Source organism: Ursus arctos, chromosome X, assembly GCF_023065955.2.
Source record: "Ursus arctos isolate Adak ecotype North America chromosome X, UrsArc2.0, whole genome shotgun sequence".
Lineage (NCBI taxonomy): Eukaryota > Metazoa > Chordata > Mammalia > Carnivora > Ursidae > Ursus > Ursus arctos.
This window is the reverse complement of record NC_079873.1, coordinates 39693340-39837518: the sequence shown is the minus strand read 5'-3', so window position 1 is coordinate 39837518 and position 144179 is coordinate 39693340. Positions and strand designations below refer to the sequence as shown.

Below are 144179 nucleotides of genomic sequence, written 5' to 3'. Positions count from 1 at the left end.
GAGAGAGAGAGAGAACTAGTGGAGAGGCAGAGGGAGAGAGGAAGAAAGAACTTTTTTTTTTAAATTAAGATATTTATTTATTTATTTATTTATTTATTTATTGGAGACAGAATGAGTGAGAGCACAAGCCAGGGGGAAATGTGGGGGAAAAGCAGGCCCCCCGCTGAGCAAGGAGGTTGATGGAGGACCCCATCCCAGGACCCCAGGATCATGACCTGAGCCGAAGGCAGACGCTTAACCACCTGAGCCCCCCAGGCGCCCTACTTTGGGGGTTTTTATGGAAGCATCATCATGTAGGCATGATCGATGATTAACTGTTTCCAGTCCCTCTTCCTGCTCTGGAGCAGTTGCGGGGGGCGGTGCTGAAAATCCCGGTCTTCTAATCATGGCTTTAGTCAGGATCCAGGACTCACCTAGAGTCATCTCATTAGAACAAAAGACATGACTATCATCCAGGAAATTCCAAAGGACTTGCAAACCCTGTGCCAGGAACCAAGGGGCAGAGACCGATATAGATTTTTTTTCTATTATGTCCCATGCAGTTTCATGTATTTCTCTGTACTTGCTTCCTGCAAATTGGCAGCTGGATGCAGAGGCCAGAGCTGGTTCAGGTTTGATCTCTTGGGTAATAGTACAGACGCGGGCATGTCTTCTCATCGGGGGACACATATTGTCTGATTGTCATTCTTTTTGTGATGTTAGCAGCTGAGATTCCCAACGCCTAGATCCATTCATTGGTGGTTGCAAAATTATGATATCCAAATTTTAACAATTCGTTTTCATTTGTTAATTGCAGTACTTAAAACGGGATGCTTTCAGCCACCTATTGTTTGGTTACCAATGCTATAGTTCATATGGGAAGGGCAGGCTAAATGTTTTATTCTTTCCCCTTTGTTTGCCAGTTTTCAAGAGAATGGTTTGGTTCCCTCTCATCTTCCAAAGTCACGACTTGATCAAACATCACTGTGAACTCATTAATTTAAACATATTAGATGGGTTTCAATCAAATTGCAATTATTATCTTCTTGAAGCTTGTATGATCTCATCTGTGGCCAATGGGAGACTCCTGAAGCTGGCACCCGGGTCCTTTGGCCATGACCCAAGGAGGTCTTGACAACTTCCTCACAATCTGCTACAATGACAAGATTCTGGGATCATCTTGTACATTTCCAGTCCCAGACCTGGAATCGGCCATTTCTCCAAGAAACACTGATTTCTTTCCGTGGGAAATGGTATTTCAAGGCTATAGTCTGGGTGCCAGGGTGGCTAGCTACTGAGTTGGTCATTGTTTCTAGGCCTCTTCAGCAGATAGAACTAGAAAGTACGCGCACGAGTGCACGCACTCACATTCTTCTTTTTTTAAATACACTATCTTATGAGATCATACTGATATTTCCGATTTAAATTCAGGAATACAGATTTTTTGTTTTTTAACCTCTTGTGTATTGTATCTGTATTTCCTTCTTCCACAGCCAAAACAAAGGTTCTTGAAAATAACAAGGGATGATAGAATATCTCATAATTAATCATTGACTTTATCCCACTGTGTTAGGGGTTCCCAAGACCACCTCACATTTGGTGACTCGCTAGAAAAACTCATAAGATGGAACCTATAGTCGTATTCACGGCTAAGGTTTATTGCAGCAAAAGGATTTGTGACAGAAAAAGCAAGGGAAAAAGACATAGATGGGCAGAATCTAAAGGATGCCATGCACAGGCTTTCTTATGCTTTCTCCCTCCCACGATGGGTCACGAAGAGCTCACTGTTTCCTAGCAACGAAAATGCAGCGACTCATGTGTGATGTTTCTGCCCGGGGAAGCCATTAGAGACTCAATGCCTAATTATTGGGGGCTGGTCAATAGGCACTCTCTGCCTAGCACAAACCAAAAGTGCAGACCCTTTTTTTAAAAAGATTTTATTTATTTAATTAGAGAGGGAAAGAGAGAACCACAGAGATGGCGAAGAGAGCACGAGCCAGGAGGAGAGGGAGAAGCAGGCTCCCGACTGAGCAGGGAGTCCACCGCAGCGCAGCACGAGGCTCAATCCCAGGACCCTGGGATCATGACCTGAGCCGAAGGCAGACGCTTAATCAACCCAGGTGCCCCAAAAGTCCAGACTCTAATGGAGGAAAGGAGGTAAGCAGCACAAACCACGCTGTTTGCACAAATAGTCTGGGAACAGTGAGCCATTCTGGTCAGTTAAGGAACAGCGGGACTGCTCCCCAAATCCAAGTTCCCAGCCAAGTGCCAACCTTGCAAGCAGGCCTTTCAAAGGATAGCAGTCTCTGGCCTGCTTTATTAGCCTCTTTCTGGAGAGTTCATCCCTTGACTCTTGGCCAAGTCAACTTTACAGCAAAATTATCAGTAGGACCACAAGCAGCAGGGTGAGACCAACCTGCAGTCTTGACCTCATTCACACCTTCCAGGGGTCCTAGATTTCACCAGTTAAAACAAATCCCATTAACCACAAAGATCTATCTATCTATCTATCTATCTATCTATCTATCTATCTATCATCTATCTATCTATCCTAGAAAGCCAGGTGGCTTCTTCCTTAAGTTTCTATCTTAACCCTTTTGGACCTGGCTCATGGCATCCATTCAGACGACGTGTACTCTGGTCAGGAAGCGGAAGCTTCCAGTCTTCCAGGCTGAGGCAGTGTCGGGATAGTCCGGGGGCACACACAGGAGGTGCAGTCCCAGGGGGCACACATGGCACCCCAGGGAACAGTTTACAACTGTTAGGGCACCCTGAGCAGGATAGGTGCTAGTCAGGCAGTACGGGTTAACAGGGCACCTTCCTCCAGTGTGGCCTCCCGCCCAGTCCAATCCAAATAATTCTGTTTAGTCCTTGGTTTCAGAGGGACGGCCTGAAAGCAAGCCAGTTTCCATTGGTTCTGCTTGTCTGAGACAAATGTCCTCCCTCTCATGAGTGTAGACGACATCTGGAGGTGTCAGAGCCCCCGGCAGGTGTGACATGGGCTCAGCAGTCAGTTTGCATTCAAGGCGCTCACAGCAGCTTGGATATCAAACACCGTGGCGCCTTTTTCTTCCGGAAGACAGGAAGCTTCCAGAACACTCCAGAAAAGCAAAGATCATTAATGCCCACTGTACTCCCTGGCTCCTCCCCAGATGTCTCCTTATTTCTCCATGGTTACACCATCAGTGTGTCTCACTCAGTGACCTAACCTTACATTTCCCAAGCATTTTATTCTCCACCAAACCTTTTGTCTGGGAGGGTTGCATGCAAGAAGGACAAAAACATTTTCCCCAGAAAAACATTGTTATACAATTTTAACCAGAAAGATGCATCATGTCCGGGAATCGGTCAGGAAGAATTCTCAACTTTCAATTTTTTTTTCAAAATGGGTTTACATAACCTCCCACTCCTTTCATCCTGATCATTTCCCCAGTGAACAACCTAGAAAAACATCAAGCCCTTGCTGGGGACAGCTGCATTCGGTAATCAAATACCTGGCAAATGCGTGTGTAGCAAAGAGAGAGGTGAAGAGTCAGGGTGTCAATTCAGGGGTACGAACTGCAAGGAATCTGGAAATTTGAACACAGCAACTCAACAACAGCAAGACATATCCAAGACAGTGTCAGGAGTCCCATCTGTACGGAGTGGGTGAAAGGTCACATTCCCCGCAATGTCACCCCTACAGTTAGTCTCTGAATCAGTGATATAAAGCCAACCAGAGGGCGCCTGGGTGGCTCAGTCGGTGAAGCATCTGCCTTGGGCTCAGGTCATGATCCTGGGGTCCTGGGATCGAGCCCCGCATCGGGCTCCCTGCTCAGCTGGGAGCCTGCCTCTTCCTCTCCCCCTGCCCTTTCCCCACTCGTGCTTTCTCTCTCTTGCTCATTCTTTCTCTCAAATGAATAAAAGCAATCTTTAAATAAATAAATAAAAATAAAGCCAGCCAGCAGCTCCATTTCAGAGAACAAGCCCTCTCCCGTGGGCATCTATATAATATTGAAAGAGATCCCTGAGTCTGTTTCTGATTTTTCTGTTGTTGTTGGTTCGGTTTGGTCGGTTTGCTTATTTGTTGAGAACAACTTGGTGGTTGTCAGAGGGAAGGGGTGGGGGATGGATGGAACAGGTGGAGGGAATTAAGAGGTGTACGCTACCAGTGATAAAAGAAATAAGTCACGGGGATGGAAAGTACAGCGTGGAGAATATAGTCAATAATACTGTAGTAACGTCGTGTGGTGACAGATGGTGACCACACTTACCGCGGTGAACACTGCATAATGTACAGAACTGTCGAATCACCACGCTGTATACCTGAAGCTAATATAACATTGTCTGTCAACTGTACTTAATAAAAAAAGATCAAAATGGAAAAAGCTCAAATGTCCTAGTCAATCCGCACCCGCAATATGTTCCTAGCTTATGCCCCCCGCCCCCCGGATGCTGTCTTAAATAGGCAAACGTTCCAGAACCTGAGCTCTGTTCTTTGAGATGTGCGTTCAGGCCAGCACAACTCACAGACCAGCCAAAACAGCTGCACAAGCCAGGATCGGCTTTCGGCTTAGAGTCAGGCCTGGGCAATTAGGATCTGGGAATCTGGGAATGTTGTTGTTGTTGTTGTTGTTTTCAAAGCCCCCAGCTTTTCTTCAGTAGCAGCAAAGCCAAGACAAGGAAGGGCCGGACAGCTGTGTTCCCAGTCCCAATGCCAAGCAAAGCTTCCCTAATAGCCCTTTTTATCTTGTCAGTTTTAGAGTCCAAGCAGATCCACTCAAACATCCGGGCGTGGGGCTGGGAAGCCCGCAGCAACCCCTGTAGGGGCCGGGCATCTGGTTTCCAGAAGAGCACCTTAGCAAACTGAAAGCTGACTTTCCCATCTCCAGAAGTGCCATCTCTATCTGGAGACTGCCTCTTTTCATTTTTCTTTCTTTCTTTTTTATTTTAAGATTTTATTTATTTATTTGACAGAGAGCGAGCACAAGCAGGGGGAGCAGTGGGCAGAGGGAGAGGGAGAAGCAGGCTTCCCCCGGAGCAAGGAGCCCGATGCTTCTCCCTCTGCGGGGGCTCGATCCCAGGACCCGGGGATCATGACCTGAGCTGAAGGCCGACGCTTAACCCACTGAGCCACCCAGGCGCCCCCAGACTGCCACTTTTCGTGGTGTCTCTCTTTTTTCCAGAGACTGCAATAGGCGAAAATGCCTGGTTATGGACTCTTGCTTGGTCTCCCAGTACTCAAGGACTTTCAACTGCCATCTGCCCCCATGTAAGACAAAGTGAGGGCTATAGGAGCCACCGACACTTCTTGCTTCATTCTACAGCTTTCCTCCACAGGGATGTCCTGCCTAGCGCCGATCAAACGTCTGACACTTCACATCCATTTTTATCATGACCCCAGATGCCATAACCACAGAATCCAACGTCTTTTTAAAACTTCTCCTCTTTTTTTCCTCGAACCCTTAGCTGTAAAATCAGCATTTACAGGGTTAACGTTACAGCCTTCTGAGCTCCGAGCTCAGAGCAGCCAAGTAAGGAGGGGCCCTGCAGCGAACCGGGCAGCTGCGAGGCTGAAAAAAAAGGCTAGAGTGGTTTTTTTGTTCTTTTCTTTTCTTTTCTTTTCTTTTCTTTGCCATTTTTGTCCCTCTGGCTTATCTAAAGCCTTGCTCCAGCCCTCGGATCCAATTTAGCTTTTTTTTTTTTTTTTTCCACTCAGAGGAGAGAGCAACACACGCTTGACATTTGTGGTGCACCTCAAAATCCGCCTTGGGGAATTTGGAGATCCTTTCCCCTCCTACCTGGAGGAGAGAGCAACCACAAACTAATTTTGATTTGTCTTGAACTCGTACAAAGAGGGGGTTTGGATATTTGGGCCCTTTCTCCTCCACTTGGAGGACAGAACAGAAACCAAGGCCACCTTCCCGAGTTTTTCTTTTTCCTCCCTTTAGCCAGCAGGACCAGGAGCAGCCCTGAGGTCTTCTAGCAAGCCAACTGGCCTGCGGTTGGATTTATGGTCTTCAAAGTCCAGAGGGAGCTTTCACGGCGAGAGAGAGAGAGAGAGAGAGAGAGAGAGAGAGAGAGAGAGAGAGACATGGCAGCTGTTACTGTTTAATACTGTAGGTCACTCCATAGCCACGCAGACACCAGAATCTTGTCACTCCCCCATCCCTTCCTCTTTTCCTAAGCCCTATTTCAGTGAGTCAGGTTGTCAACAGAGTCCCACCACTGCCACCACATCCGATGATTTGCTGCGAGGACTCATGGGACTTGGGATATAGTGGTATCCACACTAAGGTTTCTAACAGCCAATAAATACGTGGTAGAATCCGCAAGGGAAAACGACACAGGAGGATGCCATGCACAGACTTCCTTACTGTCTCCCTCCCACGAGGGGTCACACACAGCTTGCGGTTCCCCCGGCAACAAAAATGCAGCAATACACGTGTCCTCCGGAGAAGCCCATGAGAGACTTGGTGCCCAAGGATTTTATTGGGACTTAGTCACTAGGCACCCTCTGCAGAGCACGTACCCCTATTCCAGATCCCCAGCATGAAAGCAGATGTTTGACATAAGCCACAACGTGGGCACAGTCTAGGCGTAATGAGCCACCCTTATCAGTCAGGGAACGGCGGGAACCTTCCGGAAATCCAAGTTCCGAGACTCCAGCCAAGGGCAAACCTTGTGAGCAGAGCTTTGGAAGGCTAGCAGTCTCAGACTTGCTACGGTAACCCCTTTCTGGGCACCCACGCTATTCAGCCTCAGGAAAACAATACTAATCCTGCCACCACTGACTTGATTATCACGAATAGTTTAAAAACATGAGCATATGCTCCCCCATTCTCTCCCAATTTCTTTCCAGGTTGCATTGTATCTACATTACCTGAGCCATGACATACTAAACTCTCCGTTTGAACTGTTACTGAGTCTTAATTCTTAGTTCCGAGCTTACTACCACCAGTCCTTAGGTCAAAGACTCCTGAGCCATTGTGGTTTTCTGAAACTTGCTCTTTCATAGATTCCTTAGAAAGGACTTATGAGGACAATATTGCTTGAGTTTTTGCATGTTGATAACATTTTGTTGAAAGACAGCTTTTCTTGGTATAAAGTTCTTGGCTCACATTTTCTTTTCTTGTTATTTTAAATGTTACTCCGCTTTATCCTAACATAAAGGGCTGCCATCACGGTCTGATGATCTAATTTTCTTACCCTATCTATCACTTGCTTTTTGTTTCCCTTGAGGCTCAAAGATTTGTCCTCTTTTCTTTATTTTAAAGTTCAATCATTTATGAGAATGTGATGGGGTGGTGGTCACTCTGGGTGGATATTCTCAAGTATGTGGTGTGCTCTTTCAACTATTTTTTTCCTGTGCCTCCCACCTGCCAGAGACCCCAGCCACATGCATGTTAGACAGCTTGAATTTATCCCATGGCAGATACACTGCTCATTTGTTCCGTCCTTTTTCCTTCTACATTTCAGTTGGGATGGTTTCTATTCCTATGCCTTCAAATTCACTAATCTTTTCTTCTGCCATGTCTAATCTGTTGTTAACGCTGTCTGTACATTTTTCATTTCAAACTTTATATTTTCATCTCTAGAGGTTCTATTTGGACTTTTTTAAAATTTTCCATGTCTCTACTTAATATGCTTAATCTAGGCTTTTGAACATTTAGAATAGAGTTATAATGACTGTTTTCATGTCCTTCATTCAAAATCTCTACCATTTCTGGATCGATTCAAATTGATTTATTTTTCTCCAAATTATGTATCATGTTTTCCTGGTTCACTGCATGCCTGGTTATTTTTTACTGGGTGGCAGACATTGTGAATTTTACCTTGCCTGGGGCTGGATATTTTGTATTCTTATGAATATTGTTAAGCTTTATTCTGAGACACAGTTAATGTATCTGGGAACAGTTTGATTCTTCTGGTCTTGCTTTTAAACTTTATTGAGCAGGGGCAGAGCAGCATTTACTCTGGTGCTAATGTTGCCCCCACTGCTAGCCTCTGAAGTACTCTACTCAGTCCTCTGTAAATTATGAGGTTTTCCTCTCTATCTGGTGAGATCAGGACCTCTTGCCAGCTCTCTGTGAATTCCAAGGATTATTCCCACTAATCCTTTCTGGTGGTTTGTTGTCCAGCCGTGGTTAGTTTCCTCACATGCAAGAGCTGAGGAGTACTTAGCGGAAGACTTGAGTGGGCCCTCTACAGACCTCTAAAGTTCTTTTCAACTCTATGTAACTCTCTCCTCTCTAGTACCCCGCCCTTCACCTCCAGCTGCCTTGGTCTCCTCGGACTCCCAGGTCCATCTCCTTAACTCACCGACAGCGCCAGGCTCTGCCTGGGTACCCCTCTCAGTGCTGTGACAGGAAACTATCCAGGCTGAGGCATCTGTAGGGCTCACTTCATTTGTTTCCCCTTTCGCAAGGATCGCTATTCTTTGTTGGCTGATGTCCATCATCTTGAGGACCATTGTTTCATATATTTGATCATTTTAGTTGTTTCAGGTGGGAGGGTAAATCTGGTCCCTGTTACTCCATCTTGGTCAGAAGCGGAAGAAAGTCTGGTATGCCCTCTCAGTATGTAGGGTTTTTTTTTTTATTATTATTACTCCAGGAAGTTTAATGGAATTATAGTTTTTAGTATTTGTTTTGTTTCCTTGACCTGGTTTTCTTTTTCAGGGACTCTGATGGTGTATGAATTGAATCTTCTCTTTCTAACTTTGATATTTGTCATTTCTTCTCACATCTTTTTAGTTCCTTAAAAAATATATGTTCCTCCTTGTCACCTTCTATTTCTCTTAAGCCATCACATGTTGTGTTTATTTGGTTTGTGGTCCTTGTACTTTAATCTTCTATTCTGAAATGATTATTTTCTTTTATTTCCAAATATTTTCTGAGATCTATCAGGTCATTTCTGAGTTTTTCTCATACTTATTTTATGTTCTATTTCATTGTCTTACATTATTTTCTCTCTTTTTTAAAAGATTTTATTTTCAAGCAATCTCTACACCCAACACAGGGCTCGAACCCATATCCCCGAGATCAAGAATCACATGCTCCACTGACTGAGCCAGCCAGGTGTCCCCTTACATCATTTTCTTAATGTCTTTTAGCTTGTTCAAAGTAGCTGGCTATAGCTTTGATCTGTTCTGTAAGCATGTGTTTCTAGAATGCCTTCATTGTCTCTAAGGATGGTATTCTATCTCTTATTCCTTTATTCTTATAGGGACATTGTATGGGATTTTCCTTCTACATTTTTGTTGCTCTTCCTTATACAAAATTAGTTTTCCTTAACTTTTGGAGGGAGGTGGGGTTCAGGGTAGCTTCTTAAATGTCAGAGCTCCCTCTTCTGTTGTTTTTGCATAGTGCTAAAAATTATGGCAACTTGTTTCTGAGACTTCTTCGCTCTATTCACCTACTTTTATCTGGACATTCTCTTTCCTTACTGAGGTAGGCTGAATTGTGTCTTCCTAAAAGAAACCCATGTCCTGATCCCTGAAACCTGTAAAAGTTACCATAAAAGGACTTTGCAGATGTCATTAAGGATTTGAGGTGAAGAGATTATCCTGCATTATCCAAGTGGCCCCTAAGTGCAATGGAAAGTCTCTTTGTACGAGGGAGGCAAAGGGAGATCGCACAAATAGAAGAGGAGAAGGAAATGCGACTATGTAGGCAGATATCGGAGTGATGGGGCTACAAGCCAAGGAATGCCAGCAGCCACCAGAAGCTGGAAAAAGCAAGGAATGAATTCTCCCTTAGAGCTCCCAGAGAGAGCATGATCCTGCCAACACCTTCATCTGGGCCCAGAAATACCGATTTGGGACTTCTGACCTCCAGAACCATGAGAGAATAAATATCTGTTGTTTTAAAGCCACACAGTTTGTGGTAATTTGTCCCAGTTGCCATAGGAAACAGAGTTTGGGACTGGAAGAATGGCATTACTATAAGAAATATCTAAAAATGTGAACATGACTTCAGAATAGGGTAGTTGGGTCATAGTAGAGGCTGGAAGAACGTTAAGGAACAGGACAGAAAAAAAGCCTAGATTGCCTAAAACAGATTGTTGTTGTTGTTGTTTTAAGATTTTATTTATTTGACAGAGAGAGACACAGTGAGAGAGGGAACACAAGCAGGGGGAGTGGGAGAGGGAGAAGCAGGCTTCCCGCTGAGCAGGGAGCCCGATGTGGGGCTCGATCCCAGGACCCTGGGATCATGACCTGAGCCGAAGGCAGACGCTTAAAGACTGAGCCATCCAGGTGCCCCTAAAACAGACTGTTGGTAGATATACAGATGCTGCTGGTGCTGCTGGTGAGGGCTCAGAAGAAGTGAGGAACATGGTAGAAAAGCCTATATTGTCTTAAAGAAGATAGATAGATGATAGATAGATAGATAGATAGATAGATAGATAGATAGATAGATATAGAGATAGAGATATTCAACAACATGTTGGCATAAATATGAGCATTAAAGTGCTGCTTTTGAGGGTTCAGAAGGAAATGTGGAACATGTTGTTGGAAACTGGAGGAAAAGTGATCCTCGTTATATCATAACGGGGAACGTAGTTTAATTGTGTCCTACCGTGATGTGAGAAGCAGAACTTATAAACAATGAGCTTAGATATTTGGATGAAGAGATTTTTTCCCCCTAAGTTTTTCTTTAAAGTCCAGCTAGTTCACACAGTACAATATTGGTTTCAGGTGTAGGATTCAGTGATTCATCACTTACATACAACACCCAGTGCTCTTCACAACACACGCCCTCCTCAATCCCCATCACCTACTTCCCCCATCCCCCCCACCCACCTCCCCTCTGGTAACCATCAGCTTATTCACTATAGTTAAGAGTCTGTTTCTGGGTTTGCCTCTCTTCCCCCCCCCCATGTTCATTTGTTTTGTTTCTTAAATTCTACACGTGAAGGAAATCATATGATATTTGTCTTTCTCTGACTGATTTATTTTGCTGAGCATAATACTCTCTAGCTCCCTCTACATCATTGCAAATGGCAAGATTTCCTTCTTTTTATGGCTGAGTAATATTCCATTGTGTGTGTGTGTGTGTGTGTGTGTGTGTGTGTGTACACACACACATATACATACATACCACATCTTCTTTATCCATTCATCAGTCAATGGACATTTGGGCTCTCTTGGTAATTTGACTATTGTTGATAATGCCCAAAACATTGGGGTTCATGTATCCCTTCGAATTAGTATTTTTGTATTCTTTGGGTAAATACCCAATAGCGCAATTGCTGGATTGTAGGGTAGTTCTATTTTTAATTTTTTGAGGAACCTCTATACTGTTTTCCACAGTGGCTGCCCCAGTTTACATTCCCACCAACGGTGCACGAGGGTTCCCTTTTCTCTGCATCCTCACCAACACCTGTTGTTTCTTACGTCGTTGATTTTAACCATTCTGACAGGTGTGAGGTGATATGTCATTGTAGTTTCGATTTGCATTTCCCTGATGATGAGTGATGTTGAGCATCTTTTCATGTGTCTGGTGGCCATCAGGATGTCTTATCTTCTTTGGAAAAATATCTATTCATGTCTTCTGCCCATTTTTTAAAGTGGATTATTTGTCTTTTGGGTGTTGAGTTTTATTAGCTGAAGAAATTTTTAAGCGAAGTGTTGAAGGGACAGCCTGGTTTCTCCTTGCTGCTTACAATAAAAAGTGAGAGGAAAGAGGGAAACCGAAGGAAGAACTGCTAAAGCAGAAAGGAACCAGCACTTGATGACTTGGGAAATTCTCAGCCTGCCCAGATTGCTGAAGGTGCTAAAATTAGGAGATCCACTGTCAGGAAAGCATGTTCTGGAGATGGCGCCAAGGGTGTGGCCAGACAATGTTTTGCTGGTACCGAAGAGATTAAGCATGTGACTCTGGGATCCCCTCAACCTTCACAGCAGAAGCCAGGAGGAGAGATGGGATTAATGAGGAAACACCTGTGGAGTCTCCTCTTCTCTGATGGTGTGAATCCCTGTGACATAGACAGGAGACCTGCAAGGTTTTTGAGAATGTTACAGCATCAGAAACACTGCCCGTGTGGGCTGAAAGGGACAAAGACAGGATGAAATGAAGAAAGGCTCTCAGACCCCTAAAACAAGAAACAGGGTTCTAAAACCACTCAGCTTTGAACACGTGTTTCCCTTCAAGAAAAAGCATGAATGAGTGGACTTTTGTGCCAATAGAGTAGGTCCTCAAGATATGAAGGATTATTCCCAGGCCTTGAAGTCTAATGACATCTGCTCTCCTGGGTTGCAAAATGGCTCGGTGACAAAGGCTTTCTATTTTCCTTCTATTTTTCTCTCTTTGGGAATGGGAATGTCTATAACAGTTATCCTATGCCTGTCCCACCATTGTATTTTGGGAGCTGGTTTTAACTTGTTTTCTTGTTTCACAAGTCCACAGATGGAGAGAAATTTTGCCCCAGGATGGCATACTAAAAGTCTCACTCATACCTGATTCAGATGATGAGATTTAATGCTTCTGAGCTGATGATATTTAGATGCAATTTTGGACTTGAGTTGCTGCTGTAATGTGTCGGCCCTTTTGAGGGTGTTAGGATAGCGTAAATGTATTTTGTACGCGGGATGGACATCGATATTCAGGGACCAGAGGGTGGACTGTGGTAGGTTGTATAACAGCTCCCCAAAGATACCCATGTGTTAACTCCTGGAACTGTGAATGCTAGACTATTTGGCAAAAAAAAAAAAAAAAAAAAAAAGACTTTGCAGATGTGAGGGTCTTAAGATAAGGCAGTAAGACTCATTAAGTTACAAGTCTTGAGATAGGGCAATTACCTTGGATCATCCGAATGGGCCCTAAATGCCATCACAAGTGCTCTTATAAGAGAGAGACAGAGAGAGATGGTGTGGACAGAAGAGGAGAAGACAACATGACCCCAGAAGCAGACTGAAGTGATGCAGCCACAAGCCAAGGAATGCGCGAAGCCCCGGGAGGGAGCCGAGCTCTGCTGACACCTTGACTTCAGCCTAGTGATGTGGATTCAGAGTTCTTGCCTCCAGAACCGAGGGCATAAATTCATTGTTTTATTTTTGTATTGTTTTTAAAGATTTTTTATTTATTTATTTGACAGAGAGAGACAGCCAGTGAGAGAGGGAACACAAGCAGGGGGAGTGGGAGAGGAAGAAGCAGGTTCCCAGCAGAGGAGCCTGATGTGGGGCTCGATCCCAGAACTCCGGGATCACGCCCTGAGCCGAAGGCAGACGCTTAACGACTGCGCCACCCAGGCACCCCATAAATTTGTTGTTTTAAGCCACCAAGTTTGAGATGACTTGTTACAGCAACCCTAGGAAATGAATACACTCACCTTCTATTGTCTTACCCTGCTCAAGTTTTATTTCACCCCCAGCAGTTTCTCCTCCATGTAGATCCCTGTCCTAGAAGAGAGCCCCCAGTGGATCAGTATATAGTAAAGGATTAATCCAGCGGGTCTGGAGTATCCAAACCTCGCACATTCCTAAGAAAGTTTTGGCCCTTGCTCAGCTCCTAGGAGACAACTTCTAAGACCTTGGGATATCCTGCCTGTTAAGAATATCTTTGTTTGGGATGCCCGGGTGGCTCAGTCGGGTCAGCGTCTGCCTTCGGCTCAGGTCATGATTCCAGGGTTCTGGGATCGAGCCTCACACCAAGCCCTGCTTCGAGCCCCTTGTTGGGGACTGGCTGCTTGTCCCTCTCGCTCTCCCTCTGTCCCTCTCCCTGCTTGGGTGGCTCAGTCGGTTCAGCATCTGCTTTCGGCTCAGGTCATGATCCCAGGGTCCTGGGATGGAGCCCTGCATTGGGCTCCCCACTCAGTGGGAAGTCTGCTTCTCCTTCTTCCTCTGTCACTGCCCCTGCTTGTGCTCTCTCTCTCTCTCTGTGTCAAATAAATAAATAAGATCTTTAAAAAAAAAAAAGAGTTCACAGGAATTAGGTTGCTCCAGCCCACTCAGACCTTAGCACAGACCCTTTACACTTGCTTCTCTGGATGGAGCAAAATGCCTGTCTGTTTCTGCTGCTGAATTCAAGTTGGCCTGCCATCCCCGGTGACTGTTTTGGCATTCTCCTGTTCTCAGGTCTGTCAAATGCCCCTTCCTTCCCTCTGTTTTTTCCTACACAGATAACTATACCATGCAGTTCCTGTGGCTGTTGGTAACTTGTCCTCACCCACGTGTATTTTGAGACTCATGGATATTTCCACTATCTATTGCTGTGTAAATAAACCACACCAAAACATAGTGGCTTAGAATAATAACCATTTTATTGCTCACGATTCTCTGTGTCAGGAACTTGGAGAGGGCTCAGTAGGGATGGCTCATTTCTTCTCCATATGATGTCCGAGGCAGCTAGAGTGGGGTTGGAGGATCCCAGATGATTTCGTCACATGCCTGGGACCTCAGTGCTGGTTGGGAGCTGGGGCCTCAGCTCTCATGCACATGGTCCCTTTTTAAAATACAGTCTCACCGTGCAGGGCCTCTGTCATCAGAAAGATAGTGCTGACGTTTTTACTGCGTGCCTGGTTCTACTCACTAAAGCAGAAGTTTAAGACCTCATAAGGGCTGGGCTCAGAAGTCCCAGAATGCCATTTCTACCACACTTAGTTGGTGATACAGAAGTCCAGCCCAGACACAAAGAGTGAAAAAACATGCTCCACATCTTGATGGGAGGAGAAGCAAGCACGTACAGGGATGGAAATACTGTTGGCAGCCATTTCTGGTGGAAATCTACCAGACTGGGGATAGTGTGTCCCCCAGTTTCATTGTGAATGTCATCCATGGGTTTTGATTTTGCTATCTGGTTGCTCTGTTTGTATGTTGGCATAAAGAAAGATTTAAAAGCTGCTCTCCTGCCACCATGTTTCCAGCATCCCTTCTAATATTTTTTATTATGTTCAGTTAGCCAGCATATAGTACATCACTCATTTTTGATGTAATGTTCAACGGGTCATTAGTTGCATATAACACCCAGTGCTCGTCCCAACACGTGCCCTCCTTAATACCCATCACCCGGTTACCCCATTCCTTCTAATATTTTTTAAAGTTTATTTTTTTTTGTAATCTCTGTACCCAATGTGGGGCTCAAACTCATGATCCCAAGATGAAGAATAGCACGCTTTTGGGGCGCCTGGGTGGCTCAGTCATTAGGCGTCTGCCTTCGGCTCAGGGCGTGATCCCGGCGTTGTGGGATCGAGCCCCACATCAGGCTCCTCTGCTGGGAGCCTGCTTCTTCCTCTCCCACTCCCCCTGCCTGTGTTCCCTCTCTCGCTGGCTGTCTCTCTCTGTCAAATAAATAAATAAAATCTTATTAAAAAAAAAAAGAATAGCACGCTCTTCCAACTGAGCCAACCAGGCAACCCGGCAGGCTTTCTAATTAAAAAAAAAATTATTTCAGACATTTTGGGTGAGGATAGAATGAAGAAGTAAAACATTGTAAATGGCTCATTTTCCTAGGGCACCGGGGTGGCTCAGTCGGTTAAGTGTCTGCCTTTAGCTCTGGTCATGATTCCAGGGTCCTGGGATCAAGTCCCACATTGGGCTCCCTGCTCAACGGGGAGCCTGTTTCTCCCTCTCCCTCTGCCCCTCCCCTCTGCTTGTGCTCTCTCTCTCTGTCAAATAAAATAAAATCTTTAAAAAAAAAAAAACAAGAGTTCTGTGTTGTTTACTAAAAGAGGCAAAACTGAACAATAGCAAAGGATACATGTCAGGTAAATGCAAACAGAATAAAAGCAGGTCTGATGATATAATTATCCAGGTAAATTCCATGGCTAAAAGCATTCAACAGATAAAAGTAGACATTATATAATAATAAAGACTACATTTTTTAAAAGATTTTATTTATTTATTTGAGAGAGAGAGAGAAAGGAAGAGCACAGAGGGAGAGTGAGAAGGAGAAGCAGACTCCCTGCTGAGCAGAGAGCCTGACAGGGGACTCGATCCAAAGACCCTGGGATCGTGATCTGAGCCGAAGGCAGTCGCTTAACCAACTGAGCCACCCAGGCGTCCCTAAAATCTACATTTTAAAAAAGATTTTATTTATTTGACAGAGAGAGAGAGCGAGAGAGGGAACACAAGCAGGGGGAGTGAGAGAGGGAGAAGCAGGCTTCCCGCTGAGCAAGAAGCCCGGACGACGAGGGGCTTAATCCCAGGACCCTGGGATCATGACCTGAGCCGAAGGCAGACGCCTAACGACTGAGCCACCCAGATGCCCCTAAAGTCTACATTTTATGAAGATATAATATGTATAAACCTTTACATAAACACAAATAACACCAGCAAAAAATAATAGAGATGAAACAAAACCTTAAAATCATAATTTATAGTAAGAGATTATACCTCTTTCAGAATATGATGAATCAAGTTAAGAAAAACAAAAGCCAAAAAGATATGAAAATTATAATCAATAAGTCATAGTTAATAGACATAAAAAGCACTGTATATCTTTTTTTAAGATTTTATTTATTTATTTGAGAGAGAGCACGTGCAAGCAGGAGGGAGAGGGAGACAGAATCTCAAGCAGACACGGTGCTGAGTGTGGAGCCTGATGCAGACTTATTTCCGTGACCCTGAGATCATGACCTGAGCCGAAACCAAGGGTCAGACACGCAACCGACTCAGCCAGCCAAGCACCCCAAGAACTTTATATCTTACATGGAGACTATATAATCTCTACTATGCCCTTGCAACATTAAACAACATTCAATTGTCTAACCTGGCATCAGAGAAATGATTGATACATTTTAAAAAGTAGGGCTTTGACAGATCACTTCCTCTGATAAGACCCAGTAAAAACAGAAATAAATTAAAACGTTACCAAAATATCTTAACCAGTTGGAAATGAAGAAACACTTTCCTAAATAAATCACAATGAAATGGGTCAATGTTTCATAAACTCTACCAGCCCACAGAGAAAGATGGAATTTTCCAATTTGTTTTATGAAAGAATAACCTTAATGCCAAAACTGAAATATATTGCTCAAAACAGAAGATAACTAGAGATAATCTTTCATAAATATGAATGAAAATTTCTAAATAAAATATCTACATATCAAATCCAGATGTATCTCAAGAAAAAAAGGGGCCCCTGGGTGGATCAGTCAGTTAAGCATCCAACTGTTGATTTCAACTCGGGTCTGACATGTCAGCGTTGTGAGATGGAACCCCGCCTCTGGGGCTCTCTCTCCTCCCTCAGTCCCCCCCAACCCCCTCACGCACATGCTCTTTCTCTCTCTCTAAAAAAAGAAAAAGAGGGGCGCCTGGGTGGCACAGCGGTTAAGCGTCTGCCTTCGGCTCAGGGCGTGATCCCCGCATTATGGGATCGAGCCCCACATCAGGCTCCTCCGCTATGAGCCTGCTTCTTCCTCTCCCACTCCCCCTGCTTGTGTTCCCTCTCTCGCTGGCTGTCTCTATCTCTGTCAAATAAATAAATAAAATCTTAAAAAAAAGAAAAAGAAAAAGAAAAAAAATACCCCATAACCATTAAGATGATTCTAGAAATGCTAGTGTGGTTTAATATTTATAAGTCAATCAACAGAATTCATTACACCAGTACTTTAGAAAAGCTACATAATGCTATTGATATTTCAAAAGTATATGAAACAATTCAGTAGCGATTATATTGATAACAAAAGCTCAAAATAACAATAGAAGGAAACTACTTAAAATTGACAGAACCATTTTCCAAAAATTGCCAGAAACCTCTATACTAAGTGGTAAAATGTTTTAACCATTTCCATTACAATTGGCAACAAGAGAGGGATGCTATCACATGTATTACTCAACATTATTTTGGAGGCTGTATTTCAGCACTCTCCAATACAACTTTCCAGAAATGTTTCACATTTAGTGCTATCCAATAGAGTAGCCACTAACCATATGCAGCTATTGAACATTTGAAATGTTGCTAGGTGACTGAGAAACTGAATTTTAATTTATTTGGCTTAAATAAATTAAAATTAAAATGTATTTGTTTAGGCTTTTTAAGTTTTTGTTTTAGTTTCGGTGAGTTAACATACAGTGTTGTATTAGTTTCAGGCGTACAACAGAGTGATTCAACAATTCCATACACCACCCAGTGCTCATCATGACAAGTGCGCTCCTTAATCCCCATCCCCTATTTCACCCACCCCCCTCACTCCCTCCCCTCTGGTAACCATCAGTTTGTTCTCTATAATTAAGAGTCTGTTTCTTGGGGCACCTGGTGGCTCAGTGAGTTAAGCATCTGCCTCTGGCTCAGGTCATGATCCCAGGGTCCTGGGATAGAGCCCTGCATCAAGCTCTTGCCACTCCCCCCTGCTTGGGCTGGCTCTCTCTTTCTCTTTGTCAAATAAATAAAATCTTTTTAAGAAAAGAATCTGTTTCTTAATAAATTTAAATTTAAATAGCCACATGAGCTTAGTGGTTACTGTGCTGAACAGCTAACACAATAAAAAGAATCACACTGAATATTGGATAAATGAGAAAATATTACCTATATCTGATATGTTGTACAATTAGGAAACTTGAGAGACTATACTAAGAAGCTACCAGAATTGGTAGGTAGTTTTGATAAGGGGCTGGATACAAGATACAATTATAAAAATTGATATTTTCTTCCTATACCAACAGTAAGCAGACTGGATTAGCAAACAAGCCTTAACAATGACAACAAAGACATTGTGAATATCTAAGAACAAATTTAACCAAAAAAGGTGATGGACTTATAAGAAGACGACAAAATGTCATTGCAATATGTAAGACATAATCAAATAGAGACTCATGAAATCCCTAGATATAAAGGCTTACCGTAACAAAAAGCATTAACTCTTTCCGAACTATTATATTAGGGTAATACAGTCCAATGAGAATCCCAACAGTTTTGTTTTGTGGGGTTTGGGGGAGGGGGGTAGCATTCATTTTGAAACTTCATTTTAAACTTCAAGGAGTTCTTAGGAAAATAAATTTGCAAGAGGAGAACTCCTTTGAAATCAGATTACAGAGACACAATCAAGAGTTCAGGTCAAGCAAAACATATGTGCAATCTTATATGACAAAACTGGTATTGAATTCAGTGGATACAGGGCAGTGTGTTCCATAAACACAGTGACACAGTGTCAGTGCCAGCTGACATTGCTGAATTGTACCTGAGCCCTGTGATCCTGGTAAACAGCGAAGGTTGAGAAATCCCCTTATTCTTTCATATTCTGGAAAACTGCTGACTGCCAAGAACTCCCCTTCCCTACATGACTTAGACAGGACTCACGGATGCTCCTGTTGTTTACCTAGGACAAGGAAGACACAGACCTTCCAAATTCCCAGTCCTTGCGTCATAAACACTGATTTAATCAGAACAAAATGCCTGTTAGCCAAATGTCAGTAGAGCGTCTCTTTTTCCTACAGCCTCCTGAACTCGGCTTCTCCCCAAGCCTGAGAAAGCACAAAAAATTGTGGAATGTGCCCTCTCTTCTCAGCCTCCCTTGGGAGGGAATCGACTGACCACAGTGGGCACCTTTCTATCAGATCCTACTGTCCATTCTCCCATTAAAACAGCTCCTCTTCCACAGATTCTGCTTATCTCGGCTTGCCTCCTCCTTCCCCTATCTATAAAAGAGAAGGCTTTTTCTGTTTGGTTATGAGATAATTGCAGATTTCTGAAATGGAAGCTTTCTCCCTATTTGACACAGTAAGAACAAATCTTGACCTTGACCTCATACCATACGCCACAGCAAATTCCAACTAGATTAAAGGTTTAAGTAGAAAAAAATTAAAGCAATAAAAATGAAATAAACGTTAAGACTCTTTCTGGGCAGACCTGGAATGGGGGAGGAGAACCATGCAAGACAGTAATATACAGAAGCCAGGAAAGAAAGTTTAGACATTTCTGATGAGAGAATACATCTTTCTGATTACATATTGAAGGACACCTATAAAATGCAAAGGAGAAAAGGAGTTAGGGGGGAAATACTGCAATGCAACTCACAAAGCGTTGCTATCCCTAACGCACAGAGCTTCTACAAATCGATAAGAAAAAGACGAATCACTTCACATAAATTGGACCAAGGATATGAAGATCTGCAGAAGAGAAAATCTAAGTGGTCAACAAATACAGAAAGGTGCTCTGTTGCAGAAGTAGTCAGGAAAATGCAAATTAAAGCAATTAATTACTACCGGCCCTCACACTGACAAACATGAAAGACTGCATCAACATCCAGGGCTGAAAAGATGTGCCTCAATGAACTCCTATTTTGCTGGTGGCAGTAGGCATGCTACAGTCTTTTGGGGAAGTGATTTGCCTGTTATTTGACAACAAAATACCCTTACCTGCTTTTAATAATAAACTTCAAAATATAGGAAGCAAAAATTGACTAGCACAATGAAAACGCGACATAACAATACAGTGGGAGAATCTCTCTCCTCTCTCAGGAACTCATGGGTCAAGCAGAAGAAAATCATCAGGAAGGAAATACATTCTTTAAAGCCCCAACTAACAAACTTGGGCCAACAAACCCATATGCTCAACCCAACAACTGGAAAATACAATCTTTTTTTCATCAAGAGATGAAACATTTTTGAAAACTGGGCCCTTGCTTGAGCCTTAAGGCAAGTTTCAACAAATTTCAAAGACTCAGCATCATTCAGACAACATTGCCAGACCACAATGCAATTAGAAATCACTACCATCAGATTAACTTTGTGTTTGTGTGGGAAAATGAAAAATGGTGTCAGGAACTGTAAAATTTTCTGCACTCCTTCTGAACTCCTTTTTGGAATCATTAATTCCCAGAGGAGTATGTGACAGACTAAGATGAGTCAAATCGGAAAACAGCTCCTTTGGGGCAGCATTTCAACACCTGTGGACCAAAGCCCACCAAACGTGCAGGTGGCCGTCAGCCGCTTTTGTTTCCTTCCCTTCCCAAACTCCTCTCCCTTATAAAACCCCCCATGCTCCCGGAAACGCGAGCCTGGGCTGTTCTCCCTGTCGCAGCAGCCTGAAAAAAGTACCCATTCTCTTGCCCTGTGAGTCTCGGAGAAGTTTTGCAAGTTGGACAATGGACTTCTAAATAATTCACGGGGTAAAAGGGGGGAAAAGTTACAAATTAGCGCTTGAAACCAAACACTCATGGAAATAAATCAAAACTTGGATCTTTAGAACTTCAGCCTTCATGCTTTTAGAAGGAAGGTCGATCCCTTGATTTTTAAAAATTGGATGAAATGCCCCACCACGGATATCACGGGCCCCCAATTAGTGGCTCCACAGATACTCGGTCCCCGGCGCTAAATCACCTCAGCTCCCCGCGCCCAGAGTGGTTAAACTCTCGCTGCGGGCGACTTCCGCTTCCTGGCCTAAATCTGACACGTACTATTCCCCCCATGGCAACTACCCAGGGTCGGTGACAGTCGAGGAGCCCGGCGATGCCCTCAGCCGACGCGGGGACAGAGGCGCCGGCAGGTGGGCACGTCGCGGCGCCCGGGGCCGCGCCTCCGCGAGCCACCCGCGCCCGTCAGGGGCCGTTCCGTTCGCTCCAGAAGGGGAGCCGGGGCGGAGGCCGGGGCGGGGCGGGCCCGTTTCCAGGCCTGCAGCTCGGAGGAGTCTTCCTAGCGGGGACGGCGCGGCGGGACGCGGGGCGGGGAGGGGGGGGTGGCCTAGCGGCGCGTGAAGAAGCCGAGGCTCCCCGGGGATGCGGCCCGAGGGCGGGGCCCCTGAGCGCCGGGAAGGGCGAGCGCGGGGCCTGCGCCCGGGCGGCCACTGTGGAGAACGCGGCGCGGGCGGGAGAAGTGCCGGCGGCCCAGCCCGGGCTCCGGCCCGGTGGGTTCCCGGGAAATCCCGCAGGGGCAGATCGGCCCGGGGACCGCCGGCTCCGCGGCCGAAATGACCACCCTTCCAAGATGGCGACTCCCGTAGAGACACTCCCGAGGGGACAGCCATGTTAGTTGCTTGACAAAGTCACTAAAGAACATTTGAAAGCCCGCCTCTCCTCCGCCACGCACACGCGCTAACACAGCGCGAGGGCACCCGATGGGGTGCGGGCGGCCGGCCGCTCCCAAGCCGACACTGGGCATGTGCACGGTGTAGTCCAGATACCGAAGAGTCCCTCAGAGGTAGTTTCCACACTTAGGGTTCTGGGACTGAGTTTCACAGAGGCGGCACAGTTGGGCCAGTAAAGCACTGACATGATTATGGGGGTGTGGTGACATGGATTTCGCACTCAGTGATGCTACTCTGTAGGGTGAGTGATGAGGCTTCTCCGAGGTCACTAAGTAGGAGGGGCGTGGAGTGAGTGACAAGGGTTTGGGGTGAGTGATGGGGTCAGTGGGGAAAATAAAATGGGTAGTCCGTGGGATGAGTGATGAGGGTGCTGGGGGGTCTATAGGGTGAGCGATGAGGAGTCTGTTGGGGGGGGGGAGTGGTGAGGATTCTCAGAGGTCACTGATGGGGTCTGCCAAGTAAGAGATTGGACCTGGGGGATAAGTGATGGAGGTCTGTGGGGTGAATCATAGGGGGTTACTGGGGTAAGTGATAGGGGGCCTGCAAGATGAATGATTGGAGTTCAGTGGGTGAGTGGTGAGGGTGTTTGGGGAGTAATGGGTGGTCTATGGAGTGAATGGTGGAGAGTTTTGGGGGTGAGTATTGAAGAATCAATGAATGAATGATTCCGACCGTGGGGTGACTGGTACATGGTCTATGAGGTGCATGATGGGGTTCATTGAGTGGATGGTCAAGGTTTCTGTGGTGTCAGTCATGCATTTATTTGGGACTGGTTGATGGAGGGGCCAATGGAATCAGATATGCTGCCTCATGGAGTCAGTGATGGGTGGTCTTAAACCAAGATGGGATTGTTTCAAAACCCTACTTTGACTTTGTTGGGCCTCCTATTATTTTTCTTTTCTGCATCATTAATTTCTCCCCCTGATTTCATTATTTCTCTTCTTCGGGTTTTTTCATTTATTCTTATTTTTAAATTCCTAAGTTGAATGCTTATCTCATTCATATTCAACCACTTTCCTTTTATAATATAAACATTAAGTTCATGAATTCTTCTCTAAGAACACTTTAGCTCTATGTAACAAATTTTGATATGTAACATTTTCACTGTAGTTTACTTCAAATGTTTTCTAATTTCTGTTGCAGTTTTCTCTCTGACCCCGTAGTTATTTAAATAAGAGATTCTGATTTTCCAAGAAGTTGAAAAAAATTTTTTAAGATTTTATTTATTTATTTGACAGGGAGAGGGAGAGAGCACAAGCAGGGGGAGCGGCAGGCAGAGGGAGAGGGAGAAGCAGGCTCCCCACTGAGCAGGGTGCCCGATAGGCGGGCTGGATCCCAGGACCCTGGGATCATGACCTGAGCAGAAGGCAGACGCTTAACCGACTGACCAACCCAGGTGCCCCAAAAGTTGAAATTTTTGTTATTGATTTCTAAACTACACTCAGAGACTGTCATCTGAGTGATTATTAGGTGAAGAAATAGATGTTCCTTAAAGTGGATAGTATGTATTGAACTTTAAGTTAAATTATTTTCCAAAACTTTTGTAAAATTGGTACTCCCACCAGCAACATCTAAAAGGGCTCATTCTGGGGGACCCGGGTGGCTCAGTCAGTTGAGCATCTGACTTGGGTTGGGGACTTGATCTCGGGGTCACATCCCCAACTCGGGCTTTGCACTGGGGGGGAATCTGCTTCTCCCTCTCCTCTGCCCCCCCCCCCCGCCATACCACCACCCTCACTGGTGGGTGCTAGTACTCTCTTGAATAAATAAATAGAATCTTTAAAAATAGAAAAACATAAAAAAACTAAAAGGAATCGCTCTAACATCCTCTCCCACACTGAATATTGCTGCTTTTTTAATTTTTCCCATTCTGAGGCCCAAACAGAATGATACCTGTTTTTACTTTGGTAAAGTAAATGGTATCTAGTATCTTGTTTTACTTATTTATGCATTTTCCTGGCAACTAGTGGTCGAATATCTTTGCATATGTTTTTTAAAGTTTTCATATCTTTTGCTCTTTTTTTCCTTTAGGTGGTTTGTCTTTCTAATTTGTGAACATTAACCTTCTGTCATTTATTGTGATTTTTTCCCTTTGATCTCTCTTTATATCTTGATTTTTGAAAGATGTTTCTACATATAATTAGAAAAAATAATCATCTGATTAGAGATATCTGTCTTTTTCCTTTTCAGGTTCTGAGTATCTTGTCTTGCCTAGTGAGTTCTCCCCACTTCATGCTTAAACAAATATATGCCTTAAATTTAACATTTTTATAGTTTTAATTTTTAAAATTAAATTTCAATCCAGCTGGAATTTACTCTGGTGTGTGGTATGAGATGAGATCGAAGTTTGTATTTTCCCTTTGGATAGAAAATTTGCCGGCACCAATCGTTAAATGAATACACTTTTCTAACTCAACTACATGCCACTTTTGTCACATAAATTTCCAAGTGTTTATTGCTCTATTTCTGAGCTCTGTTTTTTCCTTCTGATATATGTATCTACTCCCTTTCAAAAAAATGTATTGACTTTTAGAAATACTTTTAGTATCAAATAGTACTAGCCCCTTCACTGTACTTTTTCTTTCTCTTTTGGTTGTTTTCTTTAATATTCTTTAGCATTTATTCTTCCATATGAATGTTAAAACCATCTTATTTTGTTTCAAAACAACCATTAAAACTATGTATTTTATAGTTTTCTTTTTTTTAAGATTTATTTATTTATTTGAGAGAGCGAGGGCATGAGAATGGGGGGAGGGGCAGAGGGAGAGAATCTCAAGCAGACTCCCTACTGAGCCAGGAGCCTGACTCAGGGCTTGATCTCACCACCCATGAGATCATGACCTGAGCCAAAACCAAGAGTCAGAGTCTCAACTGACTGAGCTACCCAGGCACCCCTATAGTTTTCTTCTTATAGACCCAGCACCTTTTTATTTTAAAAAAAATTGCATTCTTAGATATTTTACATTTGTTTTTTGTCACCATGGTGAAAAGCATACTTTTTCTATTTCCAAAGGAAAAAAATCTGTCAATTTTTATTTTCTTTATTGTATTTTATTTCTTATCCAATGCAATGATCAGATTCTCATGTGAATTCTAGCTGCTTTTTACAGTCTCTTCATTTTCCTAGGTAGAATACCATATTGCATCCAATCAACAATGATACTCTCTCTTCCTTCCAAATATTTATTCTGATTACCTCATCTTCTCTTGCATTAGCTACCACTTTTGGAACAATGTTGAATGATACTTGATAGAGGGTATCCCTATTTTGTTGCTAATTTGAAAGTGAAAGTCATTCATTCATTCATTCATTCATTCATTCAACAAACGTTTATTGAGTACCTTCCCCTTGTCAAGAGACTGGGTTTGAAATCCTGCATGGCCACTTCCTAGCTACATGATTTTTTTCCTAACAGATGTATTGATATAATTCATCTACCATAAACTTACGGTAAACTACCCATTCAAAGCTTACAATTCGGTAGTTTTAAGTATATTCATAGAGTTGTGCAACCACCACCACCGTCTAATTTTAGAACATTCTATAACCTCAGAAGGAAACATGGTACTCATTCGTCATTCCCATTCTGTATCCCCCTGCTGCAGGCAACCACTTTCTGTCTCTGTAGATTTAACTGTTCTAGGCTTTTCATATAAATGGAATCATACAAAAGGTGGTCTTTTGTGACTCTCTTCTCTCACTTACCATAATGTTGTCAAGATTCATCCGTGCATGCTATGGCATGTATCCGTACTTTATTCCTTTTTTATTACTGAATAATATTCTTTTGTAAGGATATACCACATTTGGTTTTTTTCCATTCATCAGTTGAGGGGCATTTGGGTTGTTTCCACTTTTAACTACTATGAATAATGCTGCTGTGAACATTTGTGTCCACGTTTTTGCGTGGACATCTATTTTCATTTCCCTTGGGAGTGGAATTGCTAGATCATATGGTACCTCTATGTTTAACACTTGGAAGAACTGCCAAACCTTTTTTCAAAATGGCTGTGCCATTTTCCATCCCACCAGGAAGGTATGTAGGTTCCAATTAGTCACATCCCCACCAACACTTGTTACTGCCTTTTTTAATTCTAGCCATCCTAGTGGGTGGGAAGTGGTATCTCATTGTGGTTTTGATTTCTATTTCTCTAATGACTGCTGATATTGAATATCTTTTCATGTATGCAATGGACTGAATGTTTAGGTCTCCTGCCAAATTCATAGGTTGAAATCCTAATTCGCAGTGTGATGGTATGAGGAGGTGAGGTCTTTGAGAGGTGATGAGGTCACGAGGTTGGAGCCCTCATGAATGGGATTAGTACCCTTATGAAAGGGACCCCCGAGAGTCCTTTTCCCCTTTTTGCCATGTGAGAACACAGCGAGATGTGATCCAAGAAGCAGGTTCTCGCTGGACTCCAGATCTGCTGGTGCTTTGATCTTGGACTTCCAGCCTCCAGCACTGTGAGAAAGAAACGTTTGTCGTTTATTTATTTTTTTTAAAGATTTTATTTATTTATTTTGACAGAGAGAGACAGCCAGCGAGAGAGGGAACACAAGAAGGGGGAGTGGGAGAGGAAGAAGCAGGCTTCTAGCGGAGAAGCCTCATGTGGGGCTCAATCCCAGATTGTTGGGATCACGCCCTGAGCCGAAGGCAGACGCTTAACGACTGTGCCACCCAGGCGCCCCACGTTTGTTGTTTAAACCATCAGTCTGTGGTAGTTTATTAGCAGCCCGAACTCACTGACAATGTGCTCGTTGGCCATTTGTGTATCTTCTCTGGAGGAATATCAGTTCAAATCCTTAGCTTATCATTAATTGAGTGATTTGATTTTTTATCATTAAGTTGTAAGTGTTCTTGATATGTTCTGGATACAAGTCCCTTGTCAGATATGTGATTTGCATTTATTTTCTCCGATTTCGTGGGTATCTTTTCACTTTCTTAGTGGTTGACTTTGTAGCACAAAAGTTCGTAATTTCGATGAAGTCCAATTTATCTATTTTTTTCTTTTGTTTCTTGTGCTTTTGATGCCATGGAATTATATTGGAATGCTTATCTAAATTCAGTTAACTGTAGGAGTGCTGGCTGGCTCAGTCAGTTAAGCGTCTGACTCTTGATTTTGGCTTAGGGCGTGATCTCAGGGTCGTGGGATCACACCCTGCATCGGGCTCCTCGCTTAGCAGGGAGTCTGCATGTCCCTCGCCCTCTGCGCTTCCCCCCTGCTCGTGCTCGCCCTCAAATAAATAAGTAAATAGAAATCTTTAAAATGGTAAATTGTAATCATTTTATTTTCTCTGATTATTGGTCTTAATAGATTTCTACTTTCGGGGGGATTAATTTTGGTAGTTTGTGTTTGCTGGGGATTTTATGTTCTCGTAGAGCTGCTCATAATGCTTAGTTAAATTATTTTGTTCACTCCATTTTATTCTTCTTTGTTAAGACTGCTTTAGCTATTCTAGGATCTGTGCCTTTCCATATAAATTCTAGAATATGCTTGTCTATGGATGTTGAACATATTCTCATGTACTTATTTGCCCTCCGTATATCCTCTTTGGTGAAACGTCTCTTCATGTCTTTTGCCCATTCTCTAATTGGATTGTTTGTTTCTTCAATGTTGATTTTTGAGAGTTCGTTATATGTTATACTTATGAGTCTTTGTCAGATACTTTCTCACAGTCTCTAGCTTTTCATTTCATCCTCCTAACAGTGTCTTTTGCAGAACTACAGTTTTTAATCTGTTGAAGTCAAAGATACGTATTTTTTCTTCTATTGATCATGTTTCTGGTGTCATATCTAAGAATTGTTACTAAGCCCTAAGTTCTGATGATTTTCTCCCATGTAGTCTTCTCACCGTTTTATAGTTTTACATTCTACATTTGAATCTGTGATCCATTTCAGGTTAATTTTTTATGAAGTGTGTCACTTAGATTGAGATTCATTTTGTTTTTTCCTTATGAATGATCCAATTACTCCAGCATCATTTGTTGAAAAGACTTTCCTTCATCCATTGAATAGTTTTTGTACCTTTGTAAAAAAAAAGCAGTAGTTGGCTGTACTTGTGTGGGGCTATTTCTGGGCCCTCTCTTCTGTTTCATTGATCTATGTGTCCATCCCTTCATCAGTACCACATTGTCTTGATTCCTGTAATTAAATAAAAAGCCTTGAAAACAAGTAGATTGATTTCTCCCATTTTATTCTTTGTCAGAATTGTTCTAGCTATTGTAGATTCTTTGTCCTTCCACATAAATTTAAGAATAAATTTGCCTATATATACAAAAAATTCTTGCCGAGATTTTAATAGGATTATATTAAGCCTGTATATCAGCTTGTGAAGAATTTATATTTTTACGGCGTTGAGGCTACCCAACCATAAACACAGTATCTGTCTCCATTTATTTAGCTCTTTGTTGACTTCTTTCATCAACATTCTCTAGTTTTCAGCATGCAAGCCCTTGTACATATTTCGGTACATTTACACCTAAATATATACTTTCTGAGTGATGTAAAGTGTTTTGTTTTTAACTTGTTTCATTGTTCATTTGTAGTATATAAAAATACAGCTGATTTTTGTGTGTTGTTCTTGTGTCCCGTAACCTTGCTGAAGTCACTTATTACTTCTAGAAGTTTTTTTTTAAGATTTTATTTATTTATTTGAGAGAGAGAGAGAGTGAGCAAGAGCAAGAGAGAGAGAGAGAACACAAGCTGGGGAAGAGGCAGAGGGAGAGAGAGAAGCAGGCTCGCTGCTGAGAGTCTGATGTGGGGCTCAATCTCAGGACCCTGGGTATCATGACCTGAGCTGAAGGCAGATGCTTAACCAACTGAGCCACCAAGGCACCCCTTCTTCTAAAAGTTTTTTTGTAGGGTCCTAGGGATTTTCTATCTGGACCATGATGTTACCTGCAAGTAGGGTCAGTTTTATTTCTTCCTTTTCAATCTCTATGCCTTTTGTTCTTTTTTCTTGCCTCGTTGCACTGGCTAGAATTTTCATTGCTATATTGAATAAGAGTGGTGATAGTCGACATCCTTGTGTTGTTCTTGATATTAGGGGGCAAACATTCAGTCTCTCACTATTAAGTATGAAGTTAGTTATAGTTTTTTGTAGATCTCATTTTTAGCAAGTTGACAAAGTTAACCTTTATTCCAGGTTTTCTAAGAGGTTTTTTTAAAATCATGAATGGGTGTTGGATTTTGCCAAAACCTTTTTCTGCATCAACTGATATTATCATGTGATTTTTTTTCTTCTGTGGCCTGTTAATATGGTAGATTACACTGATTGATTTTCAAATATTGAACTAGTCTTGCATTCCTAGAATAAACCCCACTTGGTCATGGTGTATTATTCTCTTCATATATTGCTGAATTATATTTGCTAATATTTTGTTAAGAATCTTTGCACCTATGCTTATAAAAGATATTGGCTTGTAGGGGTTTTTTTATACTTTTTTGGTTAGGTGATAGAATAATTCATCAAGAAACATCCTATTTTCAAAAACAGGTGATGACAAAATGTGCAAAATTTGCTATGCAAACCACGTATAAACCAGTGGGAAAACATTAGTACATCAACGATGTATTTTTTTGTACTCTTTGTCTGCTTTTGGTATCAGGCTTTAGGGAATGTGTTAGGAAGAATTCCCTTTTCTGTTTTCTGGAAGACATATTGTGGGATTGGTGTTCATTCTTCTTGAAAAGTTGGTGGAAGTCTCCAGTGAAACCATTTGGCCTAGAGATTTTTATTTCAAGAGTTGTCTTTTCAATTGCAAAATGAATTTCTTTAATCGTTATGAGGCTATTCAAATGAGCTGTTACATACTGGAAGAGTTGTGGTCGTTTGTACTTCTCGAGGAATTGGTCCATTTCATCTAAGTTGTCAAATTTATTATTGTATTCCTTTATTATTCTTTTGATGTCTGCAGGGTCTATAGGGATAGCCTCTGTTTCAGTCCTGATATTAATCATTTGTATCTTTGATTTTTTCTTTGTCAGTATTACTAGAGATTTGTTTATTTTATTATTCTTGTTGGAAAACCAGCCCTTTGTTTCATTGTTTTTTTCTGCTGTTTCTCTGTTTGCAATTTCATTGATTTCTTTTTTTTAAGATTTTATTTATTTATTAGAAAGAGGGAGAGAAAGAGAAGTAGCCAGCAGAGCGGCAGGCAGAGGGAGAAAGAGAAGCAGGCTCAATCCCAGGATAGATTTTATCTATTTACTTGAGAGAAAACAAGAGCAAGAGAGAGAGAGAGGGAGAAGCAGGCTCCCCGCTGAGCAGGGAGCCCGATGCGGGACTCGATCCCAGGACCCTGGGTTCATGACCTGAGCCAAAGGCAGATGCTTAACCGACTGAGCCACCCAGGCACCTCCAATTTCATTGATTTCTGCTCCTACTTTTATTATTTCCTTCTGCTGGCTTTGGGTTTATTTTGTTCTTCTTTTCTAATTTCTTTTTTTTTAATATTTTATTTGAAGTAATCTCTACACCCAATGTGGGGCTCAAACTTAAAACCCCGAGATCAAGAGTCACATGCTCCACTGACTGAGCCAGCCAGGCGCCCCTTCTTTTCTAATTTCTTGAGACGAGAGTTTAGATTATTGCTTTGAGGCTCTCTTCCTTTCACTTGTAAACATTAGTGCCATAAATTCTCCTTATAGCACCGCTTTTATTGTGCACTGGTTATCAAATCCCAGGGGAGGACTCCAAACACTTCTGCCCACTGCACCTTGGTATCAGAGTCGCCAAGGAAAACACAGCCACAGTGAGACACTGAATGCAACAAAGCTTTACCTGCATAGAGAAGAGACAGAGCAAGATCAGCATCTGTAGTACGCATCCTTTCCTCATAGCTAGCGGGTCTCCTGGCAGCCAAATGGCAGGTAAGCACAGGAGAAGATCCTTCACTCCATTAGTTAGCAAAGAAGTCTAAATTAAACTAAACTAAGATACTGTTCACACCCCTCTCACAGTGCAGTGAAAGGACCCCACTCACTCCCCCATGGAGTCTGAAATACTGAAAGCGAGGGGCAGGCCTAAGAGCCATTGATGTACAAACTTCCGCAGAACAAAACAGCACACACTGAGTTCAAAATAGGGAAAGATACTCCCACACAAAGGCAGTAGCCCCACACAGGCTGTGTGGGCTCTTTGTCTCTTGGTAAGGAAGTGTTCCAGGCCCAAGGTCCATTCTTATATGGTCCAGGGGGGCAGTTTAAAAGATTATGTGCCTGAGACTGTAGCCTACAAATTTTGATATGTTGTATTTTAATTTTTATTCAGTTCGGTGTATTTTTTTTATGTGCAATCATATTTATTGTGGTATTATTTATAATACCTCCCAAAGGAAACAAGCAAAATGTCAAACAATGAGAAATTGGTTAAATAAATCATCTTATGTTTATACAACAACTAATAAAAGTCATGTTGTGGGAAAATAATTAATGACATGGAAAATATTCTTAGCATGCTGACAAGTTTAAAAAGCAAATATTAAAATAATATATATATACTGTCATCCTGATTTTCTTTTTTTTTTTTTTAATTTCCCTTGAGACTTCCTCTTTGAGCTGTGGATTATTTAGAAGTATGTTGTTTAGTTTCTAAGTGTTTGGGGATTTTCCTGTTACCTCTTTGTTTTGATTACTAGTTTCATTCCATTGTGGTCAGAGAACATACTATGTATGATTTTAATTCTTCTACATTTGTTGAGGTTTGTTATATGGTCTAGGATATGGTCTATATGACATATTATCTGTGGGCACTTAAAAAGAATGTGTATTCTGCTACTTTTGGGTGGAAAGTTCTATAAGTGTTGCTTAGATCCTGTTGGTTAGTGATGTTCATGAATTCTTTTATAACCTTGCTGATTTTCTGCCTAATTGTTCTTTCAGTTGTTGAAGGACGCGTATCGAAGTCTCCAACTGTAATTGTGATTTTGTCTATTTCCCCTTTCAGTTTTATCAAGATTTTCTTCATATATTTTGCAATTCTTTTGCATGATGCATACACATTTAAAACTGCTATGTCTTCTTGGTGGACTGACCCTTTTATCATTATGTAATGTCCCTGTCTGTCCCTGGTAATTTTCTTTACTCTGAAGTCTACTCTATCCTTTTACTTTCAACCTACATATATCATTATATTTGAAGCACGTTTCTTGTAGACAGTATATAGCTGGGTCATGATTTTCGAAATAGAATCTGCTAATTTCTGTCTACAATTGGTGCATTTATACCATTTACACTTTCTGTAATTATTTATATGTTAAGGTTTAAGTCTGTCATATTTGGTGTTTTCTGTTTGTTCTCTCTGTTTCTCTCTCTCTCTCTCTCTCTCTTTTCCCTTCTTTGGGGGTATTTGGACATTTTAAAGAATTCTGTTTTGATTGTCTAGTGTTTTCAGGGGGATCTCTTTATATAGCTTTTTTTAACCAGATATTCTATGTATCATGTAATATATACATAACAGAGTCCACTGGCATCATTTTACCTCTTCCAGGGAAGTGTGGAAACCTTACTTATCTCATGTCCCTTCATCCTCCCCTATTTATAATAAAATTGTCTTTAATATTTCCTTTACATGCATTGAGCACCACATGAGATGCTGGAAATTTTTCACTTCAACTGTCAATCGTAATTTAGAAAACTTAGGAGAAGGAAAGCATATTATATTTACCTATATTTTCGCTCTTTCCGTGTTCTTTCTTCCTTACTGATGTTCCAGGATTCCTTCTCTTATCATTGCGTTTCCGGTCAGAGAAACTCCTGTAGCCATTCTTTTACGGTAGGTCTGCTGATAACAAATTCTTAGTTTTCCTTCATCTGAAAATGTCTTGACAGCTCTTCGATCGCCGAAGGATCTTTTCTATGGGTTTAGGATTCTAGGCTAACAATTCTTTTCTTTCAGCACTTGAAAAATGTTGTGCCATTTCCTTCTGGTCATAGTGGCATCTTCTTCCAATAGAAGGCTGTTTCGTCTATGTTGAAAATCTGTTGTTTAGGGTAACCGCCTTCATTAATTATCTTAGCTGAACCTTCTGGATAATTGGCTGCACCTTCCATACCAGCACTTGCAGCTTCACCTTACACTCTTATGTTATGGAGACGGCTTCTTTCCTTAAAATTCACGAACCAACAGGGCGCCTGGGTGGCTCAGTTAAGTGTCTGCCTTTGGCTCAGGTCATGATCCCGGAGTCCCAGGATGGCCCCCCCCCCCCCCCCCCCCCCCCGCCTCGGGCTCCCTGCTCAGTGGGGAGTCTGCTTCTCCCTCTGCCTCCCCCCTCCCCCGCGCTCATGCTCTCTTTCTGTCTCTCTCTCAAATGAATAAATAGAATCTTAAAAAAAAAAAAAACTCGTGAACCAACCTCTGCTAGCTTCAAACTTTCCTTCTGCAGTTTCCTCACTCTTAGCCTTCAGAGAACTGAAGAGAGTTAGGGCCTTATCTGGATTAGGCTTTGGCTTAAGGGATTGCTGTGGCTGGTTACACGGGTGTGGTTTGTGGTGCCCCAGAACAATTACAATAGTAACATCAAAGATCACTGACCACAGGTCACCATAATAAATATAATAATAACGAAAAAGTTTGAAATATTACAAGGATTGCCAAAATGTGACACAGAGACATGAAGCGAGCAGATGCTCTTGGGAAAATAGTGCTGATAGACTTACTTGACAGAGTTGCCATAAATCTTCAATTTGTAAAAGCTTCACTATCTGGGAAACACAATAAAATGAGGTATGCCTGTATTTCTTTGCTGGGATTTTCTATTGTCTCATTTGTGTTAATAAGCATTTTTCATAATTGCCCAATGAAGCATGTTTATGATGGCTGCTCTAAAATCCTTGTCAGATGGGGCGCATGGGTGGCTCAGTCAGCTGGGCGTCAGACTCTTGATTTTGGCTGGGGTCATGATCTCAGGGTCATGGGATCGAGCCCTACATCGGGCTCTGTGCTCAGTGGGGAGTCTGCTTGGGATTCTCTCTCCCTCTGCCCCTCCCCCCTCAAATAAATAAGTAAATCTTTAAATAAAATAAAATTATATTTAAAAAAAGAAAATCCTTGTCAGATAATTCCAACATCTGTGTTATCTTAGTGTTGGGATCTGCTCAGTGTCTTTTCTCATTTGAGTTGAGATTTTCCTGGTTCTTGGTATGACATCTAATTTTTCATTGTGTTCAGGACATTTGGGTATTAAGAGGTTCTGGAATTTATTTAACTCTCGTGTTTTTTTTTTTTTTTAAAGATTTTATTTATTTATTCGACAGAGAGAGACAGCCAGCGAGAGAGGGAACACAAGCAGGGGGAGTGGGAGAGGAAGAAGCAGGCTCATAGCGGAAGAGCCTGATGTGGGACTCGATCCCAGATCACCGGGATCACGCCCTGAGCCGAAGGCAGACGATTAACCGCTGTGCCACCCAGGCGCCCCAACTCTCGTGTTTTAACAGGCCTCCCTTGACAGAGGTCCATTTGGTAAAGGGAGATGTCACCTCATTGATTACTGCTAGGTGGGGATGGAAGTCCAGGTTCTCCACTTGGCCTCTTGGGGGGGGGGCTCCTTTTTTTTTTTAATGGCAGGGGGAGGAGCTGAGGGAGAGGGAGAGAGAGAATCTTAAGCAGGCTCCATGCCCATCTTGGAGCCCATCACGGGGGTCAGTCTCACAACCCTGAGATCATGATCTGAGCCAAAATCAAGAGTCAGACACTTAACCTACTGAACTATCCAGGTACCCCGGGGTGGGCTCCTTTTTATTGCCTGATGGGGGTAGCAATTCATGCTTCTCACTAGGCCTCTGCTGATACCACCCTGACTGGGAGGTAGGTACCTTGTCCCGGCTTCCCATTGGATGTCCATTGACACTATTGGCACAAGTGCCCTTGTTACTGCTGAGCCCTGGTGAGAGCTCCAGTAGGCCTTCTCTGACATCACTTAGTGGGGAGGAGGAAGGACACTGTTATCTCTGGGTGAGGATGGAAGCCCAGACTCCCCACATTGTCTCCACTGTCACCAAAGGGCAGGGGAGAAGGAGGCAGCTGTTACTGCCTAGCAAGGAAGAAAGATCTGGCACCCTAATGGGCTTTCTCTGATACCACCTGGGCAGTGGGCAGGGGGTAGGGGGTTAGGGGTTGGGGGTGCCTTCTTATAGTTTGTCAAGGGTGGAAGTCTAGGCTCTCCACTTGGCCTTTGCTGTTAGTAATGGTAGTGGAACCCCCGTGTTTTTTTTTGTGGTGTTTGGCCTGAGTAGAGCCATCACCGTCTAAAAGTTTTCTGTCTTGGTAGACTGCCTCTTTCCTGGTCCTTTGACTAGAGAGAGCAGGCTTTTCTTGGGGCAGTTTTTGTCTGTACCCATTGGCCTTTCGAGGTTGCTGGCTTCTCCAGCACCAAGTCTAGGATATATGAGGCTAAAAGAAAACCCAGAGAACTCTGCCACGTCATTTTTGGGGTCTCAGGATCCCTAGCCAGTCTGCCCTCTTCGTTCCACCTTTCAGAATCTTCCTATGTGTTATATCTAATGTCCACACTTTTTAGTTGTATTTAGCAGAAAGAATAGGTAAACTAATATCTACTCCATCCCCAGAAGAGGAAGTCCCTGTAATTATGATTTTGAAGACTTCGTGTGGTTTCATGCATTTATGTTGGTTTTATTTGTGTATATTGAATGGCCCTAAAGATTTATACAAAGGTTTATGTACTTCTTTATTGTATATTTTGTTATTAAAAATGGATCCCTTTGGGGGCGCCTGGGTGGCTCAGTCAGTTAAGCATCTGCCTTCGGCTCAGGTCATGATCCCAGGGTTTGGGATCGAGCCCCACATCGGGCTCCCTGCTCGGCGGGGAGCCTACTTCTCCCTCTCCCTCTGCCCCTCCCCCTGCATGGGCTCCCTCCCTCTCTCTCTTTCAAATAAATAAATCAATCAAATCTTTAAAAAAATAAAAATTAAAAAAATAATAATAGAATTTAAAAATAAAAAAATAAGAAATAAAATAAAAATGGACCCTTTTGTTAATCCATTGAGCACTTTGGGCTTAATTTCCACCTCAATAATTATATTTCTGGATGTGCTTTCGTTTTCTTAAATTTGCCTGGTGTATTGTATCTTTTTTAAATCTTTATTTAGTTATGACATAACACCCAAAACTGCACAGATTATGTATTTAGCTTGATGATTTTTTAACAGGCTGAGTAAACATGTACAACCACTACCTAGCTTTAGAAATAGAATATCACTAGCACCCACGAAATACCCCTTGTATTCCTTTCCAATCACTAATCTCCTCCCAGGGGGTACCAACAGCCTCACTTCTAACAGCATAGATTTCGTTTTCCATGTTTTTGAAATTTATATGAACATAATCATACAGTATTTATTCATTGCTCTTTTGAGTCTGGCTTCTTTGGCCAATGTAGTATTCATGAGATGAGATCCATGCATGTTGCGCGTAGTAATTTGTTCATTCTTGTTACTGTATAGTACGTCTTGTTTGAATATAGGACAACTTGTTTATCCATTCTGATGTTGATGGTCATTTGCATAATTTTCAGTTTTGAATAAAGCCACTCTGAATATCATCATACTTGTCTTTCAGTCAGCGTATGTTCACAGTTCTCTTGAGTGTATTCCTGGGAGTGGAGTAGCTGGGTCATAGGCTAGTGCATGTGTTCAGCTTTCTTTTCTTTCTTTTTTTTTTTTTTTAAGATTTTATTTATTTATTTTACAGAGAGAGACAGCGAAAGAGGGAACACAAGCAAGGGGAGTGTGAGAGGGAGAAGCAGGCTTCCCGCCGAGCAGGGAGTCCTATGCGGGGCTCGATCCCAGGACCCTGGGATCATGACCTGAGCTGAGGCAGATGCTTAACAGCTGAGCCACCCAGGTGCCCTCTTTTTTTTTTTTAAGATTTTACTTATTTGAGAGAGAGAGAGAGCACACGAGCAGGGGGAGGGGGAGAGGGAGAGGGAGAAACAGACTCACGGCTGAGCGGGGAGCCCGACATGGGGCTCGATCCCAGGACCCTGAGATCATGACTTGAGCTGAAGGCAGCCACTTAACCGACTGAGCCACCCAGGCGCCCCTGTCTTGAGCTTTCATAGATAACACCAAACAGTTTTACAAAGTGTTTATACTATTTTATGCTCCTCAAAAACAATTTATGAGTTTCCATTGCTCATATCCTCACCAGCTCTCTTGGTTATTTTCCGTCTTTTCCATTTTTAGCCATTTCTGGTGGGTATGAAGGATTATCTGATTGTAGTTTAATTTATATTTCCTTGCTAACTCATGAAGTTGAGCACCTTTCCTGCGCTTATTTGCCACTTGGCATGTCTTCTTTGGGGAGTGCCTGTTCCCTTTGCTCTTTTCCTATTGCTCCTATTGATTTCTAGGAATTGTTGATATATTTGAGATATGAATTATTTGTCAGATACCAGGATTACAGTCATCTTCTCCCACTGTGGGATTTGCCTTTTTCACTCTTAATTTTGTCTTCTGATGAACCAAGGTCTTTAATTTCACCGTAGTCCAATTCAATAACCTTTTATTCTACCAGATATCAAAACTTGATATTGGGGCGCCTGGGTAGCGCAGTCGTTAAAGCGTCTGCCTTCGGCTCAGGGCGTGATCCCGGCGTTCTGGGATCGAGTCCCACATCAGGCTCCTCCGCTGGGAGCCTGCTTCTTCCTCTCCCACTCCCCCTGCTGTGTTCCCTCTCTCGCTGGCTGTCTCTCTGTCACATAAATAAATAAAATCTTTAAAATAAAAAAAAAAAAACTTGATACGAAGCACATTAATTAAGACATTGTAGTACTGGTCCACGAATAGGCAAATAGACCAATCGAAACACAGAATCCAGGAATGAACCTCCACATAGACGGTCACAAAGCAACACTGCAGAGCAGTTGAGAAAGGATAGTCTTTTCAGTAAGTCATGCTGGATCACCTTAATATCCATATGGAAGAAATGAATCTTTTTTAAAAAAAGATTTTATTTATTTGACAGGGAGAGAAAGAGAGAGAGCGCACAAGCAAGGGGAGCAGCGGAGGGAAAGGGAGAAGCAGACTCCCCGCTGAGCAGGGAGCCGGACCTGGCCTGGGGCTCAATCCCAGGACCCCAGGATCATAACCTGAGCCAAAGGCAGATGCTTAACTGACTGAGCCACCCAGGCGCCCTGGAAGAAGTGAATCTTGACCCGAACGCATATGACACACCAAAATCCTTCCCAAGAAGGTGGGCTATAAATCTAAATGTAAAAGACAGAACAATACAAATTTAGAAGAAAACATTAAACATCTTTATGACCCTGAGGTAGGCAAGGTTTTCCTAAGACATAACACGTGCCAACCATAACAGAAAGAGGGATAAATAGCATGGCATGTTTCTGTCCAACGCTTCATTTCACATCTTCGTCTTTTTGTTTTAGATATGTGGCACCTGTGTTTTGTTTTGTTTTGTAAACCAATCCCATTGTCTTTATCTTTTATGGCAGGATTCAGCTCATTCAATTTAGTTGAATTATAACATTAAATTTCGTGCCTTCTTTTATTTTATGTTCACTATTTATTTTGCTCAGTTGATATTTCCACTCTTTCCCTTTTCCTATTTTTTCTGGTTTGGTCACATTTCTCATTCCCCTCTGGGTTCTTATTATCTTGGAATTCTGATAGCTAGGAATTCTGATTATTTTTATCAATTTCTTCCTTACAAATCTAATTGTCTATATATTCTCTGTTACTAGATCCAATAATGTTGTAATCATATTTGGATCTAGGAGTAGAGGTGCGTGATTTGCCTTCCCGTCCTCATTTTGCTCAGTAGATTTTTCTAGGGTTTTTTAAATTTTCCACTTAGTAATAATCTTATTTATTCCATATGCCAAGTTACATTATTTTTCTTTATTCAGATATAACTATATATTACAAGAACCATTTCTCAAGACTGCTTTCCTCTGATTTTGAAGTTTCTGTTGCTATTAAATTTATAATTTCTTAGGCTATTCCCTTGAGTATTCTCCTGAGCTAGGAATGGTGGCATTTAAATGCTTTTATGTCTAAAATTGTCTTTTGCTCTGACAGAAGAATAGTATCAAACTAGGATGGGTTTTAAATTCTTGAATCTCAGCCCTTTTCTGTCAGTAATTTGTAGATATTTTCTTCTAATATGATTCCTGTCATTGCAAACAAAAAGTCTAGTGCCATTGTGAGCCCTTTCCATTGTAAATAACATGTTATTTCTGCCCGGAAGTGTTGTAGATTTTCTTTTTATCCTTTACATTCAAGGCCAAATCAGATTTGGGGTTGATTTGTTTCCTCTGGGAGTCAAGAATTGGGGGGATTTCTGTGGGGAAGGATCAATGAGGTAGGGGCCAGTAGAATTAGATAATCTAAAGCCTATAAATGTGGTTCACAATGGGGCAGTGAGTGACAGTCTCGGGAAATTCTTGAGGTTTTAGAAGAGTTGGAGATGTAAGTATCTGAAGTCATTGATTAGCCCACGAGAGTTATTGATTGGAATACTGAGGTGGCGAATGATTGCTTGCAAGCCTGGGATTACAAGTTTTGGGGAGTCAATTTTGGTGGCCCTATGCGAGTCATTGATTGAGACCCGTGGATATCGGTAAATGCGGGACTGTGTGATTTAGTATATTATTGAAGGTTCCATGGGAGTCACTAATTCTATATATGGGCTGTGAGTTATGGGGTCCTATAGGAGGTCAGTTTGACCCCCGAAGGGCATTGAGTGGATCAGTGGTTGGTTTTCTACTGAGGGTGTATTGCCTGTGTTGGTGATTATTTGGGGAGCCTGTGGAAACCAGTTGATGGTACCATCTGGGACACGGTTTTGTCAAGCAGTGTGGGTTACTGATTTAGGAGCCTGTACAGACATGCTGGTTTTCAGTGCCCAGATGGGAGCTGGGGGAGGGAGGCAATGAGTTTATGTTTTCGTCTATGGCAGAAGAGGGTGGGCTCTCTAAGTTGCCCACAACATACACGGAATTATACAGAAGCTCAGTTTATGCACATGTGACATGATCACCCCTAGCCAGACCACTTTAAGGGCAGCAGGAAATGGAAATAATGTTTTTTGTGACCTGCCATGTACAGAATACCATATGGCATAGTAGTTAGGAAATGTACCTTGGAGCTAAAACCAGGCATACCTGGGTTTGAGTCCTTGTCCTTCCCCCTAATCTGAATGATATTGGGGCAGATTTCTTAATATCTCCAAACATCTCTATCTGATGATAAATGGGAATAATAATAATAATGGAATACCTAGTTCACAGGATGAGTTTGAAAACTAAATGAGGTACCTGCCTTGCATCTTGTAATAATAGCAATATTTAATATCAATGGAATATGTTCCAGGTAGCATCATATCATTTAATTCTAACAACCCTATGAGACAGGTGTTTTCATCCTCAGTTTTAACATGAAGAAACTCAGACTAAGGCGATTTCCCCAGACTCTAGCTAGAACGTAGACGATCTGGAATTCAAGCCCTCATTTGTTTTATACCAAGTCTTATGAGTATTTTTTTCATATTACATGCTAACACTTGGTGTTGGTTTTACTGAATTTCTCTTTTTCACAGTATCCAGCACAGAGAGCTGCCCCCTTGGTGCTCCCCAGGAAGCATTTGTGGGGTGAATGGTGAATGACTGACCGCATGGACACTGGCTTTCCAGGGTTTTTTGGAGTCTCTGCGGAGCCCCTGGGTCAGACCCCGTAGCAGAGGCTGCAGGAACTACCTCCCGGCCCCAGCGGCTCTGACTGAGTCCCCAGGTGCCCGCCTGGCTTCAAGCTCCTGGGAAGAGCGGAGTCATCAGCAAGAGAGCCCGAGAGCTGAGGCCCAGCAGGAACATGCCAGCTAACCGGAGTTCTCCCCAGTGGTCCTCGGTCCTGGCTGCAGAGGGACATGGCAGCTTGTGTGAGGTGAGGAGGGAGAGGGCTCCAGGGGCAGGACTTCATTCCGTGAGGAGACAGCCATGACCTTTCACCAGGGCCTCAGGGGAGGGGCAGGTGGGTCACAGAAGTGGCAAATTCTAGGCTCCCAGGTCACTATCCTCCTGCTGTGTGAGTACCACGTGACTGATGTCCCATATCCAGAGACCTGTGTGTTTCAATGGACATGTGATGTGGCTGAGGGAGGAAAGGGGGGATGGGAGGGTCACCCCACATCTGGGGTCCTAGCCAGGGAGATGCTACCCCCGACCCCCAGCACAGGCCCTGCAATCTCCATTGGCTCTTTGCAGATGCTCAGCTGATCCCCCCGCACCCCAGCCTCCTTTCCCCCTTGTCTCTGGAGATTTGCTGACTTCTCCTCTGTCCTGATCTAGGGCAGAAAAATCCCTTTTCTCTGGAACTGAGAGGATGGCAGGGTACTAGGGCAACAACAGTCTCCAGGGTCCTTCAGGTTCTTCCTCCTTTCAAAGGTGATAAAATGGGCTGAGAAGGCCCAGGTCTCTTAGATTGTGAGTATGAGCTTGGAGTGGAACCACGTCTCCTGAATGTGCCCTCCACCCTCACCGCAACAGCCAAGACCAAGTTGCCCACTCAAAGTTCCCTTTGGGTACCTGGGTGGCTCAGTCTATTGGGCATCTGCCTTCAGCTCAAGTCATGATCTCCAGGTCTTGGGATCGAGCCCCGTGTCTGACTCCCTGCTCAGTAGGGAGTCCGCTTCTCCCTGTCTCTCTCCCTCTCCCTCTGCCCCTCCCTGCCCCAGCTCATGCTCTTTCTCTCTCTCTCTCTCTCTCAAATAAAGAAATAAAATCTTTAAAAAATAAAATAAATAAAATAAAAGTTCCTCTTGAGAATCTGTAAACAGGGGAAGATGATGAGAGAACCAGACCCTGCCCGACAGCTACCTTCTTCAGACCTTCCTGTGGAAGCTGTCACTTCTGGAACAGGCTTCTTGTCACAGGGGCTCAGGGTCACATGGACATTAGGATATTAAACTTTAAAAAATTATTTTGGTTTTTATTCTTTCATAATTTCATTATTTCACAATAAAATGTTAGAAAATGCAGGTAAACAAATAGAAGAGAATAAGACATTACTTGTAATTCCAGCATTACCCGGAGTTAACTACTGTTAACATTTAGCTATATTTCCTTTCCTTTCAGTTGATTTTTTTCTTCGTATGCGCATGCGTGCATGTATGTGGGTATATGTGTGAGGCTGTGGGTCTGCATACATACCATACACATATACATTCTATAGCTCAAGTTTCAAAATGGAATTACAGTATTTGGTTGCCTCCTTTTTAATTTTACAGCTTGACATGATTTTCCGGGCATTCAGTATTTTTTCTTCATATACACATAACGACAGCATTCTGTCCTTTGGATAAACTTGAATTCATTTAACCAATCCACTGTATGTGCATTTAGGGTGTTTCAGGTTTGCTGTTGTGATTAACACTCCTGTGGTAAAATTCCTGCACTTAAATATTTTTGTCCAAGTCACTGAAATTATATTTTGGTCAAAGGTATGAAGGCGCTGAATGGTAAATGAATTGCTGCCTAACCTTAGTGCCCTTCCACCTATGGAAATGTTTAGGCTCTGCTCCATCATATCAATCACAGACCCACAGTTTGGGGCCACAACAATGTGGTCCTCCCCAGTCTTTCTGCAGGTGGCCTCTTGCCCAGCCAGTGTGTGGGAATTTCTAGATGAAAGATTCTGGGCTCTATGGGGCACGTTTCTCCACTTGTCTCTTCCTTCCCAACTACAGACCTCTGCCCCTTTTCAAGGAGAGATGGAAATGACCAAGACCCTGTTGAATGCTATTTATTCACTTATTTATTTGTTAGGTTTTTGGTTTGTTTCATTAGATGTCAGGGAGCAGGGAATGAGCAGAGATACCAAGGAACCAATAAAAGTGTCCCCAGGGGTAGGGAACAGCCGGCGGGACTAGGAAATAGTGGGGGAAGCTGAAAAATAGGCAGAAGGGTCAGTAAGAGAAAGAGGGATGAGGAACAGCTGAAGGGACCATGGTGTACTTACTGGAGATGGAGGATAGCCAAGGGACCCAGCGGACAGATGAGAGTGCAATGGAGCAGAGGAAATGGGAAACAGAAGCCCAGAAGCCAGGGGCAGCAGAAAGACCAAGAAATAGTCATCAGGTCCTAGAGAAGTGGAGAGCAGGGAAAAGCGAACAGGTCCAAGAACAATAAGAGGGATCTCAAAATAGGAGGAAGGACCAGAAGGTAGAGGAACCAGATAGCAGCCAGAGGGAGCAGGGACCATCCAGAGGGATGAGAAAATAGAAGATGTGGCTAAAATGGAAAAAGCAGACAGGTTTGGGCAAGAGTCTGTGGGACAAGCAACTTCACAAAGCACCAGGGTTTAGGGGAGAATCTGAGGGGATGGGGAACGGTAGAGGTACCAGGAAAGAAAAAAATAGGAAAGAATGGGAAGGGAGTGGATAGCAGCCAGAGGAAGCAGGGACCAGCTGCTGAGGCTATAAACAGGTGGAGGGGTGTGGAGGGGACAGACCCATGGGACAGTGGAAAGACAGAGAAAGGCCTCCCAGTCTGAGGAGTAGCTGAGGACATCAGGAGCCACACGGAACAAGGAATAGTCTCTGAGGTCGGGGAACAGCCAGAGGGAACAGCAAAGCTGTACTGGGCACAGGGTGTCTACTAGAGTCCCAAGGGCTAACCAGAGGACTAGGGAACAACAAAGTGGGCATTAAAAGTTTATCTGGTGTTGAAGAGCAGCCTGACTGACCAGAGAACAGCTAGAGCGACTAGAGAACACCTGAAAGGCATAGTATGCATTCCTGAAGCTAGTTAGCAGCTAGAGGCCCCATGTAACAGGCACTGGGGTTAAGGGCCAGTTGCAGAAGCTGGAGAGGGGCTGAGGAACAACCAGAGTTCTCTGGTGACAGGGTGACAGAGGTTTCCTGGGATGTGGGACTTCAGTGCTAAAATAGGGAAAGTCCTGGGCTAATGGGACAGTTGGTTACCCTACCCAGGAAACAACCAGAGGAACCAGGAAATAGTCAGACATGATATAAGTGATGGAGAAGATGATATTACGAAATCAAGCATGGTGGAGTGCCCAGAACTAGTAGACTTTGGTGATCAAGATCCTAGGCTAGGAGCCGGGTCGACCAGCTCTCCGCAAAGTGTGCCGCCTGCCAACCCCCCTGTAACCAGTTGTCGGAGTGTTAAGTGAGGGTGTATTAGAAATGCATTCCAGATTTGCCCAAGGCACAGGGAAGAATTGGGACTGGACAACAGTCAGAGGACTCAAAGGACAGTCAGTCTGTGTCAACTAGAAGGAATAAGAAGAGCTCATCAGGACCAGGGAACAGCCAGAGATCTAGGGCACAGTCAGAAGAATGGTGCCACAGACTAAGGATCAGCTACAGGGGAAACTGTCGAAGGAAACACAGGACAGTCAGAGGCACCAGGGAGCAGTCAAAGGGAAGAAGAAACAGGAGGCATGGAATAGTTAGAGGAAGCCAGGGGCAATCCAGAAAGAGACCAGGGGGCCCTCAGAAGAAGCAAGCAACATTTAGAGGGAACAGTAAACAGAGGGACCAGGGAAGAGTCAGATGGGGACTACGCAGAAGGAATAAGGACCAGCAGAGGGAGCAGCAGGGAGAAGGAAGAGACAGGAGTGGGCAGGGTAAGCAGGGGAAAGCCAGAGGGAGCAGCGGAGGGGTACGGAGAACAGCACGAGGGAACAGCCAGAGGGAGCAGGAAAGATCAGAGCAACCCCAGCCAAAGGCAAACATACAGAGAAGCTGGGTTTCTGGCCCCTAGTGAGGGTACAGGGAGCCAAGAACTCACTGCACACTTCGAGCCAGCCTCGTAAGCACCACGGAAGCCCTTCTGCTAGGCTGGGACAGGGTGTAGAAGGGCAGGGTCATATCACAGGAGGTGACGTGGAAGTGTTCTCTGGCAGGAGTGAGGGCAGCCCAGAAGTGGGGGAACTGAGCCCTAAGCCCACTGCAGGATGGGCCAGAGCAGAGGGCCAGGAACACAACGGACAGTGAGAGGTCAGTCCTGGCAGCCCAGCACGGCCCCGGGGATGAGAGCACGTAGTGTGCTAGCTTGGATGATCTTGAAGGGAGACAGGAGAGCGGTGTGGGTCGCTGGAGAGCCGTGAGGAGCTGGAGTGGGGATCCTCACCTAGGATGAGGAAGTCCTTGTAGGGGTCCTGGTGGTGGTAGGCACACATACCATCCTCCATGGTAGAAATGGCACAGGAAATCAAACCTTTTCATATGTGGCAGGTGAGGCTGGAATCTGGGCGAGTCTGTGTTAGCAACTCTCTATCCAGATTTCTAGCGCCAAAATCCCCCTCCCAAAGCTTCTATTTTTGCGGGGAAAGGGATCAAAGAGGGGCCTCTGTGGGCGGTATACTTTGTATATATGCATCTTGTGTCTGTTAATGCTGAGAATGCCTGTCATGGACTTTGTACACTTTCCCTGAGAATGGGGCCTTAATGACTCCCAGGGAGAGAAAGACAGATGAGAGTGGTCTTTTGTCCACCAACATGAGCCACTGGAGTTGTTAAAATGTTTAACAATGTCAAATGATGGAATATTTTCATTCTTTCATACTGGTTGGTAAATAGCCACTCCTGTCCTGCCCCCTGAGGCCCCTCCCTGCTGTGTTACCCACACACATGCTGGTCTATCCTGGGGTAGCTGGCAAGCTGTTCCGGAGGATGGACAGGCAGAATGAGAGCTTCCCTGCGGCTGACCCCAGGGCTCCCCCGGTTGACTGCCCTTAGGTGATAAAGAGGGCCCAGGTCAGGTGTGTTGCTAGGGGCTCAAGTGGAGGGCCTCCCCTCAGCACCCCTCGGGGCTGTGCTCAGGAGAGCTGGTGGGTGGCAAAGTGCTGGGCACGGCCCAGTGCTTGTGGACCTGCCTCCAGGAGCTGCTGCTGGTGGAGAAGGTACTGAGCGTTCCCTGCACGCTTGGTGCACCAGAACATCCACTAACAAGGGGAGGGAGACCAGGGCCCCCAAAGGCCAAAGGGTCTTTCAGTGCGTAAGGCTTCTTCATTACCTCATAGTCAAATCATTAGGTCTTTTCTTTGATACTCAGCGCATTTTCTCTCCATTTAGGAAATCCTTACCCACCCCAAGGCCTAAACAAATATTCACCTAAATTTTCGACTAGGAGTTTCAAAGCTTTGGTTGTTTTTTTTTTTTTAACTTTTGATTCTTTTGAAATAATTTTATTTTATTTTTTTATTTTTATTTTTTTTAGATTTTATTTATTTATTTGACAGAGAAAGCCAGCGAGAGAGGGAACACAAGCAGGGGGAATGGGAGAAGAAGAAGCAGGCTCCCAGCGAAGGAGCCTGATGTGGGACTCGATCCCAGAACGCCGGGATCACGCCCTGAGCCAAAGGCAGACGCCTAACGACTGCACCACCCAGGCGCCCCTCTTTTGAAATAATTTTTAAATTAAAGAGAAGTTACAGGAACGGCACAAAGAACTACGTATTCCCTTCATCCAAAATCACCCCAAAACATTTTGTCACATTTGCTTTCATTCTGTTCCCGATTTATGCATGTGTGTAAGTACGTGTATATGTGTATACACACAGCTATATTTAAAACTTTATTTTCTGAACCATTTGAGAGTAATTTGCGGACACTATTTTTAGTATTTACCCCTAAATACTTCGATGCATTTCTCTTAAGAACAAGGACATTCTCTTCCGTAACCACAGTACAGTTTTCAGAATGAAGAAATTTTCACATTGATAAGGTACTAACATACCATGTATTAGCTAATTATCTAATATATAATGTATAATATACAGTTTCCCCAGTTGTCACAAGAAGGTCCTTTATAGCATTTTCCCCTGATCCAGGATGCAATCCAGGTTCCTGTATTGTGTTTACTTGTCATGGCTCTTTAGTCTTTAATCCGGAACAGTGTCTCAGCCTTTCCTCAACTTTCATGACACGGACCGTTTGGAAGAATGTCCCTCAACTTGGATTTGTTTCTTGCTTCCTCATAATTAGATTTAGGTTATTCCTTTTTTTCTCAAGAGTGTCACAGAAACAATGCTGTGTTCTTCTCAGTGCTTCATGTCAGTAGGCATTCAATATCAATTTAGCCTTTATTGATATTAGCTTTGATTACCATGACTAAGATGGTGTCTGTCAAGTTCTGTAATGTGACTATTTTCCCCTGTGTAATTAATAACTCTTTCGCGGGGAGACAGTTTGAGGCCATGTAAATATCCTAATAGGAACCAGAGCTTCTTGGAGAAATGACTGACTCCAGGGTTAGAGCAGAGAGAGTACAAAATGATCCTGGAAGAGCTCATTGTACCGGAAAGTAATAAAGTGCTCAAAAGATGGGGGCATGTCGAAAGTACACAGGAGCCACCTTGAAGGAACTCCCTCTGGCCAAATTTGGGACAATTTGAGTAGCAAAATAAATAATGAAAGCAATAGATGATAGCCCACTGAATAAAGTAGGAAGTCACCCGTCCGTATAATAGGCAGATAGGTTTGCAGGCAGGCAGATAGATAGGGAAGAAATGAATGCTTCTTTTACATAGCATCCTGATTTTACTGGTGTGCCCATTACCCCAGTCCTTCTGAAGGTAATATTGGTAGCTTGTTAAAGCTTTTTATTTTTGAAATAATTATAGATTTACTGGAAGTCGTGAAGAAGGTACAGAGAGGTCTCATTACGCAGTTTCTGCCCGTGGTTACATCCTGCATCACAGCGTACAGGAAACTGACATTGCTACCGTGTGTGTAGTTCTCTGCCTTTCATGTATTGATTCTTGTGCAATAATACAGATACAGATCTATTCCACCGCCAAATAAGTCTACTGGTGTTGACATTTTACCAGTTAGAGTGAAGTATAGAAAACTTAGCTGCCTTTAAATCCCTTTACCTCCACCGGGTTATATGATGATACAATAGTCTTAAATAGCCCCCCCACATACATGCAGATCCACAACAGACAGTAATACTTTTTGCTTCGACCTTCAAACATAATTTAGAAAACCCGAGGGGAGAAAGAATGTCTATTGTGTGTACCCATATTTTTGCTTTTTCCATTTTTTCTTCCTTCCTGGTGTTGCAAGATTCCTTCTCTTTTTATCTCCTTTCGATTTACAGAACTTCCATTAGCCATTCACTTAGGGTACGTCTGCTGGCCACAAATTTTCTTGGTTTTCTTTCATCTGAAGATATCTTGATTTCCTTTTCATTTCTTCTTCCTTAATAACAGCTTCACTGAGATAAAATTTACATACCATACAATTTACCCATTTAAAATGTTCAGTTCACTGACTTTTATATTTATGGATATGAGCAAACATCACCACAATCAATTTGACGACATTTTCATCCCCTCAAAAAGAAGCCCCATTTCCTTTAGCCATCACTCCTCCCCACCCCACCCTTGTTCCCTGCCTCCCCCAACCCTAAGCAACCACTAATATACTTTCTGTCTCTATAGACTTCACTATTCTGGACAGTTTACACGAATGGACTCACGTAATCTGTGATCTTTGTGTCTGGCTTCTTTCCCTCAGCATAATGTTTCAGGGAACTCCCTCTGGCCAAATCTGGGGCAGTTTGGGTAGCAAAATAAATAATGATAGTAATTTATTATAAGCTGATGAATAAAGTAGGAAGCCGCCAGTCCATATAGGTGGGTAAATGCGTACGTAGATACAGATCGGTAAGAAGTGGAGCCTGCTGTTCATGTACATGTTTTAGCGGGTGTCAGTTATTCCATTCCTCCTTTACGGCTGAATAATATTCCGTTGTATAGATGTGTCACGTTTTGTTTATCCACTTGTCAGCTGATAGACACTGGGTGGTTTCCACCTTTTAGCTATTATGAGTAATGCTGCTATCAGCGTATGTGTACATGTTTTTATGTGGCCGTATATTTTCATTTCTCGTGAGGATGCATGGACCTAGGAATGGAATTGCTGGGTCAAATGGTAACTGTGTTTAATCATTTGAGGAACCGCCAGATTGTTTCCCAAAGCAGCTGCACCGTTTTACACTCCCCTGGCAACATGCGAAGGTGCTAATTTCTCCACAACCTCACCAATCCTTGCTGTTTTCCGACTTTTTGATTCTAGCCATCCTAGTGGGTGGGAGGTAGTATCTCATTGTAGTTTTGATTTGTATTTCCCTGATCATTAATGATGCCGAGGACCTTTTCATGTATTTATTGGCCATTACCACTTCATTTCTTTTGGGGGGGGGCAGAGGGAGAGGGATAGAGAGAATCTTTTTTTTTTTAATTTAATTTGTTTGACAGAGAGAGAAATGAGTATAAGCAGGGGGAGCGGCAGGGAGAGGAAGCAGGCTCTTGCTGAGCAGAGAGCCCGACGTGGGGCTTGATCCCAGGACCCTGGGATCATGACCTGAGCTGAAGGCAGACACTTAACCGACTGAGCCACTCAGGCACCCTGAGAGAGAGAATTTTAAGCAGGCTCTGTGCTCAGTGTGGAACCCAGCTCAGGGCTCAATCTCATGACCCTGAGATCATGACCTGAGCCGAGATCAAGAGTCAGATGCTTAACCGACTGAGTCACCCAGGCACCCATTACCACTTCATTTCTTAAGGATAGTTTTGCCAGATATGGAATTCAAGGTTGACAGTTCTTTTCTTCCAGCACTTAAAAATGTTGTGCCGGGGCACCTCGGTGGCTCAGTTGGTTAAGCAGCCGACTCTTGATTTTGGCTCAGGTCATGATCTCAGGGTCCTGGGCTCAAGCCCCGCATCGGGCTCTGCACTCAGTGGGGAGTCTGCTTGAGGATTCTCTCTCTCCCTCTCCCTCTGCCCCTCCCTGCTAAAATAAATAAATAAATCTTTGGAAAGAAAAAGAAAAATGTTGTGCCCCTTCCATCTCTCCTCCATGATTTCTGATAAGAAATCCACTGCCACTTTAATAGTTTTTCCCCCATAGGTAAGTTGTGGTTTCTCTCTTGCTGATTTTAAGATTTTTTTCTTTGTCTTTAGTTTTCTGAAGTGTGATTATAACGTGTCTTGGTGTAGATTCCTTTGGTTTTTCCTTTTGGGGTTTGCTCAGCTTCTTGAAACTCTAAGTTGATATTTTTGCCAAATTTGAGAAATTTTCAGCCAATTTCTTCAAATACTTTTCAGCCGCACACTTTTTCTCCTCTCCTTCTGGGACTCTGATGACACAAATGCCAGATCTTCTATTATAGTCTCACAGGTCCCTGAGGCTCTGCTCATTTTTTTTTCCAGCCAATTTTCCTTTCTGTTCATATTGGATCATTTCCATTGTTCCACTGTCAAGTTCTCTGATTCTTTCCTCTGTCCCTCTCTACTGTGCTGTTGAGCCCACAGTGGAGTTTTAAATTTTCAGTCATTGTATTTTTCGGTTCTAAAATTTCCATTCAGTTCATCTTCCTATCTTTTCTTTCTTTGCTAAGACTTTCTATTTTCAAATTTCCTTTAAGTATATTGAAACATTTTTACGATAGCTGCTTTAAAATTCTTGTCAGATAATTCTAACATCTGTGTTATCTCAATGTTGGTGTCTCTTGATTGTCTTTTCTCGTTCCAGTTGAGATTTTTCTGCTTCTTCTCATGATGCCTGATTTTCAATTATGTCCTGGATATTTTGGGAACTATGAGACTCTGCATATTATTTAAATCTTGTGTTTAACAGGCCTCCTCTGACACTGTTCTGCTAGAAAAGGAGAATCTTCTCCTTTTGAAGAGGATTCTGAAAAATGCTCTTTATTGCCAGGTGGAAGTAGAAGTTCACTTTCCCCAGTTGACCTCCTATGACCCCCTAGAAGGGGACAAGCACCTTGTTGCTACTGGGCAGGGGTAGAATTTCAGGCTTCCCACTAACACCACCTCTGACACCACCCTGGTGGGAAAGCAGAGGACACCTTGTGATCAAGTGGGGCTGGAAGTCCCAAGATCCCCACATAGCTTAAACTGACACTGTGGGGGAGGGGTCTCATTACCATCATCCCAGGCTGGGATGAAATTCTAGGCTCCCCATTCAGCCTTTGCTGATGGGAATGGGAGTAGGAGCACAGTGTTTTTGTGGTTTTGTTTTTTTCTGTGGTGCTTGGCTGAAACAGGGCAGTATTATTTAAGTTTTTCTCTCTTGCCATGTTGCCTTTTTCCTGGTACTTTAACTAATGAAAGCAGGCTTTCCTGGGGCTGTTTCTGTCTGTGCCAGTTGGCATTCTAGGTTGCCAGTTTCTCTAGCACCTAGTCCAAGATGTGTGGGGCAAAAAGAAAACTCGGGGAAATCACCACTGTGTCATTCCTCAGGTTCTGAGGATCGTGGCAAGTTTGCCTCCCTCTCTCCAACTACGGAGTGTTCTTATCTTTGTTTTATATATCACGCCCAGGGGTTTTAGCTGTACTTAGCCGGAGAAATAGAGAATTACGTCTATGCCATTTTGGTCCCATTGGTAATTTTTAACTTAATTTTTGAATCGGTAATACATTCACATGGTTCTCTCCGTCAACTCCCCAGATCTCCCTAACCAGAAAACCCGTCTTGGTTAGTTCATGGATGGGTGGGTGGGGTATATACTTAAGGATCATGCAAATAAAAGCAACTAAGAAAATATTCTTTTTTAAAAAAGAATTTTATGTATTTAGAGAGAGAGAGAATGAGGGGGGAACTGCAGAGAGAGGGAGAGAGAGGATCTCAAGCAGACTGCACTGAGTGCAGAGCCTGACTCAGGGCTCGACCTCACGACCCCAAGATCATGACCTAAGCCAAAATCAAGAGTCGGTGACTCAACCGACTGAGCCACCCAGGCACCCCAGAAAATATTCTTAATATTTTTCACAAAGGGAGTAGATACTGTTGCTATTATGTTGAACACTGATTTTTCATTACTATTAATTTTTAACTTTTTATCATGAAATATTACACACATTTTGAATAATGCTGCTATAAATATTCTTGGCCATGCCTCCTATTGCACATGTACACATATTCCAATGGGCATATTTCCATGAATGGACTCACTGTGTCCTAGTGTATGCATGCTTTAACATTACCCAATAAAGACAAAACACTTTGCAACATAGTTGCACCAATTCAGATCACCATTAGCAATATGAGAGTTCTCATTGCACCATATTCTCCTCAACACTTTGTACTATTGGTCTTTTTCATTGAGGACATTCTAGGGGTTGTATGGTGGTATCTCACCGTAGTTTATTTATATATTTATTTGTCAGAGAAAGAGAGATAGAGTGCGTACAAGGCTACTGGGCAGGAGCTAAGGGGGAGTGGGAGAGGGGGAAACAGGCTCCCCGCTGAGCAGGGAGCCTGATGCGGAGCTTGATCCTGGGACCCTGGGATCATGACCTGAGCTGAAGGCAGACGCCCAACCAACTGAGCCACCCAGGTGCCCCTCACTGTGGTTTAAATTTGCATTCCCTGGTTACTAAGGTTAAGCCCTTTTCCTGTTTATTGAAACCTTGGATTTCCCCTTTTGTAAAATGCCTGTTCAAATGCTTTGCCCATTTTTCTTCTCAGCGGTCTCCTTTCTTCTTATTGGTTTGTAAGAGTTCTTCACATCCTCTAGATATGAACCCTTTGACAGTAACATGTGTTGCAGATATCTTTTCCTATTCTGTGTCTTTCCTTTCCTTCTCTTATAATGCTGTCTTTTAAATGAATAGAAGTTTTAAAATTTATTGTAGCCAGACACCAATCTTTTTCTTTATGGTTAATGTTTTTTTGCTTCTTGCTTGAGAATCATTTTCCTAATCTGAGATCATAAAGATATTTGTCTATATTATCTTTTTTCTGTACTTGGGGGAGGTGCCAAAACCTGGGAATGCATCTTCTGTATTGTTTTTAAAGGCTCTATTGCTTCGCCTTTTCCCCTATGTGTTTCTTTTTATTCAGTTCTGTTTTACTCAATTCTGTATTGCCATGGCCTGGCGCATAATCAGTCAGTACATATATGCAGTTCCCACACTAACTAGACGACTTAAAGAGAGCCTATTTTAATCCTCATCTTTGCAAAAGAGCGACTGAATAAATAAACAAATGAACGTACTACTTACACAATGAATGTCAAGAAGCATCAATAAGTTTTTTTCCTCTCACAAAATGATATACAAAGCCAGGTACTGAATGAAAACCCTGTGTGATACTTTATGGTAAAACATCATTAAAGACAACTTCCTGTTTGTCTTCCTTCCAACCCCCGGTGCTGACCGTGTCGCCTTGAACAGGAGTGTGTTGTTACAGGGGCGCCTGGGTGGCACAGCGGTTAAGCATCTGCCTTCGGCTCAGGGCGTGATCCCGGCATTATGGGATCGAGCCCCACATCAGGCTCCTCCGCTATGAGCCTGCTTCTTCCTCTCCCACTCCCCCTGCTTGTGTTCCCTCTCTCGCTGGCTGTCTCTATCTCTGTCGAATAAATAAATAAAATCTTAAAAAAAAAAAAAGGAGTGTGTTGTTACAGGTCTCCGTGTCATTCGAGGATGTGACTGTGGACTTCAGCAGGGAGGAGTGGCAGCAACTGGACCCTGCTCAGAGGCGCCTGTACCAGGATGTGACGCTGGAGAACTACAGCCACTTGCTGTCAGTGGGTAAGCACAGCTGCCCTGTGTGTCTGCCAGGGGCCTGAGTGTGGCTATTTCCATTCTCAGCTGCTGGGTGTTCTGGAACATCTTAAGTGTGTGATGGTGTCATCCTGGATTTGTCCAAGATTCTTCAGGCCCTTTTCAGCACTATCATTATTACTTTGTTCCCAGTGAAATGTGATTACTTTTCTGAAGAGCAAATGGAAATGTCATTGAAAGTCCCCTGAAATCCAATCAGCTGGACCCAATCCTGTACCGTCTCCTGTTAACAGGGTACCAGGTTCCCAAACCAGAGGTCATCTTCAAGTTGGAGCAAGGAGAGGGGCCATGGACGTTGGAGGGGGAAACCCCACATCAGAGCTGTTCAGGTGAGTGAGCGTGACTCATGCAGATGGGGGACATGGAAGTAAACCTCACTTTTTCTAGAAGAGGCTGATAGCTTTGAAAGACTGTGAAAATCACCTGCCTTGAAAGTTCCAAACTTCCTTTTTTTTTAAGATTTTATTTATTTATTTGACTGAGAGAGAGAACACACAAGCCGGGGGAGCTGTAGGCAGAGGGAGAGAGAGAAGCAGGCTCCCCGCTGAGGAGGGAGCCTGATGTGGGGCTCAATCCCAGGACCCCGGGATCATGTCCTGAGCTGAAAACAGATGCTTAACCAACCGAGGCACCCAGGTGCGAAAGTTCTAAATTTCTGTAGTTTATTGGCTATAGTTCACAGAAGCTCCTTTGATGCCTAAGAAGTTTCTCCAAGTACAACCCTTGCAAATAGCCATTGTCTTCATTGCTTGGCTTTTTGACAAGAGAGCTGTCTCTAGTCTCTGTACCCTGGATCCCATACATACCACCCTATCTTATCTAAGACCTTTCTATTCTTCCTATTCCACTCTCACCCCCTTTATCTTAGATTCTTGCCTTGTACATTCAGGTATTTTAACATTTCTTGCCTTTTATTCCAATTCCACATGCTCATTCCTTACAGCTCCTCCCAGGGGCAGCTGAGCTACTGTGTTTTATCTGTGAATTTGTGTGATAGTCTTTAAAAGCCTGACGTATTGGTTTCTGAGTATGTATTTTTAGTATATATAAATTATATCGCACCCCATGTCTTAATTGTGTTCCTTTTCTTTCACTCACCCATAAGGTCTGTCCATATCGCGGTGTGTTTATCTGGCTTCATTCCTTCAAATGGCTGCACAGTATTCCCCAGTGTGCCAGTACCACATCTTCCTTAACCTCTCACCCAGTGGTGGAACCTAGGGTTGTTGCTAATACAAATTCCCAACTAATACAAACAACTCTACGATAGATTTCTACAGAAGTGTTCCCTTTTGGAGGGTGAGGATTTCTTGGGAATGTTTATAGAAGAGGGGATTTGCCTAACCATTGCATATTTGTATCCTGCATTTGACCAAGCACCACCATATTATTCTCGGATTGGCTGCACGGATCTATACGAACCCCACAGTGCGCAAAGGTTCTTGCTATCCTAGTTTCTGCCAACAATTACTAGAAGCAGAGTTTCTCATTTTGGGGCCAACAGTGGGTATAAAGTGGTATCTCATTTTTTATTTTGCCTTTCTCCAATACCTACTTTCAGCCTTTCATTATTGACCTGGTGTGGTCTTTTTGAGTTTTCCTTTTATGAGTGACTTTATCTTGTTTCGCTTGAGTTTCCTGTCTGTTTCTTACTGGTTTGCATCCAGTTTATTACTTGCCCTTTTTTCCAGCCTTCTTCTCCTTTTTTTTTTAAAGATTTTATTTATTTATTGGACAGACAGAGACACAGTGAGAGAGGGAACACAAGCAGGGGGAGTGGGAGAGGGAGAAGCAGACTCCCCACTGAGCAGGGGGCCCGATGCAGGGCTCGATCCTAGGACCCTGGGATCATGACCCAAGCCGAAGGCAGATGCTTAACGACTGAGCCACTCAGGCGCCCCTTTCTTCTCCTCCTTATCCCCATACATGAGGTTGCCCTAGGGACCCTGTCCACTGTTCACCAATCTTTTCTTTGTATACGTGCAAAGATTCATCCATACTGAATTCTGATGACTCTGCTTTTGACATCTCCAGTCTGGTTTTCACTGGTACTTTAGTACTAGATTTGCTATGCAGAAAGTTCCCATGAAATGTTTCTCTTGACCCTCAGAAACTGGAATCATCATCTCACGCATCGCCTTCCCACCTTCCAAATTCTGTCACATTCTGTTAGTGCTCCTTAAATCTTTCAGCTTTTTTTTTTTTAATTAGTCACCCTACAGTTCCTAGTGCTTTTCCATTTTTGCAAATATCATTTTCAGTTCTCAGTTCATCTTCTCAGTTCCCAGTAATATCACCTAAAACCAGCTCCATGTTTTCTTAAGTCTGGATTATGGTGATTTTTTTCCTCATTGAATTTGCTGATTCCATTCTTTTTACTAGTTCACTTTCAGTGACCATTTGGATATCTTCTTTGGAAAACTGTCCATTTTGCTCCTCTACCCATTTTTTACTGGGTTTGCTTATTTTGTGCTGTTGAGTTGTAGGAGTTCTTTATATAATTTGGATAGTATCTCCTTATCAGATACATGACTTGCAAATATCTTCTCCCCTTACATAGGTTGCTTTTTCATTTTGTTGATTGTTTCCTTTGCTGTGCTTTTTTAACATTTTCTTGGTGTCTACCACATTTGTTAGTGTTCCGTGAAGCTGACTCTTTATTCTGTGCCCTGTCTATCCAGATGGCACATTTTCACCTGGTGATCAGACGTCGGTGCTCTGTGAAATGGCTCACGTAATCCAGCGTGTGCGGTTCTTGCCTTTTTCTCATCTTTCTTCCCACAGGAACTCAGGAAAACACAGATTTTAAACTGTGTGGTAACCGAGGCCTTTACCTCTATGTGTTTAGGAAGTTCCCAGAATTAAAAGCCTGTTTCTTATTGTATAATTCAGGGGCTGATCGGGAAAGAGAAACTACATACAAATTTGAACAGGGAAAGCATAACATAAAGAATTCTTAGCTCTGGTGAGATGGAAGTGACAAGAGATTAGTGAGCAAAACCAAAGAGAAATCTAAAGAATAAAGGAATAGCAGATAAAAGGAACAGCCAGTGCCTCTAGGGCTTTGAAGGAGCACCCAAGGAAGAGCCTCCCCTGCTTCCCAGGGATGAATCCAGACCTTGTTGAGGGACCCAGTCATGGCCCAGAGCATGGAAGAAGAGTTACCGTGGTACCATGCTGGTAGAACTTGCCGGAAAGCTGCGCTCTGGGGTTCCAGAGACAGCCGATCATGGGGAAGCTTCTCACTGGAGGTAGGCCCCTACACATCATCCGAGAGGGGTGCCAGGGTAAGTGCCGGGTGCTGAGTGCCACTGGCTGCAACACACTGCAGGAGCCTGGAGCTGGAGACCCTTCCAGCGCTGCAGGGGCTGGGTGCTCGGGAAGCCGTATGGGCTGCAGGAGCTGGGTGCGAGCAAAGGCATCCACACTGCAGGAGCTGAGGTCCAGAGAAGCCACCCACGCTGCAAGACCTGGGTGCCTGGGAAGCTGCGTGTGCATCGGGAGCCCAGTGTTGGTGCCAGACAAGCTGCCCTTGCTGGACAGGAGCCCGCTGCGTGAGCCCACCGGGACCGGGAAGCAAAACCCCCTCCTCCTGCAGTATTTCTCCATCAACCCTGTGCTGAAAAGGCTCCACATCGTGACAGATATTTAAAGAGACTCAGATCCATTTTTGTAGAGCAGGGAAAGAGGAGTGAATTTAGAGTTGAGAGGCAATAAGTTGATACCCGGCACATTTATTCTTCAGTTTTCTGAAGCAAAGCACAGAAAACATTTGGTAAACTTAAATTTATTGAATCTGGGGAGCTAGGCAGAGGAGGATATTTTGCTCTCTTTCGGAAGGATTTTTCAAGTGTCTGCTCAGAGGAATTCAAAGGACCATGAATTATATTTGGAAAGGGAAGACAGCTGCATGAAATGTTAACAATTTCAGTCTTTGTGTTCCAGAAGAAAACCGTGCCAAATGAAGTATGGATATGAGCGGTACCATGTCTGATTTGTAAATTCATAGTAGATACAACCTGCCTAGAAGTGCACTGAAATTAGAGCTGATGCCAAGGACAATACATTCTGAATATGCAGAGGGGCAAAACAACAAGCCTAGTATCAACATATGTCCTCTCTCGTAGAAGAATTCTGAGACGAGTGGATTCATTCAACAAGTCGACTCTGATCCCAATGGGTCACTCAGGGACCATGTTCCAAGTCATTGCCCTGCCATCTCCTAAGGCATCATTGTCAGCTGTGTGGTTAATGTTGGGCCATTGCTGAGTCCAGTGGGAAGGAGAGAGGGGAAGAGTTTTGCCCACTGTCTTAAGGCCCAACCTGACAGCTGCATATAACGCTTCTACCCATACTCCATTGGGAGGACAAAGTGAGGCTGGTACATGTAATGCCCAGCTACATTCTAGAACTATAAAGAAGAGGCAAATGCCAATAGTTTTTGGTGGATGGCTTGCAGTTTCTGCCATAGGTGGCTTTCCCTCACCTATTTGACACTTGTTGAAAGCATATATCCTTGGGACCAAGGAAAACTTGCAGCTGGCTATTGAGTTGGAGCCCAGATACCTATTTACTATTTGGATGGCTGATGTTGCCACAGTGTTTCCTGTAGATGTAGAGGAGTGGGTCTTTGAGGCACATACATTTTATGTTGGTGCTCCTATGGTTCAGAGGGAAAAGCAAGAGAAAGCAAAGAGATTAGAAAGGTTTAGAGCTGATAAGTAATAAAGACATGAATCTGAACTATTTCTTCCATGCTAGGATTTCCCTTAACAAACTTCACCTTCTTCTTCTGGTTAGACTCGCTCTCCAGACCTCCTACATGGTGGATATGAATCCCCAGGATTCAAATCCCATCTCTCTCACTTATTTAGCCATTTGATCTTCAGCAAGTTATGTAACCTCTGTCCTTCTGTTTTCTCATCTATGAAACATGACTGATAATGATGGCTACCTCTTCGTGTTTAGGGAGGATTAAATGAGCTATGATGTGTAAAGCACTTGGAACAGTGCCTGGCACATCATAAATGGCATATAATTCTTTTGTATATAGTGAGCGCTTTAGAAGAATTTTGTATTACTATATTATTCATATTTTCATTATTGTCACAGGGACTCTTCCATTTCTGTGTTCATCTTGTCTGAACTACCTGTACCCCCTCCCCTCTGCTGATTGTCCTTTGAGTCATTTTTACTTTTTTCTTTTTCTTTCTAGATGAGGGTATTGGGGAAATGCAACAACAGAGAATTTCTGGAAAAGTTTCATTCCACTATGAGAAATTTGGTCAACCCATAGGAAAAGATCCATTGTGTTCCATTTTAGAAGAATTGTGGCAAAATAATAGCCAGCTAGAGAGATATCAAGAAAGCCAAAATCACCCTTTAAGTCATGTGAAAGTATTGATTAAGGAGAGGGGCTATGAATGTAAAAATATTGAAAAAATAATTCATGTGAGTACCAAGCTTGTTCCTTCAATTAAAAGACTCCATAACTATGACACATTTGGAAAGAGTTTGAAGCATACTTTAAACTTACACAATCATAATAAAAGCAATGCGACAAAGAACCTTGATAAGATTTTTGGAAATGATAATAATTTCACCCATAGTTCTTCCTCTACTGAGAATGTGAATATAGGAGCAAATACCTGTGAAATTAATCAATGTGAAAAACATCTTGGCAACAAACAAGTTCTCATCCACCATCAGAAAATTCAGACTGGGGAGCAACTTTATGTATGTACTGAGTGTGTAAAGAGCTTCCCCCAGAAGTCACATCTCTTTGAGCATCAGAGAATTCATGCTGAGGAAAAAGCCCATGTATGCCATAAAAGTGACAAAGCCCTCATCCAGCAGCCACAGATTAATGTACCTCAAAGTGTCTATACAGGAGATAAACCCCATATATGTACTCAGTGTGGGAAGGCCTTTACTCTCAAGTCAAACCTCATTACACATCAGAAAATTCATACTGGGCAGAAACCCTATAAATGCAGTGAATGTGGAAAAGCCTTTTTCCACAGATCCTATCTCTTTAGACATATGAGGATTCATACCGGAGAAAAACCGTATGAATGCAGGGAATGTGGAAGAGGCTTCTCCCAGAATTCAGACCTTACTATACATCAGAAAACTCATACTGGAGAGAAACACTATGCGTGCAGTGAATGTGGGAAAGCCTTTACAAGAAAATCAGCACTCAGAATGCATCAGAGAATCCACACAGGAGAGAAACCCTATGTATGCACGGAATGCGGGAAGGCCTTCATCCAGAAATCACATTTCAATACACATCAGAGAATCCATACAGGCGAAAAGCCTTATGAATGCAGCGAGTGTGGAAAATCATTCACTAAGAAGTCACAACTGCACGTGCATCAAAGAATTCACACGGGAGAAAAACCCTATATATGCACAGAATGTGGAAAGGTATTTACTCATAGGACAAACCTCACTACACATCAGAAAACACATACTGGAGAGAAACCCTATATGTGCGCTGAATGTGGAAAGGCTTTCAGTGACCAGTCAAATCTCATTAAACACCAGAAAACTCATACTGGAGAGAAACCCTATAAATGCAATGGCTGTGGAAAAGCCTTCATATGGAAGTCACGCCTCAAAATCCATCAGAAATCTCATATTGGAGAGAGACACTATGAATGCAATGAATGTGGGAAAGCCTTTATCCAGAAATCAACACTAAGCGTGCATCAGAGGATCCACACAGGGGAGAAACCCTACGTTTGTCCTGAATGTGGGAAGGCCTTCATCCAGAAATCACACTTCATCGCACATCATAGAATTCATACTGGAGAGAAGCCTTACGAATGCAGTGACTGTGGAAAATGCTTTACTAAGAAGTCACAACTCCGTGTGCATCAGAAGATCCACACAGGAGAGAAACCCAATATATGTGCTGAATGTGGAAAGGCCTTCACCGACAGGTCAAATCTTATAACACACCAGAAAATCCACACTAGAGAGAAACCCTACAAATGCAGCGACTGTGGGAAAACCTTCACGTGGAAGTCCCGCCTCACTATCCATCAGAAATCTCATACTGGAGAAAGACACTATGAATGCAGTAAATGCGGGAAAGCCTTTATCCAGAAAGCAACATTAAGTATGCATCAGATTATTCACACCGGAAAGAAACCCTATGCTTGTACAGAATGTCAGAAGGCCTTCACTGACAGATCGAATCTCATTAAACACCAGAAAACTCATAGTGGAGAAAAAGTATAAAGCCATTGACTGAGAAAGACTTCAGCTGGAACTCACAGCGGGGGACGCATCAGATGTCTCATAGTGGGGCAGAGGGGTGCCGGATGCTGCGATCGCGGGTGCAGGGGGAAGTGGGCATGACAGGCTACAGCTTAAGTGAACAGAAGGCAGACAAAGCCAAGTATCCTTCAGTCAATTGAAAATACAAATACCTGCACCACCACCGTTGACGTGCGATTACATGCATAGGGAGACACTCGGGTAGGGCATTTGAGCAATAGTCCTGTTTGGTCGCATGATTCACACAGAGACCCCCAAGCCCCTACACATGGTAAAAAGACAGCCCCCAGGAGATGACTTGTAATCTCTTCCACTTCACTTTTTGGATGAAGGACTTTATAAATTCAGCACTGATTAGCTCTTCATACCCTGAGATGTAAAAGTACTTAATATTGGCCACCTTTTTTGAAATTTCTAGGGTGGGGAGAAGAGTTTTCATTGTCCAAACACCTGCAGAACACCAGAGTCAAGGCCAAAACCTATTTGGGAAGGCAGATCTGTGAGTAGAAGCCAGAAGTTTTTGTGATCGTTGACATTTAAGACACAGGAAAGATTGCCACAAGGAACTGTTCTTTCTCTTCCCTTCACCAGAGTATATTTTTAAAAAACGGACTAGAATTTTTTAACTTAAAGTATCTCTTTAAGTTTAAAATGACTGTATGCATTGGCAAATTAGGCATAGCTCTAGCCGATGTTACAGGAATATAGTTATTAAACCTTACAGACATCTAAAGGGGGCAATTGTTTCCTCATTACTTCCATGCTGTGGCAGCAGGTGATTCACATCCCCAAAAGGTATGCGTACTTCCTTTTTTTTTTTTTTTTAAGATTTTATTTATTTATTTGACAGAGACAGCCAGCGAGAGAGGGAACACAGCAGGGGGAGTGGGAGAGGAAGAAGCAGGCTCCCAGCAGAGGAGCCCGATGTGGGACTCGATCCCGGAACGCCGGGATCACGCCCTGAGCCGAAGGCAGACGCTTTAACGACTGCGCTACCCAGGCGCCCCGTATGCGTACTTCCTAACCTGTACCCCAAAAGCTATCATTTATGTAAGTTGCAGACCATAGATTTCTTATCCCCTTACTAACTGTGCTAAAACAATGGAACTGAGCCACAATACGCTGGACTTCCGGTCTCATCCACTGAAGCTTCTGCTTTCTTTGGGATTCCTATTTGAAAAGGAGCAGTTGATAAATTGGGTTTCAATACATAACATTTTGATTTTGTTTTTCTTTCAATTTGGTAAGATACATTCATTTTCTGCACACACATTAAGAGTAGTATTGTGTCAATTGCTATGGGATAAAGTCATGTATTTGGTTAGTCTAAGATATAATTATAGTTGAAGAACTGGAAGACTTCTCTAGAAAGAGCACTGCTTTTTTTAAGCACTGATATATAGACACTCTCTCATTTTTCCTTAAATGTTTTTTATGATACTCACAAGAAAAGGGGCTTTCTAGCATGCAATTTTACCTTTTTTTTAAACCTTTTTATTACTGTATAATGCATACAGAAAATGCAGAGATCATAAGCAAACAGCTCAATGAACTCTTATCAAGAAACACAACATGGCAAGCACTCCAGAAGCATTCCCTGTGCTCCCTTCCAGGCCTTGTCCCCTCAACCCCCAAGATAAACACTATCCTGACTTCTAACAGCATAGATTAGTTTTGTCTGTTTGCTATTGTATATAAATTGAGTCAAACAATTGTATTTCATATTTTGGTGGAAAATGTCTATTAGTCTATTATATATATTATATATATTATAATGTCTATTAGTGTCTATTTTCATTCACATTGTAAATGTGAGGTTCATCCGTTTTGTTGAATACAGTTGTAGATAATTCATTCTCGTGGTCATGTTATATTCCATTGTGTGACTATACTACAGTATGTTTATTCCACTGTTGATGGACATTTGGGTTGTCTGTAGCTTCAGGCTATTAGGAATAGCGGTGCTATAAATATTTTAGTGCCTATTTATTAATGAACATATTTATGAATTTCTGTTAGGCATATTTCTAGGATTTGAACTACCAAGTCATACAGTATCCCTATGCTCAGCTTTAGTTTATAAAACTAGTTTTCCAAAGTGGCTGTACCCATATACACTCCCAGCAGCACAGTATATGAGTTCTAGTTGCTCCAGATTCTTGCCAACACTTGGTATTTTCCATCTTTTTTACTTTAGCTCATATATATATAATATATACTTTAGCTTATATATATATATATATATATATATATTAGCATATATACCATTATGGATATATCCATATATATCCATAATGGTTAGTATATAGTGATATCTCAGTGTGATTTTAATTTTTACTTCTTGTCTTCCAATTCCACTATAGTAGCCCCCCAAGATGGCTAACTGATAGCTGAGATCTGAGACCCAGGCATGGGCCTCACATGCCTGCACCATTTCTATTTCACCAACAACAGTAAGCAAAAATGTAAATCTTCCCACACAAAAAAAGCCTGAAGCCAGATGGTTTAGCTGGTTAATTGCATTAAACGTTTATAGGCGAAATAATATCAAAACTCCATAAAATCTTTTAAAAATAGAGGAAGAAGGAACATTCCCCAAGTCTGTGAGGCCAGTATTACCCTGATACTTAACAACCATACCAACACATAACAACAATAAAAAAGCTACGGACCAATATTCCTCATGAACATAGACGTAAAAATCCTCAACAAAATATTAGCAATGAAACCTAATAACATATAAAAGAATTATAGATCACGACCAAGTGAGGTTTATTTCATGATGCAAGGCTGCTTCAACATTCAAAAATCAGTCAATGTTATCATATTAATAAGCTGAAGAAGAAAAGTCACATGATCTACAGATTCAATACAATTTTATCAAACTTCCAGCAGGCTTTCTTCCCCCAAAACTGATAAACTAATCTTCAAAACACAGAGAGAGGTAGAAAGGATCAAGAATAGCAAAAAGGAATCTGTCCAAGAACAAAGAGGAAGGACATTGGCCTACCAGTTTCAAAATTATTATAAAGCTACAGTAATCGAGACAGTGTGGTGCTGGCATGGGGATAGATACATAGATCAACAGAACAAAACAGAGTCAAGTAATAAACCCTCATACTTATGGTAAACATTTTTTTTTTCACAAAAGTGTGAAGGCAGTTCAATGGGGAAAGAAAAGCCTTTCAACATTTGGTGCGGGGATAATTGGATATTCACATGCAAAGAGATAAATTTAAATCTTGCTTCACACCATTCTAACAACTCAAAATGGATCAGAGACATAAATACAAAAGCTAAAACTAAAAGTTTTAGCAGAAAACAGGAGATACTCTCTATGACCTTGTTTTAGGCGAGAAATTCTTAGGACACCAAGAGCAGGATCCATAAGGAAAAAAAGAATAAACTGGACTTCATCAAACTAAAAGCCGAAAAGGTTTGTGCTTCAAAAGACACCACTGGGAAAATGAAAAGACAAAACAGACTGGGAGAAAACATTTGTTAAGTCCTATGTCTGATAAAGGACTTGTATGTGGGATATATAAAGAACTCTTACAACTCGATAAAAGGAGGCAAACAACCCATTTTAAAAATGGGCAAAAGACTTGAAGAGCCATTTCACCGAAGAAGATATAGTGCAAGTAAGCACAGAAAGAGATGCCCAACATCATGAGTCATTAGGGGAATTCTAATGAAAACCACAATGAAATACCACTTTACGTGCACTAAGATGGCTATAATAAAAAAGACAATCGCACAAATGTTGGCAAATACAGGGAGAATTAGGAACTTTTCATACATTTCTGGTGTGAATGCATTAAAGTGGTATAGCCACTTTGGAAAAGTGGCAGTTTCCCTAAAAGCTCATCATAAATTTACCGTAGGACCCAGCGATGTCACTCCTAGTATCCACCCAAAATATACGTAACGCGTTCGCACCAACATTTGCACCTACTTATAACAGCATTATTTATACAAGGCAAAAAGTAGAGACGATCAAAATGTCCATCAGCTGGTAAATGGATACACAAAATGTGAACAAACACTAACAAATACTATGACATGGATGAACCTCCAAAATGTTACTCTAAGTGAAAGAAGCAAGACACAAACGATCAAGGATTGTATTTGTATATTGTATTGATATGAAATTTCCAGAAAAATCCATAAAGATCTGTAGATTGGTGGTTGTCTGGGGGTGAAAATGGGAATGGTCAGTAACCGCAAATTAGTACAGGAATTTTATTGGGGTGATATGAATGTTCTAGAACTTGATCGTGGTGATGGATGTGGCAAATTTAATAAAGGTCATTGAGGTGATCCTTAATGCCATTCCTTTTTAAACATCTGGATTCCCTGCCATAACATCTGTTGCCACCTATAGCTAGAATGAACTGTTGTCTTGGAGCCTGCTGTACATTTAAGAATAAACTTTTGTTTAAAAAAAAGTCCTGGAACTGTACAATTTAAATATGGAGTGTACATTATACCTCAATAAAGTTGTTTCTTTCTCAGAGTTTGTTTTGCCTATTCTAGGTCCTTTACATTTCCGTATGAATAGTAGAATAAGTTTGTCCGTTTCAACAACAACAAAAAAGCTGCTGTGGTTTTTATTTGGATTAGTTCAAATCTACAGATCAATGTGGGGATGACTGAAATCTTAACAATATTGTTTTCTGATTCATAAATGAGGTATATCTCTCCATTTCTTTAAGTATTCGTTAATGTTGTTACATTTTATTACATTTGTAGTTTTCACTTTATTGGTTTTTTTTTAAAGATTGTATTCATTTATTTGTCAGAGAGAGAGAGCACAAGCAGGGAGAGGGGCAGGCAGAGGCAGAGGCAGGCTCCCTGCTGAGCAAGGACTCGATCCCAGGACCCTGGGATCATGACCTGAGCCAAAGGCAGACGCTTAACCGACTGAGCTATCCAGGCGTCCCACATTTGTAGTTTTCAGTATACAGGTCTTTCACATCTTCTGACAAATTATTCCCTAAATTTTTCATATGTTTCTTGCTTTTTTATTTGGTGTCATCTTGTTTCTACTTTATTGTGTGATATTGGTTTTTCATTTAAATTTCTTTTTTTTTAAGTAATCTCTACAGACCCAACATGGGGCTTGAACTCACATCCCTGAGATCAAGAGTTCGCATGCTGGACTGACTGTGCCAGGCAGGTGCCCCTTTAACTTAAATTTCTTATTGTTAGTTACTAGAATATAGAAAGTTAATTGATGTTTATATGTTTATCTTGTGCAGAAGTTAGAAGAAACAGTCCACACACAAGACTGCCCTCATTTATGACAGCAACAGCAAGTTCAACGGTCTCCAAGACCACCCTCAGTTTCAATAATTCACTAGTTGGACTCTCAGAACTCCCTGAAAGCTGTTAACACTCACGGTTACATTTTATTATGGCTAGAGGATAGGCATTAAAATCAGTCAAGGAAAGAAGTGAATGGAACAGAGTCCTGGAAGGTAAGCTTCCAGTTGGAAGGAAGAGCTTCCAGTTGTCCTCTCCCCATGGAATCAAGACACTATTCTCCTGGCATTGATATGTGACAATGGCATGGAGTACTGCCAGCCAGGGAAACTCACTCAAGCACTGGTGTCCAGAGGCTTCGATGGGCTCCATCATGTAGGCATGGTTGACTGCTTACACGGCTGATTTCAGTTTCCAACCCTCAAGAGGCCAAGCTTCATGAACCAAAGCCCCCACGCTTCATTATGTTGTTCATATGGCTCTGATCCTCACCCTAAACCTCAGAGGTACTGTCTGGAAGGCATAAGACCCCCAGGTGAACAAAGACATTCCTATCAGGCATGACATTCCAAGGGCCTAGAGATTATTTTCCAGAAGCAAAGGCAAGACTTCTCTTTGAGTAAGGTTAAATTATTCACTATACAGGCCACCCCCTGACCTTTGGCCAATGTTCTTTCGCAGCAAAATATATTTACCTGGGCATCTCCTTGTAGTATAGCTTTTATATGACATCAGCAATAGTAAAAAACAAATCCATCCTATAAGGCCATTGTATACATTTTCATGTTTTTGTGCTTATTTGATCAGTTTTCCCCTTTGATCTACCTCTATTTGTACCTTATTATGAATTTGTGATGAACTATTTAGCATAGAAATTAACTAATGGTTACTTAAGTCCAGTTCTTCAAACCATTTTCCATCAGTATTATATCCTGAAAAGCCTTTAGCTCAATTACTCAATATACTTGACCATCAATATAAATACAATATTAGCAACAATGGCAGTGTTACGCCGTATCATAGTACGGCAGCAGATGTAACCTGCATACAGCACTCTACCTATAGTCAACAATAAGGTATTGTACATTTCAAATTTTGCGTATCTCCTGTTAAGTGTTCTTTCCAAAATAAAATAAAATACTCAAAAGATGCTGGCACATTACTAGAGTCCCACTCAGTCATCAACAATTGGGCCAGCTCATCTCCCAAAGCAACGCCACTCAGTTTGCAGGCTCCCATTCCACCTTGTCAGGTTCCAAAAGTAGGAGGAGTCTTGGCAACATATGGCTTCATTCTTTCAGGCATCTGATATAACAGACTTAAGAGACAATATTATCGGGGCGCCTGGCTGGCTCAGCCGTTAAGCATCTCCCTTCCGCTCACGTCATGATCCCAGGGTCCTGGAATCGAGCCCCGCATCAGGCTTCTCCACTTGGAGCCTGCTTCTCCGTCTCCCACTCCCCTTGCTTGTGTTCCCTCTCTTGCTGTCTCTCTCTGTCAAATAAATAAATAAAATCTTTTTTTAAAAAAAGAGACAATATTATCTCTTGCTCTGAGCCTTTCAGGGTACCAATTGAATGGATTTCCCTTGTTGCATAACCTATTTATTCATTCTTTTACTCTAAGCCACTATTCCTCCTCTCCATTTATCATTGCATTTAATCCAAAATTTTTCACCCTGAGAGGAAACAATAGGTTTGGCCACTGTCCTAGTCCAGATTGCCAAGAGCAATGCCAGTCTAGCAAATGCTTCCCCGTCAGTCTACTCCCATTCCTATAGGGTATCATTGCATAGGTTCAGAACTATTGGGGTATCTCAACCACTAAGTAATACAGCTGCATTCATTGTCAGCCCCAATTTTGCCAGATGGGGTGAAGGCAGAATCTATCACATTAGGCCCTTAGGAATTCTGACATAAACACTTAAAAGTACAGTTAAAGTTGCTTGCTCAGGGATCATCACTCTTCTGGCACCTGAAGTTGTAGCCCTGGTCCTGGGACCACTGAATCCGGGAGGGGAAAAAAAGAAAGTTGAGGTGATGTCAGAGGAAACTATAATCATATCAACATTCTGTCCCAGCCCTTCTTCCCCAGATCCTTCTGAAAAGTGAAGGAATCTATCTATTGGAGGCCCTCCTTTGCCCCACCCCATACTGAGTGCGAGCACACTTGCAAAGGTATAAGTCAGCCTCTCATGCCTTTATCTCCCCTAGTTTCAGACAACAAATGTTTGAAATGCCTGTTTCATTTCTCTATCAAACCACTATTCTGATACAGATGTAATGAAAAGAAGGAGCACATGCACCCCAATGTTCATAGCAGCAATGTCCACAATAGCCAGATTGTGGAAGGAGCCGAGATGCCCTTCAATGGATGAATGGATAAGGAAGATGTGGTTAATATATACAATGGACTGGGGCACCTGGGTGGCACAGCGGTTGGGCGTCTGCCTTCGGCTCGGGGCGTGATCCTGGCGTTACGGGATCAAGCCCCACATCGGGCTCCTCTGCTAGAAGCCTGCTTCTTCCTCTCCCACTCCCCCTGCTTGTGTTCCCTCTCTCGCTGGCTGTCTCTCTCTCTCTGTCAAATAAATAAATAAAATCTTAAAAAAAAAAAAAATATATATATATATATATATATATATATATACACACACAATGGACTATTACTCAGCCATCGGAAAGGATGACTACCCACCAATTGCATGGACATGGATAGAACTGGAAGGGATTATGCTGAGTGAAATAAGTCAAGCAGAGAAAGACAATTATCATATGGTTTCACTCATATGTGGAACATAAGAAATAGCACAGAGGACCGTAGGGGAAGGGAGGGAGAACTGAATGGGAAGAAATCAGAAAGGGAGACAAACCACAAGAGACTCTGGACTCCAGGAAACAAACTGAGGGTTTCAGAGGAGAGGGGGGTGGGGAGAGGGGGTAACCGGCAATGGGTATTAAGGAGGGCACATGTTGTGATGAGCACTGGGTGTTATACACAACTAATGAATCGTTGAACACTACATCAAAAACTAATGATGTACTATACATTGGCTAACTGAATGTAATAATAATTTAAAAAAGCAGGCAAACACACCTGCCACGGATGTGTGAGCCTGCGTTAAGATTCTCTCTCGGGGCACCTGGGTGGCTCAGTCATTAGGCGTCTGCCTTCAGCTCAGGGCGTGATCCCGGCGTTCTGGGATCGAGCCCCACATCAGGCTCCTCCACTGGAAGACTGCTTCTTCTTCTCCCACTCCCCCTGCTTGTGTTCCCTCTCTCGCTGGCTGTCTCTATCTCTGTCAAATAAATACATAAAATCTTTTTTAAAAAAAAAAGATTCTCTCTCTCCCTCTGGCCCTCCCCCACTCTGTCTCTCTCCCTCTCTAAAAAAAATAATAAAAAGTAAAAATAAATTTTTAAAAATTGAAGGAAGAGAGGTGCCTGGCTGGCTCAGTCAGTAGAACATGCGACTCTTGGTCTTTAGGTTGTTAAGTTCGAGCCCCATGTTGGGTGTAGAGAGGACTTAAAAATTAAAAAAATCTTTTAAAAAAATAAATAAAAAATAAAAATGAAGGAAGAATAAACACATTCTCAGATTAACACTCAGATTCTTGAATCTATAAATTTGCCTTTTACCTAATTTAGGAATTTCTCAGCAGTGATTTATTTGAGGAGTTCTTTAGTCATGCCCTAGTTCTCGTCTCCCCCAGGACTCTGATGACATGATTATTAAATACTGTGTTATAGTCTCAGTCCCTGAGGATCTGTTCATTTTTTATTTATTTATTTTTTTTAAAGATTTTATTTATTTATTTGACAGAGATAGAGACAGCCAGGGAGAGAGGGAACACAAGCAGGGGAGTGGGAGAGGAAGAAGCAGGCTCATAGCGGAGGAGCCTGATGTGGGGCTCGATCCCATAACGCCGGGATCACGCCCTGAGCCGAAGGCAGACGCTTAACCGCTGTGCCACCCAGGCGCCCCTCTGTTCATTTTTTAAATTCTATTTCCTCTCTGTTGCTCAGATGGGGTAATTTCTGTTCTTCTATCTTCCAGCTCACTGATTCCTTCATTTGTTCCTCCACTGAGCTCATCTTTTGAGGTTTTTATCCTGGTTATTGTAGTTTTCAGTTCTCAATTTCCATGTGGTTTTTATACATACTTCTGTATCTTTGATGAGACTTTCTATTTTTTTGCTGAGAGTCTATTTTGTCATTTGTTTCAAGTGTTCTTAATTGCTCACTGATGCATTTTTTTTAGTTTTCTGGTTTTATTAACATAAATACGACATGCACGTAGGCTGTCTGCTTATTTATTTTCTTCACCGTGCAGCCTGGCATTGGGATTGGTGACGCCGATGGCCAGCTGGGCTGCTCTTTCCACCATGGCTCCGCGGTTCTTGGAGGAGACATGTGAGCAGTCTCTGCGCAGTAAGATTCGTTGCACATCAGCAGCACTTGACATAGACTAGGCACTTCCAGAAGCCACTGGGCAGCGTGTGCTCTGTTTTCTTGTTGCTCCCATAACCCACGTTGGGCATCAAAATCTGGCCCTTGATTCTTCCGCACACCCTATTGTCAATGCCTCTGGGTTCACCTAGTTGTGCTTAATTTTGACATATCGGTCTGACTGGTGCGGGGTGAAATTCTTGGTCCTCTTTTTAACGATCTTGGGCTTCACCAGAGGTCTGAGGGCAGCCATGATACCAAGTCGGAGATGGCTGCCATTTCCGCAGGCAACGCCAAGGAAGATGAGGCATTTTTATTACAGCTGATTTAAAATCTTTGAAAGATAATGTCAGATAATTTGTCATCTTGATGTTCACATGTATTGACTGTCTTTTTCCGTTCAGTTTGATATATTCCTGGCTCTTGGTGTGACAAGTGATTTCTAATTGAAGGCTGAACATTTGACGTATGTTGTGAAACTCTGGTTCTTATTTAAGCCTTCTTTTTAAACTGGCTTTTTCTTTTTTTTTTTAATTTTATTTATTTATTCGACAGAGATAGAGACAGCCAGCGAGAGAGGGAACACAAGCAGGGGGAGTGGGAGAGGAACAAGCAGGCTCATAGCAGAGGAGCCTGATGTGGGGCTCCATCCCAGAACGCCGGGATCACGCCCTGAGCCAAAGGCAGACGCTTAACCGCTGTGCCACCCAGGCGCCCCATAAACTGGCTTTTTCTGATACCATTCCAGCTGGGAAAATGAGTGGAGGGTGCTAGTTTGCTAATGCCAGGTATAGGAAGAAGTCTGGTTTCCCCACTTGGCCTCTGTTGATAACAGAATGGAGGCTCCTTCTACTGTTGGGTAGGGCTTGGATTTCTTCTCACAAGTAGGGCTCCACTTATATTTCCCTGGATGGAAGGGGTAGCTGTGCCTCTTTTCTGCTCTCTACATGGCCTGCAATGATGCCACCCTGGGGGGAAAGGGAGGGGTGCCTTGATACTGACAGGTAAGAGAGCAACTCCAGGCTCCCCACATGGTCTCCACTGACACCACAAAGGGGAAGGCTTGTTACAACCCGGTCAAGACCCAAGTCCTAGCTCTATAATCAGTCTTTTCTGAGATCACCTTGGCAGGAGTTTGGCATGAATTTTACAGCCTGTAGAGGGTGAAACTATAAGCTCCTCACTTGGCATCTGTTGATGTGGGTGGAAATTAGGCCACATTTTTTTTTCTACATTGTTTTGATTCAGTAAAGTAACTATTTTCTAAAAGTTTACTCTTTCATTAGGCTGCCCATTTCCTGGTTCTTTGACAAGAGAAAGTGGACTTCGGTAAGGTCATTTTTCTTGTTTGGATCCATTGTCATCTCTAGGTTTCCAGGTTCTCCAGCACAGTCTCAAATACATGAAGAAAAAAAAAATCCATGGAACTCACCAATGTGCTCCTTTTGGGGTTCTGAGGTCCCTAGCCCATCTGCATTCTTCACTCCACCTTTCAGAGTCATCTTATATTTGGTTTTAGAAATACTATTTCCCGGGGGATTTTGTACTCAGTGGGAGAGACAGGGAAAAGGGCATCTACTCCATTTTCCCAGAAGTGGAAATCCTATATTGGGTCTTTATATATATTTCTTCCATGTCTCTACTAACTTTCTGAGGATGTGCAATACATCTGTTCATTCATTCATTCTTTTATTCATTTATTAAATAAACCACAACACTTACTGTGTGACTCATCGTTGAAATCCTGAAGAGGAACTGGATACTGCACAGCTGCCCTCTTGGCTTTAGACATCGTTCCTTCATGGAATCCATGCCTGAATCGGTGGCATACAATTTTTAGGTGCCTCATTCAACCGACCGGTCCCAGGGGTATTTCACCTTTTAGCCTCGGCACTCCAGTTATACTTCCTCTTCCGCTTGGCGGGATAGCCGCATCGGCCACCGGTCAACTACCGAAGGTGGAAGGCCTTAGAGCCACGGCGCAGAACAACGTGTGCGTCTTATTGAAATGCTTTCCAAACGATGACGTCCCCTTCATCATCTCGTTTAGGTGGCCGAGACCAAAGAGGTGGGGAAAGAAGCCACTGTGCAAGAAATTTATAATAACTTTTTTAATATCCTTATTTGCAAATTCTAACGTGTGTCAGTTCTGGGTTAGTCGATTGCGTGATTATTCTCATTATGGGTGCTGGTTTCCTACCTCTTTGCATACCTTATTGATTGAATGCCATTGTGGATTTTACTTTGTTGGATACTGGATATTTATGCATTTTTGTAAATTATTTTGAGTTTCGTTCTGGGACACAAGTAAGTTCCTTGGAAAGTTTTGCCCTGACAGATCAGGTCTTCCTTATACAATTTTTAGGTGTATATGGAGCAGTGCTCAACCTAGGGCTAATTATTCCCCACTCCTGGGGCAATAGCTTCTGGCATTTTTTTATGCAATGCCTTATTTTTCCCGTCTGGTTGGTGATCACAGGCACTATTACCAGCCATGTATGAGCATCAGAAACCGTGTCCTCTTATCCTTTCAGATGGTTCGCTCAATGGCCTCAGTTGCCTCACACACATGTGCTGATCAGTACTCTACTGAACATTCAAGAAGAACCCTAGACAGAAGCGCCTGGGTGGCTCAGTCGTTAAGCGTCTGCCTTTGGCCCAGGGTGTGATCCCTGGGTCCTGGGATGGAGACCCGCATCGGGCTCCTCTGCTGGGAGCCTGCTTCTTCCTCTCCCACTCCCCCTGCTTGTGTTCCCTCTCTCACTGGCTGTCTCTAAATCAATCAATCAATCAATCAATCTTTAAAAAAAAAAGAAGAAGAACCTAGACAGATCACTTGGGTCTTCTCTCTGTGCAGTTTTCTCCATTCTGATGGTTTGTCCTATGAATTCTAGCTGCCTTCTTCTCCTCAGACTCTCAGTTCCTTCTCAAGTCAGGGAATTCACCAGCCTTTTCCTCAGTTCCCCCTCTCTGTGCAGTGCCCTGGAAAGTCTCTCGAGGAAGTATGCTAGACCAATCATAAGGTTCACTTCATTTGTTTCCCTTTCTTCAGGCGTCACTGGTGTTCATTGCCTGATATCCAGTGCCTTGAAAACTGGGGGGGGGGGGTCAATGTATTTTGTCTGGTCTTTTTTTTTCTTTGTTTGTTCCAGGCCTAAGGGAAATCTGGGGCCTGTGACTCCATCTTGGCCGGAACAAGTCACAGAAGGGAATTTATAAATGTGAAGATTTGTCAGTAGAGGTCACCAATATGAGATATATTTGAGTTAATGTGATTGTTATGAATAGGGAACACTGTAACCTGGTTTTGAGACAAATATGTATGCCAATGAACCTATATTAGTGAATGGGGAACATGTATCTATTTTTTTTAAAGATTTTATTTATTTATTTGACAGAGAGACAGCCAGCAGTGAGAGAGAGAACACAGGCAGGGGGAGTGGGAGAGGAAGAAGCAGGCTCCTAGCAGAGGAGCCTGATGTGGGGCTCGATCCCAGAACGTTCGGATCACGCCCTGAGCCAAAGGCAGACACTTAACAACTGCGCCACCCAGGCGCCCTGGGAACATGTATCTATTAAGTGCTCATCAGTGTGAGATATATTGGGAAGTATTTAAGAAAGAGGAGATATGTTAATGTAGGCTGTCAATAAGAAATATTCTCCAGTATGTGAAAATTTATGAGTATATTCAACTGAGATTTTCAGTGTAAAAAATTCCAGTGGGCAGGCATTTACAAATCAGATCTGTAAATTGGTTGTCCATGAGAGATATGCTTGATGAGTATTTAAGAACAAAGAGATTTTTCACCAGTGATCATCAATGGAGTTATACAGGTTGGGGGCCTGATAAATGTGGAGCTACCAATCCGGATACATTGATAGGCATACATGAATGTGGAGACATACAACAGATGTGGTGCTTTGTTTGTTTGTTTTTAAAGATTTTTGTTTATTTATTTGACAGAGAGAGAGAGCATGAGAACACACAAGCAGGGGGAGAGACAGAGGGAGAAGAAGACTCCGTGCTGAGCAAGGAGCCCGATGCAGGGCTCGATCCCAGGACCCTGGGATCATGACCTGAGCCGAAGTCAGATGCTTACCTGGCTGAGCCCCCCAGGCGCCCGTATATAATAGGTATTGTATAGGCCAACGTAGTATATGTCAACAGGGATATTATGACCAATCAGTAGAGTTGTAAAACCAGCTGGGCAACAGAGCATAAGCCAATAGGCAGGTGCTTAAAAAATAAGGCAATTTGTCATTAAAGATCACAAACAAGTTACACAATCAGGTGGATATTTAAGAATAGAGATAGTTTTCAAAGGCAAGCAACAATGGAGTATGTATTGTGAGGGTTATCAATAAAGAGAGATTTTTTTGAGAGGGAGAGTGCATGTGTGCAAGGTGAGGGGAAGGACAGGGGGAGAAAGAGAATCTTAAGCAGGCTCCATGCCCAGGCAGAGACCAATATGGGGCTCGATCTCATGGCCCCAAGATCATGACCTGAGCTGAAATCAAGAGTCAGATTCTTAACCAATGGAGCCACCCAGGAGCCCCAATAAAGAGAGATTTTTTTTTTAAGATTTTATTTATTTATTCGACAGAGACAGAGACAGCCAGCGAGAGAGGGAACACAAGCAGGGGGAGTGGGAGACGAAGAAGCAGGCTCATAGCGGAGGAGCCTGATGTGGGGCTCGATCCCAGAACGCCGGGATCACGCCCTGAGCTGAAGGCAGACGCTTAAGCGCTGTGGCACCCAGGCGCCCCCCAATAAAGAGAGATTTTTAAACAGGAGTTATATATAGGTTTATTTTACTAGCTTGTTATGTGCAAAATATCATTGGTGTTTACATTAATTTTTAGTTTTTTATAATTTCAATTTTAATAAATGTACTAACAAATCAAAAAAATAAAACCTATGTGTTTCAAACAAACAAACAAACAAACAGGGGTTACAATAAATATTCCAATGGGGGTGGCTGTCTGGCTCAGTGGGAAGAGCATGGGACTCTTGATCTCAGGGTCATGAGTTCAAGCCCCATGTTGGGTGTAAATAAAAATAAAACTTAAAAAAAAAGAAAGGGCTCCTGGAAGGCTCAGTTGGTTAAGCATCCAAGTCTTGATTTCAGCTCAGGTCATGATATCAGGTTTGGGAGACTGAACCCCCTCGCCAGGGTCTGCACTGGGCATGGAGCCTGTTTAAGATTCTTTCTCCCCTCTCCCTCTGCCCCTCCCCCCTTCTCTCTTTTTCTCTTTCTCCCTCTCTAAAAGAAAAAAAAGAAAAAGAAAAAAGAAATATGCCAATGGGTGTTTACAAATAAGATTTCTCAATGACAGGGGGGACTGGTGGCTCAGTCGGTTAAGCATCTGCCTTTGGCTCAGGTCATGATCCCAGGGTCCTGGGATCGAGCCCCACATCAGGCTCCTTGCTCAGCAGGGAGCCTGCTTCTCCCTCTCCTCCGGCTCAGGCTCTATCTCTGTGTGTCTCTCTCAAAGAAATAAATAAAATCTTTTTAAAAAAAAAGATTTCTCAATGGCAGACATCTATGGGTGATATGTCAATGGTTTTTATTTCTCAGTGGGGAGGTTTGTCAGTAGCAGTTTTGACTAGAGATATTTTAAAGGGTATTTTTGAATGGTGTGATTTATTTCCCAAGAGGTTAATGGATGAAAGATCTGCCAATGGGTAGGTATTTATGAAAGGGGAGATTTACCAATTGGAATCATAAATGGAGATACGCCAGTGGAATACTCATGAATAAGTAGATAGCACAAAAGTGGCTACAGGAGGCAGAATTCTGAGAATGACCCCCAATATCCCTCTCAACCTTACATAAACTCCTCCCCCTGAATGTGGGTGGAACCTGTAATATATGAAGACATATAACTCCATGGTTTTATTACATTAAGTAGCAAAAGGGATCTTGCAAATGAAATTAAGGTTAATCAGTTGACCATTAAATAGGGAGATTATCCAGGTAAACCTAATCTAATTAAGCACAGGAGCCCTTCAAAATGCCATTTTCTCCTGCTGGTGGCACAAGCGGACATCGGAGAAACTGAAAGCATGAGAAACATGTGGCACATCTTAATTGGCTTTGAAGACAAACAGGCCCATGTGGTGAGACGTGCAATTTACATGATGCTCATACGCTAATCCCTCTAAAAGCAGGGAACAACCCCTGGCTGAGCAAAGAAATGGCAACCTCAGTATTACAACTGCAAGAAACCGAATTCTGCTAATAACCTGACCGAGGTTGGAAATGGATTCTTCCTGGGGCGCCTGGGTGGCGCAGTCGTTAAGCGTCTGCCTTCTGCTCAGGGCGTGATCCCGGCGTACTGGGATCGAGCCCCACATCGGGCTCCTCTGCTGGGAGCCTGCTTCTTCCTCTCCCACTCCCCCTGCCTGTGTTCCCTCTCTCGCTGGCTGTCTCTCTCTGTCAAATAAATAAATAAATAAAATCTTAAAAAAAAAAAAAAAGGAAATGGATTCTTCCTGTGAGCCTCCAGGTAAGAGTTCAGTGTGGTCAACTTTGGTTTTGTGAGACCATTAAACAGAGAATTCAGCCAAGCTCTCTTGAACTTTGGACCTACAGAACTGAGATAATAAATGGATGTTGTTTTGCGGCTCAGTTTGTGGCAATTTGTTACGCAGCGATAGGAAACTAATAAAGTATTTGCCAGTTGGTTATTTATGAAAGGGGATATGCCATAAAGAGAGGGGACTTTTCAAGACAATTATTTACCAACGGCTTGGGGATTTGTCATCTGCAATTTTGGCAATAGTTGAGATTTATAAACAGGGGGATTTGTCTACAGTGGGGACTGCACAAAGGGGAACTAACTGTTATGGGTTGAATTGTGTCCTCCAAAAAAGTACAGTGAAGCCCTAACTCCCAGTAACTTAGAATGTGACCTTACGTGGAAATAGTAACAGGAACATTACCACTTGGGGGGATGGTTGTCCTCAGAAGTCTTGGAAAACATCGGTATTTGCCAGTGTGGGTATTTACACACTAGAAATTAGTGTTTGGGTATCATTATCAGACAAAAGACATTGCAAATGAGCATTTTAATATTTGTAATGTTTTGGGGAAAGACCATCAAAATCATGAGATAAATTAAAGGTGCCAGTGTGCATGAAACTATTACTCCTACTATTATACCTTATTTCTAATATTATAAATTACCATTCCTAATAAAACATTATTTGCAATATTGTAAATAATTTACTAGGATTTATCACTACTAAGTTATAAATTATATTTACTGTTACTACTCATAATAGTAAGTAATACTTACAGACTAGGTGCCTGGCATTGTTTTAAGCACTTTGTATATATGACTTCATTTAATATTCACACTGTTCCTATGAGTTAGGCATTATTTTTAATCTCCATTTTACAGATGTAAAAACTGAGGCATAGAGAGATAATATCATTTCCCCAAGGACACACAGCTAGGACAAGGAAAAGTTAGGAATTTTTTAGTCCAAATTATAAGCAGACACTAATTAAAATTTTTTTCCTTAAAAAAAATCACAAAGACTCGATTTTTAAAATACTGACCTAGTTAAAATCTTTTTTATTTTTATAGTATTTTTCTTTTTAAAACATGATTGAGGTGTAATTCACATACAAAAAAATTAATCCATTTAACATGACAATTAAATTAATTTTAGTATATTCGCACGGTTGCACAACCATCACAATAGAATTTTAGAATATTTTCATCATCCGAAAAGAGACCCTGTACCCATTAGCAGTCTACTCTCCATTGCTCCCACCTCCTCCCACCCCAGCCATAGACGACCACTAATCTACTTTCTGTCTCCACAGTTTTGCCTCTTCTGGACATTTCATATAAATGGAGTCTTGCAATATGTGCTCTTTCGTGACTGACTTCTTCCAAGTAATATTTTCAAGCTTCACCCATGTTGTAGCAGCATCAGTATCATTCTTTTTGATTACTGTAGACTATTCCATTGTATGGATATACCATGTTTCGACTACCCATTCATCAGTCAAAAGGCATTTGTGTGGTTCCCACTTTGAGGTGATTATGAATAATGCTGCTGTGAACATTTGTGTATAAGTTTTTATATGGACAGGTTTTCATTTTTCTTGGGTGGATACCCAGGATTGAAATTCCTAAATCATATGGTAACTCTAAGGTTTTTTAGAAACTTCCAAAGTGTTTTCCAAAATGGCTGCACCACTTTGTGTTCCACCAGCAATGTAGGATGGGTTCAATTTTTCCACATCCTCACCAACACTTGTTGTGGTCTATACTTTTTTTTCCTGGCCATACTAGTAGGTGTGAAGTCCTCTCTCACTGTGGTATTTTTTTTCATTGTGGTTTTGATCCCCATTTCCCTGATGCCTAATGATGTTGAGCAGTTTTTCATGTGCTTAGGCCATTTCTGTATCTCATTTGGAGAAATGTCTATTCAGATCCTTTGCCCATTTTTAAGTTGGGTTATTTATATTTTAATTATTGAGTCATAAGAGTTCTTTATATATTCTAGATAAAGGATATGTGATTTGTAAATACTTTCTCCCGTTCTCTGGGTTTTTACTTTCTTGACAGTATTGTTTACAGAACAAAAGTTGTTAATTTTGATGAAATCTAATTTATCTGTTTGTTTTATAGTGTGTGCTTTCGATGTTGTTATCTAAGAAACCATTAAGGGACAGGATTTGAATACAGATTGGCTCCAGCATTTGTATTCTTCATTACGCTACGTTACCTGTCCAGAAATTAAATCAATGTTACGAATATTACACATGAACTTTTTATAATGTGTTTTGTGTTTTGACCTGAAAAAATACATCCATTAATCATCCTCCAACCCTTACAAAGACTTCAGAAGGATTCTGGGTATGGAGTGTGAGGTCCATTTTTTAGGGGGAGATACTGAGACTCAGTGGAGGGAGAGGCCTGCCCCCAGGCTACCCATTGAGCAGGACCCCCCCCCCTTGCTGTACACCTTACAGGGCTGTAGCCCCCACGTGCTTCCTCTCAGCCATCAGTCTCTCCCAAGCAGAGATTCATACCCAGACACATGGAATGCTGGGGTGGAGGGTAACTCACTTTACTCACTTTAGTGGATTTTTCTAGAAGGGTAATGGGAGGAAATGTAGTGACCCCAGGACTACAGAGAGCTTGCCAGGAGCCACGCAAGGACTCTGAAGTAGGAAGCCTCGCTGTAAGGTATGCTTCTCCATACCAGCCACAACTAAAGGGAGCTACGTGGAAAGAAGGTGCTCCCTCTGCAGCCTGAAACTCCTTGCTGTTTAATACCCCCAGCCACATCCGGTGTCTACAACAGTCCTTGGTGGTGAGAAACAGTTGGATAAACCAGAAAACAAGCATGTGTGAACATACCTAGGATTGAGGTAACAACTGGGAGAGTAAGGTAAATTATTCCAGGCATTGGGGAACAACCAGAAGCAGCAGGAACAGTCTGTGGTTCCAGACAATAGCCAGGGCTGAGGAAATATTCCAGGACACTAGAAAACAGCTATAGGGACAGGAAACAGTCACTGCAGTGAAGTGAAACAGTCAAAGAGGGACAGAGAACCGTCCTTACAGTAATAGGATAACCATAGATACTCTAGAACGGCCAAATGGAAGTCGTTCCTAAATGTTACGCAATAGCCAGAAATACCTGGGAGAAGTCCAGAGAGATAAGGGAACAGTCTCAGGCTGAGGGAATAGCCAGAGAAACAAGGAAACAGCTGGAGCGACAAGGGAACAGTGTCTGGACCTGAGGAACATCAGGATCATCAAACATCTGGAGAGACCACAAAATAGTCGTTCTGTTTGGAAGATAATCAGAGGGACTGCCAAACAGCCAGAGCAACAGGGGGTAGACCCTAAGGATCAGACCGCAGCAAAAAAAAAAAAAAAAAAAGGCCAAGGAAAAAGCTCTGAAGTACAAGGAACAGAAGAATAAAATAGCAGTCTGAGGGACTGGGGAACCACCGGAGTCCAAGGAACAATTGCAAGGACTGAAACAATGGCCAACAAACCAGCATACAGAGATCAGGAAACAATGGCTGGTCCTAATAGAGGGTCATCAGAAACTGTGGGAAATAATCACAGAGATCAAAGACACCATACTTACGACTAGTGGGAATTCAACAGACAGTCATGGGAGCTAATACAGTGCCAGCAGGTGTAGCTAGGGGGGACTACCGGGCATCAAAGACACTATGCAAGTGGCTAATACAGGATCATCTGAACCATGAAGGGCTCTAATGTAGGGTAGGCTCTCATGAGTCCCAGACATTATGATGAGGTTCCTGAGGCCAATACACAGTACTAGGGAATGATGAGGGACAAGCATCCACAGGAATGGGGGTAGTAAATGAATGGATGCTGAGATAGACAAAATCACTTTAGTGGTGCTTAATGGCTAATCAGCAGAGTGACTAAGGGCTAAGGGCTGATTTTCTTATGATCAAAAACACTGTATTTGTGACCAGTATTGGTTGAGAGTGATGACACTAACACAGGGTCAGCAGCAGATGCCATGACTGAGAAGCATGAAGCAAAGATTAAACTGATGAACAGTCACAGCGTTGAGGCTAGTATGATGTTAGCATACACAGTGAGGACCTCTACGGTCAGCATTCACTCTGCTGGGGCATCACTGCATTCTGACGCTGTATCAGGGGCTTATGAGGGATCCGCTGGCACAGTGATGAGGGCTCATGCGGTCACAAACACCATCATTGGAACTTAGGAGGGTCAAAGACACTGCACTTATGGCTAAAGGGTGATCAGCAAGGTGGGGCTGATGTGGAATCAGCAGCTACTGTACCGGAAGCTCATGGAAGTTCGTCTCGGCTTTTGTGGCTAATTGGGGATCAGCAGACAGAGGGAGGGTGGCTAAGCAGGATCTGCAGATACATTGCTGGGGCCTCATGGGTGTCAGAGAAGCTACTGTTGGCTAATGGAGGATCAACAGACACCATGATAGGGGCTAAAGTGGGGTCGGCAGACGTGACTGAGGCTTCCACTGGTCAAAGACACAATGTTAGTGGTTGAAGGGAGGAGATTTAGCAGACACAATGATTTGACTACCGTAAAGAGAAAAACATGGTGATGCATCCTCAAGGAGTTCATACTCTGCTAGTGGCTAATAAATCAAAAGACACTTTGGGGCGCCCGGGTGGCACAGTTGGTTAAGCTTCTGACTCGGTTTTGGCTCGGGTACTGATCTCAGAGTCATGAGACTGAGCCCCGTGTTGGGCTCCACACTCAGCACAGAGTCCGCTTAGGATTCTCTCTCCCTGGGGTGCCTGGGTGGCTCAGTCGTTGAGCCTCTGCCTTCAGCTCAGCTCATGATCCCAGGGTCCTGGGATTGATCCCCACATCTGGCTCCCTGCTCAGCGGAAAGCCTGCTTCTTTCTCTCCCACTCCCCCTGCTTGTGTTCCCTCTCTCGCTCGCTCTCTCTGTGTCAAATAAATAGATAAAATCTTTTAAAAAAATTCTCTCTCCCTCTCCCTCTGCCCCTCCCCACTGTGCTTACAGTCTCTCTCCCTCTCTCTCTCTAGTAAATAAATAAGTCTTTAAAAATCAATCAGTCAAGGGGCGCCTGGGTGGCTCAATTGTTAAGCGTCTGCCTTCGGCTCAGGGCGTGATCCCAGGGTCCTGGGATTGAGCCCCACATCAGGCTCCTCCGCTGGGAACCTGCCTCCTCCTCTCCCACTCCCCCTGCTTGTGTTCTCTCTCTCACTGGCTGTCTCTCTCTGTCAAATAAATAAATAAAATCTTTTAAAAAAATCAATCAGTCAAAAGACATTGGTGTATGGTCAGCAGATACACTGACAGGCTGTAGTGTCAGAAGACACAGTGATGGGGCGATTTTAAGCAGACACCACTGGGTCTCAAGGTTAAAAATCATGAAGCTTGGTAAATGGGATCAGAAGACAGAGTAACAAGGTCATCTGAGTTCTGCAGATATTGTATTGGGGGCTCAGAAGGATCAGACTCACCACACTGGTGCATAACTGGGGAACAGCAGATTGATACTGGTGCAATTGTGCTGTGCTGTGGGTTCATGGGGGGTCGGACACTGACTATTGGTGGCTAATAAACATCACCATACTGATAGCATCCAATGTCGGATGAGCAGACACTGTGATTAGAACCCATCGGGCTGGAGACATTGTATGGAACCAATGGGGGAGCAATAGACACTGACGATATGGGTCAACAGACACTACAGTAGGTCTAAAGGAAGGTGACAAGACACATTACTGTGAGTTAATGGGAGGTCAGCAGTCACCATGCCGAATCTTTAAGGAAGGCAAAAAAAAAAATAAAATAAAATAAACCATGATACTGAGTTAATGGAAGACCATCAGTCACAAAGCTGGAGGCTAAAGGGGTGAAAAGATACTCTGCTGTGAGCAAACGGGTCAGCAAAAATTGTAATGGCAGCTAAAAGGGGTGGTGAGACATGATGCTACGAGCTAAGGGGGAGTCAGCAGACTTCGCTGGAGCAAAAAGTTGTAGTAAGACAAGATATTGTGAGCTGATGGCAGGTCATCTTACAGACACTGTGCTCTAGGCTAATAGAAGTGAAAAGAAGTGCTGTAACTTGATGGGTATTAGTAGACACCATGCTGACATACCCTGGGGGTAAAAATTACTTTGGTGGTGGCTAATGGAGGATCAAGAGGGATTGTGCTTAAGCTATTAGGAGTCAAAGACCCACAGCAGTGTTGGCAGCAAGGGATCACTACGTAAGTAATGGCGGCTGAGGAGGAGCGCAACCCATCACAGGGCCTCAGTGAAGGTCATTTTCATGCAGCAAGGCCATTTCTAAAGCCTTGGGAGGACTAAGTCTCCCATTGCCAGTGTCTTTTATCTGATCTAGTGGTCAAGATTCCTGGTTTTCCTGCAAGACCACATTTGGCTCCTGGTGTGGGAACAGGTAACTTTTTTATTGTTGTTTTTAAATTTTAATTGAGATATAATTTATATCAATGAATTCACAAATCAAATTTACTCATTGATAACTTAATACACATTTCAATGTCAAGATACAGAATAGTTCTATCACCCCAGAAAGTTCCCTCCTACCCCTTAGGAGTTAATCCCCATCCCAGAGGCAACCACTGATCTGCTTTCTGTCACTATAGATTACTTTTATTCATGTTTGACATTTTCCATAATAATAATAATAATAATTTTAAAACATAAAATTGAAACTTTTTAAATGGATGAGCAGAAGATTAAAAGAATCAATAAGATAACATCTTGATAGGGGCACCTGGGTGGCGCAGTCGTTAAGGGTCTGCCTTCACACTCAGGGCGTGCTCCCAGTGTTCTGGGATCGAGCCCCACATCGGGCTCCTCTGCTGGGAGCCTGCTTCTTCCTCTCCCACTCCCCCTGCTTGTGTTCCCTCTCTCGCTGGCTGTCTCTGTCAAATAAATAAATAAAATCTTAAAAAAAAAAAGATAACATCTTGATAAATGTAACTAATACTAGGGGCGCCTGGGTGGCACAGCGGTTAAGCGTCTGCCTTCGGCTCAGGGCGTGATCCCGGCGTTCTGGGATCGAGCCCCACATTGGGCTCTTCCGCTGGGAGCCTGCTTCTTCCTCTCCCACTCCCCCTGCTTGTGTTCCCTCTCTCGCTGGCTGTCTCTATCAAATAAATAAATAAAATCTTTACCAAAAAATTAAAAAATAAAAAAAAAAGATAAGCTTTAAAAAAAAAAAAAGAAAACATTCTCAAAGTTGAGAGGTTTGTCACTAACAGACCTCCACGCAAAGAAGAAAACGATCTTGGATGGAATCCAGAAAGGAATGAAGAGCAACCAAGGTGGTAAACATGTGGGTAAAATGAAATGAACATATAAAACAAAAATGTTTTGGGGGATATATGAGTGTGTATCTGTGTATGTGTATGTATGTGTATATATATCCATATATATATTACATATAAGTATTTATATAAACCCCATAATACATCATTATATTTTGACATATATATGTACATACAGGTATATGAGCAAAGTTCCTATTAAAAATTAGCTTTAAAAGACAATTTCTTGGAGAAAACCATAAAATACTATTGAAGGTCAAAAAGGTGACTTAAAAAATAAAATGACAAACCATATTCATGGATAGAATGGCTTAAAGCCATTTTACACCTTTCAGACTGGCAACAGTTTGAAAGACTGATGAGAAGTCCTGGTGAACATAGGGGAAAATGTAAACTTCATCTCAAACTGCTCATGAGAGTCAAATTAGTACAACCTAGAGGGGAAAAATCCAATTATTTAACAAAGTTGAAAGACTTCCATATCAATCAGAAGAACCCAGCTAGGGGACAGAAACAATACCAGTTATTTTAATGAAAAGAACTTACTACAAAGAATTTTTAACGAGTCACAAAGTTATTAACCATGTAACTGAAAAGACAGAAAGAGAACATTAACTTTATCATGGAGGTAGCAGCTGCAGGAAGCAGCTGAGCTAAGGTAACAAGGGAAGGAACTGGAATTATTAAACATTGAAAAGTTGGAGGAGTAGTGTCATATGGGTGGGACTCATACCTCTAAGGTGGTGGCACCAGCCAGCTGCTGCTACCATCTCTGAGGGGGTGAGGCACTGTAGGCTGTTCTGTGAGTGCTAGAAATCTACAACCTGGATTAAACTACTAACCACTAGGAGGAACTGCTGCGGCCCAAGGGAAGAAGCAACACTGGGCTGACGCTCAGATGAACAAGGAGCTAATAGGAAGGGAAGAAAAGAAGCAGGTCCCTTCTTCCTTCCTCATCCTCGAAGTTTGTATTTAGTATCTCTTATCGGCAAGGCCCAACAGGAAGCAGATGGCAAGCCAGAAACACGTTTTGTAGAGTCACGGCCCATGCATCACAAAGCACAGTGTAGGAGGGGGGTGTTGGAGCTAGGGCACAAGAGCTTAATAACTTAAACAATGCCTACACTCTACATGACCCATCAGTTCCACTCTTAGCTTTAGATACTAAACACGGAAACAATACAAATGTCTTGCACTAGGGGAATGGAGAGAGAAGTGAATGAGCCAGACCTATATTTATCAACACGGATAGACCTTGGAAAGGTAACATATCATGAAAAAAGCAAGCTGCAGAACTTTCGACACCATGTGATACCATTTATGTAAAGTTTGAAAAGCAATAGAGTATTATATATTGTACAATTCACACTATACACACAAAAACTCTCGGGATAGATGAAAAATTCTAAATGTTGAAAGGAAAACCTTAACTTTAGAGGGAAGGCTAGGAGAATATTATCACCTTGAAATGGATAATCTCAGCAGGAGAGTTAACAAAATTAAGTAACCAGGCACAGTCTGTGAGAAGATATATATAACAGACATGACTGAAAAAGATTTTTATATTCTCATATATTAAAAAATGAAAACAACATCATTTAAACCAAGAAGAAAAGATGAGCAGCCCATTATAAACAATGAGCAAAGGATACAGAACGGTCAGTGCACAGAAGAAAAAACCCAAATGGCCAATCAACAGGTGAGGAGCTATTCCACCTCACCATTAATTAGGGAAAGCCAAATGAAATGAAAACAGCAATGTGCTACCCCCTAATGGGAATCAGAATGTATTTTCACACCAGCGTAGGAGCCAAATTGTTATAGGTGTTCTCTGTGTGCATGGTGACCAGAAGACCCAAGGGCTTGATCAAATGGTGATGGGAGTCTTCACAAAGGAGCTTTCTCTGTAGTACAAGACAAGGGCCGGCCTATGTGAGTTCTCTGATGTTCTGTGAGGTGTGCTTTCCGGCAAAAGGCCTTCCCACATTCTTGACATTCGAAGGGTCTCTCTCCTGTGTGAATTCGCTGATGTTCAATGAGGCGTACTTTCACATAGAAGGCATTTCCACATTCACTACATTCATAGGGTTTCTCTCCGGTGTGAGTTCTCTGGTGCTGACAAAGGGATTTCTTCATACTGAAGATTTTTCCACATTCGCTACATTCATAGGGTTTCTCTCCTGAATGCATTCTCTGGTGTTCAATGAGGCGTGCTTTCACGTAGAAAGCATTGCCGCATTTATTACATTCGTAAGGTTTCTCTCCTGTGTGAATTCGCTGATGTACCCCAAGAGATGAGTGCACCCTGAAAGACTTCCCACATTCATTGCACTGATAGGGTTTTTCACCTGTGTGAGTTCTCTGATGATTACTGAGAGTCATTTTCATTCTGAAGAATTTCCCACATTCACCACATTTATAGGGTTTCTCACCTGTGTGAATTCTTTGATGTTGATTTAGGGATTTCTTTGCACGGAAGTTTTTCCCACAGTCACCACATTCATATGGTTTCTCCCCTGTGTGAGTTCTCTGGTGTTGGGTAAGGGATATCTTAACTCGAAATGTTTTTCCACACTCACTACATTCATAGGGCTTCTCTCCCGTGTGAGTTCTCTGATGAATCATGAGGGTCGCCTTCTCAGAAAAGGTTTTCCCACATTCAGTACATTCGTAGGGTCTCTCTCCCGTGTGTGTTCTCTGATGTAGAATGAGTTGTGACTTCCTGCCAAAAGATTTCCTACATTCATTACATTCAAAGGGTTTCTCCCCTGTGTGAGTTTTCTGATGAGCGATGAGGTATGATCTTGCACTAAAGGTCTTTGCACATTCACCGCATTTATAAGGTCTCTCCCCTGTGTGTATTCTCAGATGTTCAATAAGGTTTGATTTCCTGCAGTAAGTTTTCCCACATTCATGACACCCAAAGTTTTTCACTCCTGTGTGTGTTCTTTTATGTCCCACAAAGCCTGTTTTCTTGTAGAAGACTTTCCCATATCCATTATATTCAACAGTCTGATCCAAAGTTTGAATCTTCTGACGCCGAAGGTCATTATCATGCCTGAGGGCATTACCCCCAACAGAACTGTTGCCACACAGCAGTGAGAGAGATCCTTTAAAAACAAATCAGATGACTCTTTCACTTAAAACTCAACAATGGCTTCCCTTGTTACAGTATTAAAGTGCTTAACAAAGCCTATAAAACACAGCCTATAAAAAAGTGCTGAACATAGCCTAAGACTACATAATTTGGCCCCTAGCTAAATCTCTGATAGTGCCTCTTACCACTCTCACCACCCACCATCAAGCTACACAGGCCTCTTTGCTATTTTTAGGATGTATTAGTCAGACCAGGCCTGACACGTCCTATTCACTCCACCCAGAATATTCAAAATCTGCATGGTTCTGTCTCTCTCACATCATTGATGTTGGTGCACTCATGTTAACCTCACCAAAAAGTCTTCCCTGAGCACGTTCTCCACAAGCATGCAACCATCATTATCTATCTTTCTTATCTTGCACTGATTCTCTTTTTACCACCAAACGTTATTTATTTGTTTCTGGTCTCGTTCCCTCATCAGACTGCAAGCTCCAGGAGAACAGAGATATTAGTTTATTCACTGCTGGACCCTTACACCTCGAACATGACCAGATTAGAGTCGATACTCATTTAAGATTTGGCGGAACACAGAATGAATGAGCGAATGCCTGACAACAGAAGGCATCCAAGGCAATGGAAGGAAGGAAGGCAATTTAGAATACTAAAGAGAGACAGACCAGCTAAGAATGTCTTAGAGGAGGCAGGCAGGGATAGATAAGCGTGGTAGGTAACTACAGAAATCAAAATAAAATAGGACAGAGCACTTAAGTGGGAGCATAATACTGGTGTGTCTGACTCAGGCCTCTGAAGCATGGTAGACCTTCTGTCCTCCAGGCATTTTCAAAGAGCAAGGGCCTCTAAAAAAGAGATTACTGAAGAACACTGCCCAAAGTATTCTGACCTGAATTTCTGGGCTCTTATTGCCCCTGTTTCCCTATGTCTGGTTATTGCACACTCACCTGGGTAACCGCGGCCTGAGGATTCCTCCTCTAATATCCACAGCTCTTCTCCTCTCTCCAACTTGAAGATCATCTCTGGTTTGGCCACGCAGAGGCCTGTTAATGGGAAATGGCACAGGACATGGGCCAAGTTGTCTGAGCTTAGGGCCTCTGATGGAGGATGAAGGTGCATCTTCATGAGCTGCACAAGGAAGGGGGCCCATTTAAACCTTTCACTGGGGGGAGTGACAATACACACACTCTTCCTGGTGCCCCAAAGTGATCGATCGCCTGTGGCCCTTGAACCTAGAACTCAAGTATCGTGAAAGTCTACGAAGGCTGCACACATTACAGCAACCAAGAACGGAAGCACATGCTACCGGGCGTTACACGGACAGCAATCCTCACCCACAGACGCCAGGTTGCTGTAGTTCTCCAACATCACGTCCTTGTGCATGGTCCTCTGAGCAGGGTCCAGTCTGTGCCATTCCTGTCGGGTAAAATCCACAGCCACGTCCTCAAATGACACAGATCCCTGTAACAACAATCTGCAATGATCAGAATGGGACACACGGAGAGGATGTGCGGGAACTAATTCTCTCCAGAGAGCACTACTGAGAGTTAACTAGGAGCTACACTGGACACCTGACCCTGTGTCTTGCTTGATATTATACTCTGTTGGGGGGAAACCCCAAAACAGCCCTGCTATGGTGTTAATTTATCAATTCACGAAGAAAAGACTACTGACTACCGAGTTAACACTATGTACCTGGACGTGTCTCCGTTTTTGGTTAAACAAAAAGGAATAAGAGGCCCTTGGGTGGCTCAGTCTGTTGGGCGTCTGCTTTCAGTTTGGGTCATGATCCCAGGGTCCTGGGATCAAGCCCCATCCTAGTGGGGAGCCTGCTTCTCCCTCTCCCTCTGCCCCTTCCCATGCAAATGTGCACTCTCTCTCTCTCTCTCAGATAAATAAAATCTCAAAAAAAAAAAAAAAAAAGGAATAAGATGGAGTGCCTGTTCTCAAAGAGCTCATACCCCATTAAAGAGACTTGTATATAAACACATTCTTGCAATGAGCTATTACGGGAGCTGTGCCAGACATGTGTACAAGGGGCAATAGGCTTTCACAAGGGATGGAACGGGATTCCACTTTGTGTTATCAGATTCAACTTCACTTGGGGAGATAGAGCTTTGAATCCTTAAACAAGAATATAATTTCTCTCAAAAAATATGGGGCATGGGGCGCCTGGGTGGCACAGCGGTTAAGTGTCTGCCTTCGGCTCAGGGCGTGATCCCGGCGTTATGGGATCGAGCCCCACATTGGGTTCCTCCGCTGGGAGCCTGCTTCTTCCTCTCCCACTCCCCCTGCTTGTGTTCCCTCTCTCGCTGGCTGTCTCTATCTCTGTCAAATAAAAAATATATATATATGGGGCAATAGCATAAGAAAAGGCAGGAAAACATAAAATAACACATGGTGACTTACGGAACCACAGACAGAACACTATGATAGAAAAACAGCACTTCAGGCTACTGATGAAATAAAGGTCTGTAGAGACATTCACGGGCCAGAGAGTGGAGGGATTTTCGACTCTTTTTTGCTACAGATCATCGGTCTCTAAGACACTTGACTCCTTACACCATCAGAATATTTTCTGACCGTCCCACAGTATATTTACATTTATGAATTATACAGAAGTACTGTCAAGTTGGGGGAAAGCACAGAATATTAAGTCCCTGGAAAATGGCGTGAGCAGATGGGTTGAGGCTGGAGCCATATATTGAGATTAGCAAAACAAGAGAGATACCGGGTTGGCAGAAGGGGAAATTAAAATAGATCTTGGACCTCAGCTGGAGTGTTTATGACACATACTGATAGCCAGCCTGCCGGCAGGTGGATATATGATTCTGAAGCCCAGAAGGGAAGGCTAGGAGAGGCCAAGGATTGGGAGGCAATGGCATTTCAGTACTAGCTGAAGCCACCAGAATAAACTGGATGGCTGAGAAAAAACAAAGAGCTTGAGAGAAGTACCAAGTAGGTACCCAGTGGGTACCAAGTAGGTAGTCAGCAGGGACACCAAAAGTACATGAGCTTGAAGGAGGAGGGTACTGTGGGAAAGAGAAAATGGGAGAACTCCTGTTTTGTTTTGTTTCTGTTTTTATGCACTCCTGCTGCAAAGAAAGCCCCAGAGCCCAAGCTGCAACCTTGTAGCGGCAGACACCTCACACTCTAAGCAAGAGAAATCCTTTCCTTTGTTGTTGTTGTTGTTTTATGTTTTGTTGTTAAGTTTATTTATTTTTTTATGTCATGTTAGTCACCATACAGCCCATCATGTAGAAATCCTTTTCTCTGGCCAGGAGAATAGTGGTCTGAAGAGCGTGGAAAGGATCCCCACTGCCTCTTGTCTAACCTCCCACCACTTGGCCCCGAGGGCAGACACAGTTCTAGAAAGTGAGTGCCGAAGTGGAGAGACTAAAGCCCTAACTGTCCAGCCAAAAGACCATGGAGGGGATCGTGGGGGAGCAGGATTGTGGGGGACACTGCCCTAATAAAATAGCCTCAGAATACATGAAACCAAACCGAAAGAACTGAAAGGAGAAATGGGCAAATCCACGCTTATGGCTGCTGACTTCCAACACTTCTCTTCCTAATAAAAGTAGCTAGGAGACAGAAAATCCACCGGGATACAGAAAATCTGAACCCCACCAACCAACCAATTGACTGTGCAGAGCATTCCGCTCAAAAATATAGACATTAAGGGGCGCCTGGGTGGCACAGCGGTTAAGCGTCTGCCTTCGGCTCAGGGCGTGATCCCGGCGTTCTGGGATCGAGCCCCACATCAGGCTCCTCCGCTATGAGCCTGCTTCTTCCTCTCCCACTCCCCCTGCTTGTGTTCCCTCTCTTGCTGGCTGTCTCTATCTCTGTCGAATAAATAAATAAAAATCTTAAAAAAATATATAGACATTAAGTTTCTTCAAGTACACATGGAATATTCACCGAGCCGGAACATAGCCGGCATCATAAAACAAACCTCAACGCAATCGAAGGCCCGTTGGGTGCCAAGGAAAATTGACCTGGAACAGCCAACTCTGAGATACATCTCAGTAAAACAACGAGAATTTAAAGACAAAGAAAACTTTCATCCGGACCTCCACGCAAAAAAGATGCAATAACTTCCAATACAAGAGAATTAAACTGGCGTCAATGTCTCAAAAACAAAACAATAGTAATACGGTCTTTTCAAGAGAGTTAGGGGGAGAAAGTAGAAACCAAGGAAATTCTATGCTTTATACGTGATACTCTTCAAGTATCAGGGCTATTAGGAGGACAGCTGAGCGTGCCAAGACACTTGTGCCCTTCCTAAGGAATTCAATAGAGCTGCACCGTCCAATGTGGTAGCCACTAGACACATGTAGCTATTTAAATTCAAGTTTTAATTAACGAAAATGGAATAACATAGAAAATGGAGTTTGTCCGTCACAGCAGGCGTATTTCCAGTGTTCAAGAGCCACATGTGTGAGCTTCGGCCAACCAAACCCAGTGAATGAGCATTTCACATACTTACTGTAAAGCGAACACTAACGCAAGGCTGGGGGCATGGGTTGAAGGCTAATGCATAAACATTAAGTTCTTCTGACAAAGTAGAAAAACAACTAAAACTGGAAGGAGAATAGAAAGAAAAAGAGAAAACATGAATAAGATCATTGACTGCTATCTAGGTAAAGGTGAGAGACGAATTAGATGTTATAAAAGATTAATAAAGAAAAAAAGGGGCGCCTGGCTGGCTCGGTCAGTGGAGCGTGTGACTCTTGATCTCGGGGTTGTAAGTTTGAGCCTCACATTGGGTGTAGAGATTACTCAAAAATAAAATCTTAAAAAAAAAAAAAAAGGTGGGGCGCCTGGGTGGCTCGGTCGTTAAGCGTCTGCCTTCGGCTCAGGGCGTGATCCCGGCGTTGTGGGATCGAGCCCCACATCAGGCTCCTCCGCTATGAGCCTGCTTCTTCCTCTCCCACTCCCCTTGCCTGTGTTCCCTCTCTCGCTGGCTGTCTCTCTCTCTGTCAAATAAATAAATAAAATCTTTTTTAAAAAATAAATAAATAAAATAAAATAAATAAAAAAATTTTAAAAAGGTAAATTGATACAGCTGTTATGGAAAACAGTATGGAGGTTGTTAAAAAAATTAAAAATACGGGCGTCTGGGTGACTCAGCTGGTTAAGCGTCTGTCTTCGGCTCAGGTCATGATCCCAGGGTCCTGGGATCAGGCTCTACATCAGGCTCCCTGCTCAGTAGGGAGCCTGCTTCTCCCTCTCCCTCTCTCAAATAAATATATAAAATCTTCTAAAAAAACAAAGAAAAAAAATTAAAAATAGAACTATATGATCCAGCAGTCCCACTTCTGGGTATGTATCTGAAGGAAATGAAATCACTATCCCAAAGAGATATCTGTACTCCCATGTTCATTGCGGCATTACTCACAACAACCAAGATATGGAAAACAACCTAAGTATCCATAGATGGATGAATGGCTAAAGCTGTGGTATATATACAACCGAATTATTCAGTCACGAGAAAGAAGGAAATCCTACCATTTGCAACAACTTGGATGAAACTGGAGGACATAATGCTAAGTGAAATGAATCACAAAGGGGCACCTGGGGGGCTCAGTTGATGAAGCGTCTGCCTTTGGCTCAGGTCATGATCTCAGGGTCCTGGGATCGAGCCCCACATTGGGTTCTCTGCTCAGCAGAGAGTCTGTTTCTCCCTCTCCCTCTGTGCTTGCCCTTGTTCACTCTTTCTCTCTCTCAAATATATAAATAAATAAATCTTTAAAAAAAGAAATGAGGGACGCCTGGGTGGCTCAGTCAGTTAAGCATCTGCCTTTGGCTCAGGTCATGATCTCAGGGTCCTGGGATCGAGTCCCACATCGGGCTCCTTCCTCAGCAGGGATCCTGCTTCTCCCTCTGCCTTCCACTCCCCCTGCTTATGCTCTCTCTCTCTCTGACAAATAAACAAAATCCTTAAAAAAAAAAAGGAGGGGCACCTGGATGGCACAGCGGTTAAGCGTCTGCCTTCGGCTCAGGGCGTGATCCCGGCGTGATGGGATCGAGCCCCACATCAGGCTCCTCCGCTATGAGCCTGCTTCTTCCTCTCCCACTCCCCCTGCTTGTGTTCCCTCTCTCACTGGCTGTCTCTCTCTCTGTCAAATAAATAAATAAAATCTTTAAAAAAAAAAGGAAATGAAACAGAGAAAGACAAATACTGTATGATCTCAAGTATACGTGAAGTGTTCTTAAAAAAAAAGGTCAAACTCATAGAAGCAGAGTAGAATGTTACCAGGGGTATGAGGGAAATGAGGAGATGCTGGTCAAACAACACAAAGTCAGTTATGTAGATGAATAAAGTCTGGAGATCTACGGGGCACCTGGCGGGCTCAGTCAGTGGAGCATGCAACTCTTGATCTCAGGGTTGTGAGTTCAAGCCCCACTTTGGGTATGGAGATTACTTAAAAATAAAATCTTTAAAACAAAAGTCTAGAGATCTAATGTATAGGCATGAAGACTAAACTCAATACTACTATATTAAGCAATGGAAAATGCTAAGAAAGTAAATTACAGGTGTACTCACCACACACAAAAAATGGTAACTATGGGGGCGCCTGGCTGGCTCAGTTGGAGGAGTGTGCTACTCTTGACCTCAGGGTCGTGAGTTCAAGCCCCATGTGGGGTGTAGAGATCACTTAAATAAATACAACTTTTTAAAAAATGGTAACTATGTAGGAGATAATATGTTAATTAGCTTAACTGCAGTAATCATTTTAATATGTATATCAATTCATGTTGTATACCTTAAATATATACAACTTTTATGAGTAAATAAGTAAACAGAAAGCAAGAAGGGTTGACTACAGGTACTATAAGAAGTATTAACACAGAGGGGTGTCTGGGTAGTGCAGCTGGCTAAGCTCTGGCTCTTGATTTTGACTCGGGTCATGATCTCAGGATCGTGAGATCCAGCCCTGCAACAGGCCTCACAGCGAGCCTGGAGCCCGCTTAAGATTCTCACTCTCCCATGGGATGCCTGGGTCCGCATTCGACTCTTGGTTTTGGATCAGGTCACGATCTCAGGGTCATGAGACTGAGCTCTGCCTTGAGCTCAGCATGCGGAGTCTGCTTGAGATTCTTTCCCCTTCCCTCTCTCTCCTCCTCTGCTCCTCCCCCCACTTGCACACACTCTCTCTCTCAAATAAATAAATTTTTTTAAAAAAGATTCTCTCTCTCCTTCTCCCTCTCCCTTGGCCCCTCTGCACCCCCCCCACCTTACTCGCACTTGCTCTCTCTCTCTAAAAGAAAAAAAGAAGTATTAACACAAAGGAAATTACCAGCATAAAAATACAACCTTCTTAATTACCAAAAAAAATTTAGAGGACACACTCAATAAAGAGAAAAACACAGTGAGGGGCGCCTGGGTGGCACAGCGGTTAAGCGTCTGCCTTCAGCTCAGGGCGTGATCCCGGCGTTGTGGCATCGAGCCCCGCATCAGGCTCCTCCGCTGGGAGCCTGCTTCTTCCTCTCCCACTCCCCCTGCTTGTGTTCCCTCTCTCGCTGGCTGTCTCTATCTCTGTCGAATAAATAAATAAAATCTTTAAAAAAAAAGAAAAAATAAAAACACAGTGAATATAACATATATACACGGTACTTACATCGGAAGAGCAGATGAAAGAATTGAGACCAAACATATTTGAATTGTGTATATCATCAAACAGTAACACAAAGAACTGTAACGGGCTAACCTCGCCTATGCACCAGCGCAAGTTTTCACACTGCCTCATAAAGCCGAGCCCAACAATGCCGTGCAAAAGAGACATGTTGAAAACACAGTCATTCAAAAAGGCTAAAAATTAAAGAGACGGACAAAGATTTACCAAATGAAAACAATATAAAAGCAGGGACAGAAATCCTGATACCAAAGTAGAATTTCATGAGCCAAAGGAGGACACTTTGTAACGTTCAAAGCCCCGTCCAAAATGAAGATTTAACAACAACGATACGTGAAAGTGCCTAAGCACAAAGTTACACAGCAAAAGCCTATATAAACCAAAAACCATAGGAATGCGAGAAACAGAAGCATTCTCTGATGGGAGACTTGCAATATACCACTCACAAAACGAGACAGATTAAGTGGACAAACAAACAAGCAAGGATACAAAGGACCCAAGCAGCATAATCAATAAGGTGAAACTTTTGGACCTATACCTATGGAACATTACACCCAGATCAGACGAAATACACTCTTTCTCGAGCACACCTGGAACCGTCACAAAAACTGACCATACGGTAGGGCACGAAGAAGATAATTTCAGTGGGTTCCTCAAAATAGAAATATTACGAACACCAATTACAATCAGTAAAGAAATTTAAGAGTTAGAAACTGACGAGCTGATTCTGAAATTTTGTATTAAAAAAAAAAAAAAAGGACCTAGAGAGCCAAAGCAATTTTGAAAAAGAAGAAGAAAGTTAAAGGGCTTACATTACCTCATTTTAAGACTTACGAAGCTACAGTGCTGAAGACAGTATGGTAGTTTTGTAAAGATATACGTGAGACAGAATAAGGTTTAGAAATAGGCCCACCCATAAATGGTCAATTGATGTCTGACTAAGATATCAAGGATATTCAGTGGAGAAAGAATAGGCTTCTCAACAAACAGCTCCAGAACAACTGGATAGTCATAGCCAAAAAACTCCAGAGTTCCCGAAGGTTCTCCCCAACTGTTAACATTGGTTATCTCCAGAAGGTGAGATTATGAGGAATTTTCAAATTAAAATTTGTATGGTCCTGGTCATTTAGTTAAGGTGGTGTCTATCAGGTTTCTCCATTATAAAGTTAGCAATGTTCCCTATGTAATTAATGAGTAATCTGTGGGACTATAACTTGAGCCTATGTAAATATTTTGTTCCTCATTAAACTTTCATCCAATAAGTTTCACATCCATCAGTGATTCTTGCTTGGCTCAAGTATTACTTCACTGGTTTCAAAATGGTTATTTTTCTAACTCTCATTCTTTCCATATTATTAACTGGCATGAGACGTTAAGGAAGAACGTTACCTTTCCCTTGTTCATTCATTTAGTATCAGCATGCCCTCACGATTTATCCTGGCCTCCAACCAGACTCAACACCAAGCTGGGTGTCGATTACATATAAACTTACCTGAAAAGCTACACAGGGACCATGTGTTCCCATTGTGATGGTGGGTTTTGCGGCAATCACCAAGCGTGGATTATATAAATTGAAGAGCGGGGCAAATACTAAAATGTCGTCTGTTCACCTGACCCACATGTGCCTGGCAGCCCAGGGCTTTGCTGTGGGAGCAATGACCCCTGCTATGGGCTATTCCATGTATAAGGAATTCTGGGCAAAGCCTAAACCTTAGAAGAAGAGACGTCGTCTTGATCTTGTTGGTGATAGTTGCTTTAGCTAGACATCTCGTTTTGACGTTATATGTTCATGTTGCAGATAAATCATTAGAGTGGGTCAGAAAATAACATAGTGATTTGAATGCTGGCTTCCTTTCTTGCAGGCTTCATCTGCCTGGTGACCAAATTACTAGTGACGAGTTCACTAACCAGGTCATTCAGGGGAGTCCAATTAGCACCCAAAGATGTCACTTTTAAATGCACTTGATAGTGTAGAATGTTTACCTTCATAAACTCTTCTGATGAAATTAGTTGTAAAGAGGACAACGTGCCAGTCCTGATGTACTTCCAGTCACTGCAGAATGATGTTATGTAGGAATCCTATTTATTCCAGTTAATTTAACTCTTTTTCTACCTGCTTTGTGGACTGATTGAGTACTTCACTTTCTAGGGCTGGTTAGCTATTGAAGAATCCTTTCAGAACACTGCATGGAATATAACATTCTAAGCCTCCCCACAATTGAAAATAGGCGCACGTGTTTAAACCAAACCTAAAAAGCTGATAAAAGAACTGCTTAGATGGTATCTCAGTGTGGTTTTCATTTGAATTTCCCTGATGGCTAATGATTTGGAACATTTTTTCATGTGTCTGTTAGCCATCTGTATGTCTTCATTGGAAAAGTGTCTGTTCATATCTTCCGCCCATTTTTTGATTTGTTTATTTGTTTCTCGTGTATTGAGTTTGAGAAGTTCTTTGTAGATCTTGGATACCAGTCTTTTACCTGTAGTGTCACCGGTGACGGGTAGTAAGGAGGGCACGTATTGCATGGTGCACTGGGTGTTATACGCAACTAATGAATCGTCGAACTTTACATTGGAAACCGGGGATGTACTGTATGGTGACTAGCATAATATAATTTAAAAAATTTAAAAAAAAAAGAACTGCTTAGAAGTAGTAGTGTTTATTTCAGGATCATATTTGCAAACAGGAGAATAACTTAATTATGGATCCCCGTCTAGCTCTTTTGTAACTGTGGAATTATATTTACGCTGCTGTTATACTGGAAAAATTTTTAAATGTCATCTTGAAATAGAAATGTGTATTTTAAGCACTAATGCAAAGGTAAACGAAAAACACTTTTTAAACGTATGAAGTATGTTTATTTTTCCCATAAGAATCATAAATGTTAACAAATTACCTATAACGGAAATGATTAATGACTTACGAGCAAGCTGGTTTGGTCAGACATTATATACAACCTTTGGTATACTCCAGAATGTGTTATTGCACTTCTGAAATTCGCTCGTCTAACCTAAATTTACAGCCCGTGGTGATAACATGTAACTGTAAAGTAAGTGAACACGTTAAAACAAACGAACGAACAAAACTCTTGCTGCCCAGCGCTGGTACTAAGCACGCGGTACAGCACCTGACCGGGTTCCTCGGCTTCTGCAAAACGCATGCCCCACATCTGTGGATATTGCCAGCTCCGAACTATAAAATTACCCAAAGAAGGTCCTATTTGAATAAGATCCTGAAAAAAAGGAAGCTGTCTCAACTGCAAAAAGCAGTAGCTCTCTCTTTTTTTTTTCATGGTGCAAAAACTTACATTTAGAATTAGCCGGCTGGACTCAGTTTAGATGATGCTGTTTTTGCTGGCAACATCCAAAGCGTCGTAGTCGGGAGCCAGTCACACAGAGGCCTTCCTCTCTCCGTGGGGCCTGATCCGGATGTTGACCTTGGCCACACCAACGTCACAGAGCTTCTTCACAGCCCTGTATGATCTGGTGCTTGTTGGCCTTGACTTCCGCAATGAACGCAAGTGTGCTGTTGTCTTCTTCAGCCACGTGTCCTTCACGGCTGACTTGGTAGTCAGGGGGAACTGGATGACGGCACAGTGGTCAAGCTTGTTACTCCTGGGGGGCGCTCTTTGGAGGACATTTAGGCCATCAGAAGGCAGATGTCGGGCAGATCTTTTTTGTGTGACTGGATGCCTTTCAGCACTACTTTCTCGGCCTTCAAAGCCTTTGCTTTGGCTTCAGCTTCGGGAAGGGCAGGCGCTTCCTTATTCACCTTCGCTGCCATCTTCATGAAAGGGAACCGTAGCTCTCCTGATGCCTTTGGCCGTTATGAGCCACACTCACATATGATTTTGGAACCGTCTGCAACTTGTACTAACGAAGACAGGAGCCAGGAGGCTCATGAGCCAAATGACCGTGGTGACAGGGACAGCGGTTACGCACGGACCCAGCAACATGGACTTCCACTCACCAAGGCGGATCTGGCTCCTACGACAGCGCAGTGCCCGAGGGCGCCCGCAGAGAGACCAACACTGGGGTGATCAGCCAGCCACCTGATTGATTACACTGGACCGCTTCCATCATGGAGAGGGGAGCACATTCTCGGTACTGGAACACTTACTCTGGGTATGGATTCGCCTGTCCTGCACACCATGTGCTGCCAAAACGACCACCTGCAGGCTCACAGGATGCCTATCTGCTGTTACGGCACCCAGCGCCACACTGTTTCTGATGGAGGAATTACTTCACAGCAAGCAAGGCGCAGCACTGGGTCTGTGCTCGTGGAACTCACTTGTCTTACCAGGTTCCCCACCATCCCAAAGCAGCTGGCTTGACAGGATGGTGGACTGGCGTTTTTGAAGACTCAGCCGCAGTGCCAACTAGGGGCTCATACCTTGCAGAGCTGAGGCAACGTCCTCCAGGAGGCTGGACGGCCTCTGAATCAGCATCTAATATACGGTACTGTTTCTCCCATAGACAGGAGCCATGGATCGAGAGCTCAAGGGGGGGAAACGGGAATGGTACCACCCACTATTACCCGTAATGGTCAACTAGCAAAAATGTCCCTTCTCATCCGTGTGACCTTACGCTCTGCTGGTGCAGAGATCTTAGTTACAAGGGGATGAATGCTTCCACCAGGAGACACCACGGTGATTCTATTTCACTGGAACCTAAGACCGCCACCCGGCGGCTTTGGGCTCCTCCAGCCTCTGCGTCAACAACGGGCAAGAAAGGAAGGTACAGTGTCAGCTAGGGTGGTTGATTCGGACTACCAGAGAGAAATTGGGGTGCTGCTACACAATGGGGGTGAGGAAGTATATGCCTGAAATGCAGAAGGCCCCCTTGGGCACCTGGGTGGTGGCGCAGTCGGGTACGTGTCTGACTCGATCTCAGCTCAGGTCTTGATCTCAGGGTTGCGAGTTCGAGACCCGTGTTGGGCTCCAGGCTGGGCTTAGAGCCGACTTTAAAAAAAAAAAAAAGGCCCCTATCGTGCTCTGTGATTAAAGTTAATGGAAAACTATACAACCCAGTTCAGGCAAGACGATTAATAGCTGGGCCCTGCAGGAATGAAGGTTTGGGTCACTGCACTAAGTAAGGAACCATGACCAACCGAGGTGTTGCTGAGGGCAAAGGGACTATGGAATGGGCAGCAGAATGTATTTATAAATACCAGTTATGACCACATGACCAGTTACAGAAATGAGGACTATAATTTTTACGAGTATTTCTTCCTTGTTTTGTTATGAACATGTGTATAAGACAATGATTTTTGCTTTGTGCCCTCTCTTATCCTCTTATCATCCAACATAAAATCTATTAGCAATGGTTAGCTTTACAGCACAGTATTGTAAGTTACAGTATACCAAGGAGAAGAGTAAACATCCCTCAATGACTTTGCATCCTCTTCTGACGAAATAACTAGCCTGTTTTCGGTTGTGCACATGATAGCTGTATTACGTTGGGCAGAAGGTCGACCCTGTTATTCTAGTTGGGGATTGAGTATGATTTAAGGTGATGCGTGTGGGTGCCAAGGTGACAAGGGGTGGACTGTGATGGTCGGTTTTATGTGTCAAGTGGGCTAGCTATCATCCTCAGTTACTCAATCAAATACTAACCCTTGATAATCTGGAGTGGGTTTTATCCAATCAGTTGAAAGAGCAAAACTGAAGTTTCCCTGAGGAAGAAATTCTCCCTGGGGATGGCAATGTCAGCTCCTACCAGTTTCCTGCTGGCCTACCCTATGGATTTTGGACTGGCCTAGCTAACTCACACAATCACTTAATCCAATTCCTTGCAATAAATCTCTTAAAGTACGTACACATATATATCCCCTATTGGCTCTATTTCTCCAGGAGAACTCTGGCTGATACAGAGGACCCAGTTGGGCCTTTAATCCTTATTAGACACGGAGGAGGAGAAGGCAGACACGAAGGGGAGGGTCCTGTAAAGAACGAAGCGGAGATGATAATGATACAACCACAAACCAAGGAATGCCTCGGCCCATAAGAAGGTGGAAGAAGCAAGAAAGCGCCCTCCCTCACAGCCTTCAGAGAGAGCGTGGCTCCGCCAGCACCTTGACTTCAGACTTCTGGCCTCCAGAACTGTGAGGGAAGAAATTTCTGTTGTTTAAGCCACCAAGTTTATGGTCATTAGTTATGGCAGAACAAGGAAACTAACACAAACGTTTCGTACTGGGAAGTCGGGTACTGCGGTAAGAAATACCTAAAAATGTGCGAGTGGCTTTAGCTTGGGCTAATGTGTAGCAGCTAGAAGAATTTTGACAGAAAAATCCCAGACTGCCCTGAAGAGACTGTTGGAAGAAATATGGACGTTAAAGGCACTGCTGGAGGGGCGCCTGGGCGGCTCAGTCGTTAAGCGTCTGCCTTCGGCGCAGGGCGTGATCCCGGGGTCCTGGGATCGAGCCCCACATTGGGCTCCTCCACTGGGAGCCTGCTTCTGCCTCTCCCACTCCCCCTGCTTGTGTTCCCTCTCTCCCTGGCTGTCTCTCTCTCTGTCAAATAAATAAATAAATAAAACCTTAAAAAAAAAAAAGGCACTGCTGGAGAAGGCTCGGAAGGAAGTGAAAAAGATGGCAGAAGAAGTTTCTATCATTTTAGAGAATACATATATCATGAACACAATGTTAACAGACATATGAATATTAAAGGTGCTTCTGGGGGTGCCTGGGTGGCTCAGTTGTTAAGCGTCTGCCTTGGGCTCAGGGCGTGATCCCAGGGTCCTGGGATCGAGCCCCACATCGGGCTCCCTGATCCACTGGGAGCCTGCTTCTTCCTCTCCCACTCTCCCTGCTTGTGTTCCCTCTCTCGCTGGCTGTCTCTCTCTCTCTGTCGAATAAATAAATGAAATCTTTAAAAAAAAAACATAAAGGCGCTTCTGGTGAGGTTTCAGATGAAAAGGAGGAAGATATTACTGGAAACTGAAAGACTGTCCTTGTTATATACTGGCAGAAAACTTGGTAGAATTAAGGGGCACCTGGGTGGTTCAGTCGGTTAAGCATCTGTCTTTGGAGCACGTCATGATCCCAGGGTCCTGGGATTGAGCCCCTCATCAGGCTCCCTCCTGAGCAGGGAGCCTGCTTTTCCCTCTCTCTCTATCTCTCTCCCTGCTTGTTCTCTCTCTCTCTCTCTCTCAAATAAATAAATAAAATCTTTAAAACTTAAATTAAAACTGAATCTAAAAAAACTAGGTAGAATTGTGTTCTATAGTTCCATGGGAACTAAAACTTGTAAGGAATGAACTTGGATATTTAGCTGAGAGATTTTCAAGCAAAGTATTGAAGGTATAGCCTGCTTTTATCTTGCTGCTTGTAGTAAAAGGTAAGACAAAAGGAATATATTGAGTAAGGAACCATGAAGCAGAAAAGAACCAACACTTGATGATTTGATATATTCCCAGCCTACACATACTGTAACGAATGCTAAAATTAGAAAATTCATTGTTGGGAACTAGTGTTGTGGGAAGCCAAAGGTATGGCTAATCTTTTCCTGAAAAGATCAGATATGTGGCTCATCGGTCCCCTGAACCATCTCAGCAAAATCCAGGAATAGAGATGGGATTGTCCAGTACAGATCTTTGGGGTCCCTCTTGTCTAAAGGGAACATACACAAGAGAGTCGCAAGGCTTCTGAGAACATTATGGGCACAGAAACACTGCCAGCTTGAACTGAAAGACACTGATATGGGACAAAATGAGAAAATGCTGACAGCTTCCAGGTTGGTGAACACGTAGAGGTGGGGAGACTGGTGTGTCCGGAGAGCGTACGGAAGCTCTGCGTCCTTTCCCGCTACCTCGCCTTATACGTCTCTTCATCTGGTGGTTGGTTTGTTTACTTTATCATATCCTTTAATAAACTGCTAAACATGTAAAAAGCGACACAAGGCTGCCGGACTTCCAAAATTTTATAGGTAGGAAACCAGCTGATGGAACTACCTCGCTGTAAAATGTGTGCTACTCTGCAAGAAAAAAAGGAAGAATGACTTAAAAGGTAGAGCGCCAGGTGCCTCAGAATGCAAGCGTGGGCCCAGAAGTAGAGACCAATGGGCCCGCTGCAGGCTTTGCAGAGGCTAGAAGTGTTGCCATAGGCCCAGAAGCTCAAGAATGAATCTTACTATGCAAGACAAAGAAGCACTATTGCAATAACTCAATCCTGTCTTCCTGATGGTTCTCCCTTTATAAATCAGTTTCCTCTGGACGCGAACAGGGAAAAAGCATGGCAGTTTGCTGAACATCCAGAAAGACCAACTACATCTACGGTACACTCTTCCGATGGAGACATTTGGACACTGCTGGGTACAGTACTTCTGTATCCATGACTTGTCATCTGGATATTGATTAGCAATTGGATACTGACTACCTGTACAGACATATCTGACAACGTCATCCGAACGCTCAAGGTGGCACCATACAGCAACTCACAAAAAAACCAAAAAACGACCAGCCACGACAGTGTCAGAAAAGCAAGGGAAAGACTTAAAAAGGGAAGGGTAATAGATCAAGCACTGAAGATGATGGTGAAGACGGAAACACTTGGAATGCAAATTCTACTCAACAGATGTACTGAGACTAGGACAATGTGTACGCTAATCGTTGTTTCTCTTATCATTTAATTCAACTAAAATTCTCCTGGGGGAATTAAGGAGGGCACTTGTTGTGATGAGCACTGGATATTATATGTAAGTGTTGAATTACTAAATTGTACACCTGAAACAAATTTTGTACTGTATGTTAACTGGAATGTAAATAAAAACTTAATAAAAAATTCTATTGGGGAAGTAGGATTGCTTTATGTTTCCCAACTAATCTACATTTTCAAGTGTTTCTTTAATCCTGTTTAGTGGGCGTGAGTTAGAACACAGAGATCAGTAGAACAGGACAGAGAGCCCAGAAACAAACCCACACATATATGTCAGTTAATATACAACAAGGGAGGAATAATATACAATGGGAAAAAGACAGTCTCTTCAACAAATGGTGCTGGGAAAACTGGACAGCTATACGCAAAAGAATGCAACTGGACTACTTTTTACACCATTCAAAAAAATAAACTCAAAATGGATTAAAGACCGAAATGTAAGACCTGAAACCATACAACTCCTAAAATAAACCACAGGCAATAATTTCTTGGCCATCACCCTTAGCAACATATTTATGGATATGTTCCTCAGGCAAGGGAAACAAAACAAAACTGCTGGGGCTACACCGAAACAAAAAGCTTCTTTTTTTTATAATATTTTTTTATTATGTTATGTTAGTCACCATACAGTACATCCCTAGTTTTTGATGTAAAGTTCCATGATTCATAACTTGCGTATAACACCCAGTGCACCATGCAATACGTGCCCTCCTCACTACCCATCACCGGTCTATCCCATTCCCCCACCCCCTCCCCTCTGACGATCTCAGTTTGTTTCCCAGAGTCCATAGTCTCTCATGCTTCATTCCCCCTTCTGTTTACCCCTCCTCTTTCTTCTTCCCTTTCTTCTCCTACCGATCTTCCTACTTCTTATGTTCCATAAATGAGTGAAACCATATGATAATTGTCTTTCTCTGCTTGACTTATTTCACTTAGCATTATCTCCTCCAGTGCCGTCCATGTTGCAGCAAATGTTGAGAACTCGTTCTTTCTGATGGCTGAGTAATACTCCATTGTATATATGGACCACATCTTCTTAATCCAGTCATCTGTTGAAGGGCATCCCGGCTCCTTCCACGATTTAGCTATTGTGGACAATGCTGCTATGAACATTGGGGTGCATATGGCCCTTCTCTTCACTACGTCTGTATCTTTGGGGAAAACATCCAGTAGTGCAATGGCTGGGTCATAGGGTAGCTCAATTTTTAACTTTTCAAGGGACCTCCACACTGTTTTCCAGAGTGGCTGTACCAGCTTGCATTCCCACCAACAATGTAGGAGGGATCCCCTTTCTCCACATCCTCTCCAACAATTGTTGTTTCCTGTCTTGTCTATTTTTGCCATTCTAACTGGCATAAGGTGGTATCTCAATGTGGTTTTGATTTGAATTTCCCTGATGACTAATGATTTTGAACATTTTTTCATGTGTCAAAACAAAAAGCTTCTGCACGGCAAAGAAAACCAACAACAAAATGAAAAGGCAACCTATTGAATGAGAGAAGATATCTGAAAATGATATATGATAAGGGGTTAATATGCAAAATACATAAAGAACTTATACAACTCAACACTAAAAAAAATCTGATTAAAAAATGGGCAGAGTGGGGGCGCCTGGGTGGCACAGCGGTTGAGCGTCTGCCTTTGGCTCAGGGCGTGATCCCGGCGTTATGGGATCGAGCCCCACATCAGGCTCCTCCACTATGAGCCTGCTTCTTCCTCTCCCACTCGCCCTGCTTGTGTTCCCTCTCTCGCTGGCTGTCTCTATCTCTGTCAAATAAATAAATAAATAAATGGGCAGAGTGGGGCACTTGGGTGGCTCAGTCAGTCAAGTATCTGCCTTCGGCTCAGGTCCTGGGATCAAGCCCCACATTGGGCTCCCTGCGGGAGCCTGCTTCTCCCTCTCCGCCCCCTGCCTGTGTGCCCACTCTCACTCTCTCTCTCTTTAGCTCCCTTTCAAATAAATATAATCTTTTAAAAATAAAAAAATAAAATAAAAAATGGGCAGAGAACCTAAATAGACATTTTCCAAAAGAAGACAGACAAATAGCCAACAGACACATGAAAAGATCCTCAACATCATTCATCATCAAGGAAATGCAAATCAAAACCACAATGAGACACCACCTCACACCCATCAGAACGGCTAGCACCAAAAAGAAAAGAAATGACAAGTGTTGTCAAGGATATGGAGAAAAAGAAACCCTAGTGCACCATTAATGGGAATGTAAATTGGTACAAGCACATACTGTGGAAAACAGTATGGAGATACTCTAAAACATTAGAAATAGAAATACCATATGATCTAGTAATTCCTCTACTGGGTATTTGCCCAAAGAAAATGAAAACACTAATTTGAAAAGATAACTGCACCCTTACGTTTATTGCACCATTATTTACAATAGCCAAGCCACAGAAGCAACCCCAGTGTCCATCCATAGATGAATGGATAAAGAAGACACATACACACAATGGAATATTGCTCAGCCCTAAGAAAGAACGAGCCCTTTCCATCTAGGACAACACAGATGGACCTCGAAGGTATTATGTTAAGTGAAATAAGTCAGACAGAGAAAGACAAGAACCATATGATTTCACTTATACATGGAATCTAAAAAACAAAACAAACAGACTCATAAACAGAGAACAAACTGGTGGCTGCCAGAGTGTAGGTGGGCCGGGGAATGAGCAAAATAGGTAAAGGGGATTAAGAGGTAGAAACTTCCAATTATAAAATAAATAAGTCACACAGATGAAAAGTATAGCATGGGGGGGTGCCTGGGTGGCTCAGTCGGTTAAGTGCTCGACTCTTGATTTTGGCTCGGGTCATGATCTCAGGATCGTGAGATAGAGCCCTGTGTCGGGCTCTGCACACAGAGGTGAGTCTGCTTGACATTCTTTCTGTCCCTCTTCCTCTGCCCCTCCCCCTGTTTGTACGCACACACACTCTCTCAAATAAATAAATAAATCTTTTTTTAAAAAAGTAAAGTACAGGGGCGCCTGGGTGGCACAGTGGTTAAGCGTCTGCCTTCGGCTCAGGGCGTGATCCCGGCGTTATGGGATCGAGCCCCACATCAGGCTCCTCTGCTAGGAGCCTGCGTCTTCCTCTCCCACTCCCCCTGCTTGTGTTCCCTCTCTCGCTGGCTGTCTCTATCTCGTCGAATAAATAAATAAAATCTTTAAAAAAAATAAATAAAAAAGTAAAGTACAGCATAGGGAATATACTTAATAATACTGTAATAATAACGTATGGTGACAGTGACTACACTTAGTCACTCAGTTGGTGAACACTGAGTAATATACAGAATTGCTGAATCAATATGTCGTACACCTGGGGCGCCTGGGTGGCTCAGTCGGTTAAGCGTCTGCCTTCGGCTCAGGTCATGATCCCAGGGTCCTGGGATAGAGTCCTGCATCAGGCTTCCTGCTCAGTGGGAAGCCTGCTTCTCCCTCTGCCACTCCCCCTGCTTCTGTTCCCTCTCTCACTGCCTCTCTTTCTGTCAAATAGATAAATTTTTTAAAAAATCTTTAAAAAAATATGTTGTACATCTGAAACTAATATAACATTGTATGTTAATTATACATTAATTTAAAAAAAGATTCTATAACCTGTAACCCATAATCTATATATTCGCCTGGGGTGGGGTAACATTCTAACTTGGAAAGTCAAAAGATAAATAACCAACTGTCAGAAGCCTTAAAAGTCTAAAGGTCCGGCACAAGTAACTCCCATCAGCTTTCTTTTATTTTTTTAAAGATGTTATTATCTATTTATTTGAGAAAGAGAGAGAGAGTGAATGAGAGACACAGAGAGAGAGAGAGAGTGAGTACAAGCCAGGGGGAGGGGCAGAGGGAAAGGGACAAGCAGACTCCCTGCTGAGCAGGGAGCCCGATGCCGGTCATGGGATCATGACCTGCGCCAAAGGCAGACGCCTAACAGACTGAGCCACCCAGGCGCCACCCCTTCCATCAGCTTTCTTACGTAGTATTTCATATACCCAGTATCACTATGCTCTTAGATGGCATGTCTTGCTTAGAAGGATTTTGCTCTAAAACTCTTAAGCCAGGACAAAGTAACTGGTATGTTGCTGAGTAACCTGCTTTGGGATCAGATGCATTTTAATTAACTGATGAGATGATAATCTATGTTTTAGCCTTTCTCTTATCACTCATCAACTGCAAGCTACTCGTGTAGGTTTTAATCACAAACACCGAATGAAAACTCTTTTCAAAAAGCAAAACAGCCACAGAAGAGCCGTGACAGCATGTATGAGGAGGTTGTAATCGAAGACACCGTTTCCGTCATCCATATGAAGATCGATCAAAAGATTTCTTGACCCTCAAGTATCAGGAAATCTTTACTATGGAGGAGTTATTGATTTCTTTATGGAGATCTTGTAGTCCATGTGTCTGATTGCACTTCTTACTCTGTCTTCCCAAAATATCAGAGATCAACCTGGACTTCAAAGTATCTAGCTGTGCAGGACTGTCCACCCGCATGCCTACATTCTAAAACTTATGTTTCTATTTTCCTCTTTTTACTCCCTTTTTTATCCTAATACTTACCTACTTATACTTAGAAGCTTCCTAAAAACCACAGGAAAACAAAAGCAACAAGTAAATAAATGAACAAATAAAAACTGACTGGGGATGTGGTCACTTCTAACTCCTCTTTGGAAGATCTGGGAAGGAAGAGTTGGGGTGGGGTGGAGTGCCAGCAAGGAAGAAGTTGCCATGCATGGCCCCAAATCATCAGCCTCCTAATAATGACCATGTCGAGTATGACGAGGAAGACATTTCACTGTCATCCACTGAATTCCTTACAACTTAGTGATCCTTCTCCCGTGACACAAAAATTCAATTTCTAGAAAAATGTCTTTAAGAAATAATCATGGATGTGCATAAAGACATAAATCGAGGAATTTCACCACCAAAGTGTTATTTAATGAAAACCTACTGCCACCGCAGATGCTCAAAGGATGGAATGCTACGTAACCATGAAAATTATGTAGAAAACTCTCTCGACATGGAAAAATATTTACGTAACACTCCCAAAGTTTCTTTTTTTAAGAAAAGGCAATCATTCTTCTTAGTTTTACTTTATCCTCCCATTATTTTCTATATTACAGGAAAACCCAAAAAGTAAATTATGTTAATGTCATTATGACCTCTCCACCAAAACAGATACATAAAGAAATATCAAAGTAAAAGTTCTGTAATTTTAATCTGAAATGAATATGAGCTCTGTGTTTTTTTTAAAGATTTTTATTTGTTTATTTGACACAAAGAGAAAGAGAGCACAAGCAGGGGGAGCGGGAGAGGGAGAAGCAGGCTCTCCACGGAGCAGGGAACCTGATGTGGGGCTCCATCCCAGGACCCTGGGATCATGACCTGAGCCAAAGGCAGACACTTCACCGACTGAGCCACCCAGGTGTCCCAAGATCTTTTTTTTTTTAAGTAATCTTTACACCCAACATGGGACTCAAACTTACAACCCCAAGATCAAGAGTTGCATGCTCTACTGACTGAGCCCACTAGGCCATCCAGGTCCCCAAGACCTCCTTTTTTTTTTTTTTTTAAGATTTTATTTATTTGACAGAGAGAGAGACAGCGAGAGAGGGAACACAAGCAGGGGGAGTGGGAGAGAGAGAAGCAGGCTTCCCGCCGAGCAGGGAGCCCGATGTGGGGCTCGATCCCAGGACCCTGGGATCACGCCCTGAGCCAAAGGCAGACGCTTAGCCGACTGAGCCACCCAGGTGCCCCAAGCATACAACTCTTGATCTCAGGGTCATGAGTTCAACCCCCACATTGGGCATGGAGCCTAATTAGAAAAAAATTTTTTGAAATAGAAATGCCATGTGATCCAGTAATTCCACTACAGGGTATTTACCCAAAGAAAATGAAAACGCTACTTTGAAAAGACATCTGCAGCCCTATGTTCACTGCAGCATTACTTACATCAGCCAAGACACGGAAGCAGCCCAAGTGATCACCGATAGATGAATGAATAAAGATGTGGTGTATATATAATGAAATATTACACAGTCATCAAAAAGGATGATACTGTGCCATTTGTGACACGGATGGCCCTAGAAGGTATTAGGTTAAGTGAAACAAGTCAGAGTGAGAAGGACAAATATCATGTGATTTCACTCATATGTGGACTCTAAAAATAAAAAAAAAAAAACTAAATGGGGGTGCCTGGGTGGCACAGCGGTTAAGCGTCTGCCTTCGGCTCAGGGCATGATCCCGGCGTTACAGGATTGAGCCCCACATCAGGCTCTTCCGCTATGAGCCTGCTTCTTTCTCTCCCACTCCCCCTGCTTGTGTTCCCTCTCTCACTGGCTGTCTCTATCTCTGTCGAATAAATAAATAAAATCGTTAAAAAAAAAAAACTAAATGAATTTTTTAAAAAAGCAGAATCACACTTATAAATACAGGAAACAAACCGATGGTTACCAAAGGGAGGGGGTGGGGGAATGGGCAAAATGGGTGAAGGGGAATGGGTGATACAGGCCTCCGGTTATAAAACAAATAAACCACGGGAGTCGAAGCCACAGCATAATGGCAGCTACACTTGTGGTGAACATAACATAATGTGTAAGTTTGTCAAACCACGATGTTGTACACCTGAAACTTGGGTAACACTGTGTGTCAACTATAGTCGAATTAAGAACTTAAATAAATACAATATATTTTAGTAGTCAAAAATAATAGCTCTTTCCTACCTGTGCTGCTCCATATCTGGCTCATAATAAAATAAATTTAATTCACAAAATACAGTAAAACGGAGAAGAGAAGACGGTGCCACTTGGAGATCAGGCAGAGCAGCAGGGGACTTAAACACCTAGGAACAACACAGCAGTGAGTCCCTTGAGTTTTCTTTTTACCTCGTATATCCCAGACTAGGTGCTGGAGAAGCCAGCAAACCAACAATGCCAATGGGCACAGCAGAAAGAGCTCTAAGAAAGTCTGCTTTATCTGGTCAAAGGACCAGGAAAGGGACAACCTAGCAAGAAAACTTTAAAGTGATAACCACCTTATTCCAGCCAAGTATCATGAAAAAGGACAAAAACAAAAAACCCGTGGGTCTCAACTCCATCCCATCAGCAGAAGCCAAGGGGGGAGCATATACCTCCACTTCTGTCTGGCTCTAACGAAGTGCTATTCCCCCTACAACACTGGGGTGCTTGTCTCAAAAAAGACAAAGTAGGGAGCTAAGGCTCATCTCTCCTGGGCAGTAACGAGCCTCCTCACTCAGTGTTCTCGGTCGAGAAACCATGGGGAGACTAGACTTCCATCCCAAATCAGCAGTAACGAGGCATCCTTCCTCCAGCCTGCTGGAGTCGTATCAGAGAAGGTCTAGTGGGGAGTCAGGACTTTCTCCACTGCTAAGGAGGCGAACACCCTCCCCCCCGGAAGGTATGAGGGAAGACACAATGGAAAGCTAGAACTCCACCTCTGGGCGCCTGGGGGGGCGCAGTCGTTAAGCGTCTGCCTTCGGCTCAGGTCACGATCCCAGGGTCCTGGGATCGAGCCCCACATTGGGCTCCTTGCTTAGCAGGAAACCTGCTTCTCCCTCTCTCACTCCCCCTGCCTGTGTTCCCTCTCTCTGTGTGTCTCTCTCTGTCAAATAAATAAATAAAATCTTTAAAAAAAAAAAAACAAAAAACTCCACCCCTGTCCAGAAGTAATGAGCTCTCCACCTTGGGCTCAACGGAAGCCAAATGGGAAACCTGGACTTACTCCCCGACATGGCAGTAATGAGATGGTACCCTTGCTACCCCAGCTGTACTGAAATTAGAGGAAGCCAGATACAACAGTTTGAATAAGAACAAGATTCTCATAAAATAATATCAAAAATACCTAGGTTTCAACAGATAATCACTCACATCAAAAACCAGAAAAATCTCAAACTGAATGAAAAAAAAATCAATCGGTACCAAGACTGAGATAACAGAAAGTTATCCAACAAAGACGTTGAATCAGCCATCACAAGGAAAAAAAACAGAAGACATAAGGAAGACCCAAATGGAAATTTCAGACCTGAAAAATGCAATAACTAAAATTAGAAAAATTCAATGGATGGCCCCCAAAACAGAACAGGGGGAACAGAAATTACCCAATCTGAACAGCAGAGACGAAACTGACCGGAGGAAAAAAGTACCTCAAGGATCTACAACGAAAGAACCAACATCATGCCGTCAGAAAACAGGAAGGAGAAAAGAAAGAAGACAGGCCTTAAATTAACAACTCAGGAAACAACAGATGTTGGAGAGGATGTGGAGAAAGGGGAGCCCTCTTATACTGTTGGTGGGAATGCAAGCTGGTGCAGCCACTCTGGAAAACAGTATGGAGGTTCCTCAAAAAGTTAAAAATAGAGCTACCCTACAACCTGGCAATTGCACTACTGGGTATTTATCCAAAGGATACAGAAATAGTGATTTGAAGGGGCACCTGCACCCCAATGTTTATAGCAGCAACGTCCACAACAGCCAAACTATGGAAAGAGCCCAGATGTCCACTGATGTATGAATGAATACAGAAAATGTGGTATATATACACAATGGAATATTACTCAGCCATAAAACAGAATGAAATCTTGCCATCTGCAATGACGTGGATGGAACTAGAGTGTATTATGTAAGAAAAATAAGTCAGCGGAAGAGAAGAACCGTATGATTTCACTCATATGTGGAATTTAAGAAATAAAACAGATAAACATAGGGGAAGGAAAAGAAAAAGAAAATACGATAAAAATGGAGAGAAAGACAAACTCTAAGAGACTTTTTTTTAAGTTGAACTATTTTTTTAAAGATTTTATTTACTTATTTGTCAGAAAGAGAGAGAGCAAAGCAGAGGGAGTGGCAGGCAGAGGGAGAAGTGGGCTCCCTGCTCATGCGGGGCTCGATCCTAAGACCCCGAGATCATGACCTGAACTGAAGGCAGATGCCCAACCAACTGAGCCACCCAGGCATCCCTGTAAGAGACTCTTAACTAGAGGGAACAAACTGAGGGTTGCTGGAGAGGAGGTGGGTAGAAGGATGGGGTGATTAGGTAGTAGGCATTAAGGAGGACAATTGATGAAACGAGCACTAGGTATTATACACAACTGATTAATCACTTAACTCTACCCTGAACCTAATAATACACTATATGTTAACTAACTTTAATTTAAATTTTTTTTTAATATTTTATTTATTTATTTGACAGAGAGAGAGACAGCCAGCGAGAGAGGGAACACAAGCAGGGGGAGTGGGAGAGGAAGAAGCAGGCTCCCAGCGGAGGAGCCTGATGTGGGGCTCGATCCCAGAAGGCCGGGATCACGCCCTGAGCCAAAGGCAGACGTTTAACGACTGTGCCACCCAGGTGCCCCTTAATTTAAATTTTTTAAAAAAGGAAAAAAAGTACATGAAGAAATAATGGCTAAAAATGTCCCAATTTGGCAAAACATAAATTTACAGGGGCACCTGGCTGGCTCAGTCAGAAGAGCATGCAACTCTTGATCTTGGGGTTGTGAGTTTGAGCCCTACGTTGGGTGCAGAAATTACTTAAAAATAAAATTTTAAAAAAATAATGAATAAATAAAAATAAATTTACAGACTGAAGTACAGAAAAAAACCACAAACAGGATAAAAGCAAAAAAATCCACACCAAGACATATTGTTAAGCTTTTGAAAACCAAAGATTTAAAATATGCATAAGGAAAGCCATGAGAGAGAAATGGCGCCTTACATACAGAAAACAATTTGAGTGAAGCAGAGCTCACATCAGAAACCACAGAGGCCATAGCAGGTAGCACCACATTTTCCAGCTGAAAGGACAGAACTGTCAACAATGAAAATATCCTTCAGGAATGAAGGAGAAACCAAGACATTCTCAGATGAAAAAAAAAAAAACTAATAGAATTTGTGCCCAGCAAAACTACCCTAAAAGAATGGCTAAAGGAAGTTCCCTAAACAGAAAATGAAAGATAGAAGAAGGGACCTTGCAACACCACAAAAGAAGAAAGAACATGGGAAACAAAAATATGGGTAAATACAATAGACTTTACTTCTCTTCTTTTTTTTTTTTTAAGAATTATATTACCTTTTTTTTTAAAGATTTTATTTATTTATTTGACAGAGAGAGACAATGAGAGAGGGAACACAAACAGGCAGAGCAGGAGAGGGAGAAGCAGGCTTCCCACTGAGCAGGGAGCCCGATGCGGGGCTCGATCTCAGGACCCTGGGATCATGTCCTGAGCTGAAGGCAGACGCTTCACGGACGGAGCCACCCAGGTGCCCCAAAATACACTCATTCTTTAACAAAAACGCCAACTAAAACAAACTGCCTGCTATGAAATAGATAATTTGAACAGCCCTAGCACTACTAAGGAAATTTAATCCATAATTTAAAACTCACCAAAAAAGAAGTCAATCAATCAAGCTCTGGCCCAGATGGTTTTCCAGGAGAATTTTACCAAATTCTTATAAAGAATTAACACCAATTACAAAACCTCTTACCGGAAAAAAAGAAGAGGAGATAACTTTCCCTAATTCACTCTACAAAACTAGTATTTACTTGTAACAGGCTAAAAAGGGGCTCCCAAAGATATCCACATCCTAATCCTGGCAACCTGTGAATATCGACTTTACATGGCAGGAACAAAAGGGTCTTTGCCGATGGGATTAAGGATCTTGAGATGAGAGGAGTGTCCTGAATTCTCCAGGTGGCTCCTAGAAGCAATCACATGGATCCTGATAAGAGGGAGGCAAAAGAAAATTGGACACCCACACTCGGAAGGCAGTGCCGTGAAGACAGAACAGAGAGAGATTTGAAGATGCGGGCCGTAAGAACGGAATGATGAAGCCAGGAAATAGCTGCAACCCCCCAGGAGCTAGAAGAGGCAAGGAACAGATTCTCCCCTAAAGGCTCTGGAGGGAGTACAGCCCTGCCAAAACCTTGACTTTTGGGGCACCTGGGTGGCTCAGTCATTACGCGTCTGCCATCGGCTCGGGGCGTGATCCCAGGGTCCTGGGATCGAGCCCCGCATCGGGCTCTCTGCTCCGCTGGGAGCCTGCTTCTTCCTCTCCCACTCCCCCTGCTTGCGTTCCCTCTCTTGCTGTCTCTCTCTCTCTGTTAAATAAATAATAAAATCTTAAAAACAAACAAACAAAAAAATACCCTTGACTTTGGCCCAGAGATACTGATTTTGGACTGAAGGCCTCCAGAACTACGAGAGAATACATTTCTGTTGTTTTAAGCCACCAAGGTTGTGGACATTTGTTGCAGCAGCCACATGAAACTAACACATTCCCTGCTTACAAAATCAGACAAGCATTGTATAAAAAAAGAAAACTACATAGCAATATCCCTCATGAGCATAGAGGCAAAAATTCTGGACAAAATATTAGCAAATATAATTCCACCAGATAGTAATGCTACACCATGAGCAACCGGGGTTTATTCCAGGAATGCAAGACAGGTTCCATGTTCAAAAATCAATCCATGGAATTCACCACATTAACAGGGTTTTTTTTTTAATCACATGATCATACCCACCAATGTAAAAAAGAAATTTAAGAAAATTCAACACTCATTCTGCAAAAAATAGGAATGGAAATAGGAATAGACAGGAACAGGGAGACTGCATGGCTCAGCCAGTTAAGCATCTGCCTTTGGCTCAGGTCACATTCCCAGGGTCCTGGGATCGAGTCCCACATCGGGATCCCTGCTCAGTGGGGAGTCTGCCTCTTCCTCTCCCTCTGCCTGCTGCTCCCCCTCCTTGTGCTCTCTCTCTCTCTCTCTCCCTCTGTGTCAAATATATAAATAAAAATCTTAAAAAAAAAAAGGAATAGACTGGAACTTCTTCAATTTGATAAAGAGCATCTAAACCAAAACTACAGCTAACATTATACTTAATGGTGAAAGACAATATTAAAAGCAAGACAAGAACGTCCATTCTTACAATCCTTATTCAACACAGTGCCAGAGCTCTAATAACGTGCAATAAGGCAAGAAATGGAAATGAAAGGTATACAGAATAAAGGAGAAAAAATAAAAATGTCCTCATTTATAGATGACATGATTGTCTATGGAGAAAATCACAAAAAATCTCCAAAAAAAAAAAAAGAACCTGCTAGAACTAATAATTGAATTCAGCAAAGTCACGGGAAACAAGATACAATACAAAACCCCACTGTATTTCTATGTTAGCAATGAAAATGTGGACTCCAAAATAAAAAATATAAAATCATTCATAATCACTCAGAAATATGAAATACTTAAGTATAAATCTAACAAAACATGTACAAAACTTGTAAATTAATGACTAGCAATCTTGAGAAAAAAGAACAATGCTGGAGGGATCATGCTTTCTGATTTTAAACTACCATACTAAACTGTAGTAATCAAAACAGTATGGTATTGGCATAAAAACAGACACATAGATCAATGGAACAAAACAGAGAGCTCAGAAATAAATCCATGCATATGCGGCCAATTAATTAATTTATTTTTTTAAGATTTTATTTATTTATTTGACAGAGAGAGAGACAGCCAGCGAGAGAGGGAACACAGGCAGGGGGAGTGGGAGAGGAAGAAGCAGGCTCCCAGCGGAGGAGCCTGATGTGGGGCTCGATCCCAGGACTCTAGGATCACGCCCAGAGCCGAAGGCAGACGCTTAACGACTGAGCCACCCAGGCGCCCTGGCCAATTAATTTATGACAAAGGACCCAAGAATATTCAGTATAGAAAGGACAGTCTCTTCAATACATGGTGTTGGAAAAACTGGGCAGCCACATGCAGAAAAATGAAACTGGGGACCACTATCTCACACCATATATGAAAATTAACTCAAAATGGATTAAAGACTTGAACCTAAGACTTGAAACCATAAAACTAACTCCAACAAAATAAAGGCAGTAAACTCCCTAACATCAGTCAGTGTTGGTGATGATTTTCTGGGTTTGACACCAAAAGCAAAGGCAACAAAAGCAAAATTAAAGATGCAGAACTATATCAAACTAAAAAGCTTCCGCACAGCAATGGAAATCATCAACTAAATGAAAAGACAACCTATCGAAGGGCAAAAAAATTTCTAAATCATATATCTGATAAGAGTCTAATATCCAAAATATATAAAAAATCCATATAACTCAATAGCAAAAAACAATCATTTAAAAATAGGCAGAGGAGAGGCGTCTGGGGGGCTCAGTCGGTTAAGCATCTGCCTTTGGCTCAGGTCAGGATCCCAGAGTCCTGGGATCGCGCCCTGTGTTGGGCTCCCCCCTCAGTAGGGAGCCTGCTTCTCCCTCTCCCTGCTGCCCCTCCCCACCATTCATGTTCTCTCTCGCATGCTCTCTGTCTCTCAAATAAATAAAATCTTTTAAAAAAAATGGGCAGAGGATCTGCATACAGTTTTCCAAAGAAGACATGCAAATGGCCAACAAGTACATGAAAAGATGCTCAACATCACTAATTCAGGGGCACCTGGCTGGCTCAGTCGGTAGAGCATGCAACTCTTGATTTCAGGGTTGTGAGTTCAAGCCCCACGCTGAGCGTGGAGCCTACTTTTAAAAAAATCACTAACCTAAACATCAGCGAAATGCAAATCAAAAGACAAGTTGGTTATCGGAAACCGGGGATGTACTGTATGGTGACTAACATAATATAATAAAAAATCATTAAAAAAAAAAAAGACAAGTTGGTGAGGATGTAGAGAAAAGGGACCCCTTGTGCACTGTTGATGGGAATAACAGCTGGTACAGCCACTATGGAAAACAGTATGGAGGTTCCTCAAAAAATTAAATATAGAACAATCATACCATCCAGCTATTCCACTTCTGAGTATTTATGCAAAGGGAAAAAAAACCACTAACAAAGAAATATCTGCACCCCATGTTCATTGCCACATTATTTACAATAGCCAAGATATGGAAACAACCTAAGTGTCCATCAATAGATGAATGGATAAAGAAAATATGGTGTGTGTGTGTGTGTGTGTGTACAATAGAATATTATTCAGCCATAAAAGAATGGGGGAATCTTGCCATTTGCAAGAATATGGACGGACCCTGAAGGCATTATGCTAAGGAAAATAAATCAGAGAAAGACAAATACTATATGATCTCCCTTATATGTGGGATCTAAAAACGACGACAATAACAAAGCTCGCAGTACAGAGAACAGATTGTCGGTTGCCAGATGTGGGAGTTAGGCAAAATGGGTGAAGGGAGTCAAAAGATAGAAACTTCCAGTTACAAAATAAGTCATGGGGATAGAATGTACAGCACGGCAACTATAGTTAATTACACTGTATCGCATATTTAAAAGTTGCTATGAGAGTAAACCTTAAAAGTTCTCATCACAAGAAAAAATTCTACAGCTACATGTGGTGATGGATGGCAACTAGCCTTACTGTGGTGATCATTTTATAATACATGCAAGTATCGAATGACTATGTTGTACACCTGAAATTAATATAATGTTGTAAGCCAGTGAGACCTCAATAAAAAAAGAGCATGGTAGGGATGCCTGGGTGGCTCAGTCGGTTAAGCGTCTGCCTTCGGCTCAGGTCATGATCCCAGGGTCCTAGGATCGAGCCCCGCATTGAGCTCCTTGCTCGGCAGGGAGCCTGCTTCTCCCTTTGCCTGCAGCTCCCCTGCTTCTGCTCTCTCTGACAAATAAATAAATATAATCTTTAAAAAAAAAAAAGAGCATGGTATTGGTGAAAGAATAGACAAATATATCAGTGGAAAAAACAGAAAGGAAATAGACCCAGGGTGCCTGGGTGGCTCAGTCGGTTAAGCTTCTGATTCTTGATTTCAGCTCAGGTCATGATCTCAGGGTTGTGAGATCAAGCCCTGAGTCAGGCTCCATTCTCAGTGTCAGTCTGCTTGTTCCTCTGCCCCCCACCACTTGCACGTTTGTGCGTGTGTGCACATGTGTACGTGCTCTCTCTCTCAAATAAATAAATCTTATTTTTTTAAGATTTTATTTATGTATTTATTTGAGAGAGTGCACAAGCAGGGGGGAGGGGGAGAGGGAGAGGGAGAAGCAGATTCCCCACTGAGCAGGGAGCCCGACACGGGGCTCAATCCCAGAACCCTGAGATCATGACCTGAGCCAAAGGCAGACACCCAACCACCTGAGCCACCCAGATGCCCCCTCAAATAAATAAATAAATCTTAAAAAAAAAGAAAAAGGACAAAAGATCTGAATAGACACATATATAGATGACAAATGAGCATGTACAACTATGTTCGACATCATTTTTCATTAGGGAATTGTAAATCGAAACAACGAGATACCATTATACACCTATTAGAATGGTTAAAATCCAAAAACCCGACAATACCAAATGCTGACGAGGATATGGAGCAACAGGAATGTTCTCATTCATTGCTGATTTGAATGGAAAATGGTGGAGAACTTTGAAAGACAGTTTGGCAGTTTCTTGCAACGCCAGTCTTACCATATGACCCACAACTGCACTCCTACTTATTTACCCACATGAATTGAAAACTTATGTGCACACAAAAACCTGTATAGAAATGTTTATAGCAGCTTTATTCATTAATTGCCAAAAACTGGGAACAACTAGGATGTCCTTCAATCGGTGAATGGAAAAGCAAATTGTGGTACATCCATACAATGGAGTATTAGTCAGTGATAAAAAATAAAAGCTATAAACCCATGAAAAGATACGGCGGAAGCTAAAATGCAAACTGTTAAGTGAAAGAAGCTAATCTGAAAAGGCTACAGACTATATGATTTCAACTATATGACATCTTAAAAGCGGTAAAAGTATAGAGACAATTAAAAAAAAAAAACACGGGGCGCCTGGGTAGTGCAGTCATTAAGCGTCTGCCTTCGGCTCAGGGCGTGATCCCGGCGTTATGGGATCGAGCCCCACATCGGGCTCCTCCGCTGGGAGCCTGCTTCTTCCTCTCCCACTCCCCTGCTGTGTTCCCTCTCTCACTGGCTGTCTCTCTGTCACATAAATAAATAAAATCTTTAAAAAAAAAAAAACAGTGGTTGCCAGAGGTTCAAGCAGAGGGAGAGACAGGATGAATAGCTAAAGCACAGATGAAACTGTTCTGTATGAAACTGTAATGCTGGATATGTGTCATTATGCATTTGTCAAACCCTAAAGAATGTACAACACAAAGAATGAACCTTACTATAAACTGCAGACTATAATTAATAATAGGGTATCCATATTGGTTAATTTTTTTTTTAAAGATTTTATTTATTCGACAGAGATAGAGACAGCCAGCGAGAGAGGGAACACAAGCAGGGGGAGTGGGAGAGGAAGAAGCAGGCTCATAGCGGAGGAGCCTGATGTGGGGCTCGATCCCATAACGCCGGGATCACGCCCTGAGCCGAAGGCAGACGCTTAACCACTGTGCCACCCAGGCGCCCCCATATTGGTTAATTGTAACAAATGTATTACACTAATGCAAGATATTAATCACAGGGAAACTATGGGAGGGTGCAGAGCAGTATATGAAGCTATATGTACCATTTTCTCAATTATTCTAGAAATCTAAAGCTGTACTAAAAAAATTAAGTCAATTAATTGTTTGAAATGCACTTAGCAGACAACCCAACAATTGCATTCACGCGCGTTCATCTCATACAAAATCCTTACACAATCAGAGCATCTTTATTGATAACAGCCAAAAACTGGAAACAGCCAAGATGTCCTTCCACAAGAGGTTGGTTAAGCAACCTGTGGTACATTGATACCACGGAATATTGTTCCGCGATAAAAAGGAATCAGCTATTCATACACTCAACAATGTGCATGAATCTCCAGAGAATTGTGCTGTATAAAAAAAGCCAGTCCTGAAAGGTTACATACTGTATTATTCCATTTATATGTCATCCTTGAAATGACAAAATTATGGATTAGTGATGGCCAGGAGTTCAGGAGGGAGTGGGAGAGGAGGGAAGGGGTTGTGTCTATGAAAAGGCAAGACGAGGGGTCCCTGTCATGATGGAAATGTTCCCTATGTCAATATCCCGGTTGTGATACTGTACCAAGGTTTTGCACGATGTTCCCATTGGAGGAAACTGGGTAAATGGTACATTGCATTTGAATCTACAATTACCTCAAAATTAAAATTTATCTTAAAAAAATAAAGGAAAAAAATTTTAAAGTAGGCTCCTCCTCCTTACCTCAAACGATCTGCCAGGCTGTCCTGGAACCAGGGCAGGGAACCTCTGGGGTGATTTCCCATTAGCAGGCATGTTCACCCTGGGTCTCAGCCCACTTCCAAAGCTGGAGGGGAGTCTGGTATGTGGGCTGCGGTCAGAATGAATGGAAGATTCCGCAGCCTCCAGTAAGGAGAAACCTCAACAGCTCCACAGACACACCAAGAAATCCTAAAAGGACAGTATCCATGTCATCAGTGTCATTCCACGTTTACACCACAAAGTTCAGCAACCCCCACTCTGAGTGTTAGGGTGGATTATGGAAACAATCATGATATCTGAAGTCAAATTAATGACCTCAGAGTCCTTTCTTCTGGAATGCCTCCACAGGTAGCTTCACACCTTACCTAGCCAGCCTAGTGTTCAATTCTAGGTTCAAGGTGGATCTGGGTTTGCAGGGAGGGCAGAATTGGGGCAGCAAATGGTGCTAAAGCCCTATGGGGTGGACAGACGAAGGACTTGTCCATGGGGACCTGCTGGGTGACTGTGGAGGCAGGAACCCTGGAAACCTGGTAATCTGATTGAAAGGTATCTCTTCTGCCCTCTTTAATTATTTTGCCATTTTAGGGTGAAAAATCCCTCTTAAATTCTCCTACAAGAAGCTCTTAGCTTCTTCCTTCCAGAAGATGGTTCAGCAGTAATAATATTTATTAATCAACAAATGGCAGGGGGCATGCTGCTATTAACTTACACCAGAAAAACATCTGACACAATTCAGGAAACATTACCAATACAACTCCAGCGAAAATTAGGGAAGATGTAAATCACTTAAATATCACAAAAATCATTTACAAAACATAGCCCTGAACTATTATGCTAAAACGTAAAATGATGAAGCTATTGCCATTAAAATTCTCAACAAGATAGGGATGTCTAATACAACTCAAAATTGTTTCGCTGGATCTAGCCCACACTATGGAAGATGAAACAATCAGAATGTATACTGCAAGGAAATGGAAGTGTGGCTTTCTTTGCCAAGCATATGATTTTATACATAGAAAAAACAGCCACTACTAGCATTCATAGGGCAATTTGAAAAGGGGCTGGATACCAGATAAAATTATAAGAGCAGATAGTTTTTCCTCTATGATAGCAATGATATATGAAAACGGGAAAAAACCCATCACTAATGACAGCAAGAAGGAGTTGAACTTCTACAATTAAAAAAATTGACAAATATAAAATAGTCACACAGATACACCATATCCTTGGATAAGATGTAATAAAAATGTCAATCCTCCCAAAAAGCATTTTATTAAAGTAACATAAATAATAAAAAAGAAACATAAAGCTCAATAATAATAAGATGATGTACGTAAAATTTTGTGGAATGCAGCTAAAGAGATTCTTAGAGATATTCATGTTCTAAATGGTTTTTAACAAAGAAGAAAGGCTGAACATTAATGAATTAACATCGTTCCAAAAGTTAAAGAGAAAATGGTACAGGTAAAAGCAGAAATTTGGGAAATAGAAAACAAAGGCACATCAGAGAGGATCAACAAGGCCAAAAGTTGGTTCTTTGGAAAGACTAGTAAGATTAGCACACCTCTGGGGAGACTGATAAGGAAAAAATCTAAACACACTCTATGAAGACTTGACAACAAGACGCAGCAAGGAATCTAAAAACTGACTCCTCCAGGAGCCGCCATCCCTGACCTGCACAGATTCCCATTCACCAGATTCTTCAACTCCCCACCAATGGACCTTACAAACTGACAATTCGTCATTCCCAAAAGCCAACAAAGCCATCACCTCAAAATCACTGATGACTGTCACGCCATAAAACCTCGTGCACTCGCTTTAGCGCCGCGCGCCAACAAGACTTAAACGTCCTCTGCGGGCCACTTCCGTTTCCTGTCCTCACCCCTGACAGTGCCCCTTCTGGGGTGTTGGTCTCGCACACATCGTAAGGGCTGTGATGCTGTGGTCTACTCACTCTGAGCAAGGTGCAGTTACGGATCTGCGGAGACTTGTCCATGAGTGGCGTTGCTGGGCGAGGAACATGGCTGTGCCGAGGCTTTCCTGCATGGAGGCCGCCATCTTAGCGCCCATTCCGTACAGTGGGCTGTTCCACCGAAGGCGGGGGCGGGGGGCGTTGTTCAGGGGTAGAAACCTGAGGGCAAGCATTCCGGAAGGAGTTGGTCTTTGGAACTGGGTTCTGTAAGTTTGTGCAAAGTTTACAGAAGCAGAGGTGCCGGGGGCAGGGGAGATGTGTCCTGATCTTTAAGGGAGATGCCAGTGGGGAGCGGGGGAAAAACCAGAATTAGTTTCGGGAAGATGTCACTCGGAGGAAAGGTGAAATTAGAATGGTACAGTCCCCCTCCTGGCAGATACCATTGGGCAAGAGAGGGAAGGAGTCGGTGTGGTATAGTCCTCTCCTTGGAGATACCACTGGGAAGAGGTGGGGAAAGTCAGGTTATTGTTGATCCCCTCCTGGGTGATACCACTGGAGAAGAGCGGGGAGGGGTCGTAGTGATACATTGTTTTGATGTGAAGGAATAGGTATAGAGGGGAATTGAAACCCCCTCAACCTCCATTACCTCCATTACCCCACTAAAATGCTAGTGGCTAGAAATAATAAGTAGTAGTAGTAGTAGTAGTAGTAGTAGTAGTAGTAGTAGTAATAACCTTTGATATGGACAACTAATATTTTTAAGCAAATTGCCAATAGAAAAATATTTAGAAAACATTGTAAACATACTTTCGCTGAAAATACATCTCTGAGGCACAACCCTAACTCCTCCTGTCAACCAGTTTGCAGCCACTTAACCTCTCTTACCTGGGAATTTAGGAGCTACTACGTACTCTGGGGAGAAAAGAGAGAATTCTAGGTGTTCTTCACCTCTGAACTCCTAACCTAAACATTCTTCAAAACCTACTCCTACATATACCCCTCCTGCAGGCCTTCTCTGACAAGAGGTAGAGGGCTCTTTTCCCTGCTGAAGGCATTTCAAACACAACAGGTAGACCCTAGCTAAGCTTGGGCATGGATTGCTGGGTCCCCTAAGAATATTCAGACCCTCTCTCTGGGTCTCAGCACAACAATCTGGAGAGTTAGAGCGTCACCCTCTCAGTATTTGTGAATGGAGTGGAAGAAAGAGGGGCAAATGTGAGAACATTATTGTAACACACACTTCTACTGAAATTTCCCAAACATCCTTGTCATGACTTTTGGGCAACATCTCAAGTTCTGGACTGTGCTAACTTCTACCATCAGTGCCTCCTGGGCTGATCTCAAACCTAGGTCTTTCTTAACTCTACCAACACCTTTTGCACTCTTCTGATCTGAATTCATATCCTCTATTAATGATTTCATCATCAGTGTCTCTGTATTTTGACCATGAATCCAAGATGCTGCTAACTCTTTTACCACATGTGCCCCTTTTTTATAGACTGAGAGACTAGGCATTTCTTAATTTCCACTATCAATGCCTCTTTGGTCTAGATCTCAACTATTAGACCATGGTTAACTTTTCCACCATCAATGTCCTTTGGATTAGACCTCCAAAACAGACGTATGTTGCACATGACTGGGTTCCAGTTCAAACCAGAGGGGAAATGATGTCTGAAGAATAACAGAGGCCCAAGTTCAAGAACTGGACCTGAGGACCATCAAAAGTATAAGTTCATTCATGGTAGAAGATTGCTCACAAGGCTGGGCTTATCGTCAGTAAAACAAGATGGTGATTTCTGGCAAAATCATTAGCATATGTTTTTAGGTCAAATCAGGGAGATTGATGATGTTGAAAAGTTCATATTTGCCTAAGATATAGACATGGAATAGCTAATGGAGGCCCAGGGTTCAAGGTCAGAAGTGATGGTTTGTCACTTCAGAGAACAGATTATAAAAGACTGAGGCTTCCATCTTGTTCTCTCTCTCCACCTCTCTCTCTCTCTCTCTGTCTCTGTCTCTGTCTCTCTCTCTCTCTCTGTGTCTCCCTTCATCCCTCATACCACTCACTCTGGGAGAAGCCAGCTGCTATGTCATAATGACACTCAGGCAGATAGCCTTCGGAAAGGCCCATGTGCCAAGCACATCGCCAATAGCCAGGGAGAAACTGAGGCAGCTAGCCTGTAGCCCTATCAATGAGCCAACCTCCAGCCTCAGCTGACTACAGCCCCAGGCAACAACTCAGTTAGAGACCCTGAGACAGACTCTTTAAGCCAAGCCACTCTCAAGTTCTTAACCCCACAGACGCTGTAAGATAATAAATGTTTGTTGTTTTAACTTTATGTTTAAGAGTAATTGGCTGTTGGGGCGCCTGGGTGGCACAGCGGTTGAGCGTCTGCCTTCGGCTCAGGGCGTGATCCCAGCGTTATGGGATCGAGCCCCACATCAGGCTCCTCTGCTATGAGCCTGCTTCTTCCTCTCCCACTCCCCCTGCTTGTGTTCCCTCTCTCGCTGGCTGTCTCTATCTCTGTCAAATAAATAAATAAAATCTTTAAAAAAAAAAAAAGAGTAATTGGCTGTGCAGCAGTAGATAACAATACAAGCATTTAAAGTTTTGGTATTTTGTTCATCATGGATTTTTGCATTAATTTTGACTTTTGAAAACGTTGCACTGGGGCGCCTGCATGGCTCAGTCGATTAAGCGTCTGCCTTCAGCTCAGGTCACGATCCCAGGGTCCTGGGATCAAGTCCCACGTCCAGCTCTCTGCTCAGCAGGGAGCCTGCTTCTCCCCACCCCACCCCCGCCTGCCACTCCCCCTGCTTGTGCTCTCTCTCTCTCTGTGTCAAATAAATAATAAATAAATAAATAAATAAATAAATAAATAAATAAGTTCTTCAAAAAAATAAAATAAAATATTTTTAAAAAGAAAACATCGCACTAAATGTTATTTACCTTGATTACTGAGTTATTTTGGTGCCCGCTTAAACTTTACACTTTGCGGTGAGCGCCTCACCCTAGTCCCAGCCCTGCTAAGAAACTTCTTCTCTAAAATCATAGACTATCAGAAACTTTGCTATTTGAAATTACATCAATAAGAATAAAACACCCTACTCTGCCTGGAGGATCGAAGTCGCTTTGACATACAGAGCAGGCCTCAATTTCCAGCCCAAGTTCAGAGGCTCAAATAAGGGGCATCTGTGAACATGTCACATCTATTTTTACTTTAGTGTTTCTAAATAAAAAGGCCCCTGAATCCACTTCACAGTCCAGACTTAACACTGACTCTTTTATATACCAACTTGCTTTGCTTTGGGCTAATCAAAACCCTGCTTCATTTAAATTTTATTTTTTTAAGGTTTTATTTATTTATTTGTCAGAGAGAGAGAGAGAGAGCACAAGCAGGGGGAGCAGCAGGCAGAGGGAGAAGCAGGCTCCCCAGTGAGCAGGGAGCCCTATGGGGTCTATCCCAGGACCCCAGGATCATGACCTGAGCGGAAGGTAGATGCTTAACCCAGGCACCCCTCATTTAAATTTTAACTAGACTCAACTCTTCCCCAAAACCCTATGGTAATCCCATTGCCTCCTTTGTTTGCCAAAACTAAGGTGATCAACCATCCTTCTTTGCCCAAACTGAGGGATTTACTGGGACAAGGGCTAATCATTACTGAAACCAGTAACGTCACAGACAAACTTGAACGAGTTGGCCACCCTGGGTGAGCTCCCCCACAGTCCTTACGGTGTGTGGTCTCCCTTGCTGCAGCACGTTAATAAGCCCATGAATGTCAGACTAGGGATGTGACCCTGGTGGTCTTTATCAGGTAGGCTTTATCAAGGTCATTAATGTTGGAAGGGTTCACAGAGGTCACGTTTGAGATCAGTCCTCATATGCACTGATGGTGGAAAATTTAACAGACCTGGAATGAAGCTCCAGATCAAAGGGGCATTGATGGAGGAGTAATTAATTGAAGGCTGAACACTAAGCCATGCCAGAAAAGCACTGAGGGTAGAAGAGTTATCAGAGCTCTGAGTCAGACTAGAATAATAGATGGGGTTAGAAATTGGTCCAGAGGTGGTAAAAATGTTAAAAGGGGCCTGGAGTTTAGATTTTTGACAAGAGTCATTGATGGTGGATTAGATAACAAATGACCAAGTTCAAGGACCAGCTCGATGAGCAGTGGTGGTGGAAGAGTTAACAGAAGCCAGCAATTTGAGCTCTCTTGTCTAGACCAAGTGCGTGGGTTGTAGATAAACGGTACAGCTGGCCAATGGCTGTGTAAGAGAGGTGGGGTATAGTTTGTGGTGGCCAATGAGATGAAGGAGCAGCCTGTTACTAAGGAGAAGGCCCTGTTGCTATGTGCTGAGGAGGAGAGGCAGGGTCTAACCTGAGAAGCTAATGACTGCAGGAGAAGTTGGACTTCAGCCTCTTCAGCCTATGGTGGCCTGTTACTATGTAGTAACCCCCAGTGCCATGTGAAATGAGCCAGCCAAAGTGGCACCTGAGAAGCTGTAGACAGAAGGTGCCCTTAGCGAATGGCTGAGCGTAAGAATCAGGCTCTGGCCTCCCCACTCAAATAAGGCTGCAGGTCTGTAAACCAGTCGAAGTCCCTATTGTCCAATGCAGGGAGGGGGCAGGGCATCCTCTGAGGGGGTACAGATACAGGATGGAAGTGGAAGTGGGTGGGGGTAAGACCTGAGGTTGCTTTGGACCAAGGATGCAGCTGGCCAATGGCTCCCTGTGGGAGGCAGGCTTTAGTTTCCACGGCCAATGAAATGTGAACATCCCTGTTGCTATGCAGAAATAGCGTTGCGGTTCCAAAGTCTATCGATAAGAATGAAGCCTCTCACTGTTGCCTGCAGAAAGGTGACAGATTGGGAAGAAAAAGAAACAAATGAAATGTCATAACGGATTTTATTTAAATTACATATCCAAAACATTATCATTTTGACTTGTAATCAATTTTTTAAATTACTAATGAGATATGTGGCATTCTCTTTGTTGTAAATAAGTCTGCGAAATCAGATGTGTATTTTCTACTTACAAGATGTCTCGGTTGGAATACTACGTTTCCACCAGAAATACTTGATTTGTATTCAGATTTCATAACATTTAATTTTGAAAACATAGATTAATATTCACAAATTCATCCAAACGAACTTGAGAAGTTTTCCAGTAACTGAATTGAGTATCTATTTTACATGTTTAGTTAATTAAAATAAATCAAATTTAAAATTCAATTCCCAGGGGCACCTGGGTGGCTCAGATGGTTAAGCGTCTGCCTTCGGTTCAGGCCATGATCCCAGGGCCCTGGGATCGAGTCCCACGTCTGGCTGCTGGCTCGGCAGGGAGTCTGCTTCTCCCTCTCCCTCTGCCTCTTTCCCTGCTCATGTTCTCTCTCTGTGTATCTCTCTGTCTCAAATGAATAAATAAAATCTTAAAAAATACATAAAATTCTCATTCTCACTAGCTTCATTTCAAGTATTCCATAACCACATGTGGCTGGTGTCTGCCGTATCAAATGGCATAGTTCTAGACACCATGCCACTGATCATAGTCAAATTAAAGAGGCATGGTTTTGAGTTGTGGACCAGGTAGGCATGGATGGTAGAAGAGTTCACAGAGGCCAGGTTTGAAGATGTATAAAAGATGGCAAACGGTGTTGAATTGTTGACAGAAGCCCACGTTCAAGGACAGACCAAAGTCACGCGGATGGTGGAAGAGTTAACAGAAGCTCAGGTTTGAGGTCAGCCCTGAGAGGTGTGGATGGTTACAAAATAGAGTTTTCTAGTCCCAACAAGATAGCATAGACCTGTTTCTCCCTGCTCCCTCCTGCTAAGTGCAACTATCGACCCTAAAAATAAAACAAGAGAGCATCAAGAGAAAACTATGAAGGGGGGTAAAAAGGTGAATTCATTTAGCAACCCAGGACTGGAGGAACAGTCCGACTGCAGGGTATCTTATATTCCCCACCCCCCAACCCAACAGAAGGCAGCTCAGGCCCAGCATTTCCTGACACCCAACCTAGGAACATGAGGCAGCTTAAGCAGGTTCATTTCTCCCCTGGATCAAATGGAAGTCCCTCTGACAACATGAGGCAAGCCCAATAACCACAAGGAGATGGATTGGGAGCCTGCTTACAATAAGTGACCATGACGGGCACCTGGGTGGCTCAGTCAGTTAAGCGTCTGCCTTCTGCTCGGGTCATGATCCCAGGGTCCTGGGATCGAGCCCCACATCGGGCTCCCTGCTCAGTGAGGAGTCTGTTTCTCCCTCTGCCTCTCCTCCTGCTTGTGCTTTCTCTCTGTCAAATAAATAAACTCTTAACAACAACAATAAGTGACCATGAGAAGTTCTCTCTTTCTCCATTGGGTCAGAGACAGCTGTCCCCCACCAGCACTGCAGCAGGTGGGGGGGGGGTGGGGGGGAGGCTGTAAGAGGGATACAGCCACAGCAAGAGACTGGGCCTGGAAAACTTCCCTTCCTTGAAAGCCCCCAAGACCTGAGATTCCCTTCTCCCAACAGGAGGCACAAGGCAAGTGGGTGAAATCAGCAGGAAGAACCCAACCAGGCAGCCAGACTTGGGAAACCCTTTCACATGACCAGAGGTCCTGGGGCGGGCAGGCGGAAGCAGCAAAAGGGGCTCAGGCACAGCAAGCGTCATGACCCAGGATGCCACCTTGAACGTGAAAGATTCCCTTTCCCTACACAGAGACACCCGGGCAGCCATGAGGCACTGGTCAGGGGAGCCCATCACATCCTTCTACCACCGAGGGATACTGCGAGGTCTGGCTTATAGAAATCGTTTCCACCCCCTCAGGCAGATCCAGCAGAGACACCATATAGACCAAGCAGATGCTCGCCAGCATTTGTTGTTTCCTGTTGTGTTAATGTTTTCCATTCTAATTGGTGTGAGATGATATCTCATTGTGGTTTTGATTTGTATTTCCTTGATGGCTAGTGACATGGAGCATTTTTTCATGTGTCTGTTAGTCATTTGTATGTCTTTTTTGGAGAAGTGACTGTTCATGTCTTCTGCCCATTTTTTGACTGGGTTATTAGTCTTTTGAGTGCTGAGTTTGAGAAGTTCTTTATAGATCTTGGATAGCAGCCCTTTATCTGTAATGTCATTTGCAAATATCTTCTCCCATTCCGTGGCCTGCCTCTTTGTTTTGTTGACTGTTTCTTTTGCTGTGCAGAAGCTTTTTATCTTAATGAAGTCCCAAAAGTTCATTTTTACTCTTGTTTCACTTGCCTTTGGAGACGTGTCTTGATTTTTTTTTTTAAAGATTTATTTATTTATTTATTAGAGACAGCCAGGGAGAGAGGGAACACAAGCAGGGGGAGCGGGAGAGGAAGAAGCAGGCTCCCAGTGGAGGAGCCCGATGTGGGGCTCAATCCTGGAACGCCAGGATCACACCCTGAGCCAAAGGCAGACGCTTCACGACTGCACCACCCAGGCGCCCCACTGCGCCACCGAGGCACCCCGGAGACGTGTCTTGAAAGAGGTTACTGTGGCTGATGTTGAAGAGGTTACTGCCTGTGTTCTCCTCTAGGATGTTGATGGATTCCTGTCTCACATTGAGGTCTTTCATCCATTTAGAGTTTATCTTTGTGTATGCTGTAAGGGAATGGTCCAGTTTCATTCTTCTGTATGTAGCTGTCCAATTTTCCCAGCAACACTTACTGAAGAGACTGTCTTTTTTCCATTGGATATTTTTTCCTGCTTTGTCACAGATTTGTGGATCATAGAGTTGAGGGTCTGTTTCTGGAGTCTCTATTCTGTTCCATTGGTCTATGTGTCTGTTTTTGTGCCAGTACCATGCTGTCTTGGTGATCCCAGCTTTGTAATATAGCTTGAATTCAGGTAATGTGATGCCCCCAGCTTTGTTTTTCTTTTTCATCATTCCCTTGTGCTTTGGGGGTCTTTTCTGGTTCCATACAAATTTTAGGATTTTTTGTTCCAGCTCTTTGAAAAATGCCAAATGCTATTTTAATAGGGATGGCATTGAAAGTGTAAACTTCTCTAGGCAGGATAGACATTTAAACAATGCTCATTCTTCCAATCCACGAGCATGGAATATTTCCCCATCTTTTGCACTACTAGGTATTTACCCCAAAAATACAGATGTAGTGAAAAGAAGGGGCACGTGCATCGCAATGTTCATAGCAGCATTGTCCACAATAGCCAAACTGTGGAAGGAGTTGAGATACCGTTCAACAGATGAACGGATAAAGAAGATGTGGTCCATATATACAATGGAATATTACTCAGCCATCAGAAGAGACTATGGACTCCGGGAAACAAACTGAGGGCTTCAGAGGGGAGAGGGTGGGGGACTGGGATAGACCGGTGATGGGTATTAAGGAGGGCACGTATTGCATGGAGCACTGGGTGTTATACGCAAACAATGAATCACGGAACACGACATCAAAAACTAGGGATGTACTGTGTGATGACTAACATAATATAATAAAATTAAAAAAAAATAGAAAATAAAACCCAAGCAGATGAAAATAACATCACAAAGTTTCTGAGAATTAAACTTCCACTGGGGGACGCCTGGGGGGCTCAGTAGGTTAAGCATCTGCCTTCGGATCAGGTCATGATCCAGGGGTCCTGGGATGGAGCCTGCATCTGCCTCTCTGCTCAGGGGAGAGCCTGCTTTTCCGTCTGCCTGCCGCTCCCCCTGCTTGTGCTCTCTCTCTCTGACAAATAAATACACAAAATCTTTAAAAAAAAAAAAAAAACCTTCCATTGGAACTACAGCACAAAAACTAGGGCAAAGCCTGCATGTTAAACCTGAACAGGGCAATGGGCCACTGAAAGAAAAGATTTTAATAGGACCCAGAGTCCCCTAACATCATAGACAAATGCCTGGGATACAATAGAAAATTATCCATCATTCCAAGAATCAAGAAAATCACCACTTGAATGAGAAAACAAAACCTGATGCCAACACAGAGATCATTCAGATGTTTAAATTATCTGACAAGGATTTTAAAGCGGCCATCATCAAAATGTTTCAACAGTTATAAATTCTGCAAATTCTCGTGGAACAAATGAAAAACAAGAAAAATCTCAGCAAGGAAATAGAAGTTATTGTTTTAAACCCAATGGAAATGATAGAACTGAAAAACACAATAAAGGAAATAAAAACCTCACTGATTAGCTAATGCTGTGGCTTTTTAAAAAACAAAACTCAACCGAATACATTTAAAGCTCTAATTGGCTTTATTCAATCATTAACGAATCTAGCAATATCCCATCTACCAAATACAAAGCAGCTCCAAGAAGCTGTACAAAACAGGAGATTTTTTATAGGTAGAAGGAGGCAGGACAAGGAAGTTACTAGCAAGGAGTGGATTGTTTCAGGCAAGGTCACCTTCCTTCGAGGGGTAATGGAGGTCTACAAGTAATTACCTCATTAGTGCTGACCAGGAAATTCCAGACTGACTGGTTTATATGACGTTCCTGGGAGAGACTGAAATTGCAATTAGGTTAGGTATTAAGTATCTAGTGCTGTGAGTTTAGCACCAATGACTCCATTTTGGGGCCTGTTGTCTTTTTTTCTTCCCCCCATAGGCTCAATAGTAGAGTGGAGATGGCAGAAGATAGAATCAATAAATTTGAAAACTGACCAATAGAATTAAACCAATCTGAACAACAGAGAGAAAACTGATTGAAAATATTGAATTGATGGGGCGTCTGGGTGATTCAGTCGTTTAGTGTCTGCCTTCGGCTCAGGGCGTGATCCCAGGGTCCTGGGATCGAGCCCCACATCGGGCTCCCTGCTCAGCGGGAAGCCTGCTTCTCCCCCTCCCACGTCCCCTGCTTGTGTTTCCTCTCTCGCTGTCTCTCTCTGTCCAATAAATAAATAAAATCTTTTAAAAAAGCATTGACATGAGAGACAGTCACGAAAGACCTAGCATTCATTATCATAGACGTTCCAGAAGGATGACAAAGACGGCAAGGCCAAAAGAGTACTTGAATCAATACTGAGATGTTCCAAATCTGTTAAGACAGACAACTACAGAACCAAGAAGCTACGGCAATCTCAACAGGATAAACCCCCCCAAAATTCACATCAAGAGATATCATAATTAAGCTTTTGAAAACTAAAGACAATGAAAATACCTTGAAAGCAACCAGAGAAACAAAGCGGTACCTCTAAGGGGGCACCAATTTAAACGACAGCAGACTGGGTGAGGAAACTGGGGACCTGTCGTTTAAGGGTACAAACTTGCAACTAGTACATAAGTTCTGGAGATCAAATGCACAGCATGATGAATAGAGCTAATGGTATATATCGTATCTGATGTGAAAATTTGGGGGTTCAGGAATGAATGGTCAGGAAAGAATTCTTGAGATGTCTTCAGTGCAAAAAGGTGGTTTTATTAAAGCCCAGGGACAGGACCCGTGGGCAGACAGAGTTGCACTGCGGTTGTGAGGTATGGCTAATTATATACTTTCAAGTTGGGAGGGCATTAGGGAGAACATAAGTCTCTAGGAATTTGGAAGCAGGGTTACCAGGACCTTGAAGGGCTGCTGTTGTTAGGAAAAGGTCATTTGCTACCGTCTAGTAAAACCTTAGTCGTGAGACCCTTCAGATGTGTATCAGCGGGCCATATGCTTGGAGGATGATTGCTAAGATCTATCTTAGGGGGTAGAGATAAAGGCAGTTTCCAAAGGAATTTTTATGTTAAAGGAAACTTACAGGATCCTGGGGGCCGGGATAATGTTAAGCTAAGGTTGCTTTTGCCCTTAGCAAAGCATTAACGTGGAGGCAGCTGAGTTCCTAGAGGAAGGTCCCTCTGCCTGTCGCATGGACTTGTCAGTGGGCTGTAAGTAGTAAGGACATTTATTTTTTTTTGTTTGTTTGCCTTTGTTCCCACACCACAAAAAAGAAATGGTAACTGTGTGACAGGATGGAGGTGTGAGCTGATGCTATGGTGGTAATCAGACTGCAGTATATAAATGTATCAAATCAACACAGGATACGCCTTAAACTTACATAATGTTAAATGTCAAGTATATTTCAATTTTTAAAATGGGAAAGAAAAAAAAAAAAACCACAACCTTTCAGTAAAAAATGACAGCCTAGGGGCCTGGGTGGCTCAATCGGTTAAGCATCTGCCTTCGGCTCCGGTCCCGATCCCTGGGGCCCTGGGCTCACTTTGGGCTCCCTGCCCAGCGGGGAGCCTGCCTCTCCCTCTCCCTCTCCCTCTACTCTCTCCCAGTTCATTTTCTCTCTCTCTCAAATAAATAAATAAAATCTTTTAAAAATCGTAACAAAAAATTTTTTAAAAATTTCAACCGAGTACATTTTAAAGATCTAATTGGCTTTATTAATTGATTCATGAATCGGGCAGCATGCTGTGTAGCAAGTAGATGGGAGCTCCAAGGGGACTACAGAAAGGGAAAAGTTTTTAAAGGCAGAGAGGGAGTGGGGAAAAAGGACATTATTAGCAGAGAATCCATTGTTTTAGGCAAGGTCACCCTCCTTAGGGGAATGGAAAGGGTCTATCAGTCAATTTCCTATTACTGACCAGGAAATTCCCATGTTGACCAGTTAAAGGTTACATTACTAGGGGGTCGAAACTGCAGTTAGGTTAGGTATTAAGTCTTGGTTTACTGACTTGGGGCCTTAACCCTATGCGATACAATTTGGGGCCGGTGGATTTCTTTTTAACACCCGTAATCTAGTAAGTAAAATGTTCCTGAGTTATGTGACCTGCTCTAGCAAATTCATGGAGCCTAAGGAGGGTCTGGGAACTTCTGGTTTATAGCCAGTTGGTCAGAAGCACAGGTAATCTGAGCTTGTGAGTGCCATCTGAAGTGTGTATGTGGCCAGGGCCGGGGTGGGGGGCAGTCTTGTAGAACTGAACCCTTAATCTGTACAATCTGGGGCTATCTCTGGGTAAATCGAATCAGAATTGCTTGGTGTTGTGTCAGAAGCCCCCCCCCCCCACACACACATTGGAATCGGGTCCAGGAACCCAACACAGTTGGTATTAGATAAGTGGGATTTGCTAAGAATGGCCCTTGGCTCCTGGAAACAAGTGGTTTGGAACGGGAAGGATAAAAGGGGGGGGGGGTGAGGAGGAACGTTTGATTCCTGGGTGGCCACGTGGTCACCTAATGTTTGGAGCCGCAGCTGTGCTGTGCTCAGTTACTAAAGATAAAAATTACCAATGAAATTTAGAAAGGCATCCAACTCCTGGGCAGTTGCTTCACTGACTGCATGAAGGAAAGAGAAACGAAGAAGAAAGCAAATTCAAAAAAGGCAAAATACTCAGCCCCTCGGTTATTGTCATCTGGACAAAAAGTAAACGAGAACGCAGGGTCAGACTTTGATGCTAGTCCAAGCTCAGGTTTCAGGTCTAAGCTTCAGCCACTGGCCTCAAAGCCGCCCCCAAGGTAAAAATCAAGGTGGGGGAAGGGCAAAGCCAGGAAACGATTGAAACTGGGGGGACGGGGGGTATGGGGGTGTGTCCGTGGTTTTTGAGCGCTGCGAGTGCAAGAGCATGTTTGGGTTGAGACAGGACTCACAGCTCACTGCCCAGGTCAAGATAAATCCTGTGATTAAGGGGCCCCCTTTCACAGAGCACCCCAGACAACCTTATTGTTGCAAAACTGAAAACAGCTCCGGAAGCCTTATTGAATTTGCAGTCTCGGCTTCCATTCCTGGGTCTTACAGATGCTAATGGAAACATTAGGTTCATTAACAAGTGAATGGGGAGATTCTGAGGGCAGAATCCGAGGACTCCCCCCGACTAGGTGGAAAATTTTTTAACAGTTGTTTAGAAGTCCAGTGAATAAAGCAAATAATTTAGGAGCAAAACTGGGGAGAGTCTCGGGACTTGTCCCAGCAGGGTGGAAATCTTTAGATGGTTATTAAGAAATGGGATGAATGAAACAGACATTGATGGGGTTAAAACAAAGGTTTTAATACAGCACTACCAAAGGTCGGGTGGGCTGAAGGGACCGCCCCCCTGCAGGTGCCCCAATATTAAAGGGCCCCAAACAATTCTGCTTTATTTACCCCAGTTGGAAGCAATTTTAAAAGTCAGGCGGTAGAGATTACTATTAAGAAACCTGACCAGCAATCCCATGGATCAATGGTTAGGCAGATTAATCAAGTTAAAATTTGACAAAAGCCCGGGGGCCAGGGGGAAACGTCCGGCTGGCTCAGTCAATGGAGACGGCGACTCTTGACCTGGGGTTTGTGGGCTCGAGCCCCATGTTGGGCATAGAAATTACTTAAAAATAACATCTTAAAAAAAAAAAAAAAGTTGACAAAAGGGCCAGAGTTCCTTGGCTCGATCTCTCTCTGAGGCCTGAAAAGCCTTTTGCACCAGAGTAGATAAAATTGGTCAGGGGGGTGGAGAAGTTTCCAGAACTCCTTGATACAGAAGCCCCGTGAACTGTAGTACCAAAACCTGTTGATGGCGTCTTAATGGAGGCTACATTTAGAAATGTAAGTGAAGGGGAGCACACTTTGCCACTCCAAAATGTGCTTCTTGGGCACGGGGATTATTTAAAGCCACTCATTTTCAAGAAAACAGGTGAAGCCTGAAAACTGACCAGAAGTTAGGTTTGGTAAGAGACATTTACATGTTATACGCAAGTAATGAATCATGGAACTTTACATCAAAAACTTAGGATGTACTGTATAGTGACTAACATAACATAATAAAAAATTTTATTAAAAAAAGAGAGAGAGAGATTTACATGTGTAAGGGAATCTCCATTTGTCAAAGTGTCTTCCTCGCCATACCAGGAAGAGGGCATGACTCAGTCTCTAGAAACTCTTATCCCCGCCCCCCCCCCTCAAAAGACGCTGACTTGAATCTGCATGACAGCCCTACCCTGGTTTACTGAGCTTTGCTTCTTTTGTCTTTAGCCGAAGACGGTATTTAAGGGGATGGCTTTGACCTTTTGGGGGAGTTGCTCAGTTTTCCTGGGTCTTTCCCGTGTGTAAGGGAATTTACGCACCCGCGATTAAACTTAGGTTTTTCTCCTTTTGATTGGTCTTATATTAATTTAATTATTAGCCCAGCCAAAGAAGCTAGAAGGGAAGAAGGGAAAACTTTTCCACACCTACCTAAGGGTTGATAAAATTAAGGTCGAAGTTTGCAGAGGAATTGGTATGTTTGAACAGGCTTTTTGGGAAGTGGTTCCATCTTTTTTTTTTTAATCTAATTGTATTACAGGGATGAACATGGTATCTGACGGGGGAATGTGTCCCCTGCCCAACACTGTAACCAGAAGGCACGTCCGTGTGCCCTGCAAAGCAATGTTAATTGCACATGCTCAATGGGGATCAGTAAGATTGCCTGAGCCCGCAGTGCAGAACAAGAGCTGGAGCGTGTAAAGGATTTCAAAATAGAGCAAGCCAGCCTAGATAAGAGCCTCTTGTAAAAACAGGGTCAGGAGGCCATCAAGGAGGAGGAATTCATGCACATACTCATTGAAGAAACCATGAACTTCTTTTGAACTTTTCAGCCAGCTGCAAGCCCTCAGCCTGGACTTAACTTCCCTTCACCACATACACCCTAATCATCCCCAACTTCACTTTGAAGGGAGCCAGTGTGATTTAAGAAGTTCCAATCCCTCCTGTGCATGTTAACCCAGCTAATCCCAGTTAACCTAGTTTCAGTCCCTGCTTTGCATAGACGACCTGAAAGAGAACCACACTATAGGCTTTTGTCTGTATAAATCCGCCCTCTCTTTGTTTTCCTCAGAACACAATTTCGGTTTCTACCTAAATCTGTGTCTCCCGAATTGCGATTCTGATTGCTCAAATAAATGCCTATTTGTTTAAATTTTCAGTGAATTCTTTCTTAGTCCACAAGTGCTGCTAGGGACAGAGACACGATAGCCCACAGGGAGCTTAGATTGGGCCTTATGGCAAAACCCTGCGAATGCCTCCCAGCCACTACTTCTAGGACCTTGAACTAGAGAATTTCCACTTGAAGGGCACTTAATACCCTGCTATTAGACATTATTAATTGAAGCTACCTCTATGACCGAAAGACATAAAGTGATTTTAAGATCAAACTCCGTAAGAAAGTTCCCACCTATAGGTTTATAACCCCAGCTGTTGTCTCTGAGAGATTAAAGATTTGAGGTTCCCAGGCCGGGGCAGCCCTTCAGGGGCTCCTTAGTAAAGGACTTATTAAAGTGGTTTCAAAATATAGAGCTCAAACTTAAACAACCGTTGACTTAATGTAGGCTGCTTTATGCAGAATATTAATATACAAACCTAAGGGTAATCACGAATCAAAAATCACTAAAAGATAGGGAAAGAATAAAGAGAAAGACACCCAAATGTATGACTAAAGAAAACGAGCAAACCATGAAACAGAGAAAGAAGAAAGGATCAGGGACAAACAACCACAAAACAAGTAACGAAATAATAATAAATACATACCTATCAATAATTACTGTGGGAGCATCTGGGTGACTCAGTCGGTTAAGCATCTGCCTTTGGCTCCGGTCATGATCCCAGGGTCCTGGGATAGAGCCCCGGCATCGGCATCAGGCTCCCTGCTCAGTGGGGAGCCTGCTTCTCCCTCTCCCTCTTCCTGCCGCTCCCCCTGCTTGTGCTCTCTCTCTGTCAAATAAATAAATAAAATCTTTGAAAAAGAATAATAATAATTACTTTGAATGTAAATGGACTACACATTCCAATCAAAAGACATGGGGTGTCGGGTGCCTGGGTGTCTCAGTAAGTTAAGCATCCAACTCTTTTTTTTTCCTGAAGATTTTATTTATTTATTTGAGAGAGAGAGAGAGAGAGCATGAGCAGGGGGAGGGGTAGAGGGAGAGAGAGAAGCAGGCTCCCTGCTAAGCCTGATGCAATGTGGGGCTCGATCCCAGGACCCTGGGATCATGACCTGAGCCAAAGGTAGACGATTAACCAACTGAGCCACCCAGGCGCCCCAAACATTCAACTCTTGATCTCAGCTCAGGTCTTGATCTCAGGGTTATGAGTTCACACCCTGCATTGGGCTCCACACTGGGCATGGCGCCTACTTAAAAAAAAAAAAGTAAGGTCACAGAGTGGATTAAAAAAGAAAGACCTATCTACATGCTGCCTACAAGAGACTCATTTTAGACCTAAAGACACCTGCAGATTGAAAGTGAGAGAGTGGAGAAACATCTATCTTGCAAATGGATGTCAAAAGAAAGCTAGAGTAGCAATACTTTTTTCAGACAAAATAGGCTTTAAAACAGACTGGGGGTGCCTGGGTGGCTCAGTCAGTTAAGCATCTGACTCTTAGTTTTGGCTCAGGTTATGATCTCAGGGTCGTGAGATTGAGTCCCTTGTCAAGCTCCATGCTCAGTGCAGAGTCTGCTCAAGATTCTTTCCCCTTTCTCCCCCTCTGCTCCTCCCCCTGCTCACACTCATGCACTTTGTCTCTCCCTCTCTCTAAAATAAATTTTAAGGGGTGCCTGGGTGGCACAGCGGTTAAGCGTCTGCCTTCAGCTCAGGGCGTGATCCTGGCGTTCTGGGATCGAGCCCCACATCAGGCTCTTCCGCTATGAGCCTGCTTCTTCCTCTCCCACTCCCCCTGCTTGTGTTCCCTCTCTCGCTGGCTGTCTCTATCTCTGTCGAATAAATAAATAAAATCTTTAAAAAATAAATAAATAAAAAAATAAAATAAATTTTAAAAATAAGTAAATAAAATATTTTTTAAAAAAGAATAAAAGTGAATCACGAGAAAGAACGTTAAAAACAACAACAACAAAGACTGTAACAAGAGACAAAGAAGGACCCTATATAATAGTAAGGGGAAAATCCAACAAGAAGATAAGACAATTGTAAGTACTTACACACCCAACATGCGAGCACCCACATATATAAAATAGTTAATAACCAACATAAAGAAACTGATCGATAGTAATACAGTAGTAGGGGACTTTAACACACCACTCACATCGAGAGACAGATCATCCAAACAAAATCAACAAGGAAACAATGGCTTTGAATGACACACTGGACCAGATGGACTTCACAGATATATTCAAAACACTCCATCCTAAAACAAGTGCCCATGGAACATTCTTTTCAAGTGCCCATGGAACATTCTCCAGGATAGATGACATATTAAGCCACAGCAAGTCTCAGCAAATTCAATTTTAGTATATGTGCTGCTGAAGCGAGCGGTAGTCTCAGCAAATTCAAAAAGATCGAAGTCATACCATGCATCTTTTCTGATCACAAAGCTATGAAACTAGAAATCAACCACAAGAAAAAAATCTGGAAAGACCACAAATACGAGGAGGCTGAAGAACATAGTACTAAACAATGACTGGGTCAACCAAGAATTCAAAGAAGAAACCTTTTAAAAAGTACAAGGAAACAAACAAAAATGAAAACACTACGGTCTAAAACCATTGATATGCAGCAAAAGCGGTTCTAAGGGTGAAGTTTACAGCAATAACAGCCTGCCTCAAGAAGGAAGAAAAATCTCAAATAAACAACCTAATCTTACGCTTAAAGAAGGTAGAAAAAGAATGACAAACAAAACCCCAAAGGAAGGAAATAATGAAGATTAGAGCAGAAATAAATGATATAGAAACTTTAAAAACAATAGAACAGATCAGCAAAACCAGGAGCTGGTTCTTTGAAAAGATCAACAAAAATTGATAAACCTCTAGCCAGACTCATCAACACACACACACACACACACACACACACACACACAAATACACAAAATCACAAATGAAAGAGGAGAAATAACAACCAACACCACAGAAATGCAATTGTAAAATAATATTATAGAAAATTATATGCCAACAAATTGGACAGCCCAGAAGAAATGGATAAATTCCTAGAAACATATAACCTACCAAAACTGAAACAGAAAGAAATAGAAAATCTGAGCAGACCAATTACCAGCAATGAGGTTGAGTCAGTAATCAAAAAAACTTCCCACAAACAAAAATCCAGGACCAGACAGAGCACAGAAAAATTCTACCAAACCTTTATGTCAGTTTCTTTTAAAAGATTTTATTTATTTGACAGAGAGAGAGCACAAGTAGGCAGAGCAATAGACAGAGGGAGAGGGAGAAGCAGGTTCCCTGCTGAGCAGAGAGCCTGGTGTGGGGCTCGATCCCAGGACCCTGGGATCACGACCTGAGCTGAAGGCAGACGCTTAACTGACTGAGCCACCCAGGTGACCGTCTACCAAACATTTAAAGAAAAGTTGATATTTATTCTTTTCAAACTATTACAAAAAAATAGAAAAGGAAGGAAAACTTCAAATTCATTCTATGAGGACAGTACCACCCTGATACCAAAACCAGATTAAGAAAAAAAAAACACAAAGAGAGAACTATAGGCCAGTATCTTTCATAAACATAGATGCAAAAATCCTCAACAAAATACTATTAAACTGATTCCAACAACATATTTAAAAAAAAAAAAATCATTCACTGGCAGACAGTCTCCGCTTTGCTGTCCCACCTGCCGCTCCCTTGTGGTATATTCAATAAAGTTCTATCTTTTTTAAAAACAGATGATTTACCACAATCAAATGGGATTTATCCTTGGGATGCAAGTATGGTTCAACATTCACAAAAAAATCAATGTGATACATCACATCAATAGGAGAAAGAATAAAAACCACATGATCATTTCAACAGACACAGAAAAAGTATCTGACAAACTACAACACCCATTCATGATAAAAGCCCTCAACAAAGTAGGTTTAGAGGGAACATACCTCAACATAATAAAGGCCACATATGAAAAATCCACAACAAAGATCAAACTCAATGGGGAAAAAGTGAAAGCTTTCTCCTTAAGGTCAGGAACAAGACAAGGATGTCTACTCTCACCATTTTTATTCAACGTAGTACTGGAAGTCCTAGTCACAGCTATTAGACAAGAAAAAGAAATAAAAGGCATCCAAATTCGGAAGGAAGAAGTAAAATTTTCATTATTTGCAGACGATATAATACTATATATAGAAAACCCAAAAGAATCCATCAAAAGACTACTAGAACTGATAAATGAATTCAGTAAGGTCACAGGTCACAAAATCAATGTACAAAAATCTGTGGCATTTCTGTACACTAATAATGAAGCAGCAGAAAGAGAAATTAAGAGAAAAATCCCATTTAGAAATGCACCAAAAAGAGTAAGATACCTAGGAATAAACCTAACCAAAAAGGTCAAAGACCTGTACTCTAAAAACTATAAAACATTGATGAAAGAAATTAAAGACAATACAAAAAAATGGAAAGATATTCCATGCTCATGGATTGGAAGAACAAATTTTGTTAAAATGTCTATGCTACCCAGAGCAATCTATACATTTAATGCAATCCCTATCAAAATACCAATACCATTTTTCAAAGAACTAGAACAAAGAATCCTAACATTTGTATGGAACCACAAAAGACCCCAAATAGCCAAAGCAATTTTGAAAAAGCAAAGCAAAGCTGGAGGCACCACGATTCCAGACTTCAAGTGATATCACAAAGCTGTAGTTACCAAAACAGTATGATACTGGCGCAAAGATAGACACACAGATCAACGGAAGAAGAACGAAAACCCAGAAATAAATGCCCCATTACATGGTCAATTAATCTTCAACAAACCAGGAAAGAATATCCAGTGGAAGGAAGACAGTCTCTTCAATAAACTGTGTTGGGAAAACTGGTCAGCTACATGCAAAAGGATAAAACTGGACCACTTTCTTACACCATGCACCAAAAAAAATTCAAAATGGATTAAAGACCTAAATGTGAAACCTGAAACCATAAAAATCCTAGAAGACAGCCCAGGCAGTAAAGTCTCCGATATGAGCTATAGCAACATTTTTCTAGATAGCACTCCTGAAGCAAGGGAAATAAAAGCAAAAATAAGCTATTGGGACTACATCAAAATAAAAAGCCTCTTCACAGCAAAGGAAACAATTAACAAAACTAAAAGGCAGCCTACGGAATGAGAGAAGATATTTGCAAGTGACACGTCTGATAAAGGGTTAGTATCCAAAATATATAAGGAACTTATACAAATCAACACCCAAAAAACAAATAGTCCAATTTAAAAATGGGTAGAAGACATGAACAGATATTTCTCCAATGGAGACATCCAGATGGCCAACAGACACATGAAAAGATGCTCAACATCACTCAGCATCAGGGAAACGCAAATCAGACTATGAGATACCACCTCACACCTGTCAGAATGGCTAAAATCAAAAACACAAGAAACAACAGGTGTTGATGAGGATGTGGAGAAAAAGGAATCCTCTTGCACTGTTGGTGGGAATGCAAACTGGTGCAGCCACTGTGGAAAACAGTATGGAGGTTCCCCACAAAGTTAAAAATAGAACAACCCTATAATCCAGCAACCGCACTACTGGGTATTTACCCAAAAAAATACAAAAACACTCATTCAAAGGAATACATGCACCCCTGTGTTTACAACAGCCTCATTTATAATAGCCATATTATGGAAGCAGCCCATGTGTCCATCGATAGATAAATAGATTAAAAAGATGTGGTATATATACAATGGAATATGATTCAGCCATAAAAAAAGAGTGAAATCTTGCCATTTGCAATGACATGAATAGTGCTAGAGAGTGTAATGCTGAGTGAAATAAGTCAGAAAGACAAATACCATATGATTTCACTCCCATGTGGAATTTAAGAAACAAAACAAACAAGCAAAGGAAAAGAGAGGGTGAGAGAGAGAGAGAGACAAACCACGAAACACTCTTAACTATAGAGAACAAACTGATAGTTACCAGAGGGGAGGTAAGTGGGGGCGATGGATGAAATGGGTGATGGGGATTAAGGAGTGCACGGGTCATGATAAGCACCGGGTGATGTATGGACTTGCCGAATCATTATATTGTACACCTGAAACTAATATAATGCTGTATGTTAACTATACTGGAATTAAAATTTTTTTGAAGATTTTATTTATTTATTTGAGAGAGAGAGAACTAGCAGGGGGAGCAGCAGAGGGAGAGGGAGAAGCAGGATCCCTACTGAGCAGGGAGCCCAACACAGGGCTTGATCCCTGGACCCTGAGATCATGACCTGAGCCAAAGGCAGATGCTTAACTGACTGAGCCACCCAGGCGCCCTGGAATTAAGATTTTTAAAAAAGCACCGAGCTCAAGTAATTTACATCAGAAACACCAAGAATGGTGATGCCCCAGCAGCTGGTGAAGATGCATGAACAGATCCTACCAACTGTACATTTTGAAAAGTAAAACTTTATTAAATAAAAAAAAAAAACCATGAAATACCCACAATGTCTAGGATGGTGTTGGAGAAATGCCCTAATGGGTATGG

General features: G+C 42.8%; 2 protein-coding genes and 1 pseudogene across 6 annotated transcripts; 1 reads left to right on the top strand and 2 right to left on the bottom strand.

The window, feature by feature from the left end:
• Positions 1 to 21254: 21254 nt before the first annotated feature.
• On the top strand, positions 21255 to 65319 carry ZNF41 (zinc finger protein 41). Of its 4 annotated transcripts, XM_057311052.1 has the most exons (6): positions 21255 to 21383; positions 37906 to 38133; positions 40498 to 40838; positions 53357 to 53483; positions 53750 to 53845; positions 58732 to 65319. In XM_057311052.1, the coding sequence occupies exons 3-6, from the start codon at positions 40767 to 40769 to the stop codon at positions 60762 to 60764; spliced, it is 2328 nt and encodes a 775-aa protein (XP_057167035.1). In that variant the 5' UTR covers positions 21255 to 21383; positions 37906 to 38133; positions 40498 to 40766; the 3' UTR covers positions 60765 to 65319. The 4 variants fall into 4 exon arrangements, with proteins under 4 accessions (XP_057167035.1, XP_048069444.1, XP_026369245.2 ...); XM_048213487.2 differs by lacking the exon at positions 37906 to 38133 and having other exon boundaries at positions 53341 to 53483; XM_026513460.4 differs by lacking the exon at positions 37906 to 38133 and having other exon boundaries at positions 21257 to 21383.
• A 6468-nt stretch (positions 65320 to 71787) lies between these two features.
• LOC113265997 (60S ribosomal protein L37-like) lies at positions 71788 to 72557 on the bottom strand (annotated as a pseudogene).
• Positions 72558 to 85665: 13108 nt separating this feature from the next.
• Positions 85666 to 121133, bottom strand: ZNF157 (zinc finger protein 157). Of its 2 annotated transcripts, XM_026513493.4 has the most exons (4): positions 120927 to 121133; positions 88805 to 88931; positions 88418 to 88513; positions 85666 to 87471 (listed from the first exon to the last, which is right to left on the bottom strand). In XM_026513493.4, exons 1-4 carry the CDS (start codon positions 120996 to 120998, stop codon positions 86249 to 86251), a joined length of 1518 nt encoding a protein of 505 aa, XP_026369278.2. In that variant the 5' UTR covers positions 120999 to 121133; the 3' UTR covers positions 85666 to 86248. The 2 variants fall into 2 exon arrangements, with proteins under 2 accessions (XP_026369278.2, XP_048069452.1); XM_048213495.2 differs by lacking the exon at positions 120927 to 121133 and having other exon boundaries at positions 85964 to 87471; positions 88418 to 88598; positions 88805 to 88882.
• Positions 121134 to 144179: the final 23046 nt, after the last annotated feature.

What these genes read in the sequence shown, in the direction of transcription:
- ZNF41 (XM_057311052.1), top strand. Translation starts at nt 40,767, where the DNA reads ATGCCAGCTAACCGGAGTTCTCCCCAGTGGTCCTCGGTCCTGGCTGCA. An exon ending in GACATGGCAGCTTGTGTGAG is followed by an intron (nt 40,839 to 53,356) that starts GTGAGGAGGGAG and finishes GTGTTGTTACAG; the next exon opens with GTCTCCGTGTCATTCGAGGA. An exon ending in CCCACATCAGAGCTGTTCAG is followed by an intron (nt 53,846 to 58,731) that starts GTGAGTGAGCGT and finishes TTTTCTTTCTAG; the next exon opens with ATGAGGGTATTGGGGAAATG.
- ZNF157 (XM_026513493.4), bottom strand. Translation starts at nt 120,998, where the DNA reads ATGCCTGCTAATGGGAAATCACCCCAGAGGTTCCCTGCCCTGGTTCCA. An exon ending in AGCCTGGCAGATCGTTTGAG is followed by an intron (nt 88,932 to 120,926) that starts GTAAGGAGGAGG and finishes TTGTTGTTACAG; the next exon opens with GGATCTGTGTCATTTGAGGA. An exon ending in CAGCAACCTGGCGTCTGTGG is followed by an intron (nt 88,514 to 88,804) that starts GTGAGGATTGCT and finishes TCCCATTAACAG; the next exon opens with GCCTCTGCGTGGCCAAACCA.